The 144179-nt window shown below is 41.8% G+C and overlaps 1 protein-coding gene across 1 annotated transcript; it reads left to right on the top strand.

Annotated features, from left to right (window-relative positions):
- Positions 1-15351: 15351 nt before the first annotated feature.
- On the top strand, positions 15352-115456 carry onecut3b (one cut homeobox 3b). Its single transcript, XM_078556338.1, has 2 exons — positions 15352-16375; positions 115164-115456. Exons 1-2 carry the CDS (start codon positions 15352-15354, stop codon positions 115454-115456), a joined length of 1317 nt encoding a protein of 438 aa, XP_078412464.1.
- Positions 115457-144179: the final 28723 nt, after the last annotated feature.

The raw sequence follows: 144179 nt of genomic DNA on the forward strand, positions 1-144179 counted from the left end.
GATCTTGGCCTGGGCAGCTGTTATAGCAAAATAATTGATTTCAACTTCACTGGGCTAGGATGGGGAAATTGGCCATGTCTTCCACCCTAATTACCATTCACAGCCCATGCTGGAAGAGAACGTGAGGATGTCAGGTGATGGGTTGGTGCATTATATATGGATTCACAGAAAGTATTTTGTGTGAATAATGGTTAGGGTTTATATTTTAAAAGAAAGCAAATTTGTATAGGTTGAAAAAGAACATCTGTAGGCTGTAGGCATTGAAGAATTAAAGGCAGATGAACCAGTTTAGGAAATGCCGCATATTAGTGTCTATTTCAGACTTATACAAGGGGAGTCATATTTGAGCGGGGCAGTGGCATAGTGGTATTGTCACTGGACTAGTATTCTAGAGACCCAGGCTAATGCTCTGGGGACCCAGGTTCAAATCCCACCATGGGGGATGGTGAAATTTGAATTCAATAAAAAAAATTTAGAATTAAAAGTCTGAAGGTGACCATGAAACCATTGTCAATTGTTGTAAAACCCCACCTGGTTCACTAATGTCACCTGGTTCACTAATGTCCTTGAGCGAAGGAAACCTGGTGCCCTTACCTGGCCTGACCCACATGTGACTCCAGACCTGCAGCAATGTGATTGACTCTTAAGTGCCCTCTGAACAAGGGCAATTAGGGATGGGCAAAAAAATGATGGCTGGGCCAGTGGCACCCACATCTTAATGAATGAATATAAAAAAAATATGGGGAGGGGCATATTCCATTAGTTAGGATGACAGGAACATAAAGCAGTTCATCATTTGACCTCAGACAACCAATTAATATTCATGCCATTACACTTCAAAACTTCATTGACTACAAACTGTTTTGAGACATCTGTTGGTTGTGAAAGGTGCTCTATAAGTGCAAGCATTTTCCCCATATTATATAGGATTAATATTGCTGTGTATTACAAAGAAGGTACCGACAATCTTTACAGTGTCAAATCCCATGACTAGTTATAACATATAATCAGTGTTTTGTTGTCAAATGTAGGGCAAATGACTTCATTTAGTATTTAGATAACTCTGCTTAAGATTAAGAAAAGTATTTTTTTCCTCTGTATAATTTTTATTCTTTAATTTCAACAGAAATAACTTCCTAATCTGAAGGATTTATAAACAATTCATATTTCCCACTTCTAATCAATTAAATTTGAAGGTAAGAGTGCAAATCATCAGACTGACTCAACTTTTGCTTATTACTTCCTCCCCCTCCCAGAATTCACCCTCCTGTTGTTAAAACTACCTCGAACTGTAAAATACCAGCAAGAGGGGGAAAGCAACTATCAAAATATACATGTGGCTAAATCCTTCTCATTCCTCCAATCCTTGTATGGCAGCTTCACTCATACTTAAACAATATCAGAAATTCCCTAATAGTGGACAAAGAATTTGAAACAAAACAATGTGCCTACAGTGAGTTAACCTCATGCAAAAGAACTGAAGTGACAGCTGGTACTGTCCTGATAATAAAGCCTTTAAAAGTGGGCCATCTGAGCTCTTTATTTTCTTCAACTTTCTCCCGCCCCTGTTAATGCTGAATCCTTGCTGATGTATGGTTCCTTGAACATCAGGTACTCTCCACTTACCAAGATTATTATTGTTTATGCACAAGTCTTGACAAGTGTTACAAAGCAATTAAATTATGGACAGCAGCACAGCCAAGTAATGCATTCTTAAGGTCCATCTCAGATATTCTTCAGTGTTCAGCAGTATTGGCCAATCCCATTAGTGGGTTGACTGTCCTACCATGAGCGGTGCATCTGTAATGTCCAGTATCAAATTATGTGATAGGATAATGTGGGAAGTAACAATATGAACAGTGACCCTATGATCTAAACTGGAGAGTGTGTCTTTTGCACTTCTGTAATCCAATCAGATGGATGGAGAAGCATTTGGTGAATTGAGGCTAGTTACATATCATTATGCTGCTTTTATCTACCTACAGCAAGTGAACATATAAAGTAACAATCAAAACAAATCCTTAACCCAAATGCAAAACTTGACCTCCTACCTGCTTGTTCCATCCAGCTACAAGCCGGACACTGTGTCTTGGTTCAAAACTTTGCTTCCTCCACCATGGGCTTTCCCTTTTTCCTCTGCTAATTTAATCCTAAGAAGCAGAGGGCCAATGTTCCTTACATCTTCCCATACAGGATCATCAGCAAGCAAACTGATTATCCCTCACCCAAGAAAGATTTTCAGCAGACACTGGGTGCTATGAAAAGGAACTAACTTATCACAATGTCGTGAATATTAATTGGTTTCCCAAGGTCAAATGATGAAGTGCTTTATGTTTCTGTCATCCTAACTAATGCACTCCACCCCTCCCCACCCCCATATGATTCCCCTTGTATAGGTCTGAAATAGACAGTAAGTTGTGGCATTTTCTAAACTGGCTCATCTGCCGTTAATACACATTGTTCAATGTCATAACCCTGCCCCAGCTGAGATCAACTAGCTCAGCACAGATAAAGGATTAAACCTAGGGTGGTTCTGACCTGTAGGCTCCAGTTGCTCCCTAAAGAATCTCTTGGAACAACCAGTAAAGTTTGGATATTTTGAAAACTTAATTTTACAATCTGTATAGTTGATATTAGAGGTTGCAGTTACATGGTAACAGGAAAACAGTAATGTAGCAATGTGCATGATGCCATAGAGTGATTGCCATCATCGCCCTTCATGCTTGTCAGCAATGATCTGGCGGTGGTCACTAAGTTAGAAGGTTGTGAGTTTGAGAGCACTCCAGTGATGTGAATACATAATCCTCAGGGAGTCCAACACCGACGGAGTTGCTATATTTCAAATGAGGTTTCAAAATGAAGCTTGAGAAGGTGTATGTAAAAGACCCCATCAGCCCATTTGTTCAAGTCAATAACAAAAGATAATCTGGTCATTTAACTCGTTGCTGTTTGTGGGACCTTGATGTGCCTAATGCCACGCACTGCATCACAACACTTCTAAAGTATTTAATTGGCTGCAACCTCCAGGATGTCCTGATGTCACTTTAAAGTCAATGAACTACTTTTGTAGTGAAGTCTCTGTTTTAAGGGAGGAAACTCATGAGCCATTTAGAGCACAGCAAGCTCCCAAATACAGCAAGGTGATAACGACCAGATAATCTGCTTAAATTTTGTTTATTGAAGGGTGAATATTGATTAGGACATTGGAGATAATTTATTCTCTCTTTGAAATAGTGTTGGGGGTCTGTTACTTCCACTTGAGAGAGAGGGGCCTTGGTTTAACGTCTTGCATTGTAAAGTTCTTGGGGCATCCTGTGGTCCTAAAAGGAGCTATATAAATGCAATTTCTTTCTTTACTTTTTGCCCACATCGGGTAGCATGCAACGCAGCAATATTAAGGGACACTTGCACAGAACCTTCTAGTGTAAAACCAGGAGCTACCGTTCAGGTTCCAGCATTGCTTCCCCCCCCCACCCCCGGCTAGAACTCTGAAAAGGGGAGCCGCATGCTCAGAGCTCCCTCCCAAGAATTAGAAATGCAGATGATTTATAAGTTAGGGAAGAGAGGAACTCTTATTCCCCGAATACTTGAACTGAGATCAGGTGTAAAGTGTGCCTGACAGATACAAGGGGCTCATTTTGTGAACCAGGTTCGACACCGGGCTGGATTTACATTCCCTGTGGTGTCATTCGACAGCTTCCGGCAAGTCACGTCCCCCACACCAGCCGGGGGCGGCCCAGACTCCCAGGTTTGACAACACTTCTCATTAATGTACCCCAGAAATTCTCTCCTCCAGATATGAATACAACCAATATAAAATCTCCATCGGTTGCAGATGTATGTAAGTGACCTATAAACAAAATGACCGCATGAATCCAGAGTCCGAACAAGTGTAACCAATGTAGTCGGAGCAAATGTTGCTGAGCAACTGGTCAGACACATTGTATATGAATCTTGTCACTTTATTTAATTATGTAAAGAATAGTTTTTTCTTACAAGAGCGAAATATTTGCCTAAGGTAAGCAACTAGAAAACGGGTGGGGTTAAGTTCGACAGAAGCACAATGCGGATACTGGAAATCTGAAATAAAAACACAAAAAGCTGGGAAGACTCAGCCGACCAGGCAGCACCTGTAGGTGGAGAGAGGAGCAGGGTTAACCTTTCAGCTCAATGACCTTTCATCAGAACTCCAGCCCTGGAGTCAAGTTCGAGTTTGGTTTGCATCTGATTGATATATGGGAGAATTGAATTTTCATTATACTTAGGAAACTGGGAGAATTACGGGTCGCACTATCGGACCACAGTCTGACACACGGTCAAATTCCTTTTGGTCCAATTGTCTCTCTTGCCGGAGGCAATTTCTCAATCACCTGTTAAGGGTCCCACTGAAGCGATGATCCATTTGGTGTCATGAGCTTTTTGTTTTTCTTGACCCATTAGACATTGTGTGTTCGCTATGCAGATATCGCCGAACACCATTGATAAAGGAATGTGTTGCAGTGCTGTACGGCCAGAAGTTCCATGTGTCGGGCCCGTGCATACACAGAAGTTCGCAATACACCCAGTGTAACATTACATCAACTGGGAAAATTGACTGGACATTCACTCTGAAGATGCCTTCATGTGAAACACAATTTGAAACCTTACCATTTGCACACCTTTGACTGAGAGGGGTTAGTGGGGATAATGAAATCCGCTTCTTGCACTGCAATCATTTCGGTAGATAAGTCATTTGGAATCAGCGAATGATTATAGCACAGAGGGAGGCCATTCGGCCGGTCCTGTCCGTGCCATCTCTCCGCGACAGCAACTGAGTCGGTTCCCCTCCTCGACCTTTCCCCGTAACCATGCAAAATATAGGAATAACCTTTATATGAATAACTGCTATATCATTATTTGTGCCACTCCTAAAGCAACCTTGAAACGCTTTCCTCTGGCTTCATTGATTCGAATAACTCAAAACTACAACGCGATCCAGTTGGAGTTAGGATAATGTGGGGGTGGCATTGGTTTTAGGAAAGAGACCAACTACCCATCTCTAGTTTCTGTGTAACCCACAGTGCCAAAAAACCCTCAAGCAGGTTTTCCTAACAAAAAAACGGGAAATAATTCACTCTGACCCAGGGGCCAATTCCTCTCGTCCCAAATTCGCCGTGAAAACAAATAAAGATTTCAGATTTTTCGCCTAAATAAGGATGAATCTGTCCATCTATTCTGGTTTAGACCCGTTTGCCAGAACGGATATTATCTTATCGACAAAGCTCTTGAACTTTACGATACAATGAATTTCGCTTGATTTTTTGCCAATGTAAATTTGTAATGAGCTTTTCCCCTGCGTTTTATTTTTCTCTGTTTATTAACAAATGGCTTTGTGATCCATTTTCTCTCTGTTCTGCTATTACTTATCTGATCACAGTTTGAAAGTCATTGGTGTGTACATTTATTTAACTGTGTGGCGCAACAATAGTTAGAACTGTTTAATTTATAATTCGAACATCACATTGAATTCTGTCTTGTTTGACGGGCTTGCTTGAGATGTCAAGAAGTGTTGTAATCTGTGGTTGTTAAATATTCGACAGTCCTTATTACTGCCTAAACTGTTAACCGCTTCTGGATGTTGCAATGCCCGTATTGACCATCACGAAATGTTAACGCACTTTTTTTAGGAATCAGCTTTCATGTTGGCATGTTTGAGACATGGCACCAACGCCCAGAAACAGAATCCGTACTTTTGCATTCTCTCGTTTGCTAGAATTGTGTGTAGTAATGTGTAACAGGTGGACACACGGGGGCGGTTTGTTGACGGATTGTTACATGAGGGCAGAAACTGTAAATTTAGCAAAATCTACCTTTACAGAAAAAGATTACACTTTAATAACTATCTTTACTGCATCATTATGCACACGATAAGTTTACCAAAACATACGCACTTAACTTTTATTTGTGTTTTATATAATATTGGATTTTTTTTTAAAAAGCGACGGGCGTCGTATTGAGAGTATTCCTGGAATTTAACCGATTAAACGCGATTGAGTGCGAATGATTGAAAATGTATTGAAACTGAACTTTACGCCAAATATTAAGTCATTCAAAATGAGTTAAAATCATTTTTTTTTCTCTCCCTAAAAGCGCTTCATAGTTGTGGAGAATCTTACAGTTTACATGGGGTCGGATTGTATCTGAATTTGAGCATTAAAATTGGAGATTATTTTTACAGTGCTATTTATTAATACCACACATCTTCCCGCCTGACACCTATTGATGCGCGATTAAACTCTAAGAGTGAAAGAGTAGAACAACTCGCTCTTCACGGTTATATAAGAATTCCAATGGCTTCTGCTGTATGTGATAACATTTTCACACAAAAAAAAGTTATAAACGGGGCAAAAACAAAGATATAAGAAAAGAGCTAATAGCAGCATTAGCCTTTGGCAGGATTCACTGATTAAACTGCAGAAGCTACACTGTAAGGTGTATTTCTGCAGTCATTCTGCATTATTTTTTAATTTTAGATTTTTGCCAGTAATTTTATTTTTTGAACGAATGCCCTATTCCACTTAATGGTCCCTTTCCCATCCCGGACATACATTCGTTAAGAATGTTATGTGAAACATTATTTGAAGACTATGGCAACAATCTGATGTTAGAATATCAGCTAAACACCACCCCGTGGTTCGTTTTATTAATAATGTATTAAAAGAATTACCAACGAGACCCAGTCAGATAAAACTTATGTCTCATTAGTTTCGTCCATCTTTGAAGTTGTGTGTGGAGAGAGTTGTGTCCTTGGGGGGGGACTACAGAGTTATCCGTTAAAATCGCCTTCATTTGGTAATTTTAGAAAATATAATACTTTTTGAACCCAAGTTTACACAGTCGCTGTGTGAGCAGAAACATAAGCCGATGGAAATCTATATTATTTGACGAACTCTATGCTACTCATTCAAAGCCAGTGAACTTCAAGGATTTCGGGCAATTTTGATGTTTCTGTGGGAAGGTCGTTGGTTTAAAAAAAAAAGTGGTCCAGAACTGACTGGACGATGAATAATTCCCTCAAAAAAGCACGGGGATTATTAACTATTTTAATATAAATTTCACAATTCCAAGGGTATGAGTTTCACCGCATTCTTTAAAATTCCCGAAGGTGCCGCTTTAAAAGGTCCCCAAGTTTTTTGTTTTTTTTAAAAAAAAAATGCTCCTAGATAAATATATTCACCGCACATTTTGGGCATCGGCTGAAAAAGCGAAACTCTCAGTCGGCAATAAAAGCTGTAACCCTCTCAGGTTGCGTTTAATCTATTGTTTTCATCTCGGTTTCACAACAGAATCTAAATTTTGTCCAAACCAACTACTCAGGACACACAGAGTGAGGTGAAGGAAACCGTTCAGCACAGCCAGCAACTACAGAGCAAAATTATTAAAGTCATGCCCGCTAAAATATTTTAATCTGCTCCTTAAATTCAAAGAGTTGTTGCCAAAAAAAAAGCCGAATGCTCTCTTGTAATTTCACCCCCCCGCCCCCGCCTTAGCCATGGGAGTCAGGAGGATGGGTTTTGATACGGGAGCTTTTCCAGTATCATGGAAATGAAACTGACCCGCTTTCTATGTAAGATCTACCGTCTCCCTCCCTTTGCATTGCCATCAGACAAACCTAATTGCTCTCATTAAATTTTACCTGCCAATTAAAACTTTTCACATCTGGGAAACAGGTAACGGTCCCCAAGCTCCGTTTGAAAACCTCCCACTAAACTCGGAGTTTGAGCAACCTCCTGGCGTGGTGAACATTCATTTTAACAAATTGGGCTGCGTGCAATGGCCGTCGTTTTCTCAAAAACAGCAACTCTCACAATTGCTACGGCAATGTTTTTGAATGTGCTGTGTGGATTGGGAATTAGTTATCCTGAAGTTGTAAAGTCCTGAGTAGAACAATGATCGGAATTCTTTGCATGACCTGGAAACTTTAATAAGCCGATATTAAATAATCCTCAACGCTTTGAGCCATTGCTGCGTGAATACAAAGTCACCTCAGTGTATATCAGTATTGTTTCTAAAAGATTTCTTTGCCATTTCTGGGTTCAAATCAATTAGACATTTAGCTAACCATTTGCCGTAGCAGAGAACTGGAGTCAATGTATTGAGCATTTGTATTTAAATAATTTGAAGAGTGTTCTGCTTTTGGTGTAAAAGTTAGAATGTCCAGTTTACCATCTATGTACGGGTTTTTTAAAGACACTAACTGTCTGAAAACGGATTAAATTATAAACTAATTTCTTCTCGCAGTGCTGATGTCTAAGTCTTTCTAAGGCATAACCAGTAAACCACGATTTTCTTAACAAAAAAAAAAACAGCGTGAAAAAAATGCAGCCTAAAGGTCTGTATGTAAAATCAATAAATCCTTTTTTAGTCAAATACAAAGTCGTTAAATACATTGAGAAAGGCGGACGAAGCTGGTCTTTGCAAGGTGACAATTGGCAATATTCCAGGCTACTGTTTAAATGTTTCTTTTTAAATAAACCAGGATTTCAAGATATAGGCCTAGTCTTTATTATGCACATTCGTATTTACTTTAAAAGTGCTTAAACCCTAGACACCGTTAAATATCTAATTAAACCCAGCGCTGTAATGTATGTATCTATTTACTAAATTAGTGCATCTGAGTCCCTGGTACAGTAGTTTCCATTGCTAATCACTGAGTTTTGTGAACATTGCTCTCGCCGTTAAATCCTACAGTGGTTTAACATAAATGGAATTGATCTGTAAAATGCAACTGCGCAATTCTTCCTTTCCATTCAGATTTAGCCGAAGAGAAGAACTCCGAATCCAATACTTTCGCAATGTTATGTGTGTAATAAACCCCATTGTGCAACGTAACAGCTACTACATTGATTATTTTTCTTTTAAAACATAATGCGTGGAAGTACATTGAACCCTGTTGCTGCGGTGTTTGTTTACTTGGCGTATAACATATAAAACTAACATTATATATTTTTTGTTAAAAATTGCCACTGATTTTAAGGATTTACCTTCACATTTTATTTTGCTACCAACGCGTTCTTCAGTTGACACTTCGTTGTTACCAACTTCAACTGAATGGAGTTTGTGATTGTTGTATTGAATATACTAACACGTTGGCAAGGGCAAAAAATATTTAGTAATTCTGCCGTTAGACATTGCTTAATTAATGTTAAAATATATAATCAACTTTTTTTTAAACAATGTGTGCTAAAATCCTGATTACTTCTTGAAGGTCCTGCGTATAAATAACCAATACTATTTAATTGAGAGCATCTTGCTTATCAAGTACGTGTCATACTAGAGCAATCGCCTCTCTCCTTCAATGGCCTCACTGATTTAAATGCAGACAACTCATTTCTAGTTTCCCTCTCAAACCTGGAAATCTGAATGGCCCGTACCTTAATTCACACAATTTAAATATTTCCCTGAAATTCTGTAAACTTGAGCTGAAATTTCAGCCCACCTGAGGGATGTTTCTTCTAACATTCATGGAATCAAGAGGAAGGGCAGCTGGTAAGGAAAGTCCACAGCAACGCCAAAGGGTAAGTTGTCAATATTAAACTACACGGTGCAATTTCCAGCAGATATAGTATTTTATCAAGTACCAAGTACTTTGCGGCATTGTGCAGCTCTTTAAAAACAAGGCATGGCAGGTGAATTCGCCAGGAAATACTGTTTGTTAAAAAGTTTCTGCAGCGCGATTAAAGTTGAAAACGATTGCTATTATTAATCAGGCATATATAGGATATCTCGGCACCTGGTATGAAATTCATAGCTTAGCCAAACCATATCATGGAGTGTGAATATTTTTTGAACATGGCCCTAGGATGTCCTCTCACCCTGCTTAGTTTCTGTTTCGAAGATTAATTGTCAAGAATTTTCACTGAACATTGATGCAGATTGCCTTCCCTTAAGGCGTTAAAAACGTTTTTTTTTACCAATTATGCAAACAGGATTAATTGTCGTTTAACTTTTATTTACTTTTGTTTCTCCAAACATGCCCCATATTCGCATGTGGCCTGGCGCAGGGGTCCTTGTGTTTTCTGATGTTTCATGGACTGGGCCGCTTTGCCCAAACATGGTGCATGGCAGAAACTGGCACTTATTTGATGTTAAGACGTTATTAGTCACACAAGCGTTTTCCCTACTACTTTTGCTTCTCGTTTTGCGGAGGAGCTATCTAAATGCTGAAGATCGATAGCTGGAAAGGACATTCGCCACTTAAATCGCCCACTGTTTGTTAAGATTTAAAATACTCTCAGTGCTCTCAAAGCTAAAATATTTTGGCTGTGGCTTTGTAAGGAACTTCCGTTTTCCAAATCAACACGTTCCTCTGGCTTAAATGCTGTGATGTAATTTTAATCACCCTTTAAATAAACAAGGGCCCTCATTAAATTCGGGCTTTTATTGAACAGGGTGACTTTAAATTGGCCCAAAACGTTGCAAATGAAGTAAAATGAATGGGACATTGTTAAAAACTGAAATGGTCCTCCCATGTCAGCCTAAAGATAAATTAACAAAAAGCAAAGATCCTGATTGAAATAGGACATTAATTAGCATCCTGCAGATGTCTTTTTAATGAAAGATCCTGCCAGAATTTCTTGTACCAGGAACATTCTAATACGTGGTGAGGTTTTTAAATTATTTGGTATATGGAGGAAAAACAGGGCCCCACCTCTGGCCCATTTGTCCTGTTAAATAAACACATAGAAATGGTCTGTAATCCCGTTCCCTAATCAGACATCTTTCCATACTTAAAGCTGCCAAGTCAGGTAGAAGTAATGAGAGACTCCAAATCTTGAGCACTTTGGACACTTGAAGATCATTTGCAAGCAACTCCTTAACTGCGTTTACTCATTACAGCCTCAAAAGTACTTATAACACTGAAAAGTATAAATGAATTAAAGCCTATCCATATTCCTATGTAATGTACAATACATCCCCTGTGCAGTGAATCTAACTTACAAACATTTCTTCTCGCCGTTTTGTTTTTTTGTACTTGGTGTTAACAGCACATAAACATCCGCCGGGTTAAGATGTCATTCTGTATACGTGGGTGTTTTACATCACCGTGTTGTATGCAAGCCACACTTTACCAGCTATTTACATAAAAGCAGCAACACTACTGGGACTTGTAAGCTGTGTACAATGAACAAACGATTTCGTGGAAATTCACGTACGAATATAACAATGTGCAACAGAACTTTAAAAAATGTCCAGCTTCAGGGAGGGATAGTATACAGCAATGCTAATGAGAATTTAATGACAACTAATTAATCTCTGTAATTGCAATGCTGCATTAAATGGCAGCAGTTTGTATGTGTGATGTAAATACTGGAGAACGGGGTATCTATGGATGTATAAGATGCTGTGTACTTCATTCTGAAAGGGTTTAATCTCTGTCTCTTGTTAAGGTTTTAATTATGCAGTCTTCCTTTCCAACGGTGCCTATTCTCTCAGTGTGATGTGAGGTGTGCAATGATCATATTCACAGTCCCTCGTTAAAACGCAAGGATTGACTCATGCTCATGCTTGTTTTGACTGGTCGTGTAGAGACTGAATTTGAGAGCGAAATATACGCTTTGGATACAGAATGGCCCTGATCTCCCTGCATTAGACACAGCACAACGGGAAAGCTTAACAACGCAAATGAAAGTTACACGGAGTGCACCGACAGCCCCCGTGAAAACACCTGTGTACTTACCGGGGGAAAAGTTCTTGTGCATTTGGAAAGAAATAATGAAGCAGGACCGTTTATTCTTTCCCCCCCAACAGATAATTCCGAGATGAATTTGCTGGATCGGGTGAAGAGGCGGATAAGAATTAACCCGAGCCAGGGCGAACAGGCAGAGAGAAGCGATCAATACCTAGCCGGGCCATAGCAGCTGCCAGATGGTTAGGAGAGAGAGGAAAAAAACACACACACACACACACCCAAACTGTTTCTATCAGGGCCCTTGGTCAGCTTGCGATCACTTAAACAGGGAGAAATATGGAGTCTTATTGCGTGCAAATGTGAATGAACAATTACAGCCCCGCTCTGTTAAATGAATGTTATTAACGCTGATGTTTGGGATGTTTTTCTTCACAGGAATCATATTTACATCCGGTGTGTTGAATTTATTTCCAAAATGATTCGGAATCAGACCAGAACCCACCGCATTAAGAAATTGTTTTAAAATGTTCGTTTTCTTTTTAAGTTCTTCCAGCTGCTCAGCAAAGAGGGGCATCAGCGATATTAATGATTACAGTTTCATTAATTAACTGATGGGTGGCGAGCTTTTTGAACTAAAGGCTGGAAAAGGGATCCAGTCTTTCTCAAGGGGCCTAACAAGGGCCTTTCACTGGCATTACCATCTTAATGCAATCCCACCATGTCATTTAATGACACCTAGTGTGAACTGAATGTTAAAAGTTGCGCTACCCCATTTAATTCCCTTGTTTTTAAAACTCACTAATAATGGAAAATGACCAATGTTTTTTTTTAGCCCTCCTGTTCTGATTTTCAGCACATTTGGCTGCGCTTTGGCTAATGATATTTTATCGATTTGGACGGAGCAATGAGGTGTTGCAGATCCCTGCGTGGATGAAGAGCGCACTCAGCTTGCTAAATTATATTTTGTTAATTATAAAACGAGGGCCGAGGAAAGAAACAGGCTCTCCCGAAGAATCAGGTGATGTAAGCGAGTATCACACGAGTTCACTGGTCCACATTCAAACAGCAGTGAATAGTCTTCCTATGGAATCAGTATTACCCTGGACATGCATTTAATTGATCAAAATTTATTGCAATAATGTTACAACTTGTACTGTTGAAAATTATAGTAAATAATGAAATGTAAAAAATGAAACAGTAAATAATGAAATAAACGTTCGAGTTGCCTGAAAGTCTCGTAATATTTGTATTGTGCTCCATATTGATTGAAGAGAAATTAACACATTGTGAATGAACCGATTGAACCAAAGAGGCTCCAAATTTAGAAACTTAGGGGTCCGAAGGAGAAACACACACACAGGTACAGGTGGAGGGAGACGAGCTGCAAGTCAAAGTTATGATTCCCCGCATCCCTCTCAATTTTAAAGCTGCCAGTACTTAGACCGGAGATGCAAAGTGTCGAGGCTGCATTTTGAATTGGTTAAATTTCCAAGTAGCCCGTTCACCGCAAACACAAACTACGCAAAACGTATAAATATCAGGCTTTCTAAAAACTTTCTTCTTTGGAGGGGCGGGGGCTGAATGAATGACGTGGGGGGGGGTGGGGGTGCACCAGGGAACCTGGTGAATTGAAGGAACTGCGTACAGGTTATTTAGAAAATCCCACACCCAAGTGCACGTGAGATTAGTCTCTGTTGTTCTAGGCTCCTGCATATTGTGACACATCGCCAAGCGGCGCATTCCCGCATGGCCTTTGCATTTGCTCGCCGTAATGCTCAGTAAATAGCAGTTCAAGTTGTGCAGCGTTTTCTAAACCTTCGACCTAAGTATATTCAAGATCAAAGCGTTCTCAGCTGGATTTTTGTACTTCTTTATGTTGCAAATCCTCTGCAAGCCCCTTAATGCAACACTTTCATGCTGTTACTACTGGTTACTGCTCTGACTCCCCAAAGGCCTTCCCCACTCCTCTCCCCACCCTCCCTCCACCACGCCCTCCCTCCTCCCCGAACCCATACCACAGGTCAGAATTTGTCCTTCACACATCCGCCAGGAGATTTTAATCAACTCATTTGGTGTTTACAAATAACACTGAAGGCAGCAGATATCATAAGCTATCCCGCCCAAATTACGAGGTTTTAATAGAGGAAGCACTATTGTGGATTGTTTTGTAATGAACAGCAAGAAGAATATCTATACATAAGTAAACACAGCCCCTTACACCGTCAAACCTGATTCCAAATCAAGCGCGGTGTTTGCAAGTTAAATACTTCCTCTCAAGTTCAAATATAAGTTAATTTATCAAGCGCAGCGCTTATGTCCGAGTAACTTGTTTGATTAGCATCGTAGGTTGGAACTGAAGATCTCCCAGCCGATTCTAATCAGTACGTCATCTCTCAACATTGGCGCTAAAATGTTGCTCACATCTTGGATTTTCGATGGATGTTAGTGCATTCGATGGTATTTTAGGGTTTGCGTTGTATCTGTGCTTCTGTTGCAGCTGTGAATGGTCCACCTGAGAACTATTGATTAGGACAGTGGGAGGTTTCTATAAAATGAGCCCCAAGTGTTGACAAACACTGCATTAACAATCCAGGTGCGTGAAGAGAAGTGATTATGAACTGCCACACGCCTCAATAAACCGAAGATTTGAGGAAACGGTACACACTCAAGTGCTGGACACTTCTCCCCAATAGTGAGGCAATTTGTAAAATACAATACTCGAGTGTGGCAACCAGGCCTGATAAATGTGCCCCCTTAAGACCTACATATTAAAAGATGTTGCTCTGAATTTAAAACAGGTAGAAAACTCCAAAATATTGCAATGCATCTTATTGAAAGGAAAGAATCGCTGAAAATACTGAACATGCTCCACATCGAAAAACCTTAACTATCACAATCTTGAGCCTGAAACGCCTGGTCTAGTGATTTATAGTCATCTTAAGGATCTTTACAGTGTAGATTCTAATTGTCCAGTGACTACAAGTGTGCACTTCTGTCCAAGAGGCTTAAATTCCCTCAACATTTTAGTGGACTGTACATCAGATAATAATACCCTTCAGTTCCAACATTTAATTTTCAGTGATATTTATTCTCGGAAGTCAAACTCCTGCAGTAAATGTTAGAGTTGACCCGTTTCTTCACGCAATGATAGCCTTGTCAGTTATACAACTCATCCCAAAGTCATTTGCTTAAGAATCGGACAGAGAGCTCTGAGTATGGGTTAGATTAGAAGTGGACTAGAAGGCGAATCGCCAAGCAGCAATTGTATATTAAAGCGAGGTGTTGCAGTCGGTTATCAGATCAGAGGGTTCTGAACCTACAGTGTGGATTTAGAGAATTGATATCATGCTTTGTTTGATCTGAAACTTGCAGCTTTATAAGGAAATGCATTGGTAGGAGAGAGAGAGAGAGAGGGAGGGAGAGGGAAAAAAAGCTCCGGAAATTCAGTAATGAGATGTGGGACTGCTGACGTCAAGGTTGGATGTGAGATTGCGCACTGCTACGCTAGCTCCCTCTGTCTCTCCTCAGTCTGCAGCCGTTAAACATCAGCCCTAGGACCAGCACATCAGTCAGAGAGGCGATCCGAGCCAACCCCGTAGCACTGAATTCGAGAGACAGAGACTGCAAGATGCTCGATCGAACGGATGACTAGGTATTGATGCCTGACCAGTCCAGTCACCATGGAGCTTACAATGGAGAATATTGGGAATATCCACGGAGTGAGCCAATCGAGCGACCTGATGAACAGTTCCCACAATCGCCAGCCTTCTCACCGTAACCTCACCTCGCACGGCCGGCCTGCCATGGTGTCGAGTATGGCTTCCATCCTGGAAGGAGGCGATTACCGTCCGGATCACAGCCTGTCCGGCCCCCTGCACCCCGCCATGAGCATGTCCTGTGAAAGTCCACCTGGGATGAGCCTCAGCAGCACTTACACCACGCTGACCCCTCTCCAGCACCTGCCGCCCATCTCGACGGTGTCTGAAAAATTCCACCACCCTCACCACCACCACCATCACCACCACCATCCGCACCAGAGATTGCCTGGCAACGTCAGTGGCAGCTTCACCCTCATGAGGGACGAGAGGGGCTTGCCCTCCATGGGCAACCTCTACAGTCCTTACCACAAGGACATGGCAACAATGGGCCAGCCGCTGTCCCCTCTCTCCAATGGACTCGGCACTTTGCACAACTCTCAGCAGCCCCTGACTCCTTACGGTGGACACATGGCCAACGAGAAGATGCTGTCTCCAAATGGCTTCGACTCGCACTCTGCGATGCTCTCCAGAGGCGACGAGCACCTGGCAAGGGGTCTGGCGGCTCCAGGAGCCGGGATGATGGCCCATCTCAACGGGATGCATCATCACGGCCACCACCACGGACAAACTAACGGCTCCATGCTCTCCTCTGAGCGCGATCGCCAGGCGTCAGTGTCCGGGTCTCAAGGCAGCGGCTCCAACCAAGTGGAGGAGATCAACACCAAGGAGGTGGCCCAGAGGATCACCGCCGAGCTGAAACGCTACAGCATCCCCCAGGCCATTTTTGCACAGCGAATCCTGTGCAGGTCGCAGGGGACCCTCTCAGACCTGCTGAGGAACCCCAAACCCTGGAGTAAGCTCAAATCCGGCCGAGAGACCTTCAGGCGGATGTGGAAGTGGCTTCAGGAACCTGAATTCCAAAGAATGTCTGCTCTGAGGCTTGCAGGTAGGACGGATAGTACATACAGCTGCTGTTAATTTCTTTATATGCCGGCATTTTTAATACACAAATATTTATATCCTTATATATATACATATACATATATACACACATAATGCGAACTTAAGACACGAAAACACAACAGATATTGAAAACTTTGTGTAGAATGTTGAGTGACTTCACTTCATATAAAACGAAGGTAATTATTCCATGTTTCACAACCTCTGTAGAGTAATATTTTCCCTGATTTTATTTATCGCTTTGTATTTCATTGACATTGACTTTTGTCTATTTGACATTGCGTGTGTGTCTGTGTTTGTGTGTGTACCTGTGTGTTTGTGTGTGTTAGAGTGTGTTTTTGTGTGTCTGTGTGCGTGTGTGCGCGTGTCTGAGTCTGTATGTATGTATGACAGTGTGTGCGTGTGTGTCTGAGAGTGTGCCTGTTTGCGTGTGTGTCTGTGTGTGTGTCTGTGTAAGTGTGTGTGTGTGTGTTTCTGTGTGATAGTTTGTGTCTGTGTGACGGTGTGTGTCTGTGTGAGCGTGTGTCTGTTTGACAATGTGTCTGTGTGAGAGTGTGCCTGTGTGGCAGTGTGTCTGTGTGAGTGTGTGCCTATGTGAGTGTGTGTCTGTGTGACAGCGTGTGTCTGTGTGAGTGTGTGTCTGTGTGAGTGTGTCTATGTGTATGCCTGTGTGACAGTTTGTGTTTGTGCGCACTGAAAACGCGCATACAGACATTCACAGTGTTCTCTATTCCTCTCACACTCCTTATTTTCCGACAGGATCCCCAGGGTTTTCCCATTATTGTCCTTTTCTCCTGCCCTCCCCCATGTTTAGCTTATGTAAATACGGCAATAATTATTTGGTACAGAAATAGATTTACCTAATAAAGGTAGGTGTCCTGCTACCTGGTCCAAACATTGCTGCTGTCACACAAAAACACAATTTGTATTTAATCTCTATTCTCTTTCATATACCCTATATAATCTCTATTCTCTTTCATATACCCTATATAATCTCTATTCTCTTTCATAAACCCTATATGACCTCTATTCTCTTTCATATACCCTATATGATCTCTGTTCTCTTTCATATACCCTATATAATCTCTATTCTCTTTCATATACCCTATATCGAGGGACTTCGTCTGTCCATTAGGTGATTTGTATTGATGAGTAAATAGCAAATTTGTTTCCAGCAGATTAGGCTATTCATAATGAAAGGAAGGGATTTGTCCATTACCCCAGCTGCGTTTTCCTTTTAGAAATAGTGATAATATTTTATCTTGATCACTGGATAGAAAATAGCATGAGAAATTTGAATTGAATTAATATCACTGATGGACAATTGCTCCGTATAATTTATATGGAATACTTCATTTCTATTCTATAGTATTTGTACTATATACTATTCATTTCCGTAACTGAATGGCGTGCATGTTTTAATAGTCTTTTTAAATGAGTTGTGGGCCACCTAGCGTGGTCATTGTGACAATGTACCAGTGCACCCACCATGGACCCTCTCCGACACAATCAGCCGCCTCCTCTCCTTCTTAAACAGAAGAACGGCCATCTTCGGTAGAGAAGTGTCCTCAGGTGTATAATCCATGTGGTACCACGTGTCCCACAATTTACCTGCCCCTTAATTAGGTGCGAATCGAGGCATCTTTTAGTTACAGTCAATGCGCTATTGAAAAGCAGTTAATGTAATGCAGATTGCATTGGTTTTACAAGACTCTGATAAATAAAGATTTAAACTATCCTGAATTGGCTTTTTAAGTGTCTCTGTTGTTAAACTCAATCGAGCGTTTGTGTTTTATTTCTGTTCCAAAATGTAATATGGGAGAGTTGGGACAAATTAGCACAATAGAGGCAAATGCTACTGGATTGAGTAACACATACAGAAATGAAATGCAAACGCTTTAAATTAAGTATTTGAACAAAGTCTAGCAACTGAAAAGCTATATTTTGAAAATTGTAACATTAAAGATAGCTTTTCAATTTCGAGTGGTTATTGTCTTAGTACAGAGCTGATATAATTTGGCAATCCTGTACAACGTTTTGAGATCTATTAAATGGCAATAAACTCTCTGTGCCACAATCTAGCTTAACCACTATTTTAAAATATGTGGCATGCATAGCTGCCAGGCTACATTAATTTTCTGGACGATGATGCAGTGTATTATTTTTCTTTATGGATATTCTAGCTGGAAGATTCTTTGTTATCACAATTTCTGCACAAACCATCTGGTCAGATGCAAGTATTTTGGAACTTACAAGTATGTTTGAACTTATTACCTGTACTAGAATAATTGTTGATTTCCTATTTTGAAATTTTTGTTCCATATGATCACATAGGGGTTTGGGAATCCCGGCACAATGTATATTATTGAGATCAAGATATGAATATGAAAAGGAGAACGAGCCAAGATTCTTTACTAGGAATAAGGGAGACAGAATTGTTCGCGTTTGAAACCACAAAATCAATAGCTTCGAATTACAATTCGGAATTCATCACAGTCAAAGAAATCGATTTTTAGGGTTGTTCAAATATTTTGAAACGGCGCTACACGGCCGGATAATGTTCTATATGGTGAGGCTACAGAAAAGCAAATCACAAGTGAACGTATCGGGGTAGATTCAAATATTATAGACGTAATAGCCACTTGCATGTTTAACAGCAATGATTGGGACACCTTGGGTGTTCGATGCGTTTAGCAACAGGATTTCATTAGGATTGCAAAGGAAAAGAAGACGATGCGGGAGAAATCGTCGCTGTAGGAATTGGAGTTATGTCTCAAAACACCGGTTTAAAACGACCAGATATTTTCCTATGACATTGACTCTAATTTGAGGTGCTCAGTGATAAATAATAGCGCTTGTCGATTGTATATTTAAACATCCCTCATCAATTATAAAGATTGCAGATGCCATCATTGCTCGGTCCATCAGTGTCTCTCCCAAAGTCCATTCTTTTTCGTATTTAAGTCATCATGCAATATGAATGCAATGTTCTAGATTCACAGAGGCTTACAGGGAGAGTTTCATTCTAGTTGATTTGAGTGGATCTGCGAATGGTTGTACTTTAAGCAGCAGCTCTGCTACATATTTGGCTAAAACTACGTCTATGCAAATACGTTATCACCATTAGCAATAGATTTAGCCACGCGTCCATTCCAATAGGTAACACATGACAGAGGGGTTTAAAATGGTGGAGTTGGGGCTGCCCTCCAAATGGCGCTCTAATTACTCAGTGTTGGTGAAATGCTCTGACGTTACTAAAGATGCGCTCAAAAGAGCTTCATTTAAATGTGTGGCGTGAGATACTAAGAAGTTGGGGCACATTTTCAGGTTTGCTGACCCGTCCCCCCAGTTTGTACAGGTCTCGCTAGCAGGACACATCACAAAGCAAGGCCGATGCTCCTATTTAATTGAACCCTCCATCCTGATGTGGCTGTGAGTCGGTAAATATACGATCAATAAACATACTGCTGGACGCTGAAATGGCGTTTGCATACGGATCTAACCCTTTCCACTTCACTTTCTTACGCCCTGTCTGTGGACTGGAGATTAACAGTCAATTATTTGAAGGGTTCCAACGCGCGATATTCGCGTCTGGAACGACACTGCTTGTAGGAGCTGCGGGCATATTATTTGCAAACGAAATGGACATATCTGTCTACACAGTATCTGCATTGTTTGGAGCCTTCCTTTAACACTTGTTTAAAGATAGTACAATAATTTTTCTCTTGTCATGATTGATGTTGGTGAAGATACAACTACACGAAATTAATATCCCTATCAAGCCGTTCTAAACGTACAGATGTTTGTACTATGTGCAGTCCTATGTATATGGGAACACATATTACAGACCTTACTTATTCACATTTCTTACTGCCGAACCTTTCCTCGATATTTTCTCTTAAATGAAATGCACACTTAAATAATATCGCTAACATTTGCAAGTCTGCAAATCCTCCATATAAAAGGTGCATCTATTATTTAGCAGAAACGCACAAACCAAATAAATTACACATGCAGTTCATACATGTTCGACACAGGAATGATGGGGTATCTGTGAACGTGATATTATTATCGATTAGCACCATCCAATAGAGTTGACGTCGAAGAAGGTCTTGCAGCGTTAAAAATGCCCTGTTTTTCGGGGTTTGGGGGGGGGGGAAGGGGTGGTAAATTTCATGTGTTTAATGATAGGTTTGCTGCAGTAGGGGAGAGAGGGAGGCAGAAGGGGGTGAGAGAGAGAGAGAGAGAGAGGGAGGGCAACCAGATCTGGTTTTGTGCAGTTCGAACTGAGTCAATATTGATCACACAGCAGCTCTGCCTTTGCTACTGGGAGACACACACTGCTCGCAAATGTGATCAAAAGCCTCTAATCCCAAATCACCTCGGCTGCGCTTTCCACAAGACCGAGCGATGCCCATTGCAGTCAATTCGACTCTCCCACACATCTCTATTGTTCCAATTAACCAAATCAACCCTGCTGCTGGCTGCAGCTCCTTAACTTTCCTGACCAGATCTCCATATGCGATCTTCCAGAGATCTTGATTCCTGGTCATGTAGAAACTGGGCTGGCGGTGAAGTGACGCGGCCAATCACAACTTTAGCCAAACTGAGAAAAAGACCTTTAGACTGCACCACCATACCCTCAGAAAACGCTTCACGGAATAGAACATGCGAAACGATGGTTTTGTGAAGGGCCAAAGCAACCCGGCTGAGTAACGGTTACCACAACAACGTTTGGAAAAATCAACCCCACCCCCTCCCCCTAACACCTCGTCCCCCCCAACACCCACCACCGCCTCTCCCCCACACCCACCACCCACTCCCCCAACGCCCACCTTCAACACCCTCTCCCCCAACACCCACCCCCATCGCCCCCTCCCCAACACCCACCACCTCTCCCCCACCACCCACCCCAACACCCTTCCCCCCGCACCCACCACCCCCTCCCCCAACACCCACTACGCACCACCCCCTCCCCCACACACCCCCTCCCCCCCCCACACCCACCACCTCACAAAAAACAGAGGCCATTTGGCTATTCGATTACTCGCCTGCGATTGATGAAGTTTCTGCAGTAGTTAAAAAGAGACTAGATCAATAACTATTTTTGACAACCTATCAACCATTTGTTGCGATGTGTTAGCAAATTGGGGATTATGTAGAGAGCTAAAACCGTTCCAAAAACCTGGTATGAATTGAGGGAATAGTGAGAGGGATGAATGTCGGAAAGCGAGAGCTAACAAAAAATAACCCACTTCAATAAAGAGACAGATCTAACCTTTTCAACCTTATATATATATATAAATGTGTGTGTGTGTGTATATATATATATAGGGATAGATATATGCATGTATCTATATATAGGGATAGATATATGCATGTGTATGTATATGGGATAGATATATGCATGTATCTATATACATATATAGGGATAGATATATGCATGTATCTATATATATAGGGATAGATATATGCATGTATATATATATAGGGATAGATATATGCATGTATCTATATATATAGGGATAGATATATGCATGTATATATATATAGGGATAGATATATGCATGTATCTATATATATAGGATAGATATATGCATGTATCTATATATATATAGGGATAGATATATGCATGTATATATATATAGGGATAGATATATGCATGTATCTATATATATAGGGATAGATATATGCATATATATATAGGGATAGATATATGCATGTATCTATATATATATAGGGATAGATATATGCATGTATCTATATATATATATATATAGGGATAGATATATGCATGTATATATATATAGGGATAGATATATGCATGTATCTATATATATAGGGATAGATATATGCATGTATATATATATATAGGGATAGATATATGCATGTATCCAAGTAACGCCCACTTTGCATATCGATCTCCCATACATTGTGAATCACTTTCTAACCTCAATGTTGGGAGCCGGCTGAAATAATTGTATTTTAAGATGCTGCCTGTATTTCCTGGGATTCTTTGTTCTATCCGTTATGCGGATTTCTGATGACCCTTCCATTGGAATAATACAATTCATAACTAGCTAGAATTATCCAATTACACCGACATGCGCCGTGTTCTGGTAGTACAACAACAAAGGAGTTCGGTCTGAAAAGGCCCAGGTGGGAGTGCTGCTGGATGTGACTGTGTGTGTGTGTGTGTGTGTGTGTGTTTAAGTGGAGCTTAAGTGAAAGGGAACCATATGTAAATTCTCAATTAATGAATAGGGTTTGCCCGGCTCTTATCAAAACAGCTGCTGAGGGAGCTTTGGAATGTGTTCCAAAGGTCGCTTTTGAAAGACCTTTTTTATCTCGCTTTAAAGTTGCTGGATTCGGAGTGGTCTGTCTGGTGGAAGTTGGGGCTGGTCTGGAACGAAAGTTAAATAGTAACAACGAGGAATGCATAAAATTACCATTTCAGATGGGAAGTTTGTGGGCCGCAGCCCCGCCTGGGCATTGGCAAGAGAGAGGGAGAGAGAGAACACTCACAGGCACAAAATACAGTCTGGTTCTTGCTATCTTTTTTTCACGCACGCACTGTTGAATGAGGTAGCCACCCGTTCGAACCTCCTCACCACCACAGGCATTCGTGGTTCGGGTTTGCAATAAATTGGAGAGGCCGAGAGACACAAGGAGCAGTTCGCGCCGAGAGGCCACTTGAATTAATAAATCGTGTTAATAATTTGTAAAACTAGGCTGGCTGGGGACATTAGTGCGCGATTAGATTGTCGGGGAGATGGTTAGATTATAGTGTCGTTGCTGTAATACTCAAAGAATTAATAATTTACAGAGTAAGATGTACGATTTAACAACTTTACTGCTTAAATAGACTCGCCACTATTAGGTGTCAGACTGTGTATTTCTTTCGCACATTTACGAATATTGGGGGGTGGGGGATTCGCAATGAGCATTTAATGTTGTTTCTAAAATTGAAATAGGAATTCAGGTATTGTATTTAAAAGTATATTTTAGAAAGATAATGATATTTATGTGATATCAGCCTAAACTGGGTGCTGGTAACCGTTAGGAGCCAATCCTAACAGTGTTAATACCCGATAGTTTAAAATTGTCGTTCAACAATAATAATAGAATATGGTCAAACAATCGCGATACTATCGATAACTGGCATCATAAATCTGAATGTGTAAGAAACTAGATTCATGTGGACACTTTTTGAAATGGTCGTTCTCGCGATCTACAGACACAAAGCAGGCGGAGGGCACTGCGGCTTCAATTAAACGGCAATATCATTATTAAACATCGGCACTTCGCCTCATCCTGTGGGCCAGAACGGAAAAGCCTGGGCGAATGTGTTAAAATCCGATCCGGCAGAATTTCATAATTTCCTTCGTTACAGCGGCAAGGTGAATTGAAAAACCTTTTTATAAGAAATGAAACGGGGCGATGCCCTTGAGGGTGGGTGTCAGGGTGTGAGAGGATTCTAAAGGGGGAAGGACTGGGACTAGGAACTCTACAGTCACCGGGGGCTGCGAGGTGTGACCGACCCGCCAAACCACCCCCCCCAACCCCAAGGCTCGGTGTAAACGCTACAGCCCCGATTGGTGGCGGCTTGTGCTGTGGAAATGCTTTGAAATTTCAGGCCCGATGATATTCGCAGGTAAAATTCGGAAACATCCAGTTTTGGTAACGGAGGCTTCTAGTATTTTTTTTTAATATCTGAATTACAAATTGTTTCTTGCTGCAAAGCAGTAAAACCGCGTGAACAACGTTCATAACTTTTCAGACACAACCCATGTCGCAGCCTGCGATTTGAACACTTGAGGAGAGTAATTTTCTTTCACGATAACTATTGTCCGGCAACCTGATGGCGACTGGCCAGTCAATACTCCGTGAAAATCGGAGACAGATGAATCGGAATGGGCATTGCGGAAGGTCGGTATTCCTTGCGCCCCTCCGCAGAGGTTACCCCCTCCTGGAAAGGTGCCGAGAACGGTAGCTCCCTTACTTTGCGAGTTGTGCCTAATCCAGCCTTGCAAACCAAAGCGTTACCGGGTCTCGAATGTGATTTCGTCATTACCGACCATCTAAAGACAGTGAGACACCCCAGCAACGGGAGAGAGGTTAAGATTAAACGGGGCCAACGCCTGAAAAACAAGAGTTAAGTTAAACAACGTTCCTAACCCGGGATTCGAATCCCGTCGAAGAAAATCATTCCAAGCGTAACCCGCAATCCCACCCTTTACACAGAATACTGGACATCCCAAACAGACTCACACACACATAGAGGGGGTGATGTTGTGACATACTCAGAGGTGCCGGAGTTAAACATCATGAATTATTAGTGACTGCTCCGCATAATGCAGGGCAAAATATCTAAACTGGACGTTTAAATAGGATGCTTGTGTTTCTAACATGCTAAAATAGCGCATGTGTCTTAATGTGTCACCCGTAACAAAACAGAGTTCTGACAAATGAGTGGCTTGTGGTGTGTTTAGCAAAACAAAAACATCTGGAAAAACCCAGCAGGTCTGACAGCATCGGCGGAGAGGAACACAAAAGGGTCATTCGGACCCAAAACGTTAACTGTGTTCCTCTCCGCCGATGCTGTCAGACCTGCTGAGTTTTTCCAGGTGTTTTTGTTTTTGTTTTGGATTTCCAGCATCCGCAGTTTTTTTTTTGCTTTTATCTAAGAGTTCTACATTGCCCTGTTTCCATCCAGAATTTCATATAAATCTCGCCGATCCGGCCGGTGAGCGGTGCGATCTGCACTTTTTTTGACATCTGCTCTAAGCCTCACTTATAGAAACAGAGTTTTAGCTGGTTAACCGGGACACCAGCATTCATCATATCGTCTGCATTAGGAAACGCCTATCTGTTCTGATCTAAATACACTGGAAATCAATTAGCGCCTGAGCCAACGTCTCGTCGAAAGGAATTGTCTCCCCGCGCCTTGTACGTGCCTTGACTTTCCTCTCCGCTTCATTTGCGTCGATTTTTAATTTTCCAAAGCATGTGATTGTCACGAGTGAGAGGCATATCTCTGTCCTAACCTCCAAATGCCTTCTAAGAAAAGCAGGACTGAAATCCGTTTAGCAGCGAAACCCTCTCACACAAGGAGCGAGTAGAAATAATCATTTCATATGTAGAACATGCCTGGCGTAAAACAATAAACACCCCCAGAGCAACGAAACAGCCCTGCAGTTTTCGTTAAAAAAAAATAACCGATTCTCTTTTGGACTGTCGGATTAGACACCTAATTATTTCACCAGGCTGTGTTAATAAGGATGTGAAGCAGTATCTGATATTCGAGCATTAATTCCAGAAAGCGGCGACCAGTTTCTGTGGTTAGAAAAAGGAACACCGTATTTTAAATCGATTTGTAATTACAATCCAAAGCTGGAGGCCATTTCTGCGTGTTGTTGTTTGTAGACTTGCCTGTGGTGGAACATTCTAAAAGATGCAGATATCACAACTGAACTTTGGTTTCCAGTTCAATCTGAAGCCAGTTCCGCAGTCGCAAATTGGGACAAGTGGACGAATTGTCCACTTTTCAACGCCACCTCCAGCGAGCGGACATTGCACTGAGTCAGGGCACTTTAAACCCCAGGTAAAGTCTGCAACATCTTAAACCTGGGTCCTGTCGGTTCAGACTGAGAGAATCCTTCACCTCCTTTGGAATGCTTGGTGTTGTGTGAACCTTAATTTACCGCCAAGTATTTAAGTGTCTCCGTGGAGGGGCGTGTGGTTTTGAGAAGTGAAACGCAGTGTTTTATTACATCCAACTTTCATATTTGGCAATGAAACCTACGATTTAAAGCATTTCCAGTTGAAGAATGGGATTAGGCGGAATAGACCGACCTGGTCCCAGCTTAATTAAAGAAGTGGTTTAACCTCTCTCTAGGAAATTTGTACAAAATTCACCCCAGAATAAGATTATACCAAAACAATTTTTATTCATTCACAGGATGTGGGCTTCGCTGGCTGGGCCAGCATTTATTGCCCACCCCTAGTTGCCCTTGAGAAGGTGGTGGTGAGCTGCCTTCTTGAAATGTCAAAATAATTCTCTATGTATTTTTATATATAATTCATAGATATTTTAAAATTGGCTCACTATATTTCTAAATGACCATGGACTGGCACAAAGTTTGAATTGTGAGATTGAAGTGAAATAGGATAAATAATATTTTAAATCCGAACAGGCGCCTCTGATAAATACCCTATCTCTTAGCTTATTGTTAAAATTCGCATATTTCATCAATAGCTATTTTAGAACAAGAATTCGTTTTTTTTGAGTTTCAACCAAAGAACGTAAAAAAATGCGAAAGCTTAGCAGACGCGCGTTTGAGATTTCATTAATCTTATTTAAAAAATCTTTTTATCGGGGTGAAGCAATGTGGATGCAGCCAGCGAATGCGTTGTGAAATTCTTACGAGGGGACATCAGAAATTCAGCTGGATTGAATTTCCACCTTCACGTTTAGAAAAATAGGAAGTTAATTTCAGCCTCACTGTCAAGGGGAATTCCAGAATATCAAAGCAACCTAGCTAAAGTTTTTACTTAAATTGGTGAAAACACTCCGAAATTATTTTGATTATCGCTATTGGCTCTTTGGGTTCTGTTAGATCTACTTTAATGATTCGGATATTATCAGCACAAAAACTACCTAATAACAATAATATAAATTAATACATTCCTCTTGTTGATCTGTTTCGTTTCCAATGATACATAGAAATTCGGCGTCAGTCAATGGCAATTTCTGGTTATTTTAATTTAATATATATATATTTTTTTCTAGATCAGATGTTACTCAAATTAGTAAAAAGAAATCCAGAATGTGTTTCAAATTGTACGGTTTAGATAGCACCGTGTCTCGTTTAGTTGTAAAACAATCATAGAAAGTCACATAAGTTGCGGAGTGAAACAGGATTCGATTGTGAAGCACAAATAATGTTGATGGCCCGTTATTGATTGATTTTTTTTAAAATGGGTGTTCGTTTAAGGTAAAGAATGGCAGTACGGTGGAGTGGAATGTTTACCCCTTGAAGCCCATGTTAAGAAGCATTGTCAGGCTCCCTGGTACATCTTTCAGTAGTAAACCCATGACCCTTTCAGTGTTCCAGCAATGCATCTCCGCCTCAGTGTCACGACAGCTCCCCCTGCTGCACCGGCCTGACACTCCACGCCACGTCTTCGTGTTCCAACTTGGCAAGACGATCAAATTAGTGCAATTACGCTCCAAGGCGGTTTGATCCTCTCCACTGAAACTTACACAGAGTCTAACCAGCCCCATTTCACTTTAGAGTTTCAGCTTTCTTCACAGGGCCACCAAGAAGACTTGTATCACTCTGTCTTGGCTGGCTTTAACCCGAGCCGAACAAAATTAAAGAGTATTCCAACAAACCACGACATCCATTTTATTCTATTATTAATAGGGGCACAAGCATTTTGTCGAACAGCAGTTTGTCACAATACTCACTGATGAAGAAGAGTCTCTGAAGAAGAGTCATACGGTCTTGAAACGTTCTGCTTCTTTCTCCACAGATGCTGCCAGAGCTGCTGGGGTTTTATTTTCAGAGTTGGCTGTGTTTTTATTACTGTGGGCGCTGCTTCTCCAGCACCTGTTATAACAGACACGTCAATGTAGCTGAAAGCCCTATTTCTTGACAGCAGAATTACAAAGACTGCAAAATAACAGCTTCAAAATAATATCAACTGCAATATAATCAGCAACTGCATTTAAAAATACATTTTTTTTGTCAATTGCACCTTTTTATTTTGAATGTAATTGGTCAGAGTTAATTCTTGTCCTTGCTCACTGTTATATGCAGCCTAGCTTCCTCACACAAAACTCCTTTCCCTTTCTGGAGCTTTTAATCCTTCTTCAGCTACAGTTTGGGTTGAGCAGGGTGAATGAGGGTGTCAGCTTGATGAATCCCTCTTGTATGGTTGGCTGGTTTTTAACTCAAGATCTTCCCAGCCTCTATCGAGAGCTTTTCTTTCTACCTGAAATTACTAAGATTATACCTTCTCATTCATTAGATGTCGTTAGCATGGATAACATTAGCCAAATTGTTTGTTGGGCTTGGAAGATGGCATTTTCCAGCTAAGATTTCTCAAATGGAAGTTTCTTGACATGAAGGAACAATAATAAATCATTATGATAAAAGCAAATTACTACAGATGCAGGAAATCTGAAACAAAAACAGAAAATGAAAGAAAAACTTAGCAGGTCTGGCAGCACCTGTGGAGAGAAAAACAGAGTTAGTGTTTCGAGGCTGTATGACTCTTCTTCAGGGCAATAATAAATCGCTCATAGCTTCACTCACTAGAGGGTGGCAAATGACTTTCTCTACAGGAGGTCAGGACTGTGGAACACCTCTGCCTATGACTTTCATTTGCTACTTCATAGGAATGTAAGAGGTTGATGGAAGCTATTCCAAGCTAGGCCTCTTGTAGCAAGGAGGGAGTTTTCCCCTCTGCGGAATGTAATAATGATAGCTACTGAAGACTGAATGATTCATCCCTTCAGAATTATGGAGAAGAGCTCACATTGATCTTATTGATCATATTCTAGATCAAAGAGATTACTTTGGGCCACAGATAGCGCATTAATCTCAGGATCCCAATATAGTTTTTATAACTAAACAGCCCAGCCCAATAATGATCAGTAATTATGAAGCATACAGTGTGATCTGTTCTCAGCAAATCTTATGAGGGGGCAGTACACACTTTACAATTGATCTCAGTATCCCTGGGAACAATAGTCTGGGCTCATGATTCAGCCACCCTCTCTGCAAATGCATGTGTGCAGCTGTCGTACTAACACAGGATCAAGCTTGGATGTGATATCTCTGCAGTCAAAAAGCCTCATCATGTAGGTTCCCACATATGGACTAGCACGGCAGGGGTTAAGGGAGAAGGCAAACTACCACCTGATCAAGACATCAAGGGAATAAATCTGGCCGTCACCCACATCCTGAGAACAAATAAAAAGAAGTCACTCTGACTTGGTGCCAGAGAACTCCTGACACCCATGGGACTAGTACTGTCGTAACGAGCCAATAACGTCAGGGGTAAATGGGCGGTGGGTGGTCGGGGTGGTGGTGGTGGGTGTGGGGGGGAGACGTTGAAAATTTTTTAGGAATCTGAAAAGCAAACAATCCACATGGTAATAGAGAATAAGAAAGGACATTTACCCTATCCATCCATTAGAGCTTCTGAGAAAAGCATTTATCTCCCAGTGAAACTGAACTCTTTTATCTATCAGAAGTCTGAGAGATTTGGAGGTTGGGAGCACTGGACAGAATATGTTGAAGACCTTAATGAGGGGTGCAAGGACAGCGTGAATTGACTGTGTCCCAATGGAACATGTTATATCATATCTATGGTTATTTCTGCCTGCAAGCAATGTTGCTAACATCACATCACCTCAGGTTATCCGAAGTTATAAACATCACCTCACCCTAAAATGTATTTTATTTAGTCGCAGGCATAATAGAAACTGTCTAAATATTTTCCAAGTACCTGTGTATGTAGTACTGAAAAATAACAGCCCCTTCATGAAGGTGAAACTTCATAACCCTCATCTGGCATGCATGTCCCATGTTAACAGGCAGTTTGTTGCTCAGTTAGCTGTTCCTTGTATTTATCCTCTATTTTTCAAGTGTCATTGATACAGATTCAGCGAAAATTCCAAAACACAGCTCTTTGCATTAATAATGTAAAGTATCACTTTTAAAGGTTGTGAAAATACCAACAGTGCACCTTTAACATGGTGGATTTGTTTAGCAATGTGAAATTCCACTGTGTTCTAGCGTTGCTTCTTCTACATATTCTACTGTCCTCTTCTATATATTGGGATGTGGATGATACTCAGAGCACCCATGGTTTCATGCTTGGTCCAATCGAATTCATAATTTACATACTACTCTGTGGCAACATCATTTTCAAACAATTATTCTGTTCCACACGTCTATGGACAATATCCAATGCTGCCTCCCTATAAAAATCAATGTGTTCTTGGCCTTAATTTCAAATCTCTCTACAGTCTCATTTCCTTTTCCATCCTACCTGAATAAACATTCCCTACCAGCTTCTCTGACTCCGAATCGCTCCTTGTTCGGTACTCCCTCTACTCCACCTTCAGAGGACGATTTTTCAGTAACTAAATCTCTGGTTCTGGGATTCTCTCACAACTATTTCATCTTGTTCCACCCTCCTTGTTCTCAAAAGTCTATGAGCCCTTGGACTGTGTCGTCGATGTTCCTCACTAAATCTTACCCTTGCTAGTTCTCTGCTTGTAATGTGTAATACAGAGAGCTTCTTTAAGCTGAGGAGCAAGTTATTGTTGTTATATTGCTAACAGAAACAGTTCAAATACCTTGTTCACTTGCACCAGAATATTTTAAAAAATAACTTCCTGGGTTGATTTTTATTTTATTGCAAAGTCTGAATTCTAATGTCAATGGGCTTCTGATTCATTAAACAATAGTGAGTTTGAACCACAAGAATGGAGCAAAAATAAAACCACATGACTGTATTGCAACTAAGAGGTATCTGATGGAAGTGTGAAAGTTAGACATCAAGATCATTTATTTCTGTACAGTGGGAAAGGTCTAGCTCATAGCATATGAAATAGTACAGCACTGTTAGTAAACTCATTTCAGCCAGAGGGATAGGTCTTGGTACTTTGTACAAGTTCATATATTAGTTTGTACATAATATCCATTCATAGTTTACATCCAGTACATGCGCTGTACCTCAAGATCAGCACAGCCAGTTTTGGTGAAGTTCAACTGAATTTTGTTTTTGTTCAAAGCAGGGTGAGCTTTGGAAGAACCACACTCGGGTTTTAACTGATCCTGTATTTTTGAACAAAAGCAAATCAATAGCAGGGACGTAGAGTCAAAGGAAGCATCACAGCCAATTATTTCAAAGAAAAGTAGAATTGCCACAATAGGAAAAGCATAATTGGAAACAAATAGCTGAATTCTGCACAACTAAATCTGTCGTTTTGTAGACAACCACAACTGCCAAATTGTACACAGCTAGGTCTGATAAATAACAAATAAGATTGTGATCAGTTGATTTATGTTGGCGGAATTGTTTTAAGGAGGAATGTTGGCCAAAACACCAGAATTCTCTGTTCTTCTTCAAATAGCGCCTTGGGGTCTTTTTACATCGAGCTGAATAGGCAGAGGGACCTTTGTTTTAACATCTCAATCTAAAAGGCAGCATTAATGTACCAACCCAAATTGTTTGCTCAGGTCTAGCACTGGGGCTTAGATCCATGGTCTTCTGATTAAGAGGCAGAATACTTACCAATGAACCAAATTGACACTGATGTCTTACTATACAACAAAGAAAATGATCAGAAAGAAAATATATCACTGGTCTTGTGCGTAGCTAAATTAAAGTGGCTGCTTTGGGGAGATATTCCAGAATTACCTCAATCATTAACCCTTTGAAGATTTATTGTCTGCTTTTTAGCTTCTGAAGCAGAGAAGAAACATTATAATGAATAAGTTCAGTGTTTAGTTACTTTCTGCTCTAAAGTTATAAAGTAGAATCAAAGAGACACAAGAAAATCAATTGAATTAAATTGAATGAACATACATTTTGCATTGGTCTTCACTATAGAGGATACAAGTAACATCCCAGAAATGGCTGTAAATCAGGAAAAGGAAGGAAAGGAGGAAATCAAGAAAATTACAATCACCAGGGAAGTGGTACTGAGCAAATTGTTGGAGCTGCGGGCCAACAAATCCTCAGGTGCTGATGGACTTCATCCTAAGGTCTTAAAAGAAATGACTAGTGAGATAGTTGATGCCTTGGCTTTAATTTTCCAAAATGACCCAGATTCGGAGAAGGCTCCATTAGATTGGAAATTGGCAAATGTAACTCCTTTATTCAAAAAGGGAGGGTGACAGAAAGCAGGAAATTATAGGCCAGTTAGCCTAACAACTGTCATGGGGAAAATGTTAGAAGCTATTATTAAAGATGTTATATTATAACAGAGCACTTAGATAAATTCAAGGTAACCAGGCAGAATCAACATGGTTTGTGAGAAGGAAATCATGTTCAGTCAACTTATTGGACTTCTTTGAAGAATTAACATGTGATGTGGATAAAGGGGAATAGGTGGATGTACTGTACTTAGATTTCCAGAAGGCATTTGATAAGGTGTCACATCAAAGGTCATTGTGGAAATAAAAGTTCATGGTGTAGGGCATGGATAGAAGATTGGCTAGCTAACAGGAAACAGAGAATAGACATAAATGGGTTATTTTCTGGTTGGCAACATGTTACGAGTGGTGTGCCACAGGGGTCAGTGCTGGGGCCTCAACTTCCTACAATTTATATACATGACTTGGATGAAGGGGCCAAAGGTATGATTGCTAAATTTGCTGATGATACATGATAGGTAGGAAAGTAAGTTGTGAAGAGGACATGAGGAGACTACAGAGGGATATAGATGGGTTAAGTGAGTGGGCAAAGATCTGGCATATGGAGTATAATGTGGGAAAATGTGAAATTGTCCATTTTGGCAGGAAGAATAAAAAGGGAGCATATTATCTAAATGGTGAGAGATTGCAGAGCTGTGAGGTGCAGAGGGATTTGGGTGTCCTATTGCATGAATCGCAAAAAGTTAGCACGTGGGTATAGCAAGTAATTAGGAAAGCTAATGGAATGCTACTGTTTATTGTGAGGAGAATTGAATACAAAAGTAGAGAAGTTATGCTTCAGTTATACAGGGCATTGGTGAGACTACATCTGGAGTACTGTGTACAGTATTTGTCTCCTTATTTAAAGAAGGGTGTAAATGCATTGGAAACAATTCAGAGAAGGTTTACCAGACTAATACTTGGAATGGGCCGATTGTCTTAGGAGAAAAGGTTGGACAGGCTAGGTTTGTATCCATTGGAGTTTAGAAGAGTAAGAAGTGACTTGATTGAAACATATAAGATCCTGAGGGGTCTTGACAAGGTGGATGTGGAAAGGATGTTTCCTCTTGTTAGAGAATCTAGAACTAGGGTTCACTGTTTAAAAATAAGGGGTTGCCCATTTAAGACGGAGATGAGGAGAAATCTTTTTCTCTCAGAGGGTAATGAGTGTTTGGAACTCTCTTCTCCAAAAGGCGATGGAAGCAGAGTCTTTGTATATTTTTAAGGCAGAGCTAGATAGATTCTTGATAAGCAAGGGGGCGAAAGGTTATCAGGTAAGTAGGAATGTGGAGTTGAGGTTACAATCAGAGCAGCCATGATCCTATTGAATGGTGGAACAGGCTTGAAGGGTTGAGTGGCCTACTCCTGCTGTGATTTTTGTGTTAGTATGCTCATATGTTTTGAACGAACTGCAAAATGCCACTCTTTCTATTGTTTTTGATGTAAAAATGTCACTCAGTTGTCACAATGCACATTTGTGCACAGAGCTATGTAAGTTCTGAATCGAAACCTGTCGATTTATCTTTGGGCCTACCACAAGTTCTGCTGCTGTGAAAGAGCAGCACTTTCTGCAGTCTGCTTTTCAGAAAAATGATAGGTCAGGAGTATTTTTTAAAACTAATTTCTTTCTCTTTGTACTTATTTGTTATTCTGCCGCTTTCTCCTCCCCTCTCCATTTCCCTGAAAGTATTAATTTCTTGTTGGGATCAACCAAATGGTGAAAATTTATGTATGCCTAGGCAGTTAGAGTCAGAAGGTTTTGTTTATAAAAAAAACTCATCAACTAAACGAATAAACTGTTGACCCTAAAATAACAATAAAATACTGCACGTGCTGGAAATCTGAAATAAAAACAGAAAATGCTGGAAAAACTTATCAGGTCCAGCAGCGTACGTGGAGAGAGAAATAGAGTTGAGTCCTATGGATGCATTATTGACCCAATGGGCTCCTGTGATAATCAATTTTACCGAACATTTTTATGTTTTTTGATGACTGTACGCAATGAACGATAACAATTGAAACTATAATATTTGAGTTAATTAGAGGACACTTTGAGGTGCTGTAATACAGATTTAAGAATGAACATAGCTGACCAAGCTGGTTACACACACGTGAATAGTGAACTCCCAAGACAAGTCTGCACGCAGCATTAAACGTGAGACATCAATGCTTTCATTGTGCCACAGCTGTTTTTCTTGAATATGTGTTTATAATAAAATGAATGATGTTTAATTTTCTCCTTTTCTCCTTTGGGGCTCCACGTTGTATAGCATCCCCCTCAGCTTTCTAACTAGGTACATGTGCAACTGGTTATTAGAACATGCCAATGTAGTGACAGAATATTAATGGCCACTTAAGGGCCGTTCCCCGCCCAGCCTCAATTTTTAGGCTGGTGGGGGAGGGTGGAGCTAGTGGGCAGAATTTTTATTCCCACGGCCGGGTGCATGCCCCATCCGATCAGGCGTAAAACCCCGCGAGAAGACGTTGGGCGAGCATCCCGACGTCTTCGTGCACTCGTGCGATATTTCACTCAGCGGGCACGCGCCAAAGTCAGAAGCGTGCCAGCTGACAATGAAGAGGGCAATTAAGCCCATTTACGGCGCAATTGACTCTGATTTGTTGTTGCCCATCCAACAACAAGGTTGGAAGACGGGCGAATCGGCCGGGTGGCCTCTGCGTTTTTCATCAAATCTCATCCAAGGGCGGGATGAAATTTCCGTGATGAAATAAATTTCTGTGGACAGTGTTATCATCAGCTATATTTTCAGGTGATTGATTATGATGCATGGACACTTTTATTTCAGCTTTTAGAAGCTTTATTTTAACTTTTTCAGGTCTGCAACTCCCTGAAGCAGCTGTCTGCCCTCAGGGAGCTCTCTCACAGCGCTCACCCCGCCCACGGAAACGTCATTGCCTGCCCTCTTCCCGTCCCAACCCAACAGCGCTGAGCAGTTCAGCGCACATTTCATGCTGGCTGGCTGTTAATTGTCCAGCCATGGTCAGGGGTCCGTTTCCTGACCGCTCCTGGTCCTGCCGATCGGGCGTGACCGCCAAAGGTAAAATTCAGACCGGTGTTGGGAAGGCCGAAAATCTACAGGGTTACATCTCGGGTGGGAAGGGGTGATGGGGACTCCATCAGAAACCCCCTTTCTGACTGGGGGCATTCCCCGCCTTAAGATCCGGTAGCTTCCAGACCTCACTCTCCCCCCTCCCCCGGCCTCTACTCTGAGACCCCGATCATCCCCTTCGCACCCCACCCTCAGTCCTTCCCTACCCTCCCGGCCCTGGGGTGCCTTGAACTTACCTGGGCCTCCACTCCCCGGACTTAGGTTCTGACATCCTCCTGAGCTTCCTCTTCTGTCCACTGCAGAGCCGACGCTGCAGGAACTGGAGAGCTGCTGGCCAGCCTGATTGGCCGGCAGCTGTCTAAGGCGGAGCTTCCTCCCGAGCGAGGGGCGGAAGCCCTGCCTGTGGGCAATTGATGCTCATTCGAGTGTGAAATGGCTGCGCGGCACCCGGATTCCCGCCAACTCTTTGGATGGCGGGAAACAAGACACCAACATCTGAAAAATTCAGGCCTATGTCCATTCGATAATGTGAAGTCTCAGCTGTGGGTCCTTGCTTCTGACAGAGGCAGGCAGTTACTGGAAGGATTTTATGAAGCAAACGGAAAAGGAGACACTATTACGGGTCCTTCTGGTTTCTTGTGATTTTGTATCCCCTCAGTCACAAAGTGTCTTTCATTGGAGAATTCATAGCATACCATGAGACCGAACAAATTATCTTTGCTTTACAAAAATATTCCACAGCATAGCCTTTTTTTACCTGAAGGCATTGTCTCATTGCTGGAGCGTGGTTGGATGGACGACAGTTTAGTTTGCCTAAACGGTGATTATTCTCTTGTGTACTTCCCTCAGGCTGAAGTGTCAGTGGGTTATTCAATCCTGGAGGGTCATCATCTCTGATCTTATTTTCACTTAAACTCACTTATATATGCTTCCAGAACAGGTTGCTGGTTAGCGAGCATGAATCACAATTTATTTTTCTCTCCCCTTACCCAGGAGCCTTGAGGGTAAGAGTTATACACTACCGTCACTAGATCAGCTAAATCCAGCATAGACTGTGGATAAAACCTGGAACGTTCCAGCTAATAACCAGACAGACCTGATAAGCCATTGGGAGAGCTGTGAGAATACACGATGTAAAACATGGATGTGATTGGAAAGCTGGAAATGCCTTGAATTGGCAGGCTGAATTTGAGGAATTGAAATAAATAGTTCTTCTCCTAGTGGTGTTGACGAGAGGGAAAATCCCTTTCCATCATGGGACACAAATAGTGAAATTCAATGAAATGCCAACTAATAACATTATTTTGCCTAAAGGTGCCTGGAGGTATTATCCTTTCAATATCCAGGAATTAGCCAAACTGTATGGATGGATTAAAATGCTGAAGAGTGAAAAGTGTGCTAATGCAATGCAGTATAGCTTGGAAATACATCGTTCTTTTAAATGTTGATGAAGTTTAAATGAAAATCTTATTGAAAGTGAAGTGCCTAGAGAGTATGTTGTTGATTTATATTGGATCTCCAATGCACTGTGTTATGGAATAGTTGATGCAGTTTGTGCAGTTGAACCCTCAGATATTAAACTTCTAATCTCAGCTATGCTGGAAGGAGGAAGCACCAACTAAATGCCTAGGGCTTCCCCACAGGGATTGAGAGAAAATGAGAAGGCTTATCACCCTGGGCTGCTCTTGTCCATGTCCTAGAGGTTGCTCCTGTTGTCATGGAGTGAGGTGGATAATGACATAACGCAGAAAGGGTCATAGAGTCATAGACTTATACAGCACCGAAACAGGCCCTTCGGCCCATTGTGTCCATGCCAGCCATCACACACCTATCTATTCTAATCCCATTTTCCAGCACTTGGCCCGTAGCCCTGTATGCTATGGCGTTTCCAGTGCTCATCTAAATACTTCTTAAATATTGTGAGGGTTCCTGCCTCTACCACCCCCTCAGGCAGTGTGTTCCAGATTCCAACCAGCCTCTGGGTGAAAAAATCTTTCCTCAAACCCCCTCTAAACTTCCTGCCTCTTACCTTAAATCTATGCTCCCTGGTTATCGACATCTCCGCTGAGGAGAAAAGGTTCTTCCTACCTACCCCATCTGTGCCCTTCATAATTTTGTATACCTCTATCAGGACCCCCTCAGCCTTTTCCGCTCTAAGGAAAATAACCCTAGCCTATCCAATCTTTCTTCATAGCTGAAACGCTCCAGCCCAGGCAACATCCTGGTGAATCTCTTCTGCACCCTCTCCAGTGCAATCACATCCTTCATTTAGTGTGGTGACCAGAACTGCACACAGTACTCCAGCTGTGGCCTAACTAGCGTTTAATACAGCTCCAACATAACCTCCCTGCTCTTACATTCTATGCCTCGGCTAATAAAGCCAAGTATCCCATACGCCTTCTTAAACACCTCATCTACCTTTGCTGCTGCCTTCAGTGATCTATGCACATGTACACCAAGGTCCCCCTGATCCTCTGTACCTCCTAGGGTCCTACCATTCATTGTGTATTCCCTTGTTGGGTTAGTCCTCCCAAAATGCATCACCTCACACTTCTCAGGGTTAAACTCCATTTGCCACTGCTCTGCCCATCTTATCATCCCATCTATATCATCTAAGGTTTTCCTCCTCACTATTCCCAACACCGCCAATTTTCGTGTCACCTGCAAGAGAAGAGAAACAACATAAAAGAAAAATGGAATTGTGCAATTCAAAGTGTGTTAAGAAAATACTGTTTCCCCACCCTCACTGACATGCATTTTGAAGATGGTCTTGAGTATGCTTAACCAGAAAGTTTTGATTTATTTTCATTTATATTGTGCTTCCTGTCTAATCATGATCACTTTTTTAACTTGGAAAATGATAGGGGGGGAATCATCTGCTTCTGTTTCTGGTGGGGTATCAGTTGGCGAGAGTGGAAAATATTGGGAGAACACAAAAATTGATTTCACATTGTCGTAAAACCAGTTTGCGATCATCCATTCCACCTGTAAATGGTGGGCCATGTCTCCCACCACCGCTCATCGAGAACCTAATTTCAATACTTTAGCATCTCATTATAAGTCCTGCTCTCCTGAATCATCCCCCCCATGCTGGATCATCCGGGGCATCACGCTGACGTGTTTCACAATTGTACACAAGCGACGTGCACCTGGTGAGCTGCACTTCACTCGGGACTTTGAGGCTTGTTTGCCTGCCTTGCTTCGGGCAGCACTCACAGTCATCAGCGCCTGGCTTCACAGGCAGGACCACATCACTTTTAGAGGGGTTCACAGGCAGCTCTCTACCTACCAGACCAGCCATTAGGTGGGGTTAGCTTTTCAATGGCTGCAGGGCTAGGACTTGCTTGGGGGAGGAGGAGAAGTGGCCTCAGACAAGGGAAGAGGCTTCAGGCCGAGGGCTGTACTGGGGAAGGGGGGTATCCCAAGTTGTGTGGGGCAGCATAAGTTGATTTATGCAAGTGGCCTCAAGGTGGTGAGGGCTGAGGAGGCAGTCTCCAGAGGAGATGAGGCCAGATGGAGATGTGAGGGTGTGTGTGAGAGAGTGAGTGGTGATATCCCTTGAGCTGGCAGTGAGTGAGATGCTAGTGAATGTGTGATGGCCTTGTGAGTGTGTGAGTTTAGAGTGATGAGATGGCTGCCTTATCCTGGCGGCACAGATGAGATCATTCATCCCCTTTCTGCACTGGGTGGCGAACTTCTTCTGTGCAGTGTTGGCACTGACCACCACTGCCACTGCCTTCGTTTAGAACAGGGGTGGAGGACATCACGGTGAGCCTCCGAAGGCATTCCAGTGATGGGTCACTGAATTCTTCTTGGCTTTCAGGGCCATGTCTTCACTGGAGCAGTCCTGGGCTGCGAGCATTGAGAACTGTGTACGCGGCTACACTTTAGATATGGCCCCCGGAGTGAGGAAACAGTGAGGTAATGGCGTAGTCAGCCAGACTGTTTCCTGTGGCTGCATAATTAATGAGGTAGGAAGTGGCACGAAAACCCACTATTGCAGCCAGCAGGTAAAACATTATTTTTCATACCCAGTACCACACTTAGTGCAATTCTGGGCGATTCCACCCATAAACCTTTCCAAAAAAAATGACAGGTAATAATAGACAATGCATGGGTTTATCCATATTTAACAGAACGACTAAGACGATCAGTTCTCCTAAAGCTACCTGAATCATCGCTTTGTCCTTTTTTTCCTCCTTTAGCTCCCATTTTATAAAGTCCTTCTTCAACTTTAACCTTCCCATAATTCTCAGAAGTTATCTGCCCTTCAGCCCATGCCAAGTACAAAGAGATATTTTGCCCAAGGACCACCACCCATAAGGTCACAGGCCACATATTACAGTGCATAAAATATACCATTATACAAAGCGTACTCCATGGGGTATATTACTTACTAGAAGTCGCTTCGCATATCCTGCTTCTGTGCACTCTGCATCAGTTCACCAACATCAGCTGCAAGTTATACTGCTAATGTTGTGTTGCTCTGCATATGAAGCTGCTTCACATCAACATCAAATTGTAATGATGGCCATTGTGATCTGGCCATTTGTTTTACCTGAGAGTTAATACATTCCAGAAGATATAATGATGCAATTGTTTAAACAATGATGTTATCCCACCATTGTTTCCAAATGCTGTTACTTTTATTTTTATTTTATAAAGAAAAGTTGTTAAAATTACTCTAAAAATCACACCTTACTTGGGAAAAAGTCCCATTGCAGTAGGCAGAGATGTGTACTTCAATGCAACTTTCCCTACGAGGCAAAATTGACGTGTTCTGTGGCAATTATAGAGCAGGCTATGCACAGATCTAATCCTGGGATTTCAGCCTGCCACAATGCCTGCCCAAATTCTCTCTGGTAAGGCTACAAAATCCCTTTAAGATTGTTTGATAGAGTTATACCATGCTTCTGGCTGGTCAAGAAACTTCAGTGACAATGAATGGAACCATCTGCGCCCACTTAGTGCCCTAGCACTCTATGCCCTACACTGTCTGGGACAATCAATTCCTAAAATTTAAAAAAAATCACTAATTCTGCAGTCAAACTGGAACAAAACCAACAGAGGTTAATAATGTTATATGTATATTCTTCAAACTGTTATTGTGAGCATACAGTCAAAAAAGGAAGAAATGGGAGGGAACTTAGCTCTCATGAAATGCAAACTGATATTTCTTCTGATGTTGGTAGAGTGGCCTCTACACTTTCTGACAATGTTCTACTTCGATCAGATAGGCACAACGTGTGCCTCCAAATTAAAAGTGGGAAAAAATCTGGACTGGACTTTGTGGAGCTGACTGGAACGGGCAATATGGCGGGCGGGCATGGGGAATTGTGTGGGAGGCCATGTGTCAGACCTTAGGCAGTGGGAAAACTGTAAGTGATTAAGTCAGTGGTGGGAAGGTAACAAAATGGGAAATGCATCCATTAGCAGTGGGAAGCTCATTGATTTGCTTAATTGCCCACTTGCATATAATTTAAATGCAATTCGACATGATTTATTGCTGCTTCCCTGATTTAGTGAAACTCACATCTGTCTCTCGTGCCTTCGGTAACCTGCCCAGTGAAAGCTGGTGACTTATATGTGACTCCCTTGACTCATTTTGAGGGTCCCTATGGACTTCCATCAGACTGAGTCACAGCTAGGGCCCTGGATTAATCTTGGAGACGTTCTCTCTGTGTCAAAACTTGCTGAGCTGACACTGAGGGGCGGAGCCTCAGGCAGGAAATTCAGAACTCAGTTGTATTGGGTCTGAAATTTAAAGGGGCAGCACACAACTGAGGTGCAGAGGGGCCATCTCTCAAAGTAGCATCACAGATCCGTGTCACTAAAGGGAAGGGCACTTCGGAGGCTGAGTAAAGGGAGAGGTAATGGCAGCATGGGAATTATCCACCCTGTCCTTCTCCATCGTCAAACATTGGAGGTGATGTACCGGTTGAACTGTAATACCTCAGACCTCAGCTGAACCCATTAATGGCACTGAATGATCTTATGTGATGGCGAATCTTCTCCCTGGACTTTGGAAAGTCTTTTTGTGCTGCAGCAACAGAAATTCAGATGCTGGAGATTTAAACCACTGAACTTTCTTAAAAAGCCTGCAAGGCTATTTCTAACCTTAACACGGGGCTGGATGCCCTTTAACTATGGTGCCAGCTCCTGCAAATCAGGTGATGTGGGCTCCCTGATGGCAGAGCTACCTCCCATCAAGCTGATCCGGTGGCAAGCCTGCGTTACCTGCATACATGAGCTTGCTGCAACGTAATTGGGTTCATCCAACCACCATGGACCCACGCCAGGTCCCTGACGACTTCCAGGCCTGTTGGCGATGGTAGGACTAAATCCAGCTCGGTGTTTTTCTCTGTAATTGTGACCCACTAACTAAATCTTATTCTCAGTAGTCACATAATTCAAAACCGCAACTTCCTACAATTCCATTAGCAGCCTATTAATTATGGAGGAAACTGTATATTCTGTTTTTGCATTTAAAGAGGAATTTTACCAGTCGGAGGGAATTTTTTCATTGATGCCCATTAGGGCTCCCCACCTGAAATGAATTGTTATCAATACAAGGGCTCATATCCACTCTCATCAGGAAAGGGTCAACTTAATTTAGTTTCCTGTTTTAATTTCTAAATTAAGGAATGCTGGCCATGCACAGGGACAGCAAAGACATCTGATTCAACGGGGTAATAATAGCTGGGAGTAGTTTTAACAATGACACGCCTGGAATACTTCTCTTCCCGGGAAAAATCTAGCTATAGACGGAGTTAACATTTTAAAAGAATCCTTTCTTTCTCACCTCTAATATAGTATTACAGGCTGCTCTGCTTTTGCTTCCTATCACTGCCCCACCTTTTAAGTCAGAGAAACTCGGATGTGTATGGTTACTATAATGGTCAGCCCTCATTAACCTTAGTTAAATTTAGTTGCAACCACACACATAGGCACACCTTGTAAAACTTTACATGGAAGCCAAGTAATGACATTGAACATGTGGCAATATCAGTAACCAACACTTTCAAATTTCTTCCTATAACATTAATTATTGTTCAGTATACCTAAAACCCTGGAGATAAGTTACCTTTATTACAGCATTTAAGTCTGCAGCAAGCATTTTCCTTATTATTTAAAATTTAATTTATTTCTTTTCCTCATGATTTTGTTTGTGTTCATCAAGGTGAAGAATGCATAATGAAACTCTCCCTATTTCAGGCACCCAATGTCAGCATCAAGTACTCTTGGTCAACTGTAGCGCAGCCAGATGCATAGTAAAGCTCCCTCTGTACTTTGCCACAACAACATGCCTCAGACATGCCTAAGACAATCGTTATCTACTGCACGAGTGTGATATTTTTTCCATATACTACACTAGCCATTCTGTGACATCTCTGTGTGCAATTGCCAAATAGTGTTGAATTAGTGATAATTTTGTACTTTGGCGCATGCTTGCTAAAAACTAGTAAACTCAAACTCAGGGATCTTGCATTTATCCCTGACCTGTCAGAGCAATTTTCGTCTTCCTTCATCAGGCAAACTGCCCTCCCAGGAGCCTGCTTAAAATTAATAATGACATTGACTCGCGTTCAAGGGAGGGTGGGAGTGTTGACCCACTAAAGTTGCAGCAGGAATGTGCAGTAGAAGAAACTCCTGACCATGTTACCTATAAAATAGTTTAAATCAGAGACTTCAGCTTGGATAGAGCAAAAGTGGGAGTGTTTGTTCAGAATTAAGCAAGATTCGTCATAAATTGTAGATTTGTAACATTTTTTGTTTCTTTCTGAAGTAATTAAGAAGCAAGTGAAATGCAATGGAATGGGACTGCACACTAAAGCTCCAACAGACTGTGCCATAGATTTACAGCCAACTTTTCCTCATAAGGCAAAGTCACAAAGTTCGATACACCTAAGATGGTGACACTGAAGTTACCTTGTGTGGGAGCCATTGTGTGGTGGTTATCGTTGATAAATGTCACTCTTTAAAAAACTAATAATTAAAGAGAGGTATAATGAGAATAATAAGCTATTGTGCAAATAGGAGTACAGAGTTCAGTTTACTTAGTACTAACCAACCTATCTCAACTATAAAACTATTAGCATGCCTTTGCTGTCACAATGAATCATGCTCCAGTGATCAAATTGGCCTTTGCACATCCTACTATGCTTAATCAACGATGCCTTTATAAAGGGTGCAGTGCAAGTACCTCATAACTTTGATAAATCTGGTACATTTTAAAGTATAAATAATGGTAAATTCTTCATCAAAGTAATTCAACATTTCCCAGATGTGTTTAAATACAACATACATTATTTGTGCATACTTTGGAGGAGCTGCTAATTTTTCTAATTGATAAAGATGCTGGTCTTGACATTCTGGGAAGAATTTTCCCCCCATTGGGAAGTTCAGGAGCGGACGTGTGCAGGCGCGCCTCTGATCGGCGCCCCCGATTGGGGGCGCGCCGCCATTTTACGTGGGCGGACCAATTAAGGCCCGCCCAGCGTGACATCCGCCAGGAAACGCTATGCGCTCCCTGCGCAGGCGGGGATTCCTTAAACCAGGAGTGTGCTCTTTCACGCACGCGCACGAAAGAGCGCACTCATCTCCCTGAGGCTAAGTGCTGCCTCAGGGAGATCGGCTCTATTGTCAAAAATATTAAAAATAGAAAAAACAATTCCCTGACATATCCCCTCGTGTGACACTGTCACATGAGTTGGGACATGTCCATCACCTTAAATCGTACATTTATTAAAATTTTAAGTACCCTCACAAAACCTCATCCTGCCTATGGATGAGGTTTCATGCTTTCTCTGAAGCCTGCCAGGTCTCCTGGCCTGCCCGCCAACCTTAAGGTTGGACGGGCAGGTCCATTAATTACTTGAATTACTTTTTAACTTGCCTCAATTGGCCGTTGACAAATCGGCAGGCGGACAGCTGATTCGGCTGCGCCCCCGCCGACCTGAAAATTGAAATGGCGCGGGGTGACATCAGGAGTTCCGCCCGATGTCATCCTGCGTCATTTTACGCATCAGCAAGCGGGCCCTGCCGCACCCCTCGCCGACCTCAATATCCTGGCCTCTGTGACCAGCCTAGCTCCAAGTCCTGTTTCAGCATACAAACAATCCCAATAATCAATCCCAATGAGCCATATAAATTGGTGAAATGCCAACTTCCAATATAATTTCTCCGGATTAATGAATACAGCAAAATAACATAGCATTGTGACTACTGCATTACATCAAAAGCTCCAAAATAACTGAAAATAAATGTTCTGGTTTAATAGTAAGTACAGCAGCATCTTTGTCAGATTGATAAATGCTATATTCTCATATATTGGAATGTGAATGTGATATATGGTATGAACGTGCCTTAGAACAAATTTAATCATCTTTAACATGGTTTAAAGCAGAATAGTTAAGTTCAAACTGTTTATTTCTCAACTTGAAATGTGCTTTCAAATGGTTAATGAGAACAGAATGGTTTCAAAGAGGTAACACTTGCAATGAGAGAACATTTACTGTGCCAGGCCCACAAAGAATTAGACAGTAAATATTGAATTATCAGTTTATTGGTAGCAATTCTCACTAATTAATTTAAATACAATTGGTTGAATGGCAGTTGCCTTGGTGAATAAGCAATATATTACTATGCCAATTAAATTAATGTTTTTGTCAAAATAGCAGTAAATATGGCCTAGTCAGTTTCTGAATAATCAATCATTGATACATAAATGCAGACACAGAAAGCTTTTGTAAATAAGTTCATTGCACAAGCATTTTCTTAAATACACGAGAGGCCAGATTCCTGCCAAGAGCCCCATTTGCTTCTGTTTGCCTTGCAAGTAACATTACATTATATAATTTTCCATTCATTAATTATGATACATCTGATAATCATCAGAACTTGTAACCTTTAAGTACCTACTTTATTGATTTAAAGAAAAGACATCAGCAGATTTGGAGGAATTTTCGCACCAAATCAAGTCCCAGTCCACCAAAATGGAAGTATAATGTTGCAGCATTGAAGTGTGCTTATGCTGATAATCCTGGAAAATGGATCTTCCAGCGAAGTTATAGAGGATGTACTCCCATAGATATTTATCCCCTTACCCATACTATCCAACTCAATTTGAATAACGCCACAGGAAATTTAATAACCTGTGTGACAAAATTACTCTGAACTTTCTTTTTCATTCTTCAAGTGATAGCCGATCCTTTGCCTCTTATTACTGAGCTATAGAAACCATCTTTCACAATATGTCTTATCAAACCATTCGTAATGTTGAAAATGGCTATTAGGTTCCCCATTCAAATCTTCTACTCCAGTAACCAAAGGCTTCCTTCGTAAATATAATTCTTTTTCACTGGTATAATTCTAGTGAATCTTCACTGCGCCCTTTCCTCTGCTCTTTTTCTTTCTGTGCACAGCACCATTGGTCTAGTTTGCAAATCAGTAATTCCTAAAGAAAATTACCCATTTAGCCAGAGGTGTAATGATATTAAGTTGTTTCTTACAATGGATGCATATTGAGGTAATATAGACCTTATACTTGTTTATGAAATTCCTCCATAGCGTTGTGCCACCCTGTCTCTGAAACTTTACTCAGCCCCGCATCCCAACTCATTCTCCACTCTTAAAATACAGCCATTCTGTACATTCCCTCCTCCCTCTAGTCCAGAGCCTCCAATTCCACTCCACATTGTGGAAGCCCTCCATCTTATTACATTTTCTCCCACTTTCAAAGGCCTTCTGAAAACCACTCTTGCCATGTGCCTTTAGGTTGCCCTTTCTATTTTTCCTCCATGCCTGAGCCCCTATTTTTAAGTTGCCTTGAGACTTTTTGATGCCACAAACACTGTTCCAGAAATCAAACTCTGATACTGGAAAATTTCAGTGGCCAAATGTAGTGCCTGGTGTCGTGCTGGACCATTCTTCTTAGGATAGTCCCAGATTTGATTCCTGATCTGTTATCTGATCCTTGAGAGTGGAGTGATAGGGGCACTAAATTGCCCTCAGAACCCCTGGATTAGGAACGGGTTAGTCATTTTGGTTTTTCTGCTGTGACCATCACATATTCCCTTTTGGAAAGTATATGGGTGAGAATAGACTTGGTTGTGCTGCCGTCTTTGGATGAATAACCTGCCAATAAGCTGACAGATGAAAAATGGCCACTTGGGTAAGGTATTAAAGGGGCTGCAGAACTGCATCCAGCAAATTATCAGCATCTTCAGCAGAGGGGAACATAAAGGAGAAAACTGAAAAGAGAGACAATGAAAAGATATGGTGCACTGCAGTTATGGCACCATCTTGAACGTTGCTGTTGCTATTGGTAACAGACTGAGCTGCTGTAAGTTGTTGCTGTAATTGTTCATTTCCTGACTTTGCCCAGTGGGAATGAGAATGCTTTTTAAGACACATTTTTATTGGCCACCTGGTATTTCTGTAACTGATGGGCAATAATGAAATGGCTGTTTGTTTGGTGTCTCACAGCTGTGCAAAAGTATTCACTGGCAACCTTTTAGAGGCAAAAGATCTACAAAATGGGCACCATGCAATGACCATTAATCACCGAGTGGCATTGTTTGATGGTTCATGATATTTTGAATTTTTTCCATTCTGTAGATCAATGATAGCTCGAAGGGTTTATGATTTTGTTTCTTGTATATATGCAAGACTGTGGACAGTATTGATTGATACGTGATCTCCAATCACATGATAGTTTGCCAGTCAATCAATATAACTAAAAGGAGATAGAGTTTAAATTTCTGCCATTCGTTTTTTTTCTTGAATTCCCTGTAGATTTATGAGTGTGGTGAAGGGCATGACTTACAGTGCAAAATCCTCAAACGACTAATTTGGTTGCTATGAGATTTAAAAACATTCCATCGATCGCAATGAGCTGCGATTCACAGTATAACAAAGGCCTGGTTAGGTGCCTCTGCCAGCACTCAGTTTATTCAAATGCAGATTACAATGGCATCGCTCTTTATTAGATCAACTTCATCATTTTACAATCTGATTAACCTGTTGAGGGCTTTATAAGATTTTTAAAAATCATTATGGTCTTGAGTTTCTGGAGGATAGTTACATTGCATAAGGAATCACTTTTTATAACCACTACAAGCAGTTGAAATGATTTTTTTTTTAAAGGGGGACGTGTACAGATATGAAAGGTTTGTAGGGAAAGCAACTCACGGATTATAGAACCATTTAGGTTCTTGTCTGTCCATTCAAGATTATTTCTTTCCTGTTGCCTGCAACCTATTGTGGTCTGCTGTTTCTCTTTCCTCCTTCTAATTCTCCACAAACACTAAAATAAAAAGCATGTCAACCAATCAAGGCTAAAGAGGCAAGGAATTAAGACATAAACAAGTCAAGATGAGAGGAACGAGGCCTCTAGGTGGAGGTGCACATGTTGCAGTGGTTTGTCTGTGAAAGAGAAAAAAAAAGAAAGACTTGCATTTGTATAGCACCGCTCACAACCAGTCAACATGCTTTACAATCAATGAAGTACATTTTGAAATCAGATTTTCAGCACCTGCAGTATTTTGCTTATGCTTAAGTGTTCTTTTGAAATGTAGTCACTTTTGTAATGTAGGAAATGTGGAAGCCAATTTGCACACAGCAAGCTCCCACAAACAGCAATGTGACAATAACCATACAGTCTCTTTCTGTGATATTGATTAGGGATAAATATGGGCCAGGACACCAAGGATAACCCTCTTGCTCTTCCTCAAAATAGCCCCATGCCATCTTTTGCATCCACCTGAGAGGGCAGACAGAATCTTGGCTTAATGTCTCATCCAAAAGATGGCAACTCCATCTGTGCTGCCTAGATTCTTTCACTCAAGTCCTGGCGTGTGACTTGAACCCACAATCTCCCAAGTTAGGGGCAAGTGTGCTACCAACTGGGGCACACTTTGGATGTATGACAGTATGTCCAAGCAACTAGTTTCTTTTTTGAAGTGATGCAAATATTTGTGAGCAGGGTAGTTTCCTGTGCCAGTGGGTCAGCACTGCAGAATTCCTAACAAATGACACAGTGGAGTTCCAGACCACAGCTGACTATTACTGTCCCTGTACATGGACAAGCTCTTTGCTGCATGAAAGGCAGCATCCTTACAATAGTTGGCGCTGTTCCATCTGTTGACCTAAACCCTGTGGAGGCAGCTCCTCATGGTCTTCCCATGTAGGCCTTCCTGTATGGCTGATGGCAGCTTGGCAGATGTAAGCAAAAAGGCAACACTGACTCCTGATTGCTCCAATGTCTTCTTTCATAAAGTATCATATAGAGTGTAGCATTTTCAATTAGTATGTATCAGGAAAACCTATCAACCTGATCGTTAGTCACATCTCGAAGTGACATCTGCTTATATTGTTGGCTTTGGGAAGAGGAACCCCACTTAATACAACATCCGTTGAAACAAGGTTTGTTACCACTCAGCAGGTGTGGAACAGCAGGAAGGCATGCAGCACCTCTTTGACAGTCAGACACCTCTTTGCAGTTCCTACTCTTCATCCAAGTCTGTCAACACAGAGGACAAACATTCTGCCGATCACCTCCATTCACCTTCATTCTGGCCTGCTCTATCTTGACGCTTCTGACTGAGTGCAATCCCAGCAGTGGCTACCGTTCTTGGTGGCGCTGCTGGGCCTGAAGAATTGTTGGTCTTCAGATTGGCCAGCGTATCTTAGAGGTGGAGTCTCTACCCTTAAAGGGATGGGAGCCCCGATGTCAGGCAGTTAATTGCCTAGTGGACACAGAATCCCACTGGGGCTCCTGGAAATGGTCATGACTGGGTTGTCCCTGCCTTTCCAGCCCATTGCCGCTGGCATTAAATTCAGCCAATGAGTGAGTGCTTCATTAAAATGTGTGTCCTCCATACCAGCAAAGGCTTAAAGGAAGTCTGCTATGTGGTATTCTTGCCCATCAAACCTGACATTACAGGATAGTTTCATGAGCATTCTTAAAGGGATTCAGACACTTTTGTTGTCACGTTGCTGTTTGATTTTCTGGACAAGAACTATTGTTTTAGAGAGATTTTTCCGTTTTGTTAATTTGAACCTGAATAACATGTTTTGATTGGTGGAGAATCAGTTGAATTATTCTCTCAAAAGTCACCCTGGAGCCAACAGTAAGTAAGGAATTTACAAAGCTTCAACAGATTAGGGAAATCCTCAAAGAAGAGGGGATCTGTCCGAATTCAAATTGTCACTCCAAGTCATGGAGAAATGGGTCACCCAATTGCAAACCACACAGTACAATGTCCCACAGTGCCATTGGCAAATCAACATAAAATTTAAAGTTCGAAGTGCTGCAAAATGAAAAAAACCATGCCAGTGAGATCGACTGTCTTCGTAACCAGCCTGCGTGCACACAGCGTTTTGTCATTAATTGTGTCTTAAGGCCTTGGCATGTGCCAGCAATATAACCAAAGGCATCTGGAGGCTCTGGGTGAGCACAGAGACATTTGCAAAACTATTGTCATCTGCTGCAAGCAGACAACCTTCACCATAAGGATAACACTGTTAATGATGATTGATGTCAGCTACCTCATTTATCTGGATGCTTCACCAACTTCCAAGGATATTCTGCAGAATCAGTCAATTTCCCGCCAATAGATGTATCAAACATTGTTCAGAAGGGGACATTTTTTCATAGTTTTCCCACTGAACAGCAACAGGGGAATGACATTGCTGTAGAATTTTACTCCATTTTTGATTTTTTTTTACGAAGTACAGAAAAGTCATTGATGTCACACAGCTGACCACCAGCTTCACCAACATAATCACTGGGGCTTAAAACTTCTTGTTGCTGCCGGGGCAGCAGGAGATACAGGACCTGGATGGAGATAGCCGGGAATGTATCTGCAAGTCTAGAGTGACACTCCTGCCTTTTCTTACAGTGCAATGCTCATCTAGGAGGTGAGCCTGGGGCAGGGGTGCCATTAAATCATTATCGAAGATCCCTGCAGCTGGGAGCAGCAAGATGGAGCAGGCCCCGGAACGGAAGTGAGTGGGGTCGGGATCAGCAGAGAGTTTGTCCTCTGTGCTGACGTGCTTGGATGAAGAATAGGATCTGCAAAGAGATGTCCGACTGTCAGAGAGGTGCAACATGCCCTCCTGCTCTTCCACTTCTGCAGAGGGGTAACATACCTTATTCTGACAAATGTCATTTTAAGTGAGGTTCCTCTTCCCAAAGCTGACTTTATGAGTAGTCATCACTTTGAGATGATCATGCTTATAGGTTCTTCTGATGTATGTGAGTCATGAAATGCTATACTCTGATACTTTATGAAAGAAGATTTCTCTCTCTACAAATGCTGCCAGGCTTGCTGAGTATTTCCAGCACTCTCTGCTTTTATTGCAGAAATGGGACATATGTCCAATAAAGCCTCTGCTAGTCTTTGGTTCCACATGACTCACTCTCCTGCTTTCTTCCCAAAGCCTTTACTATTCCGCCTTTTTCTAGCAGCTACATAATTACCTTTTAAAATAAATTCGATGGAGTTTCATTGTACTTTGGACAGACGACATGTGTATAGAACTGATATATTTTGGAATAATGCCTAATATTAATCTACAAATGGCTAAACAGACTAATGGTGAAAACAGAAAGTGTGTGATAATAATTAATGATAATTAAAAATGCTTTTGTGAATGAACTTTCCAATCAAAAAGCATACCTAGATTTTGAAAAACAAAATTGAATTACATACAATTCTCACCTTAACCTGGCTCTCTTGGGGAACCAGAGTTAAGCACTTTGCTGGGAGTGAGAGTGAACATTGGGAAACCTGAGGCCCACACCTTTCCTACACAAGGAAGAGAAACTCAGAGAGCCTGTTACGCCATAACTTTCTCACACAACCTCCCAATGCTTCGACTCAATATGTTCTCCATCACTATAGTGCCCTAACCGGGAGAAAGACACTATTGTAAAGGTTTGAAGCTTTAGGAAAATTGGCATTTTTATCCAAACATCATCTAGAATTTGTTTGATTAACAAGAACGGAAAAAATTCATCCTAGACTTTCCTTCTCCTTTGATTCAACCTGACATATGATATAATCAGAACCCTAGGATTAGATTATTCCATGTAATCACTCTCAGGAAGCCATTATTTTCTATTTTATCACTCATCAGCTGCATTAAATGAAATGTAGTTACTTCACTATTGAAATACTTTTTTGTAATTAATTGTTGTTCTGATCCAGTTGGAATAACAAGTTGCTTTTCCGTTTTGTTTCCTGTTGGTTGGCCTTCACTCTTTCCTGTTTATTTCTTCTCTCACTCCCTCCCCATTTCTCTACCACAAGTTACTGCATCAGTACTGACCTTGCATTAGGTCGGAGCACTAAACTGCCTTTCTCATGTTGGTTCCCGCATTGCTGTGTGATTGGGAAGTGTGGCGACAAGCATATCCACAAGGAAAGTGAATGAATTAAATGTATGAATGAAACAGAACAAGTGAGGAAGTCAGATTAATGATAAAAAATGTCAAATACTGAAAGAGCATGAATGAAAAAAGGCATTTTAAAGAATATATACAACCAAGGAAAAAGATATTTTAAAGAGCCAGAAAAGGCAAGTAAACAAGAAAATAAACATTTGTGGCTTCAGGCAGTCACATCTCTGTGTGGCATGGGCTGCAGCCTAACTTGTTTTTTTCCAGAATTTTCTCTATCATCTGTTAATCCTTTTTCTTGGCAATTTTCTTCCCCTTTTCTTTCTTTTTCTTAGAGGGGAGTGTCTTGCCAGTGCCAAAAAAACTCCAATGAGATCTCTGAATCAAACCCTTTATCTTCCTTTTCAGCTGTGACTCAGTTGGTTGCCCTCTCACCTCTGAGTCAGAAGATTATGGGGACAGGCCCCACTTCAGTGATTTGGGCACAAAAATCTAGGCTAACACTCCAATGCAGCACTCTGCTACACTGTCGGTGCTGCTATCTTTCAGATGATCTGTAAATTAAGGCCCTGTCCACTCTCTTAACTGGACATACTATTTGTATGACGAGCAGAGAAGTTATCGTTAGTGTCCTAGCAATGTTCACCCCTCTACTAATGACCACTAAAGCTGGTCATTATCACATTGCTGCTTGTGGGAACTTTTTGTGTGCAACTTGATGGCTGTGTTTCCTAAATTACAACAGTCACTACACTTAAGTATTTAATTTACTGTAAAGTATTGTGGGGTTGTGAAAGGTACTATATCGAATTGCTTCTTGTGTGACATTTTGAAGTTGAAATCCTGTAACATCATAAGTGAGTTGTAAGCACCTTTCCTCATTCATGTTGGCTTTGGAACATAAAATCATATGTCACAATTCACACACTACAGCTATCATTGTTAGTCTGCTAATCACAAATTACTGAATATACTGGAGAAAAACAAATTAATGAAGAAAAGGAAAGCCTAAATCAACAGTTAGTTGAGTACAGCGACTAAGTCCTATATGCCTGATGTTATATCATTAGAGCTTTTGAATTGGGTTTTTGCAGCAAGGATATAAAGCTGAACCATCTTACCATAAGGAATGACTATTGTGCATGTTAGGGTGTACAGCATGGTGCAACACAGCCATCTTTACATCACCCTCATCTTTACCTCTTTAAGTGCTTTCATTAACACTCATTGGCATGGCCGGTGTAGATTTATAAACTGCCTGCAAAAACCACTCTTCAGTACTCCTGATGCCTGATGAAAATACGAACAAATTGACACTGAAGAGTCAATAAGGAGAACCTAGAGAAGGTTTTGTCAAAAGATACAAATCAACTGAACTGTGTTTTTTTAATTAAGAACAGGCTGCGAAATCTAGTCACTGGAGCACTGGTGATTCTCATTAAACAGCACTGCTGAATACTACCATTTCATAGTTAAAGCTATTTCCACCCCTAATGTTAAGGTTCCAAACAACAAAATGAGCTCATAAAATTTGCAGTGGTCTTGAAAGTTGGCCACGCAGTTGGTCACATTCAAGAACATTTTGAAATCTCTAAATTGGGCCACTGGAGGAGTTGATTTTAAGCCAGATCTGCCTCCAGGCAGGCAGAGTGACCAGGACACAGAAACCTCTGAGTCTCATTTAAATGTTGGCATCTACTTTCAGGAAGAAGGCACAGAGAGGGTGTCAACCACAGTGGATTACGCCAACATTAGCTGCCTGCTGGCCTGGCTAAAAGTGGTGGGGAAGGGATTTTGGGAAGGCCCCATGGGAAAGAAAGGAGGAAGCCCAAGGAAGGGAAGGGAAGGCCCTGACTTTCCTTGTCAGGTGCAGCTGTTTTTGGGCGCAAAAAAGAAATTCTTTGTCTTTCCCACCAATTGCTAATCTGCTGAAGATATTAAATAACATATTAGGACCCTGCTTATCGTTTATGTTTGGGACTCTCACCTGGTAGGTCCTTCATTCTCTACCAAAACCAGCAGAAAGCTGAAATCAGCTGGAACAGACTGGAAAGTCATATGGTTCCAAACCACTTACCTGCTCTGCTCCAATTGAATAGGAAAGAGTTAAAAGCTCCCACACCCTCCCCGTCCGTCAAAAACCCACGACGCCATTTGGCTTACTAAGTATCATTTTTTTTCCAGATATTCCAATGAATTTTTATATTTTCACAAGTCTTGAAGCCACATTGATCTTCCCACCCACTACAGTGCAGGAATAAAGGTCCCCAAAATAGGGAATGCCACAACAAGGCAAGGGGTCCTTTCTAGATTGATATTGTGATATTAGGAAAGTAGAGCAATGAACTATTTTGATAACTTAATGAGGGAGATTATAAGAACATAAGAAATAAAAGCTGGAGTAGGTCATGTGGTAGGCCATCGAATCTGCTCCACCATTCAGTAAGATCACGGCTTCATCTTCTACCTCAATTCCAACTTCCCTCCCTATTCCTTAATTCCCTTATTGTTGTATAAATGTTCCTTCAATGTCCTAGTGGCTGAAGGGACCACTCTGTACATGTAGAAGGTATGCAGACACAGGGGCTCAGGTTCAATTCTAATTCTGCACTGTGCTTTGCTAAACTCATTAGCTGGCACAGGTCCTGTGGGCTAGGGAAAGAAAAAGACTGAAGACTTCCTGTCCTGAACACTATCCAGTGACTTCTGCTACAGGGTATGGATGTGTGGACGTCAGGTGAGGACAAAATTGGGCTAAAGATGTGATGCTCATCTTAGTCAAATAATTTATCTGCACTCATTGTTTAGACTCAGGCATGAGCTGTATGAACCATGGCCGAGGTACTAAAAGGAAGTCAATATCTGTGGAACTGTAACCTAGGAAGGGTCAGCCCCACAGGAGAGGAAGGCAGAAAAGAATTGATGTATAATGCCATTTAAAATGGTCTAGAGTGAAATTCTTGTGAGAAGTCAGTACATTAAATGCTCAGTTCAGGGATTTTTGTATTGGAAGCTGTTTTTGTTAAAAACAATTGGAGAATGCCCTTCAGGCGTGCGAGAATGGATGGAGAAATGTGTTGGGGGAATGTGTTGAGGGTGAATGGGGAATAGGTAGAGAGTGGATAGGAGGATGGGGAGAGAGTGGCGGGGGGATGGTGGAGAGCTTGTGAAGGAATGTGTGGAGAGTGAGCTGGTGTGTGGGGGGCAGCGGGTGGATGGGGGGGATGAGAGGATGGGTAGAGAGTGGGTGGTGTTTGGAGAATAGTTGAGTGAATCAGGTGGTGCCTCAGATGTAGTGTTTAGGAAGGAGGTTTATAACTTGGGGGAGACGTTGCTTAATATTTTACCCTAAGGATGTCTGAGAAATAGAGAATTAATTGGATATGGATAGAACGTGACAACAATCCAGCTCCAATCTCGATGACCCCAATCTCAATGACCCCTGAGATTTGGTTTAATTTATCACGCTTTTCCACTGTATTCCTGGACAAGATTAGAAACTTTCTTGACCAGAAGCATTTTTATAAATCATATCAGTGCTCTTCCTTAGGTACATTCGAGCAAATTTTGGTAATTCTTGCAATATTAGTATTCTCTTCCATTCAAGTGAATGAAGCTAGCACATTCAGGCAAAGTGAAAGTTGAGAAGCAGACAGGCAACTTTAAGAGTCAGCCTCCTTATGTAATTCAGGTGGCCTACTATTGCTGAGAAATTATTTTGCAAGGTTACTTGATAAGTGAGTGAGTTATCAATAATGCATTTTAAAAAAAATTAGGGTTTGTAGTATAACAGAAAATGCTTTAATGAGGATGCATTATGGTGATATTTTATCATTTATTGAGCAAGGAGCCTTAAATAGCAGTTATTATTCGAAAGGGCTACATTTTCTGAAGCCCTGTGTTGCCAGCATGGTCTGAACTGCTGATTAGAAAATCACAGGTAGTTTCACATTTTCTATTCAATGAGAAGAGTGCTAACTTGAACTGGAAGGGCAGAAGAAGAAGAAGAAGAACGTAATTGGGTTAATGCTACCGTATCTGTGAACATAGCAGTTGAGTAACTTTGTAAACAGGAGCAATGGTGGTTGAACTGCTGACCTAACCTCTTGGTAAATGATGGTTGCCTCGCTTGATTGAAAACCCAAATGTAATTTCGTATTTTCCTTTTTGTGAGATTAAAAATCTATTAATTCTGTAGTATAAAAGTGCTCAAAGTAAATATGAACATATTGATGTCACGTGTGCTCTGCCTGATGGCAGGGTCTTGGCTCATTGCGTGCTGATGTTTCATCATGAGCTGTGTTCTTGGCAGTTTTTGCCAATGATGGTTTGCCATTGCCTTCCCCTCTCAAGGAAAGGCTGAGGAGGCAGGTCCCAAGTCTACCTCAGCTGGAATGAGAATTGAACCTGCACTGTTGGTATTATTCTGAACCACTCTGAGCTAACCAGCCCCACTATGAACATATGGGGAAATTTAAAAATGCAGAAGGACCCTCTCTAGAAATGACTTTGCATTTGTCCTTCATGCTTTCATGTATCCATAATGTTTCTTTGTACCATCTACGTAAGTGAAAGAGTGTTATATATAAGCAAACTTTTGCAGCAAAGCAGGGTAACTACAGTGGAACACCTTATGGAACACCTTATAATGCCTCTTTAATGAGAGTCATATGAAATTGTCATATTTTGACTGGAAGGTTATTAACTCAAGAAGAGACCACTTGCTTAATGTGACTCACATTCAGGCTCTAGATGAACATGGCTGATTATTTAATTAAACAGAATGTCTAATTGTTCCATCTGTAATTGCCAGGAATTAGTATTTGGGCCTATATTTAGGCAGTGACACTTGTTTGTAATCAAAAAGAATGTGACTGAATAACTTTGTGGACCAAGTCTTACTTGTACATGTCCTTTGGAGGCTTACCTTTTCGATCCATATCATTTTCAAAGTGTAGCTTTTGGATGTAGATGACAATGATCCCAGAGAGCTAGTTTCAACTTGAAATCTCACAGCTCATGGTGCCAGATGCGCATTTTCTAATGGAGTGAATGCACGATCTAGCCATTACAGTTAACTTCCTACAGACCTATCAGCTGATTATTAATGGGAATGGATGGGAGGTTTTCAGGGTTGTAATGGGGAGGCTGCTGGCCAAAGAATGGCAATTGATTCATAATTTAGTGCTAACTGCCAAGGATGGAGGAGTCCTTGAAAGATCTGGAACTGCTAAAATAATAATCACAGTGCTGAATGCTAAAGACAAGGAGCTTGATTTTTGCAGTCAGTGTATTTGGTTAGTGTGTTGGCAAACGTATCCAAAAGGAACCTTGGTGTTAATACTAAATGCTGCTCACTTAGTTCCTGGAGGAAGAAGAGTGTCTATGCTTCTGTTAAGGATCTGAAGTGTTTGAATAATGTACCTTGTGTTAACTCATGTTCATTTTTAGGGTCACTTCAGGCAATGTCTTTCCAATCAGGGATCATCTGTTTTTGAGGGTTCTTGATTTGCCAGCTCCTTGAGCTAATATCAGTTCTGTGCTTTTTTTAAAAGTTTGCTGTTCATCAACTTTGGCTAGTTTTCTAGGTTGACATGTAGTGGTGTCTTTTCCACCAGACACCTGCTTGTGTTTGTCCATTATCAGCATGTACGGGATCTGGTTGGAAAACTTGCTTCTTTGAACACTGCCATTTCTGTTACCCTGCTTCAACCCCCCAATAACCCCCACCTTGCATCCCCTTACGTTCACTCTGCTTCTTGTTCAACAATCATTGATATTTATACTGTTTTAAACAGCTCGTTAGAAGCTCAAAGCATTAAAATGACCAACTGGCCGCTAGTTTTTTACTGCTAGTAATGAAAATCCAGTCAGTAGCCACACATTTCAAAGTTCAACATTCCTGTATTTTCAGCAAGTTCATTTCCCTGAAGAAATGGTATTTGCGCAGTTTTGCACTGAGCAAATCTACCGTAATCCTATTCAAAAATAAATTATTATATGTTTACACCCGGTTTGTAATTCGGAGAGCCTGGCTACAAAAACAGGCCCACCATCACTGAAATCTTCTTTGACCTTTTGCCATCACAAATTGAATGAACTTCTTCGGAATCCTGGAATCCTCAGCATTTTTGGTTCACAGAATGTGGAAATGATCAGGCACAAAGTTATTTTGTTAGCAGTTTGTTTCCTTGCTAGTAACCATAGCATTCCTGTCTTACTGTGCGCTGCCTTGATGTAAAACCATTAACAACCTTTTCTGTTAGTTCAAAAAGCAGAAAGAAGACAACGAGGGAACATTTCTTTTCCATTTGTTAATTCTAGGGAAATTGTGAACATGTATCAAATGTGTGTTCATTTTACCACAGGAGCACATGTAAAACCATCCACTTCCATAGTATTGAGGTCAATGGGCTGAATTTTCCCAGATTGGCACTAAGTGTGGTAGCGGGCGGGTAAAATGGAGTCCTACCCTCCGAAGAAAGTGACGGGTTTTCACGCTGTGCCTTCCCGAGCCCGCATCATTATTTATGCATTCCCGGGAAAAACACCATTTCCATGGTGAGCGGGCTCTCATTTGCCCGCTCGTCATCACCCCGCTGTTGCATCACATCGGCCGCCATCTTTAAAAGGCAGCTGCCAGTAAAACGCTCATCGCCACCAGCTCACCACCGCTGCCTGGGAGACATGGACAGCAAAGGACAAAGACTGCAGCCCCCCCCCCGCTTCAACGACAGGTCCCTCAAGCGACAGCTGGATGCCATGGAGGCCCAACAGGATTCACTCTACCCCCGCTCTGGCCGCAGGATGGGCAGCAATGTCACCAACCTGGCTTGGGAGGTGGTGGCGCAAACGCCCTGCAGAGGAGGACAGCCACCCAGTGCTGCAAAAGGATGAATGATCTCTTCCATTGCTCCGGGGCAAATCACTCTTTTCATCACTCGCAACTCACACACTCACAAACCCATCACACACCCACAGGGCCCTCACTCACTGTCAGTGCAAGGGACATCACCATTCACTCTCTCACACACACCATCATTGTCCACATCCCGTCCATGGGACCAGTCACCAACCACACATGCCAGGCACACTTATCATCTGGCCTGGCAAGAGTCCTGATACACTCTCCCCATCTCTATCCAGGCAGGACAAACTGGCTCACAACAGGAGGGAAAGGTCACAGACAGGTGGAGGGATGCCAGAATTCAAAGTTCTAACAGAATTTGAAAACAGAGCCATCCAGCTGGCCGGCGATGACCGGGACCGGTCCTGTGCTGACGGTGAGGTCGGCGCTGCTCTACCAAGTGAGGATCCAGCAGTGCAACATCCATCAGATAACCATGCTGTGAGTGATGTGTCCTGTTTCACAGGCCACTGCCATGTACTAATTATCTCCCCTTGCTTTCACAGGCACATCTGCCAAACAGCCGACAGAGTCCATGACCCAGGAACTCCAATCAACCACTGAAGAAACCTTTGAAGAGGAATCTGAAGGCACCCTCCCTGAAGTCCCATCACAGCGCTCACCCACACCTTCCACCAGCGCAGAGACACACACCTCAGTGGGACCTAGCTTTAGAGTAGCCTTGGGATCACAATCTGGTGAGCACATCACACTTTCTGATCCACAGCAGGTGGAAGCAGGGACTTCCCAGGTCCCCGGCACTCGGAGGAGCTGCTGGAGGCCAGAACGTCGCTGAGTCCGAGTCAGATGACAAGCCTCTGGACTCAGTCATATCACAGTTGCTGGAGCTGCAAAGGCAAACTCGGGAACATCAGGAAGGGATGTCCGCTGCACTCCTCAGATTGCAAGGCACAATGGAGGAGTCTGTCCGCCTTCACTCTGAGGCGATAGCGCCGGCATTGCAACGCACCGAGGTCAACACTGGCAGGATGGTGGCTGTGATGGAGACCTTGGTCCAGGACATTACTCCTGTACTGCTGCGTGGGTTTAACTCCATCGCTGATGCCACAGTTGGCCTCCAACAGTGTGTACGTGAGAGGGGTGCTGGGCAGCTCAATCTCACTCCAGCTACCTCTTCTCCTCACGGAGTCAGCCAGGGACACTCAGGCACCCATAGGAAAGAGCAGGTGCACACTCCGGGCCCATCCACCCAGGTGACTCTGGGAGTGTCTGACCCATCCATATCCCCTCTTCCTGTGACCTCAGCAGCTCCAGCTCCACAGGCCGAGGAGGGTGTCACTTCCACACAGCAGGACCCTTAAAGCAGGCCGGGGCCCTCCAAGTCTCAACCCTCCAGAGGACGCCCACCAAGGTCATCACAGACAGGGTGTCACAGTCAGCAGGCTGCCTCCACCTCCACTGTGGATGTCCGGGGAGCACCAAGACATAGAGGCAGGGTTAGGAAAGTTAGGTAAAAGTAGTTGCACAGCCTGGGCACGGGTGTTAATCACTTGTACATAATGTTCACTATTGTCAATAAACTCCTAAGAATGTCTCCCTGCCTGCGACTCCTTGTTCTGATGAGCAGTGTTCTTGTCACTCAGATGTGAAACCTTTCTGCACAAGATAAAGGCAGGTGTCTCAGTCCAGGGCCTCTTCCCTGTGTCTGTGCAGCCTTCAGACCACAGTGATGGTCCAGCCTCACACTCCCTGGACACATTACTGATACCTGCACCTCGGTGGTGCTGGTCATTGCTGCCAGAATGTAATGGGCAGATGTCACAGAGTTCCCTCATTCTCTCTGTGTGCTCTCAGCACCTTTAAGGTGGGGCTGGCCCCCATCACACCAGCATCTGTGACCAGTGATGCTGTGTACCAGCTCCTGAAGGGCTGAGGTGCTGAAGGCTGACACAGCATCAGATGCATCTAAAGTTTCATGGCTGCGTCTCTGAGATGGCCCTGATCATGGAGCGAAATCGAGCTGCCCTCGGCCAGACAGGAGTCAGACATTCTCAGAGGCCGTGTGAAGATCTATGGAGTGTCCTCACTGCATGTCATCATCATCCTCCTGCAATCGAGCGACTATTAGGGCCTCCTCTGCATCTCCGTGACAGGAGTATTCTCACAGAGAGTATTGGCGCTGCCATAAACCAGACTGGAGTCAAACATTCACAACTGCAATGTGAGGATCTATGGGGACACCTCACTGCATGTCCTCATCATCCTCCACAAATCTGGCAGCTATGAGGGCCTCCCGAGTGCGCCTGCCTCGTCTGCTCAGTGCGAGAGCCTCATCCCCGTCGTCGTCACCACTGAGGACCCCCTCACCCTCATCCCTGTCGGTGTCCTCCTCATCGGAGGAGACCTCCAGCTCCTCCATCATCTCCTCAGCCAGCTCCTCTCCCCGTTACAGCGCCAGGTTGTAAAGGGCGCAGCAGACGACGACACTGTGTGATACCCTCTGTGGACTGTATTGCAGGGCTCCACCAGACCGGTCCAGGCACCGGAACTGCACCTTCAACATCCGGATGGTATGCTCCACCAAGTTGCGAGTTGCTGCATGAGTGTGCACAGTCCCTGGAAACCATGCGCATGCCTGCAGGATGCGTTTCTGGTGGTCGCACACCAGCTGCACATTCAGTGAGTGGAAGCTCTTGCAGTTGATGAAGTCCACCCAGTGTAGCGATGGAGACCTGCACCCTGCACCTGTGGGAATCCCGAGATCAGGGTGAATCCAATGGCCCTTGTATCCTGATTGTCCCGGTCCCGGGCGAAATGCACAAAGTTGTTTTCATGGAGAAGATGCGTCAGTGACCTCATGGATGCGTTTGTGGGTGGCGGATTGTGAAATCCCACAGAGGTCACCTATGGAGCCCTGAAAGGAGCCACTGGTATAGAAATTGAGCGCCGTGGTCACTTTCACAGCCACTGGCAGTGGATTCCCTCCATGTCCCCTTGGCGCCAAGTCCTGCAGTAAGTGGCGGATGTGGGTCACCAGCTCCCTAGACATGCGCAGTCATCGGCGACACTGATTCTCAGTCACCTGCAGGAATGGCAGGCGGCGTCTATAGACCCTGGGTGTCGCTAGGTGCTGACCAGCCACGGCTCACTGTCGCTCCTGGGCAGTGTGTGCAGGAGCTCCTGCTGCCCCTTCTTCATGAGGTTGCTGCTCCTGCCTTTGCACAGCCAGGAGCCTCAGTTGTTCTTTCCTCCATCTCCCATGGTCTCTGTCGGCCATCAGGCACACAGCTCGATCACCAGGATCCATGGTCCTGATATGGTCCTCCTGCAGCATGGAAGAGAGAGAGAGACGTGGTTATCATGGGTGTACTTAGCACCTTTCCTGGCCCTGTGTGACTGCTCCTTAATGCTTCCCGGAGAGTGCTGGTCACCCCTCGGATGACCAGAGATGAGTGCGCTGCATGGCTGCCCTGTCAACCTGCGACATGGGGGACACTGGTCCAAACCGGGATGCTGAGATTGCAATGGGGTTGTGAGCACCTCCAGCAGTGACTGCTACATGGCCAGTGTTGGTGAGGAGATTGTACAACGTGTGCAGGCAGTGCAATAAAATGGTGGCCACATTGAAGTCTGTGCCGGGTGTGTGGGGGGACGGTGAGGAGGGTAAGGTATGGAGCGCTTGGTGGCCCTTTGGTGCCTCCGCGTTCCTTGCATGGGCCGGCAGGTTAGGAGCCTGATCCCAATCATATCACTGTGGCTGTGCCTGATCTGTCTCAGTTGCAGAGGCATGGTCAGTTTATACAGGCGTCCCTAATGTGTGGCCATTTCCCTCGATTACCCTGCCCCCCACCTCAATTGCCTGTGCACGGGGTACAGCGCCAGGGCAGCACTTGACTCCCCTCTCCCCCTCAGCAGTCGCCTTGCCCTCGGACACCATCCCCCCAACCCTCCCAACCCCCTTCAGCAGTCGTCTCTGGGACCCTGTTGCCCCTGCACCCCCCCAGGGCCTGTAAACAGTGGGTGAGCTGTGGAGAACGCTGTAGCTCACTCACCTCAGTTCCCCCAAAGTGAAGGCCGCCAAGTGCACGTTGCCTTTGTGCTGGTGTGAAACATGTCAGCGTGTTTTCCTGCCAACGTGGACGGACAATACGGCGGGTTCTAAGAGCCTGGCGAGATGGCCTTTTAATGATATGCTAATGTATTACAATTAGCTCCCCGCTGACCGATGGCGGGAAATGCATTGCAACCTGCCTTCACGCCATCATGAAGCAGGCCATGCCATATTTTCGGCACATGCCACCTATCACACCCACCACCAGTGGGCTCGGGAAATCCCGCCCAGCGTTCACCTATCTTGCATGTAACGTTTTTGAGACTCGTATTATGACTGGCTCTTCACCCACAGCAAAAAATACGTTGGTTAGTTACTTTTTAATAGGAACAGTACCCCTCCGAAGATCTTCCTTTTTTTTTTAGCAAATACAGTACTGTAGTTAAGAACAAACTCACATTTTATAACAATTTTTTTAAAGCAAAACATCCCAAAGTACTTTATAAGAGGGAAAGGAATGGGTGTAGAGTAGAAGATAGTACCGGTTTCAGAAGATGTTGTTGATGAAGGTTTTGAGGGTGCCTAGGACTTGTCAACGCAGAGGGATTTAGAACGAAAATTATAAGAGCGTGGAACATGATGGCTGTTAATAAATAACACTCGTCTGCCATATGACCTGTATAAACTGACTCTATTTTTAGTTATTAGCAATTAGGCGTTGCCATCTACCCACCTTTTTACTATTTAGATTTTAATGAACTTGCTTACTTTCATCGGCAGAGTGGCAATTGGAAATGACGGTGTGAGTAATCACTGCTGTACAGGAACCTTCATGGAATATTTCTACGTTGTTGAAAAGCAATTTACATACAGAAATGTCGCCATCCCCTGGCAGGGAAATGTTACCAAGTGGACAAAAGCCTTAAATCCAAATTTAAAATCTTGCAAATTGTCCTGATTCAGAATCTTATGGGGTAAAAATAAACTGGGTGTGGGCATCAATAAAAAGGCACTGTCAACAAGAGAATGAAGGAAGTAAAAAAACAGCCAATGGCATCTATAACTTTGCCAGTAATTAAATATGTCTGCACAGTGCTGCTACTTCTTGTATAGAAAATGGAATTTTTTTGCTTTTGACTCGACATTTATTATTAGCTTAACTTAAATTGGTTAGATATGCAGCTAAGCTAAGGCTGCTTGCCTCACTTGGCTTAGATTATAGTCGGGATAAAGAAGTGTGAAAGCTAAGAGAGCCAAAACGAGTTCATAGTCCACATAGCATTTAAAGCCTTCAATTTCCTAAGCTGGAATTGCCCCATTGGGAGCACTGGAAAATAAGTATGAACATTTCATCAAGAAAGAATCTACAACAAACTATGAAATGAATAGTAAGTGGGCCCAAATGTATATTTGTTAAATCATCACTACCCCAACCATAGATTTTCCGCCCATTCATAGTTATTGGTTCACCGTAGCTCTTGGCTTCACTTTCTACCAAAACAATTTTTGATGTACTGCAAGTCACAATAAATGCATGCTTTCTAATTCATCAGTGCTTGAATAATATATTGTATCATTTATTTGGAATAGCATTTACCCGCACTGCTATAAAATACAATGACACGGCAATAATCAACTGTTAGGGCATTTACTTTGGCTCCATCTATATTTCTTCTGTCACCTGAAATTTGTCCTCCCCATACAGTGTCTACACGGTCTCGCAATGCAAAGAAGTCTTCAGGAGTTGCCACTGGTGTTGTAAAGCACATCCTCAGGTACTGACCAGTCTGAATTTCCCAGACGTTGTATAAAACAAAATCCTTCATTAGCAATTGACACTATAGAAATGCTCCCCCATATATTTATATATCTATATAAAAACATTAAAAACTGTGCAGCACATTCCCCTTAAGTGTATAGCTGACTTTTTTTTCAAAAATAAATTATACACTTATCTGGGATACACAAATCATAGAAATTGTCTTGTTAGGCAGTATTAAAGCAAGAACAAAATGCTGCTGATGATCAATTCTTCCAATGTCTTACAAATACAGAGGAGTTACTGAGCCTAACAATATGAGAGTATAAATGCGGTTACCTAGAAGCAAATGTCACCATGAGCCTTAATGTCTGTGCCACTCAATAATTACTGAGCTATAATTTGGGGAGTAACCTACATTGCATATTTCCCGCATTGCAACCTATTTGCTGTTCAGGGCCAGTGGGTTCTGTGGAGTGCAGCAGTGAAGCTATGTTAGGTTAATTAATCCTCTCATTGCTGACACCGTACTTAAGTGGAAGGAGCATCTTATTCCAAAGCAAGCACATTTCATGGCAAACCCTAAGTGTTGCTGCAGCGGCTGCTCACTGTTCACGGTAAGATGAGTTGCCGTTTACTTCAGCTGAAACCTACACTTTTTTTGACAAGGAAATTGAATTCAGTATTCCACTATCAGTGCATTTAGCAGAGGAGGACCAGCAAAAGCAAGAAATAGTCACCTACGATGTCAGATAGTACACTGGCACATGGAGAAAATCTAACATCTTTACGGCACTGCCAAGGACTATAATAACCATGCCCCTCAATTTGTAATGACCCAGCTCCTTTCTGGCTAGTACCGGGGCCATGAGCAGTCAATCAGTTTGCTCTCCCCAGATTCATCAAGGAGGTTAGGGTGGTAGATTCCATGTTATTCGAGTTATTCAAGATGTAAGTGAATTCATCGTCTTCTGTTGGCCCTCTTATGGGTGAAGAGACTGATTTGAGGTTGACATGGACATCCACAGAACAGTAGTTCATGTTGTCATTGTTGGTGCTTGTGGAACTTCTGCAGCTGCACCACCTCTGGCCTTCCTCTGGGCATGTTGGATGTTGCAAGTTTGGCACTGATGGACCTCGAAGCATGCTGAACCAAGTTTAGGTGCTTGTCTCCACATGGGCCGATTGGCTGCAGTGTTATCTCAAGAGAGGTGATCTACAATGCAGAAGTTTGTTAGGCTTTTTTTTAGGGTGTCCTTGTATCATTTGTACTGGTCACCTTGATGTCATTGCCCTAAAACAGTTCCCTATAGAAGATCTGCTTGGGGATTCAGTAGTGATCCATGTAGGAGATGTGGCCTACCTAAATAAGTTGAATTTACTGGAGAATATCATAGATACAGATCAACAGGGTCAACAGTTTGGTTAGTTTTACTAGTGATCACCAGCAGCAACCTGAGGACACTATTCCAAGGTTTGTTGCCTTTCTGAGAGCCCAAATTTCATTGATTTAAACCATTCAGACCTCTGTGCACAATGGATTGAAAAGGATTTGATTCTCACCATTTCCAGTGAGTATGTGACCACCAGATTAGAATCATGCCAAGTGAATACCTGCTTCCCTGGGAGCTCTCATGATAACTAGTTTAAGGCATTATTGGTGGCATTCCTGCGGTAACAGTTCATGCCACCCTTGTGTCAATTATGGTGAAGTGAAGCACAGGTACAACGAGGCTCATGATGCAGCCAGGATGACTATCGAACATGTCATTGGAATCATAAGGCAATTACTTCTAATGTCTCTGACTCAGGAGGCACCTTCACCGAACAATCGCTGCTCTCTGGTTTCTTGAATAATCGTCACCAATTATATAAGTTCTCCTGCAAAAAAAAAAGTTACGCTTTGCTGTAGAGCTCAAACAAGATGATGAGGTCACAGCAGAACCAGATGTTGAAGAAGCTTTTAAAAGTTTGCAACCAAACTAGTAATTCAGCAAGAAAACTGGTGCACCAGGAACCAATTCAAGATACTTTGCAAAAAAAAAAGTTCTGCAGCTCCATAACTTCCTCAAGCTGTAATCCACATCCACAAAGTGACCAGGCCCAAATTATCTTAATATCTACATGTGTAAACTATGCTGGTACTTGGCAGGTGACAGTAATGCAGGATGCCGAGAATTGTGAGTTTACTTGAAGATGCTGGCCATGGTAGCTATCCATTCTTCCAAAACAGGCAGATAAAACAAAATGATTAAATACTTCACATACTAAACTTTCATTACAAGGGATACTGAGCTTTTCTTCTGCAGACGCACTTGAAACTGGGCAGAATATTGTGGCAGAAAATTGAGTTGTGAAATCTCCTACTATCTCCTCTCCCTTACCATAATTTTCCTCCAAGACCCTGCCAGGGCCATTGCTGACCATCCCTTCCACCGCATTCAAATGTCAACTGGATTACAGGGCCTGAGTTCCTGGCAGATTTTCCTGCCACCCTCCCATGTTCTGACCACTCTCCGGGACAACCAGGAGAAGCCAGATGGTAATCTCTGGGATTCCAAAATGCCAAGGTGGAGGAAGAGGGCCAAGCAGTGGCTTCCTCTTCCTCCAAAGGTCTACTTTAAGTTCTCCACTGAGCCTTGCTAAAACTGCATCCAGAATTTGTTTTTAGGGCTCATTGCCTTTTCAGTACCCTCTCTGCCTCTTTGTGCTGCACCATAAATCACTCCACAGCACTGTGATTTCCCTCCATTGTAGCCAAAGGCTCATTCTGGGGGGGGCAGGAGTCCCACCTGGATCGCGCCCTGCTTTGAAAATGATCTTCAACCCAAGAAAATGTATTATGTGGGGTGAGAGGGGCAGGTAGAAATCCCACCCTGCTTCTTTCCCACAAAAAAGAGAGATGTTCAGCCATTTTGTGTGACACTGTTTCTATTCAATGCCCTGGGCCTTGACCCTTGAGGCAGCTGGTGGGAGACGGGAAAATTTTCAACTCGGCCTGCACACCTCATGAGAAAGTGCCTGCAAAGATGGGACTTTCATTGTGTTAGGTGGGGATTAGGGGGAGGGGGAGTGCGGGCTGGAGTTGGGCTGGCTGGCCTGGGAAAATGTTCGGAGGCAGCCACAGGGGCTGCTTGGTGCCTAGGTGGTCAGTTTAAAAGGCCTGCCTTGGTGCTGTGAGACTTCATTGCAGTTACAATGAAAACACAAAGGTCCTCCAGCCCTCACCTCTCATACCCCCTCACCCCCCCACACACTTCCCATGCCGTATCCAAACCACCTCATGCCTCCCACACACCCCCTATTCCAAGTTATACATAACCACCCTCACCAGGCCCTCATCCCCCATGCCAAACTGTGGCATTTCCATGCCCATTGACCCACTTTGCATTTTATAGAACCAATGAACCCTATAATGCCAATAGGATGTGAGAAAAAACTTTGAGAAAACAGTCATTCATTTATAACTTCCCACTAAGTTAAAAAAAATCCTTTTACTAGAGGGCAATAAAAATATTAATCATCCAGGACCTTTAAAGTTTCAATAGCTGAAACTGCAAGCACTTGAAACCTCAATCCTGTGTAAATAAATATTGGGCAACTGACAGCAGAGATCAGAGAGCCAGAGCTGTCAGTCAAGCAATGTTTTCTCTGGGGCTCAGGTGTTTTAACAGACTAATGGATTTCTGGCTCTCAGCCAAGCCTCATTATGTATTCTTAGCTAAGAGCCCAGACATCGATTACAGTACTAAAATCTTCCAGCTCAATGGCATGGAAGTGCCACATCTTGGCATAGAGGGCATGAGGGGCAGAGTTTGGCATATGGGACATGAGAGGCCAAGGAGTGGGTGGAATGGCATATATAACTTGGCATAAAGGGAATGAGGGGCCATGGGAGTGGGTGGAGGGGCATAACTTGGCATTGGCAGCATGAGGGACCATGGCAGGTGGATAGAGGGGCATAGCTTTGCATAGGGGTCATGAGAGACCATGGGAGTGGGTGAAGAGGCATAGTTTGGCATGCGAGGGCATGAGAAGGACCTTTTGAACTTACCTTTTAAAAGGTTCCCTCATGCGGACTATGGTTCACAACACCACTGAGGTGCCGTGAAGCACAACTTATTAAACAGCTGGCCCAACTCCATGAAAATTACAGAGGACTAGGACATGCCGATACCCATAATGGAGCCAGGCAGGCCGGGAGTGCAGGCCGTGGGCTCTTGACCTGAACCAGACCGCACCTTTAAAAGCCAGTCCCGAAACCCCAGGAATCCTAACTCAGTGAAAATACAGCCCAATATGTACATATGTGACAAACATTCATTAGGACAGTATTCCATGATATGAAATTTAGGACACTTACCCTGGGTTCTGGGTAAAGTTGTAGCTTCACCAGTCCTCCTTTCCTTTGATGTTCTCAACCAATGATAGGAACATAGGAACAGAAGTAGTCCATTTAGCCTTTTGAATATATTCTGCCACTCAGTGAGATCATGGCTGATCTGTGACCTAACCTCATGTATCTGTCTTTGCCCCATATCTCCTCATAGCTTTGGTTAACCAAAATCTATCCATCCCAATTTTCAATTTAACAATTGATCTAAGCATCAATTGCCATTTGTGAAAGAGAATTCCAAGCTTCTATCACCCTTTGTGTGTAGAAGTCTTTACTAATATCACTCTGGAAAGGTCAACCTCTAATTTTTAGACTATGCCCCCTACTCCTAACCACCCCAACCAGCAGAAACAGTTTCTCACTATCTACACTATTTGTTCCCCCTATTATCTTGCAAACTTGGGCCAAATCACCCCTTAAGCTTCAAAATTCCAGGGAACACAACCCTAGTTTGTTTAATCTCTCCCCACAATTAAACCCTTCGAGTCCAGGTATCATTCTGGTAAATCTACATTACACTCCCTCTAAGATCAACGTATCCTTCCTGAGGTGCAATGCCCAGAACTGCTCTCAATATTCCAGATGTGGTCTAATAAGGAAGATTTTAGGGTTGTCCACTTCAAAAGGAGTCAGCACCTTAATTTGCTGTGGACTATCACTAGTGTGAATCTTTAGCAACAATTAAGGAGCATCTTGTTCTCCAATAGAAACGCAGTATAAAAAAGGAATTAAAGTACATAGAATAGTGACAATATCATGCAGCTGCAGGGGCATTTGCATCCTATGGTTTGTTGATCTATATTTCTTATTTCATATATCCGACTTTCAAATGAGGCATTAAACCGAGGCCCTGCCTGCCCTTTTAGGTGGCTATAAAAGATCCCACAGGTTCTATTTCCAAGAGCAGGGGAGTTCTCAGTGACCTGGCCAATAATTATTCCTCAACCAGCACCATTAAATCAGATTACCTGGTCATTACCACATTACTGTTTGTGGGACCTTGCTGTGTGCAAATTGGATGCCACATTTCCTACTTTACAGCAATGACAGCATTTCAAAAATTACTTCATTGGCTGTAAATTGCATTGAGATATCTTGAAGTCATGAAAGGCACTATATAAATGCAAGCTTTTTTTTGTTTTATCAAGTGTCTAAGAATTTTTGCTGTGTGCACGACTTATATACAGTTCTTAACGGTAATTATAGAATACAACTCAAACACCCCATTGAATAAAGTATTCCTTGGCCTGCTTTTATTATAGCAAGTAGTCTATTTTTACTCATTTATTTTAGTATTGATTTGTTCAATTGTTAGCAGGGAGAATTGTTGTATTTTGGGCATTGGAACAGAGGAACATAGGATTTAGGAGCAGGAGTAGGCCATTCGGCTCTTTGAGCCTGTTCCGCCATTTGATAGGATCATGGCTGATGTGATTGTGGCCATGTAAAGTAGCTAAGTTGGGTAGATTTCAAGAGGTTTCACACTTATTTTCTGATGTTCAGCTCCTGCCGTTCTTGGACACTGCATGTAAGTTTTACAATACCAGACACCTGCCACTGGTTGAGGGGGAAGGTTAAGAGTGGGTGGTGGATTCGCCAGCCGCTAAAGCTTCCAGTAGGTCATCCGATATCTGCCCAGGAGAGCTGGATTTTCTCACTTAGCAATGCTTCATTGGTTAAGCAGATCTGCTTTAATAAGCAGTTGCCCCGGCTTCCAAAAGATATTTCAACCGTTGCTTTAACTACTTCACAAACCAGTAGTCTCTGGGCTACAGTTATGAATCCAAGCAGCCTCCACAATTGTGTCTTTTTCCAGTATAGCTGAATTTAGCTTCCTCATTGACTTGGGCTCAGTAACTCCATAAAATCAGGTCCCAATAATGCAATTAGAAATTGCAATTCAAACAAGAAGTTCAAACAAAGTTCAAACAAATATTACGATATTTAATGGTTTAAATTTCATAAAGGGAATTGGCAATAAGATTTTTTCTTCAGAAAACTTAGAAGTAGGCATGAGCTCACAATAGATTTTGGAATCCATATTAGAATTTTATGCAGAAATCAGAAATTTGGCCTAGTTTTGGCCATTTGCACACAGTTAAACCAGTTATTTTAAGAATGTTGCTAGCACATATGCAAATTAGGGGAATTTGCCATTTTATAATTCACCTGGTAAATTTATGATGAATATCATTAGCAATGCACTAAACGAAGCTCCTAATTCTATTTCTCTCTGATGTAGCGGTGCCAACAGCCAAGAAAATATATTTTTAAGCAATAACCTGTGAGCATTTATCCTATCTGCCTCAGTAGTCAGAATATTGTACATGTTTATTTTGAGGGAATACAAGTGATTATGTTTGTTTGGAGGGTTTGATTCAGAATACTGTACAAATCTCATTTAAAGCTCTCTCATTTTACCAGTTTTATTTTTGTGATTATTTTCGAATATTCTCTCCTTCCCACATCTGCTCAGTTTAAAGGGCAAAATAACCATCATGTATTTCATTCCCCAGTTGACCCACCAGCAAGTGCATTTTAGTGATGTGTCAAGGAACTCCTAGGTTAGCTTTTCAAGCTTTCCCAGGTAGTTTAGTGTTACTTGCCATTTGACTGTCAAGTTCTTTGGCAGTGCTGTGGGTAGCTACTGATTTGAAATTGTCAGCTTCCGTAGGAAATTTGGGATGGTTGTCCGTTCCTTGTATCTCCCAGGTGCTGTGGAGGACAATTGTCCAGCCAATAAGTCCATTTTGGTTGTGAACTTGGAAATGGTTGTCTATCCAATGTGGTAATGTGGTAGCCTCCCTGATGATGTTGATAATGGCTGTCCATACAAAGTTTTAGTCTCCCTGGTATTACTATTCAGCATAGTTGTCCATCAAATGTGTAACTACCCCTGGTGGTTTTGAAGATCATTGGCACCCAATATATATACCCCCCCTGGTGTTATTATTCATAATGGTTAGCCATCTGATCTGGTAACATTCCTGGTGTTGTTGGCAATGGTTGGGCACACAACATGTTAGCCTCCTTGGTGTCATTGAGGATGGTTAGCCATTCAATGTGTCAGTTTCACAGGTGGCCTTTGGATAGCTGCCCGTTCAAATTGTCTGTTTCTCTCGTGGTTTGTGAAGGCTCTGCTCAAACCCTACATGTCATTTGTTATGTTTCAAACTTGGAATGTCTGAGGTCCAAATCCAAATCTGATTCCAAACTCCAAATAAGTAAGAATCCTCAACCGTGCTTCCAAACCTGACATCCCAACTGACTACACCACCAGTTAATGGACAATGAGTTGTTAAAATGAGGTGCTGCAATGGGAAAAGCGGTGTTGTGAAACTGCAACATTTACATTGTAATGACAAAAACTGTACACAGAAATGTGTTCTCGTACCCGCTAACCGATGCATTGATAGAAAGTGTCCCTGCCTTCACTAACCTTTATAACCTACATATTCAAGTGAGATATAAACTTAACAGCTATACCCCTTAAATAGAGTAGACTGTACAACGATGTCATTTATTTTGACTTTAGCGATATCTGAAAGTTGAAACCTTTTGTCAAAACTTTAAAAATACATTTATGATAAATACTGTGCTTCAGTTAGTAGGGCAACCAAATATAAATTATAATTGTAGCTGAGCTGAAAGATCACATCCACCATGGAAAGAGCATCTTATTCATTAAATTTAGCAAAATAAAATATAACATTTTCTTCCTTTGTGGGCTTTGTTGTTAACTTGAAACACTGTACAAATTTCATTCAGATTTACTTTGTTTTCACAATTTAATTTTTGTAATTTCACCCTTCCAACTTTTCCTCGCTCTCCCAGAGTTCCCCTCACTCCTTGGCCATTCTTCTAGGTCCAAACAGAGCAATTGATCCCCATGGGTGCCATTCATCAGTTGAGCCACGTCAGCGATACAGAATGAAACACGTCCTCTAGAAGAAATCCAACTTTGTATTTCTTTCCAGACTGACATTTGATCTTGGGTGGCCTTGTTGACATGATTACAGCAGTGTAGTGTAATTCACCATGCTACATAATGTTTTGAATACTAAAACCTCTCCACTTTCTTCATGAGGGGTTATTCTTGGATCTTTACGCTTGGAAAAATTACACTTCTATTTTATTCATTCATGGGATGTGGGCATCGCTGGCTAGGCCAGCACTTATTACCCATCCCTCATTGCCCTTGTTCAGAGGGCATTTAAGAGTCAACCACATTGTTGTGGGTCTGGAGTCACATGTAGGCCAGACCAGGTAAGGACAACAGATTTCCTTCCCTAAAGGAAATTAGTGAACCAGATGGGTTTTTACAACAATCAACAATGGTTTCATGGTCAGCATTAGACTTTTAATTCTAGATTTTTATTGAATTCAAATTCCAACATCTGCCATGGCAGGATTTGAACCCAGGTCCCCAGAGCATTACCCTGGGTCTCTGGATTATTAGCCCAGCGACAATATCATTACACCATCGCCTCCCCCTAAACATGACAATATAATCTCTGGTTTCTTCTCAATCCAATCTACTTTACTTACAAAATACTGTTCTACAATTTATATGGGGATAGGAGTAATATTTTATAACCAAGTGTTTTGAATAATGTATCCATTGTAAGAATTTTGTTAATGAGCTGCCTGTCTAATCGTTAGTCAATAAACACTGCAGGAAGAAGAAGAAATCATGTTCCCTTCTAATACCAGTTCAACCTCTGTTGAAGAAAGAAGTGGTTAGTGAGAGATGGACAGCAACTTACCTTTCAAAGGATATTGATGTGTCAAAGAAGGTTCAGGGAGATTCAAGGATGATATTGGTACTCAAATACAACACAAGAATAAGTTGATGGAATTGGACTTGTTCTCAGTGAAGAAAAGAGTTGGAAAGAGGGTATTACTTATGTCTTCAAAATGTTGGAAGACAACAATATAATTGCAGTCAATTTGTGTACATCAGTTTGATTAGCAAATAAGAACTTCCTCTTGTTATTGAGACATCAATCAGTTTAGAATAAGTGAATAATTCTCTTAAAGTAGTAGAGAGAAAAGTGTAATAGGAATATGTTAAACAGTCATTGGATAACATCATTCACTGTAATTTCTAGATTTATAGATTAATAGAAGCTTTTCCACAAAGTAGATCTGTAAAATATATTTTTATTCATTCATGGGAAGTGGGCGTCACTGGCTAGGCCAGCATTTATTCCCATCCCTAATTGCCCTTGAGAAGGTGGTAGTGAGCTGCCTTCTTGATCTGCTGTAGTCCATGTGGTGTAGAGAGGAAGTTCCAGGATCTTGACCCAGCAACAGTGAAGGAACAGCAATATATTTCCAAGTCACCATTTTGCCACCCAAAGAAGGTAATGCTGTGTCATTAGTTCATTTAAAAAGAAGTTGGGTGAATATCTAATTGTGAAAGTGATTGAAGGCTGCAGGGATAAACATACCATGTGGAACACTATAATTTGAGTTTTGTTTGGGCCAATATCACTGTGATATCAAAAAAAAAACCATGATCTATTAATGTCTGTGATAACACTCAAGTGATGCTCTGCAAGTTTTTGCTGAATTGCCTCAGATGAGAGAATAATCACTCAGGTGTTTTCTCAAGTTTTACCAGAGATTACTCATCCCCTTCACAAGATAAGAGCAGTTAGGAGGAATGCATGACAGTGTTACATTTGTGTGGTCTATTGGACCAAGCCAGTTTAGTGTGTCAAGTGGTTAGTTCTCCCACCTCTGCAGGATCCTTTATCTAATCCTTTATCTCCAATGAATTTATAATTTTATTGCACACAATGCACTGAGAAGATTTCCATCACCACCACACCCACCACCAACCCCCTTCCCCAACACCGCCTCCCCCCAACCCCCCAATCCCCATTTCCAAGTTTTGTTACATGTTGCTATTGAAGTGACTATTAAGAAACGTGCAGGAACCGCATACTCATTCTCGAATGTTCCCTCTCTCCCCATGAGGTCTCCTAGGTGCCTCGTCAGAGACTGTGAATTTAATCTTTATGGGAACTTACAAATATACTGTTTCTTTCCACAGAGAAAATGCCAGTTTGCCAATTTCTGTATCAGCCAACTGCACTTTTCTTCAAACGTCAGCCAAACTGTCCACAACAAAAACTGCTCTTTCAGCTCACCTACTTTATCATTTAGGTTTAGTTGTACTGTACCTACAAATCCCTGAAATCCAAGGAGACTGTGATTTCTAACTATGCATGTACAATAACATATCATACACATTGCTGTCAGAGTAAGCACTTTAACCCCCAAAACATCTTGATCTTAGTTGCCCCTATTTGAAAATGTGAAGTTTTGTGGTTGATTTCTTGGTTTGGAGAATCCTTTGGTTTTGTTTCATAATTGGTATGGGGAAGGGAGTGGAGAGAGAGAGAGAAGAATCATCAAATGTTGCAAAAAAAATTACCAAGCATTGCACGAGGAGTTGAAATGTATCCAGTAGTTAGGGAAAAATATAATGACTCTTAAGTCAAAAGCGTTTCTAATATGAGTTACTTTGGTTTAAAGGTAAATGTGGTTTACACATGCCTTGTAGCCCAGGCTACCATGGCAAAGTCTTGCTTTAATTCCAAATTAACTTTAAATACCTTAAGTTAGGAGGCATATAAAAATACAGATTAATTGTTAAGAATTTGAGCTATTGAATTTTCTATAACTTCCTTGTACAACATCAATTGAAATGACTTATATTGGGTATAGGGAGTGTGCCACTTGGGCCTTCACTTGCTTTTTCCATTAAGGCAACTACATTTAAGCGAAGGTTGACTTACAGATCACGTTTAAAAGTGATCTGAAATGCTGTTTATCAGCAGCGTGCTAGACAGGTTTTTCATTGTGTAAAAACGGTTTGGCATTCTTGAAGGAATGAAAAGGTTAAATGGCTGTTTCCTCTAGTGTGTTCTCTGTATGCGAATACAACCTTTATTTTATGTACAAGCTAAACTTTTCTGTCACTAATTTTTTTTCCCTCTTCTCATCCTTCCTCCTGTACATGACTACTCACACTGTATGCTGATCCTCCAGCCGGAAGAGTGGGCCGACAGGATTTAAAATCCTCCACGGTAGAGATGAAAGGTACGGCAGATGTTCACATTGGTCTGGTTTGCTTAAATAACCAGCCCTGTCGGTCCAGTCAATGATATTGTTGCCCAGACCAGACTGAGATTATAATGATATAAGAAATTATACATGTTTTTTTTTGTATTTCACCCCGGCCAGACAAACTTATGGGGTCCTAAGGATACTTATAGGTTTCTGTAATACATGCTACAGGATTTCAGTCAGGTTTTGAAATATTTTTTAAAGAAAAGTTTGACAGGATCTTTGACAATTTGCAATTCTGTGGGATTTTGCAACGTTGGTAGCTTTTCATTATTGAAAAATACTAACGCATTAACTGCAAATACGATGAATGGATACTACGCATTTGGTTTTTTGATTTATATGTTTACTATGTGCTGTAATTTCCATTTGCTTAGGTAAATGTATTTGTTCATCAGCCTTATGAGGGGCACATGTTACTTTCCTGGATCTAGGCTCAAGCTGAGACCTGGTATACTTTATCAATAAGTGTAAATTTCTAAAACCAGTCTGTTCCTTAACTCTCTTCTACACAGTGATTGGACTTTCACATTAAATGGTAAAGCCCTTTAACAATAAGGATAAAGCAATCACCAATCCTCTCAAAGGCCTAAAGTGTTTGACATGTTAATGCTCACAGTCAAAAAAAATGGGAAGGCCATATTTAGGTGAACATAATCTTGTCTATTTGTGTCGCTAATAAAAACAAAATTTTATATCCCCGCTCATCCATGTTATCAATATATGGACTGTAGACTAACAGGCACCCATATGAAGAATGGAAAGTAGGTGAAAGAGGTTTTGATATCCATAATCCACTAAGGCATAAAATGCAAAATATCAAGTGTTCTTTTTTTCAAACTGTCGTAGCTGTTTATCCTGTGGTATTCAGAGTACAATTACTAGATGACACGTGATGACCATGCAGGCAGCACATTTTCCTGCAAATAGAAATTGTCACAAGCAGTGGTGAATAAAGCACAATTCACAATCCAAAAGTGATACCTTAGCATAGACAAGCTGAACTGCGCTGAGTAGATTGTCTGCCACTGGAACAGATGCTGACTCCAGTATAACCATCGAAGCCATCACAATGCACCGGGAAAATCAATACACATCAGAATGTCATTGAATGCACATTGAAGTCATCCTATTTAGTTGCTGGTGCATGTCTGCATCCTGTCCTCCTCTTTCCAGTCCCCTCCACTAGTAGGTGGACTGAAGATGCATACAACTAGGTGCATCAAGGGTCCCCCTAAGTTTTGGAGGTCCTACATATAGTTAGTAGAATTCTGACAACATGAGTGATGTGATGCCATTTAGCATGCCTTGCTGTAACAAGGACTTTTACACCTAAGTGCTACCTGACGCAATTCAATCTGCTAATTTGCTGTAATAAGTGCCATCGGTTGTTAGACTGATCACTCTATATGTTGAAAACTACTCTCATCTATTGTTTATGGCAGGATGGGGCGGGCGGGTGTTGGGTCGGGTTAAGGAGAAGCTTTCCGACGAATGGTTCAGCCTACTGTTTCATCATTGTTAAAGAGACCAATGTGATCAAGCTAGCAAAGGAAAGAAGGAAAAATAAGCCACTTTTTTTCTTGTGCAACTATGGAAAATGAAAAACAAAGACTGACCTCCTGAGTATTGTTTAATTGCAAAAAAAAAATCTTCCTTGGTAGTTATTAGATTGGTTGCTTTCTATTGGAAAAATGAATTATTTACTAGCAAGCAGGCCTGATCATTGAAGTACAAGGAAATCTGGAGCATGGAAGACATTGTACATGTCCCAGAGGAGCATTTTTCTCTGTGGGGAGCAAAACATTTACCTCTGTTAACAGTGGTGCAAAAGCTGTCTCTTCAAATGCTGACGTGCAGTATTTTTTGTTGCAAAGATAGTCTTCAATATTGTTTATCTAATTATAGCAAACACTACAACATGTTGAAGAGGCGAAGAGTATAATATTTTATCTTTGGCATTCCTAGTTCTGTCATGTAAAATAAGAAAAAAAATTGGGTTGAAAAATGTCATCTCTAAAACACAGCTAATGACTAGCCCTGTTTAGATATTACTCACCTGAAATATTTGAAGTATTTTCTGAACAAATTCAGAAAAAAATAAAGTATTTATTTGCCATGCTGCCGCTCACTGACAAAAAAATGGGAAGGCCATACTTAGATGAACATAATCTTGTCTATTTGTCGCTAATAAAAATAAAATGTTATATTCCCGCTCATTGACATTATATATGGACTGTAGGTTGACAGGTACCTATATGAAGAATAGAAAGTGGGTGAAAGAGGTTTTGATACCCATAATCCACTAAGGCATAACAAAAATGCTAATAGTTGGTTGCAAGACAAGCCTTGTTAATGATAAAAGAGTCATGATTCACATGTCTAGTGCCTTTGATAGGCTGAGGGAGAAAAGGGGTACGTCTAATTGCCAAGTATGAACAGTATATCTCCTACATGGATGGGATACAACCTGCATTTGACATGCTGGCGATATATGTACAAGTGCGATCCTTCTGGAATCTGTAGTTGATATGTCGTAGAATAGAGATACAAAACCTTTCATCAGTGCGGAGAATGCTTGCAGCAAAATGATGAATGCTTAACATGGTAACAGTCACTCAGCTTATGATCAGATATTAGAAAAAATGCATGTGTTTTGTAATCTCAGCTGCAGGTCTTTTTTTTAAACACAATTTAGTAGACGAGGCTGATTTTACTCATTTATTCATTCAATCTCCAGCCATTGGGAAGGGATCAGCAGCAAAGCAATTGTTAGAAGCAGCCACTTTAAATCTCTGTTTATTGTGTGGAATTGGTTCTATCTGAAGCAGTTCTGTCATTTTCCTTCAACTCTTGAACTCTGGAAACTGGTCCACAGCAGGTTTGCAATGTTGCTGGCAGCAATAAAATGTGCACCTGTAAATCTCCATACAGAGAGTTATTGAAAGGTGGGAATTGCAGCTTTCACTTTCTGACTATCAAGGGAGGGTCTGTACAAGCCAATAATGTAAAACTGCATCACTAGTTGTACAGCTGGATATCAGAACTAGGGCCATCCTTGGGAAAATCAAATGGATTCTCAGACTCGACTAATATGGATTGCCCAGTGCTGTAAAATACATGTATATGGTCATTAGGTGAGAACATTGTTGGTTCTCATATGACTTATGGTAGAAAGCTTGTCAGAATTTAATACCTAGATGCGCATACTTTCACCTCCTGGAGACATGGATGGGTGGGATTTAGGTTTCTGAGTCCTGAGGCGGTGTTGGAGTAGTCTAATCACTGAGGAGGACTGGTTAGAAGGTCCATCTCGGTTCATTGAGGCATTGGCCTAGCTCTCCAGCATATCTCTTATGCCCCCAACCCCCAACCCTCACCCTGAAGTCCCCTCCATGCTCCCTGTTATCCCCAGTGCTACTCCATGCCCCTCAATACCCCCTCATATCCCCCATGCCACCTCACATATCCTGCATAGCCACTCACCCAGTATAGACTATGGGGAACTCTCAGGATATCTTTGAAACGGACATTAAAAAAACTTCTAACAATATAATAGAGCTATCATATTCAAAGACATTTCATACTGAAAAAACTCTCCCTGATAAAAAATCCATTCAAAAATGTAAATCCCCTCTTGGTCAAGCTGTTGTAAAAACAAACAACTAGTTATCCAGTTGCAACATCAAAGACAGATAATTTTTTAATAACCTCTTAAAACTGTTGATCAAAATGTGAACACAACAACCCCACCCCACCAGCTGGGATAAGCGGTTCTAGACCTTTTGAAACTCAGCCAAACACTCATAATAACCCCAGCTATCAAAACAAACCCTGGGGAATGTCAACAATGTGGTCCGTTGAAAATTAAACACCAGACAGCCTTTTTAAAGCTTTTTCAAAGCTAGAGATGGTTGTACATTTAAATTGCAGCCCAAAACATAACAGGAGAGTTTCCCAGCACATTTGTCTACAGTTTTTAATGTTTTATATCACTTTCTCCATTGGAAAATGTACAGCAATGCATGTCAACACCTACACAATGGTGGTCATTGTAATGGTCAACTTAACTTTGCAGGAAAGACCCCTATGATCAATCACTGCATTAAAAACATGTCTACATTAAAATACCACATCTAATATGGATATTGGATGATGTCAAAACATTTAGCACTTAACTGTAATCTTCCAAGAATCCTTAGATTTTGGAAAAGTCCCAGAAGATTGGAAAACTATCAATGTAATGCCCTTATTCAAAAAGGGAGACAAAAAAACAGGTAACTATAGGCTAGTTAGCATAACATTTGGAAAATGTTAGAGTCTATTATAAAGGGTGTAATAGCAGAGCATTTAGAAATGCATAATATAATCAAACAAAGTCAGTATGGTTTCATGAAGGAGAAATCATGCCTGACAAATTTATTAGAATTCTTTGAGGAGGTAGCAAGCAGGATAGATAAAGGGGAGCCAGTAGATGTAATATATTTGGATTTCCAAAAGGCATTTGATAAGGTACCGCACATAAGGCTACTTAATAAGATAAGAGCCCATGATGTTGGGGGTAGTATATTAGCATGGATAGAAGATTAGCTAACTAATTGAAGATAGAGAGTTGGGATAAGGGGGCCATTTTCAGGATGGCAACCTGTAACTAGTGGAGTGCCACAAGGATCAGTGCTGGGACCACAATTATTTACAATATATATTAATGACTTAGATGAGGGAAGCGAATGTACTATCGCCAAGTTTGCAGATGACACTAAAGTAAGTGAGAAGGCAAATGGTGAGGATGACACAAGGAGTCTGCAGAGGGATATAGACAGGTTAAGTGAGTGGGCAAAAACTTGGCAGATGGAATATAATGTGGGAAAATGTGAGGTTATGCATTTTGGCAAGAAGAATAGAGGGACTGAATATTATTTACAAGGAGAAAGACTGCAGAAAGTCACAACACAGAGGGGTTTGGGAGTCCTCATGCATGAATTCCCAAAAAGCTAACATACAAGTTCAACAGGCAAAAGGGAATGCAAATGGAATGTTTGCCTTTATTTCAAAGGGAAGGGAGTATAAACATAGGGAAGTCTTTCCAAAACGACGCAAGGCACTAGTTAGAACGCACCTAGAAAACCGTGAAAAGCTTTGGTCCCCTTATCTAAGGAAAGATATATGGGCATTGGAGGCAGTCCAGAGAAGGTTCACTAGGTTGATCCTGGGTATGGAGGGATTTTCTTATGAGGAGAGGTTGAGTAGGTTGGGCCTGTACTCGTTTAGAAGAATGAGAGGCGACCTTATTGAAACATATAAGATTCTTAGGGGCTTGACAGGGTAGATGCTGAGAGGTTGTTTCCCCTTGTGGGAGAGTCTAGGACCAGAGGGCATAATCTCAGAGTAAGGGGTCGCCCATTTAAAACAGAGATGAGGAGGAATTTCTTCTCTCAGAGGGTAGTTAATCTGTGGAATTCTTTACCGCAGAGGGCTGTAGAGGCTGGGTCATTAAGTATATTCAAGGCTGAGATAGACAGGTTTTTAATCAGTAAGAGAATCAAGGGTTATGGGGAGAAGGCAGGAAAGTGGATTTGAAGATTAGCAGATCAGCCATGATGGCCGAATGGCCTACTTCTGCTCCTACATCTTATGGTCTTATGGTAAGACTGTTCCAGACTCCTCAGCAGGCCTCCTCCACTGGTCAATTCCAAAACCTGGCGGGTTTTTTTTAGCGCTTGCAAAACCTGCACCAGGACATGAAAATAGCATAGGTAGGAAATTCCATTTTCCTATTGGCCCTCACTATGGCAACCTCTGACTTCAGAAGAGTTGAGTGCAGGGTTCGCACTCAGGGCCTTCCCAGCCTGCAAAAAGACCACACAAAAATAATGCAGAGTTGGAAAGGCACTGCAAATTGGAATTTGCAGTCAAAAATATAAATTGTTTACTTGCCCAACCCCATTCCCATGTCCATTTGGAGATGGAAATCTGGCCTTTAGTCTCTAATTGACCTCAGAATGTGACTTTTTGGATTAATTCCCCAAAGGGAATGCCTGAGTAGAACTAGTGCTGACTTTATAAAGAAGATCAGCTAGTTTTGTAAACTATAGTCCCGCTATTTTGATCCAAATGATGTGGAAAATGATATCTGATATTCATTTTTTACATGTGTTTCAGAAATGATAACATGGAAACTCCTATCAGAATATGCCAGTGGTAAGAGAGGGAAGAGAGGTAGAAAAATTAACAAAATTAATGTAAAATTACTTGTGTATGTGGAAGATCAGTTGTCTTGTGTATTGCATATATGATGCATTGTTTACAGTGATTGAAAGTTAGCATTGGAAGTACAGTATACAATTGGAGCTGCTCGATTCATCTGTTGCTGTTGTCACTGGAGATGACAGCAGAATCAGCTCTTTGGACTAGAAAGTTGTTCTGGAAGCAATACATAATCGGCATTGCATTTACTGCTGCCAGGTATCGGGCAGAATTTTTTGCTTGGTGTGCGGGCATGTGCCTGACACATTCGGGAGTAAAATAACACGCGATGATGTCGAGTGAGCGTCCCGACGTCATCGCGCACTCGTGTGATATTTCAATTGGCGGGTACATGAGGGAGTCGGCAGCACGCCCACCGACATTTAAGCGGCTTAATAAGACCCTTAAGCAACTAATTGATTGGAATTTTTTGTGCCCATCCAACCATTCAGTTGGTGGGCGGGCGAAAAGGCCAAGCGGCCCTTGCATTTTTGGCGAAACCTCACCCACGGGCAGGATGAGGTTTCAACCAGTGATTTTAAAAAAAAATTAAAACTTTTTACATTCATATTTAACATGTCCCTGCTCACGTGAGGGGACCTGTTTTCATTATTTTAAAAATCTTTATTTTTATTGATAAAAATCTTCAGCTCCTTGAGGCAGCTCTGTGCCTCAGAGAGCTTTTACTGTGCACTCTCCCGTGCATGCGTGAACTTCAGCACTCGGTCTCCTCCCACCCCCACCCTGGCAACGCTGCAGCAGGTGTTTCACACTGACCGGCCGTTAATTGGCCAATCAGCGTGAAATCACAGTCTGGGCCCGATCGTGAGCGGCAATCGGTTTCTCAGTCGCTCCCAGGCCCACCCGCTCGACGAGGGTATAATTCTGCCCATCGAATTTGGCAGGATGGGTGGCAGGATTAGGACCAAATGCTCTCAGCTTGAAAATTCAGAATGTGGCAACAACCTACTGCCCAGTCGGTGTGGATCAGGTTGGCGCCACCAGCGCAGGGCCCGATCCCTGCTCTGGCTGGAGTGGATTTGGGACCTGCCTCTTTGCCTTACCCACAGCGGAGATTGTGATGCTGTGGGCGAGACCTGCCTTTGGGCAGAGGACTGAAGAAGGAAAATGACACCATTACATTTGTCACTAGCCAGCAGTTCCGTTGTACTGCTGGCTTTCCATGAATATGAAAGGTGATTGATTGTACTCATGGAAAAAAGAAAGAACTGGTATTTTTATAGCATCATTCACATCCTCAGAACATCCACAAGTACTTCACAAATCAATTTCATTTTTATAGTGTAGTCGCCATTGTTTTCCAGGCAAACAAGGCAGACAATTTCCTCATAGCTAGGTCCTAAAAACAGCAAGGAGTTAAATGGTTAGTTAATCTGTTTTGGTGGTATTAGTTAAGAGATGAACGTTAAGTCATGAGGAGAATTCCCTGCTTTTGTTTGGAAAAAGTGCCATTGGATTTTTTTTACTTCCACATGAACATGCAATCTAAGCTTTGGCTTAATGCCTCATCCAAAAGACTGCACCTCCAACAATATTCACCATTAGATTTATCAATAAAACCAACTTCCTCTCCTCACCCCTTGGGGTATGAGTTAAAAGAAAATATCATCTGCTATAACCATCGGAAAAGAGGCCACACTGGCTTGATAAACCTGGGATGACACATCTGCTTAATATCTGTTTGAAATAATCTATAACTTTCCACATACTGGCACATCTGGGCCTAATATACATGTCCAATCTCTGTAGCTGTGGCTTTTTTTAAACCACTATGAATTTACTTTGTTTTAAAGCCAAACTCTTGAACGCAACTCATTCACAAATCCTTAAGATGACTGACGTGCTTGTGCCTTGTTTCAGAGGTGTGACATCTGATCTACTCTCTTCCCCCTCCCACCCCGCCCTGGTTCCCTGGTAAAAATGGACAGTCTGGTGACCTTAAGCCTTCTAGGGCTAAAGACTGCCAAACATTGGGCCAGATTCTGCTCTCAAAATAATGGTGATGCTAATGGCACTCACCATTATTTATGCATAGGCACGTTTAGCTATTTCAGGGGAGGAGCAGATGCGTGGTTAAATGCAAATGTCCAGAAGTTGCTGTCTGAGATGCACCACTCCACTGTTAGCTTTGCAAGAAAGGCATTTGGCTGTCTAGCTCACCAGTGACATGCATTCAATGTCATTAGGTTGCTGCATTTTAAAAGTAGATGCTTAGTACAAGTTAGGCATTTCTTGAAACCACCAAACACATCTTCTCTTCACCCCCCCTGACGGCATTCCATAGGGATCGTTCCCTCCGGGACACCCTGGTCCACTCCTCCATCACCCCCTACTCCTCAACCCCCACCTATGGCACTTCCTCATGCCCACGCAGAAGATGGAACACCTGCCCCTTCACTTCCTCTCTCCTCACCGTCCAAGGGCCCAAACACTCCTTTCAAGTGAAGCAGCATTTCACTTGCATTTCCCCTAACTTAGTCTACTGCATTCGTTGCTCCCGATGCAGTCTCCTCTACATTGGAGAGACCAAACGTAAACTGGGCGACCGCTTTGCAGAACACCTGTGGTCTGTCCGCAAGAAAGACCCAAACCTCCCTGTCGCTTGCCATTTTAACACTCCACCTTGCTCTCTTGCCCAGATGTCTGTCCTTGGTTTGCTGCATTGTTCCAGTGAAGCCCAACGCAAACTGGAGGAACAGCACCTCATCTTCCAACTAGACACTTTACAGCCTTCCGAACTGAATATTGAATTCAACAACTTTAGATCTTGAACTCCCTCGTCCATCCCCACCCCCTTTCTGTTTCTTCCCCCTTCCTTTTGTTTTTTCCAATAATTTATATAGATTTTTCTTTTCCCACCTATTTGCATTATTTTTAAATCTATACCTGTAATACCCTGTCAGTCTTTCCACCCCACCCCCACTAGAGCTGTACCTTGAGTGTCCTGCCATCCATTCTTAATTAGCACATTCTCTTAGATAATATCACCACCTTCAACACCTCTTTGTTCCTTTATCTGTGACATCTTTTGATTATCTGCTCCTATCACTGCTTGCTTGTCCCTACTACCACCCCACACACCCCCAACTTCTCTCCCCCCACCATAAACCAGCTTATATTTCACCCCTCTCCTATTTTTACTTAGTTCTGTTGAAGGGTCATGAGGACTCGAAACGTCAACTTTTTTCTTCTCCGCCGATGCTGCCAGACCTGCTGAGTTTTTCCAGGTAATTCTGTTTTTGCTTAGTACAAGTGTTGAGTATCCCTTTAACGACACAATACGTGTGAATGACGGATGGTCAATCTCTCTCTGTGATTTGTGCTTTTAAGTATTTTCCTCCCATGTCCCATGCAGCATTCATCTCTGAAGGGCCTGGTGGGGGCATTAGTTAATTGAAGTGTTTGGGTTCTTTGTATCTTTGCAGAGGTGCTTAATTGCAGCCCCTGGCCAAGCAAACCAGCTTTTCTCAGTCAGTAATGCCCAAGTGTACAGCAACTTGGTGGATATCAGCTAGCTTTGCTTGCCCGGTGTTGTTTCAGGTACTTAAACCCCAGTTCCTAATGCCATCCCATAGCTGATTTAGAGGATTTAGTGCTGCTCCTTCCTCATTGACTGGCAAACTGTGTGGGAAAGAAGGCCCAGTGTTTTGCTCGCAGATCACAGACTGCAACATTGTGAGAAAACCAGTGGAGTAAATTCCTTCAAGACATTTCAGTAAACCACAGTTTGCTCTTGTATAGAACGATCAACAATATCCAGACTAACATCTTAGCTGTCTCTCAAATTGACAAGTTAAGTTTTCAGTTCCTTATAATATAATTACAAGAGAGGAACAACGAAAGACCACCAATAAACTGTAGATGGACAGGATTGCAAATAGCATTGTAATTGCTGAAGATCATAAGATAAATATCAATGAAGAAAGCAATCGAGTTGTTCTTAGCTAATCTGTGCAGGAAAAAAATGGCTTCATAATCCTTTCATCATGTCATCTAACTGGATTTTAAATGAATCTAAGATTGTTGTTGTTATGTTTCCCTGGATCACCATTACAAATAGTCAAGAATTTCTTCCAGACATCTGTTCTAAATTGACTATTCACCAGTTTTAGATTATGTTCCCTTGTTCTACTGGTTTGAAGCAGTGCGTCAGAATTATTTTATCTATACAATTTAATACTTTATATACAAACATAGGAGAAGCACCTTAACATGGCTCTGTTCAGTCACCAAAAAAGCCTCGCTTTCTAGTCTCAAACCTTTGACAGCAAGGGTTGGCCTCATGACTATTCTTTACAGTCTCCATCCAGTGTGAAGGTTTCCCATTGCTACTTGGTGAACAAAACTGAATTGCAGTATGGTTACTGTTGATTTTAAAACAATAGAATGTTCAGCACCAATTCTCAGCAATTCACTCAATACTTCCTCACCATTCCAGGTTTACCCCCCTAACAAGTACCTGCACATTACACTGTCCAAGTCTACATTCTGATTCTGTAATCAATGAGATGTCTATGGTGCATCCCGAAAGAGTGTAGTTAACATGTTAGTTAGCATAAGTTGATCTAGGACCATATTGCTATTCTCATCAATATTACAACAAATGAGTTGAGGGACATACATCAACATTTCAGGGTGCTTGTCATTGTACAAACAGTACATTCACAGAAAAGGCCTTGGAATTTGCTATTTAGTTTGTTTGGAGAATTGTTTGTTCTCCTGGATGTAGTTGTTTGAGTGTGTTTAGCTTATAATTGCTTGTAGTGCAAGTCCTTTTGACTCAAGTAGATATATACATATCATCATGCTGTTGAAAACATGCTTATAATGCCCATTGCTTAATCATAACCCATTTCCTTTGTAAATGCTGCAATGATAGAGTCATTCCTCTCTTACACTGAGTTTTTGTTCACATCTAGGAGTAATAACTTGGCAGCGGGAGTCATTCATCATGAAAATAGATTTTAAAATATGATGGTAAATATGCAATGGCAAACAAATAATTCATAACTCTGGATGCACATACATTTCCTTGAGGAATAAAATCTCTACTGGAAAAGTGGTGCAGCTATGCCTAACTAGAGAAGTTAAGGATAGTATTAGATTAAAAGAAGCTGTTCACAATCTTGTCAAAAATAGTAAGCCTGAGGACTAGGAGGATTTCAAAAAAGTCAGTGAAGGATGGCCATAAAATTAATGGAGGGAGAAAATAGGATATGAGAATAAACTAGCAAACAATATAAAAACAGATTATAAGAGTCTCAATGAGTGTGTAAAAAGGGAAAGGTTAGTGAAAGTCATCATAGGTCTCTAGGATGCTGAGACATGAGAAATTATAAAAGGAAATAAGGAAATGGTAGTGCTATGTCAACCACAGCTCAATTGACTGTGCTCTTGCTTATGAGTCAAAAAGTTGCGGGTTCAAGTCCCATTCCACGATTTGAGCCAAAAAATCAATATTGTCACTCCTGAGCAGAACTCTGGGAGTGCTGCACTGTCAGAGCTGTTGTTGTTCACCTGAACTGTTGAGCCAAGGCCTCATCTGCTCTCTCAGATAACATAAAAGACCTCGTAGCATTATTTTGAAGAGAGCAGGAGAATTATCCCAGGTCAATATTTATCCCTCAACTAAAATCACAAAAAAACAGATTATGGGGTCTTTATCATATTGCTGTTTGTGGGAGTTTGCTGTGCACAAATTGGCTTCCATGTTTCCTACATTTCAACAGTGACTATGTTTCAAGAATATTTAATTGGTTGTAAAGCACTTTGGGATATCAGGTGGTTGTGAAACGTGCTTATTCAAATGCAAGTATTTTCATGCTTTCCTTAAAATACGTTTAGTTTAATGAAAGTGGGAAACTTTCATTTCCCTCTTTCATTCCTCTACAAATGGGTTTGTAGAGGAAAAGTATCCCTCATAGCTTACATTCCCACCGAGCTTCATATCAGCAAATTTGGATACAATATTCTTAATCTCTTTGCCTACCAATAATATAGACTGTTAATAGCTGAAGCCCCTGGACTGATCCTTGCAGCATTCCATTCTTTACAGCCTTCTAATGTGAAAAAATGCCCAGTTTGTTCCTTTCTTCAAAAGCAATACAGGGTGCGCAACCTGGCACTGACCTTCATATCGGGCAGGAAACCCCAGCCGAAAACAGCGTGAAAATGCAAGACTCCGCCAAGAAGCGGGAAACAGCTCCCGCAAGCCGAAGGATAAGGAAAAATAACTTAGCAGCAAAATTGAAGAGTAATTTTAATAGAGGTGGAAACAATCAGTCTTTTAGTGATTAGTAGTTTAAAAAAATCAAAAGCTACTATTGTCACAGGAATGGATATATAATGAGACAGTGCAAGGAAAGATCCAAGCAGGTTTGTAAACAAAAGGAGAAGCCCAATGAAATCTACAATGTAGAAGAGCCTGAAACAACAAATTCAGACATTTACTCATTGTTTAATCTGAAAGTTGGAAAGACATAACCAATATTTGTCACAATGAAAGTAAATGGCAAACCTGTTAGAATGGAAGTGGACAGTACAGTAATTGGGGAACATACCTTCAGATATTTGAATAATGGTGAACATCAATTAAGTTTAGAAGAAACAGCCGCCAAGCTAAAAACATATATGGGTGAAGACATTCAAGTAAAAGGCATAAGCAGAGTAACTGTCTATTGTGGAAGTCAATCAGCAAAGCTACCTGTGTTGGTATTGAGGGGCAGAGGACCAAGCCTTCTAGGGCAAAATTAGCTCAGGCAAATCAACCTTGATTGGCCACTGAGATTCCAAAAGGAAGCTGGAAGTGTTCCTGTTTTGAAAAAGGGGTGTGTATGGACTCAACAACCTGACAACAGGCTGTCTTAAGCCAAGATCTGGAAGAACAGCAGAAGAAACTTAAAGAAACCCTGCTTGATGACAGAGTTCGAGACGAGGTGAGCAACCTTCACAGAGAAAAAGAAACCTTGTTAAAAGACCTTCACCCACTACAAGATTCCCTGAAGTCAAAGTTTGTACCTCTGGAAAAGTATGAAGAGAGACAGAAAGAATTCAGCACCTCTCTGAACAAACTGAAGAATGAGTTGGCAGAGAAGACACAACAATGCTCAATTTTCCAGGAGGCAGCAAACAAATACAAAACAGAGCTGAAGAATCAGCTAAATGAAGCCAAAGAGGCTTTGGAAGCAAAAGTCGCAGAATTTTCCAAGAAGCAGACAGATAATGAAATTTTGGGAGGCTCAGCCACTGAGCTCAGACAAGTTGAGCTGGCATCTGAGAGAAGTCTGGCCAATAATGAAGCCAAAAAGAAGGCCAAGATTAAAGTCTGCACTAGAAAGAAGAAGGCACATAGAAAGAAGATACAGAAATACTAATAGGGCTTTAATCCTGGCAGCATATGAAAACACTTTTGTACATAGGCCTGGCAATCAAATCGCAAATGCCGATACCCTTAGTCGTTTGCCTTTTCAAGAAATTGATAAGCATGTCCCAGTTCCATAGGAACTTGTTTTACAGTTAAGTTTCTTAGATTCATGTGCTTAACAGAACTGGACAAATCGGGACCCAGTCCTATCTCAAGTATGAGAGCAAGTGCTACAGGGCTGGTCAGAGGAGCCCATATCTGATGAAGTGAACCGTACTTTAACAGGAGACATGAAATAACCAGTCAGGATGGCCTCTTATTGTGGGGAGCATGAGTGATAATTCCTCCAAAGGGAAGGGAGCCACTTTTAATTGAACTACACAGTGCACATCCAGGAATTTCCCGAATGAAGACCATAGCACGCAGCTTTCTATGGTGACCTGGGATGGTTGGTGAAATAGAGAGTTTAGTAAGGCACTGTGTGCAATGTCAGCAACTGCAAAAGTTGCCAGTGACAGTTCCATTACACCCATCGGAGTGGCCAGGTAGACCCTGGGTGCAATTACACATTGACTACGTTGGACCTTTCCTGGGAATAATGTTTCTGCTCAATGTTGATGCCCATTCAAAGTGGATGGATGTATATGAGGTGAAGTCACCAATGTCAGCCACTACAATTGAGAAACTACATCAGAGTTTTGCCATTCACTGACTGCAAGAAGTAATTGTTTCCGATAACGGCATGGCATTTATGAGTGCTGAGTTTCAATGGTGTTACTTATGTAAAAACTGCACTGTACCACCCTTCCTCAAATGGAATGGCTGAAAGGGAAATTCAAACGTTCAAGACAGCCATGAAAAAACTAACTGGTGATTCCTTGGCAAGCTGGCACACTTTCTTTTTCATTACAGGACTACCCCTCATACAACAACAGGTGTCACATCTGCGGAGTTATTGTTGAAACCCCGTCTCAGGATGAGATTGAGCTTAATTATGCTGAACTTAGAGGGGAAGGTGGAAAGGAATCAGGGAAGCCAGAAAATTAGACATGACTGGCATAGTTGTGAGAGGAAATTTACCGTGGGAGAGCCGGTATACATGAAAAAATTTGGTGAAGGGCCAAAGTGGTTACCGGGTGAAATAAGTACAGTGGCTGGACCTAAATCTTACCACGTGGAGGTGGAAGGTCGGATCATCTGGAAACATGTGGACCAGTTAAGGAAGACCAGTGACCATGACGTGGTCTGCGTTTCCTGTTGAGGATCCTCAACCCAGGACTGACATATCCGATGTTCCTGTAAGAGTTGAGGATACAGAACTGCAAGTGCCCACTGAAACACCTGATGTTCAGGCCACTCCAGAAAAGGGGGTTCCTGACAAAGAATCTGAAGTTGTGGAGCTGCGACATTCCACACGTACCAGGAAACCACCTGAAAGACTGAACTTGTAAATTCCTTACCCAGTGTATGTTGTATGTTGTTTTGAAAAATTTGTACTTATAAATATAATATGTATAGTCGAGTTAAAGGGGGAAGAATGTAGTAATTATGGTTTTATTTAGTGTGTAATGTACCTTTAAGAATAATACTTGTTAAGGAAGATCACATGATCTGTAGTAACCAATAGGAGAGTAGCGCGGGCTACCTCAGCAGTCAGTGTAGAGATGGAATTGGAGTTGAAAGCACAAGTCTGGCTGATGCTGAGTACATTGTAAATAAACTTAATGTTTCTACCCAAGAAGTGTCTGCAGATCAACCCTTTCAATAATAGTAGCAACTCGGCCACCCTTACAACATCTCTCTTTATTTCTCTTTTATTTTTCTTTCCAGATTTGAATTCACTTACTCTAATTTCTAATTTACACTTCCTTCTCAGTCCTTGCACTGTTAGTTTTACAATCCTTCAATCTAATTGGTTAAGGAGGTATACAATTGCTTGTTCTGTTTACTTGGGTCCCAAATGGACTGTTTCATTCCGATGTATAGCCTTCTACCTGTGCAGGGGCAAGTCTAACTTTTGGTAAATGCTATTAGGTGCCCTACCACAGGATAATCTGGACCATTATTACTATTGGATGTTAGGGACTGAATTCAGACAATTATGTACAAATCGAATAACACTTATATAAGTGTTATATCACATACTTTTGTTGGCAGTTTTCTGCTGTTTACATATAGATTTGTTTGGAATAATTCTATGTTGAATAGATTTGTAAACTACTCTTTTTCAAAACAAATAAAGATAAACTGAGCGAGGCAAACCTCCCAACACTGGGTCTCATTCATCCAAAGCATAGGTTGGAATATTGATCACAGGGGTCAATGCATTGAGAATTTGCCCTCCAAATTTGATTCTCTGATCCAAGCACCCAACAAACGCGGTATCACACCAGAAGCCTCACTGTAATCTAACTGAATCAGGCTATATTTCTTTATAAACTGCATTTATTAGGATGCAACTGCATATTAAAACAGACTTTCTGCTCCGTTGACCCCTTGTTACTTGCTGAAGCTCAAACCTGTAGTGAATTCATGGTGAAAACAGAAACATATTACATTTAACACGTAAAAAGATCAGAACTATAAATCATGTTTAATCCATCTAGTAGCTCTGCCTACCATTTAAGTCCAGGTTCAAGGCCCAGATAAACAATTTTTATTTTGTTGTAGAGCGGAATCTGTGGAATCAAGAATCTTTTCATTTTTGTTTTAACTGCTTCAACTGTGGCTTTGGTTTTACTAAGTTACCACACTAAGATTGATAAGAATGAAATTAATCTGTGGGTGGCAGCACCTGATCTATCCTGTCTGTTTGAAATCACCCTATCAAATCTAGGACAGTGCTCTGTTTAAGAGTGGTGACATTTGCATGTAGCACTCTGCCTCTTGACTAGGACATTTATTTCTTGAGAGTGTGGGTGGAAACATCAGCCTTGTGAAGACATGAAAAGACTCAGCTTAAGTTAATGAAGTCCATGAATCGCTTTAGCTCTTTCTACCAGCGGCGCGATGATGCACTTGAGTTATTTTCTGTGTTTGGCCATTAAAAGCAAGATAACTGGTCCTTCATTTCATCTGCTATTCATGCAACCTTGCTGCTTGTAAATTTGCTGCTGTATTTGCCTACATAACTGTGACTACACTTCAAAAATAATTTGTAGGTTAGAGTATCCTGAGATGGGGATAAATGCCAAATAGATGCATGCCTTTTTCTTACAAGCAATGCTGGGAAATAATTTTATTCCCCTCTTTGCATAATGGGGTATACAGGTAATTTGGTAATGGACAATCTCTGTAAGACAGGAGGACAACAGGCAGTAGGACAACAAACATATTATAAAGGAAAGAATCGCATGGGTATTTTGCTACTTTTGAAAAAACTATTTTGCAATGCCCTAGATGTCCTAAGTTGTACTATTCACTTACCTTCTTCCTCTTTGCTCCCTAATGTTTCCTGGTGTGTTACTGCCTTCATGGAACTGACTTTCTTTCATTCTCACCATTGTTTGGTCTTAATGCTGCTTCACTCCACTGCTGTCCATGTTATAGTGCTTTTTGCTTTGACCAAGCCTCTAGTGACACCAATCTTAAATATACTGCAGTAAATATCTCAATTTGTTAACCGCATTCCCCTCATGCCCCACCACCCCAATCAGCACAGGGTACTACAGAAATATTGCATTTCAAACACAAACCAAGCAACTTTATGAGATAACTACAAATATGCACTGAATAACTAGACAATTGTGATAAATAAATGAATTGTGATAACGTGGTGTCAGAACGTGTTAATCATGACTCACAAACATTTGTAACGTTTTTGAGGAAGCAACATTTTAAGTGAATTCAGGAAAACTCTGTGATAGGGTGGTCTTGAAATTCTGTGGTGGTCTTGAAATTTTGTGGTGATCCCCCCTCTCCCGCCATGCTCTGCTGTAACTTCAATGGGAATCGGCCATCCTCTAGAGAAATGGAGCCTGTTTCACTGGAGACGAAAGTCTCACCTACTTTGCTTCAGGGACAGTTCAGCTTTTGCAAGTCTAATATTGATGTAAAGCAGTAACTGCTTTGCACTGATGTTAAATTTGTAATGTGAATTCACCATACAAAGCTGTGCCATCCCATTGTGCATTTGGAATAGCAACACTGTAAAAGTGTAATATATAAATACTATGGTACCGTGAAATAGATCAGCAACCCATTTTACAGTCTGTTTAGTGAGTGTGACATAATTGTAAACCCATTCTCTCAAAAAATGTTATCGGTAAAATACATTTTAAATTGTTGGCCTTCACTTCTAAAAGGGATGTTGGATGTGTCTCCAACATAACCATGGTATAATTTATGCTAAATGGTACAATGGGTGAAATTAAAATTCTGTTATAGGGCAGTGCAGAGCGTTTTAGCCTGGCATCAGGCACTTACACTTCAGGATGACATAACAATCGAGACCCCAAGTCCTCCTCAATCTGGTGACTGTGCCCTTTTAAAAAGGAAATGTGAGTCAGCAGAATATCCTCAATAATCCTAATTAAAATTGGGACCAAAGGCAAGTGGACTGAGGCATATTGAGTACACGTAGGTAAGCATTTGCAAATTTATGGAGCACCCCACAGGTTCACAGTTATATCAGTGGGAATTCCTGTTGCACAGTTCCTCATACACTTAAAAATTTGTAACAGGATTCAACAATGTAACTCAATTCTAGACTGTCTGACTGCTTGCCCGGCATTCAGTACTGGATGAGCGGAAATTTCCTTCAACTAAATATTGGGAAGACCAAAGCCATTGGCCAGAATCATCCCAGATTTGCACTAAGTGCGGTAGCGGGCGGGGAAAACGTCGCTTTATCTGCCGGCTGCAATGGCGGCTTCTCATGCAGTACCGTCCCAATCCCACTGCGTTAATTAAGCATTCCTGGGAAACGCACCATTTTGATGGTAAGCGGGCTCTCATTCACCCACCACGCCATCACCTCGCCGCTTCATCATGCCAGGCGCCATATTTAAAGTGTCCCGTGTGCACAAATCTCAGTGCTTCCAGCCCAGGACTGCTGCATGGAAGACATGGCCCCAAAAGGCAAGAAGACCACAGTCCGCCCAGTTGAATGATGTATCCCTCGAGCACCTTTTTGATGCGGTGGAGACCTGCCGTGATGTCCTTTAACCCCTGCTCTGGCTGCAGGATGGGCAGTAACATCACCAATCCAGCATGGGAGGCGGTGGCAGGGGTGGTCAGTGTCAACGCCCTGCAAAAGTGGACAGCCACCCAGTGCCAAAAAAGGATGAATGATCCCTTACGTTCTGCCAGGGTAAGTCACTCTTCTCATCACACTCAACAAACACACTCACAAACCCATCACACATCCACAGAGATCTCACTCACCTCCAGTTCAAGGGACATCACCATTCAATCTCTAATTCACACCTTCATTGTCCTCATCCTGTACATGGAACCACTCGCCACCCTCACAGGCCAGGCATACTTATCATCTGGCCCGGCTTACACTCTCTCCATCTCTATTCATGCAGGACAAGCCAGCACACAACGGGGAGAGGTCACAGACCAGTGGAGGAATATCGGAAATCAAGGTCCTCACTGACTTTGAAAACAGAGCCATCCAGCTGGCCGGCGATGACCGGGACCGGTCCTGTGTTGATGGTGAGGTCGGCGGCGCTTTACCAAGTGAGGATCCAGCAGTGCAACATCCATCAGATAACCATGCTGTGAGTGATGTGTCCTGTTTCACAGGCCACTGCCATGCACTAATTATCTCTAGTTGCTTTCGCAGGCACATCTGCCAAACAGCCGAGGGAGTCCACGATCCAGGTCCTCAGCTCAAGCCCCAAGAAAACCTCTGAAGAGGAATCTGAAGGCACCTTCATTGAAGACCCTTCACAGCCTCACCCACACCCTCCACCAGCGCAGTGACACACACCTCGGTGGGACCTAGCTTTAGAGTAGCCTCGGGATCACTATCTGCTGAGCACATCACACTGTCTGATCCACAGCAGGCGGAGGCAGGGACTTCCCAGGTCTCCAGCAATCGGGGGACTGCTGGAGGCCAGAAATCTGCTGAGTCCGGGTCAGATGATGAGCAATTGGCGGCAGCTTCACCCACTGGACTGCATGCTGTGCTCTCAGCTCTGGCACAGGCATTCTCCCAACCCACAATGCAAGGCTGCACTGTTAGCTGGAACCATGGGGAAGACTGGTCCAAACCGGGATGATGTGAAGGGGTTGTGAGCGCCTCCACCAATGACTGCTCCATGGCCAGCTTTAGCAAGGAGATTGTACAACGTGTGCACTCGTCCAACTGTTCTGCAGTCCATTAAAACGCTCATTGGTTTGCAGTCTGTGTCTGAGGGGTGAAAAGCTCTGGAGCACTTGGTGGCACTTTCATGCCTCTGTGTTGCCTGAGTGGGCAGATAAGCTAGAGGCCCGACTCCATGGATGTCAATGTAGCTGTGCCTGAACTGTCTCAGCTGCGGAGGAATGGTCACTCTATACAAGGTTTCCCTGATGTGTAGCCACTTCCCTCCCCCCACCCCGCACATGCTTGTGCACTACCATCAACCGCAGGGCAGTCCTTACACCCTTCCACACCCCCTCCCAACTCGCCTCAACAGCAGAGCAGTCCCTGCACCCCTCCAACTTGCCTCAACCTTGAAGTCCAACAGGCGATCTTCATGAGCAACATTACTGTGCACTCACCTCCAAGTTCCCCTCAAAGTGCAGCCCGCCAAGTGCACACCTTATATATGCTGTTGTGAAACATATCGGCATGACTTCCCTCTGACGTGGGCGGACGATCCAGCGTGGGTGGATGATTCTGGCGTGCTGGCCTTGTAATGATATGCATGTATTACAGTGAGGTTCTCAACGTCTGACAGCAGGAAACACATCCCATCTTTGATGAGCAGAGCGGGCGATTTCAAACTGATTTCATGACGTCGTGAAACCGATTTTTGGCCTTCTTGCCATATTGTCCGCTCATGGTGTTGAGCAAGCCTGGCGCCAGTGGGCACATCAAGTTCCACCCATTATTTTCAGTGTCCATCACAACCTCTGTTCCCAAGCCACCAACTCCACCCCTCTATATATGAATTGTCTGAGGCTGAAGCCAAACTGTTTGCAACCTTCTTCGGTGCACACACAAGAAATCTTCCATCAATGTCATCAAAATTAAAATCATGCTCTGTTCATTCACAGTCTTTCTTTTTCTTTACATTTGGAATGAAAAACAGTAAAGGAAACTTCCAAAATGGTGGCCAAAAAGGCTAGTTTGAAAATGATACTTTAGTTAAGTTTGAAAATAGAAATTAAAATGTTTGATGCAGTTGTAACGATCCCTATAGAGATTGGTAACTTTTTACAAAAGGGATGAATTACCCAAATGACCAACAGAAATAACTGAGGGACAAAATTTCATGTTTTAAGATTTTTACTGTGACAAACAATCTAAAATCAACATAAATCAAACATTATTTAACAGGCAACCACTACATTGAATGATAGAAATGGTACTTTCACATTAACTAATGCAATTGAGGTACATTTTACAACCCCTTTCACTCTGCACTGAACTTCTGCCAGTTGGGTAACACTACAAGAATTCATCCCAAGTTACTTCCAGCTTTCCAACAGGGTCACTTCACGTTGCCACACATGGTCAAAGCTTGCAGTGCCCTTTGGAAATCGTTCATATTGGAATCATATCAGAAATACTCAGTATTTCAGTATTGCAGAGTACTCCAGAACTGACTTCCACCAGCAAGACCCAACTCCAGAACTCCTTGTTACTTAAGTCCTGCCTTTTCCATCTTCTTCTGTTTGAACAGAGAACCAGCTCTCACCAGCATCCTGCTTGTTTGCAAACACAAAAATATTATTTTCCTGTTCATTACAGCAGTATCTGCATTGTCTCTCTCTCTTTCTCTCTCTCATTCTCTCTCTCTCTCTCTCTCTCTCTCTGTCCCTCTTGCTCTCCATCTTTGTGTCTCTGTATCTATCTCCAAAAAGTAACTGGCCTCTTTTCTGTGTCAAGGTTTCTTTCCCCATCACAACCAGATCACATGGACCTGTCTCCGGGTCAAGATTTAGTATGACCACCAGCCCAAATATCCATTCTGTTTCACCTTAAACTAAATGAGATATTTTAAAAGATACTCATCTTTCAAATTCCCACATTTGTACCACAGTACAGGAATTCAACATTTAAATCCTAGTTTGTAAGTAAAACCTACCCCTTGAAGAAGGACCTCTGCACAATTAAGCAGCACAGCAGTGACACAATAAACCTATAAAAGTATTTATTTTAGAACCTTGCAAATTCACCCCAGTTTTAGAGGGATAATCACTAATGAAAGAAGGTTTTTTTGAAAGGGAGGTGTAGGGAGAGGAGACAGCATAGCTGTGTGGTCAGATTTTGAGGTCAATGGTGAACAACTGGGTTTAACCTTTCTTTAATTTCACATTTTCCCACAGACTTTAGGTGGGCTTTTGCACTTGAACTTGGGGTGATTAAAAATCCAAAACAGCATGGTGCCCTCTATACACCTGGGACCTGTGTGACCAGGGAAAGCAAGTGTGTATATGTCCTTAACCAAGCAAATTGATGAACCTTACTGAGGCATGCACTTGGCCTGATTTGAACTCACTCAAAACCCATTCACTTACACAGAGTTAAAATCAGGCCTGCAGGATCTGAGCTAGGAATTGTTTGTTAGAAAAGTTCACTCACTGCCAAAATCATATACAGAAAGCAAAATAAAGAAATGGAAAGAAAGGTGGGGATAAGTGAGATAAGAGAAAGAAAGAAAAAGTAAAAAAGAACTTTATTTACTTGTTCATTTTTAAAAATCTCCAACAATGATTTAAATCTGAAGGAATGCAACTCTACGCTTATAAAGGTTAATTTCAGAGCCAGAGTGGTTGGTTGTTTATAATCAGATGTAACGCACTGGTTCAGGTTTTCATGGAGAAGGTGGGAAGGTCAAGTCAGGAAACTCTATTAGATAGTTAACAGTCCAACTCCATTTACGGGGGCATCAGTCCAGTTGTAAGGAAGAAAGTCAGGCCCTCAAACCTTCACCCTCCTCATGCCCACCCACCCCACCTGCCTGACGTGTCCCCTTTTAATCCCTCCATAACCCCTCACACCCCCATGCTACTTCCTTACCCCCATGTATCTTCAATGGGCAATCACCAGTATCCACTATGGGAAGAGTTCAAGAGTCGTGTCTTTGAAATTGACATGAAGAAACAACTTTTAAAAATCAAATGGGGCTCTCACTCATATTGAAAAAACATTCAAAGAAGCTTTTCAAAAAAACATAAATATCCTCAAGAATTTCAGGGGCTGGTGACTGTTTCTTTTGGCTCTCCACTTGGGATTGAGGTTCGCCCCTATGGGTCATGACTCTTCTGAGAGGCCATGAACCATATATTCTTACAGAAGGTACCCAACTCCATAAAAATTGCAGAGGGGGGAACATTCAAACTGCCCAACCTGCAATGGAGCCGGTAAGGGCAGAAGTGCTACATGCAAGTGGACTATCTGTGTCAGAGAAAATTGCCTGAAACGGCAGTGGGGGCACTATTTTAAAGGTCCCCCAAGTTGGCCCAACTTAGCGAAAATCCGAGCCACTGTTAAAAATTGCGTAAAAATAAACATCTATTCAGAAACCACATCAAAGGCAGGGAATCCTTTAATTAACTCTTAAAATGGTTGCTTAAACTTTCTGCAAAGCACCTTGCTGAGGTAAGTGATTCTGAAACTCAGCCAAGCATTCATAATGACCCCAGCCATCAAAACAAACCCTTTCAAATGGAAACAGTGAAGGCCATTGAAAGTGCAAAAACAATTGGTTATTGTTTTTCTTAAGCTACTATCTCGCCATTCCTTCACTGTCATTGGATAAATATCCTGGAACTCCCTCCCTAATTGCACTGTTGGTGTAGCTACACCATATGGACTACAACTGTTGAAGAAGGAAGCTCACCACCACCTCCTCAAGGATAATTAGGGGATTGGCAATAAATGTTCGCCTAGACAGCGACACCTACATCCCATTAATGGATTTTTAAAAACACCGATGGCCTGTCAATCAATCCAGTCTGGGAACAGTTGCCTGATTTTTCTCTTTAACCTAAAGCTGCAGAGCAATTTTGTTTTCAAGTTAAAACACAGTGGACATTTAAATCATTCAGATCATGACAGCAGAGTTCCCAAGCAGTGTTTTCTTCAGTTTTGAATGTATAATAACACTTTCCCAATTGGAAAAGTACTCGAATGCATCTCAACACTTCCACAATGCAGAACAATGTAATGGTCGACTTACCTTTGCAGGACAGAGCCTTATAATCAATCACTGCTGTAAAAATACATCTAGCTTACAATACTACATCTAACTTTAAGACCATAAGACGTAGGAGCAGAAGTAGGCCGTTCAGCCCATCGAGTCTGCTCCACCGTTCAATGAGATCATGGCTGATCTGATAATCCTCAACTGCACTTTCCTGCCTTCTCCCCATAACCCTTGATTCCCTTACCGATTAAAAATCTGTCTGTCTCTGATTTGAATATACTTAACGACCCAGTTTCTACAGCCCTTTGCGGTAAAGATTTGCATAGGTTAACTACCCTCTAAGAGGAGAAATTCCTCTTCGTCTCTGTTTTAAATGGGTGACCCCTTTACTCTGAGGTTTATTTTGTATTTCAAAGTCTGTCAATGAGGGAATTCCTGGAGCTGGTGGAGCTGGTTTTATTTTGGTTCTCCACTTGGGACTGGGGTGCCCCTTATGGGTCATGACTCCTCTGAAAGGCCATGGACCACATATTCTTACAGAAGGTGCCCAACTCCACAAAAACTGCAGGGTGATGGGGGCTGCATTCAAACTGCCCAATCGCAATTGAGCCCATAAGGGCAGAAATGTTACGTGCGAGCAGGCTGCCCGCGCCGGTGAAAATTGCCGCAAACGGAAATGGCGGCAGGAATCCCAGAATCGGGTCCCACCCAATATTTTAAAGGGCTCTCAAGTCAGCCCGAAAACCTGGCCATTGGTAAAAATTCACTTAGATTGGATTGGACAAACCCTAAATTTTCAGAACTGTTTAGTGTGTATCCCAATTTCACACCTTCATATATTTGATTGCCTAGTCTCTCAGTGAGATACCAGTATAGCTTGACTGTGCTGATCACAGAGTTTTCACCCTATTAAGCCTATGACCTCTGAGTGGTGAGTTTGCAACGTTACTGTCACTTTTAGGGGGCATATGTTTGCGATATTCCTGTTAAATTAATTCTAATCCACACCTATCAGTTCTTCAGCGCATCCTGTTTTCTGCCACTTGGTTCTTGGAACACGGGCAACACGACCAAGGTTGTATTTTCTGAAGGTGCCCCAGAGGCATTAAGAGTTAACCACAAAGTATCAGATTGGAATCATGTGTGGGCTAAACCTACCAGATGTTGTAGGTTCCCTTCTCTGAGAGACACTCGTGAACCAGTTGGGATTTTATGACAATCAGCAGCTTGTAGTGTTTTTTTTTTGCAACTGGATCCACTGAGGCTGTCTCTATGGAGGCCTGAGTGGAATAATGCAGTCTGCTGCCTACTACTGCATTAAGGTCTTCACCAATGCAATGTTCCAAAGGGCAGGTCATTCTCCGTGGACTTCCACAGTCAACTTGAATGAGCCAGAGGCTTTGTGGCGATGGCAGGTTTCCCTAGGGTTCAGGGAGCGATAGGCTGCACACATATCACCATAAAGGCTCCATCAGGCCAGGCCTGTACATTTATAAACAGGAAGAGTTATCACTCTAAATGTGCAGTTAGTATGCGACCACCATCGAAGGATTATGCAGGTCTGTGCCAGGTCACCAGGCAGCTGCCATGATTCCTACATTCTCAGGAACTCTCAGGTGCTGACCATGATTATTGGACCTGATGCCCTGGGTAGCTGGCTGCTGGGTGACAAGGGTTACCCTTTGAAGAAGCAGCTCATGATGCCAGTGAGGGTCCCTAGAACAGACGCAGGGAGCAGTTATAACCACAGCCATGGCTCAACCAGGGTCATCGCTGCGCAGACAATTGGGCTCCTAAAGATGAGGTTCCAATGCTTGGATATATCAGGAGGAGCACTGCAGTACACTCCATCCAGCGTGTCACTGATGGTCATTGTTTGCTGTGCTCTGCACAACCTTGCACCACAGAGAGGAAATGCTCTGGAGGAACCAGAGCCACAAGAAAGCAGTCATTCCTCTGATGATGAGATCGATGAGGAGGGAGGGAATCCCCAAATGGAGAAGAGCAAGGGCCTGCATGGGAGCGCATGGATGTCTGTGACACATAGGAGGCCTTGATAATGCAGAGGTTCCAGTAGGTCATGTAGTCCAGGCCTCTGAGCTGCCTATATGCCCAGTATTTCTATTTCATCCCACCTCCAATGAGAACTCAATTCTAAAGTCCTGTCAGCACAATCACCGTCTCCATCCATTAACCATTGCTGAAGCTTTATACACCTTCACATAATAATCTGCATGGAACACATCTCCCGTCATTTTCTTAAACCATAAAGAATCTACTAAGCCTCTGCATGATGGCTATGAAGTATGCAGTTTATTTACAATGGCCAATGGGCCCTCCCAGGGATACAAAATCTAAACACGCCCATGTGAACTGATATGTGTCTACTATGGAGACTTTCTAAATCACTTCCCTGGGCCGCAGTGTAACGCTGTCACTTTGCTTTCAGCTACAGTGGAGAGAGTCTGCTGATCCGATGGCTCCCTTGCCCTGGGTGAATTTGGTGGCTATCCTCTGTGTGGCTGGGGCTTTGAGGGGCCCACCACATTAAAAGTCTCCTGCAGAGTGGCAGGAGGCCCTTCTGTCACTGTAGCAATTGAAGTTGATTCGCCTGTGCAGGGGAGAAAAAAATAAAGGGTGTGTTAGTGCCATTCTCTATCAACGGTGTGTGCGAGGACACAACATTCAACTGCAGTCGCACTACATGCAGTGTGAGATATTACTCTTTGCTAACATTTAACAACTTCTACAATGCTCACATGGTTTCCTCTCTGATCAATGAGAGCCTTTGAATGCATAAAACATCACTGTGCAATTCAATACAGCGTACCAGGCATCATGCACCCTCCCCCTAGCCCTTTTAAAAACTCTCTTTTTCAACTTTTGATAACACCCCTTGTTCTCACCACCCTGCGGCCTTCAATTTTGCCTCTACTAATTGACCGGCTCCATTTACTGGCCGACAGCTCCAGAACCTTCTCTTCCAGTGGGGTCAGGATCGCCAGGTCGGCCACACCTCCTCCAGTCCCGCTTCTCTCCCTAGCATTGTGGGCCCTCTTCTTCTGCAATGAAGTGTGACGGTGCAATGAATTAGATTCTCATGCACACTCATTCCTACACACTTCTATGTGCTGTGAGAACTGTACAGTCTGCACAACGATCAGCAGCGAATACCCTGTGTGCCTTCTGCACCTCACACACCCCCGCCACTCGCAACACCACCCCGACACAGGCCCCAGGGCCATGGAAAGTGTCATTTGTTCATCATGTTGCCTCGGACTTCTGAGCAATACACAAGGCATTACTCAGATAGAGCTTTCCCATTACCTTCCGTGTACACTAATGTCCAGAGTGGAGACTTACTCACCCTTGTGGATTTTAAAAGATCATTAAGCCTCGTTTGGCATTGCCCTCGGATTCTACTTGCTACACTGACACTGCTGATGTCTGCGGTCCCCTCAGTCCAGGCTGTTGTGGTGATTACAGGAGGTCTTCTCTTTGCACCGCCAGGCATTAGGACCTCACGCCTGTTACTCACAGCCTGGAGGAGAGCTCTGAGAGAGTCGTCATTGAACGGTGGGTCGGTTCTGAGCCTTCTTCCCTCCCTGTCACCTCGCTCCCTCCTCTTGGCCATTTATGAAGGGAGAAAGGTAGCTATGAGTCAGCTGCTGTACATTTTCAGAACAAAAACAAAAATACCTGGAAAAACTCAGCAGGTCTGGCAGCATCTGCGGAGAGGAAAACAGTTAACGTTTCGAGTCCGTATGACTCTTCAACAGAACTAAGGAAAAATAGAAAAGAGGTGAAATATAAGCTGGTTAAGGGGGTGGTGGGACAAGAAGAGCTGGATAGAGGGCCATATAGCCAAAAGATGTCACAGACAAAAGGACAAAGAGGTGTTGAAGATGGTGATATTATCTAAAGGAATGTGCTAATTAAGGGTAGAAAGCAGGACGAGCAAGGTACAGATAGCCCTAGTGGGGGTGGGGTGGGGTGAAGGAATTGAAAAAGGCTAAAAGGTAGAGATAAAACAATGGATGGAAATACATTTAAAAATAATGGAAATAGGTGGGAAAAGAAAAATCTATATAAATTATTGGAAAGAACAAAAAGGAGGGGGAAAATCGGAAAGGGGGTGGGGATGGAGGAGAGAGTTCATGATCTAAAATTGTTGAACTCAATATTCAGTCCAGAAGGCTGTAAAGTGCCTAGTCGGAAGATGAGGTGCTGTTCCTCCAGTTTGCGTTGAGCTTCATTGGAACAATGCAGCAGGCCAAGGACGGACATGTGGGCATGAGAGCAGGGTGGAGTGTTGAAATGGCAAGTGACAGGGAGGTCTGGGTCATGCTTGCGGACAGACCAAAGGTGTTCTGCAAAGCAGTCACCCAGTCTGTGTTTGGTCTCTCCAATGTAGAGGAAACCGCATTGGGAGCAACGAATGCAGTAGACTAAGTCGAATGCAGTAGACTATTTTCAGGATGGTTCTGCTTACAATGCGTGCCATGTCTGTGTCTTCCCTGCCAAAGGTCCTTAATGCTGACCCTCTGTGAAAATTGTCAAAAAGATTAGAAAACTCAAACTCACCTGTGCCAATGATTGCAAATATTTTTGCAATCCACAGAAACCTTCTTGCTGCCAGGTCGCTTAAAGCCCTGTTGCACCTGACACAGTCCCTGTGTGCCAGCTGCTCCTTTAAATTAATGTCATGACCTCCTTCCCGGTCACGGCCTTCTGGTTCGGAGGCCGGACATCCTGCCCTTTGGGCAGACAGGTCACATTGATGTCATATTGCGGGCCTGAAACCCCCTCGGCGGGTTTGATAATTTGTCATTTTATACAACGTACTGGAAGTCAGTGATCCACTCATTTCCGGGTCAGGGTCCCGCCTGTCATCATGGAGCATATTATTCAGCCCTTCGTCACACATAAGCTAGGGGATATTTGGCATTCTCTCCCCAAATAGCTGTTCAGAATGGGTCAGATGATAATTTCGAATCTGAGATTAAGGGCAGAAATTTCCCCCTGTCCGGGGGTGGGGTGGTGGTGGGAGGGGGGGTTGTGCGGGGGTGGGCGGGGGGTGGGCGCGAACCCGATCGACGCCCACGATTGGGGCGGAGCCACTATTTTACGTGGATGGGCCAATTAAGGCCCGTCCAGCATGACGCTCGCCTGGAAACGCTGGGACTTCCTTTCCCTGCGGGTGGTGGGGGGGGTGGAATTCCCTGAGTCGGTAGTGTATGCGCATGTCACATGACTCTGTCACATGAACTGGGAAATGTCAAAGAATTAATGTAAAAATTTTTATTAGATTTTAAAACCCTGCATGAAACCTCATTCCGCCCATGGATGAGGTTTCATGAAAAATGCGAAGGCCGCCTGGGCTCTTCGCCTGCCCGACAGCCTTAAGGTTGGACGGGCAGCTCATTTAATTAAGTTAATTAGGTTTTAAACGGCCTTAATAGGCCTTTGACAGTTCGGCAGGCGCGCAGCCGACTTGGCTGATGTGTGCCCGCCAAACTGAAGATCTAAATGATGCGCGGTGACATCGGGACACCCACCCGACATCACCGCACTTCATTTTACACATCGGTGAGCAGGCCTTGACCCCGCTCCCCGACCGGAGAATTCAGCCCTAAGATTTTGTTAAGCCAGGGCATTAAGGGTTGTGGAACCAAGGCGGTTAGATAAAGTTAAGGAACAGGTCAGCCGTGATCTACTTGAATGGCAGCACAGGTTCAAGAGGTTGATTGCCCTCCTCCTGTTTCTATATTGCAAAGATTCATCTGAATAATTTCACTCGGGATCATCAATGGACATTCTTTGATGTCCACAACGATTTGCCACCGCTCTCCAACAAGCCTCAATTCCAGTAGCTTGTTCTTTTCTCCTAACACAAACCTAACACCTACAGTAACTCTGTTTCTTCCAGGCTCTCAATTGTGCCTCCAGGTTTACCATCCATACTGTACAGCAATACAGCAAATCCTTATAATGGTTTGGTATGTTTTCCTTAGCCACACAAATTAAACCCCTGACTTAATAAAATAGCTAAACTCAGGGCGATTTGTAAAGATTCTTTAATCTAGTGGATGGTGAAGAGCAGAAAGTGGGATGAAGAGAGCCAGCCACATATTAAATTGTTCCCTTTTAAAGTACTGTTCCTGTTGACTTCTTAAATCTGATCTGGGTGAGTGGGCAGTCCAAAATGCGATACGCTCACCTGGAACATTTTGTCAAACCTTAAGTTAGTCTATAGTAACATGAAGGTGCATTTTGAGTTACTGTAGTTTTATTGAGAAAGGTGTGAAGTTCTTTCAGCAGTTGCCCTGCTCTCTACATGACACACACATTGTTCAGCTCATAGAAATAAAGCAATTCCTCGAATGGGAACATTTAACTCCCATTGAAAGCCATGAGATAACTAACAGAAAAAGACGAATTTTACTGAAAATCACCTGTACCAAAAGAATTTTTTTTTAAAAAACTATACACGTTAGTTCTCACTCAATATCGTACGTTTTCATTTGTGCTGCACCTTTAGCAATTTATAGATGGAGAAGTCTGACTTCTCTGACAAACAGAATGCTTTGAATGTACTGAACATTCTCTACTGATTTGCTCTGGGTGAGGCACGCTGTGAATGAGATGGCCTGGGAACAGCTTAGACAGTGGTGATAAATAGCTTTCTGTCTCATTCAAATTGATTTTTCTCAGAACAGTAATTAGAGTGAGCCAGAAAGATTTGTGGTAAGCTTTATCAGCAAAGTGCTCGGTATATTCTCAAAAGCCAGGCTTAGTGTTTTCCTGTTATAAATAAATGAATGGTTTCTGACCTGATGTGTGAAAAAAAGACAGATTTGAACGTTAAATTGTTCTTCTTTAGATTATTTTTAATTTGCTTTTCCTGCCTGCTTCAGAGAATTGCGCATTATTACTTTTGAGTGGAGTCTAGACACGCAGAAAAATTATACCACAGAAGCAGAGGGTCACAAATAATCCTTGCTGGTTAGGCAAGAATGCTCTCCAGTTGGAACAACAACACTGACCTGTATTGTAACAGTTAATGTATATTGAAATACATTTATTGCTAATTGGCTTTAAAAATGATCAACCTCACATTAGAAATGCAGAGGTTAGGAAGCACCACACCACGTCACAGGATTTTTTTTATTTTTGCTGTCCAAACACTAAACCTGTATCCACCTTCAACCCCTCACAATCCAGCTCCAGCAGGGGAGATGCTGGTCTAGTAGTAATGTCACCGGACTAGGATCTAGAGGCCCAGGCCAGTGCTCTTGAGACATGGGTTCAAATCCCACCACAGCAGTTGGTAGAATTTAAATTCAATTAATAAATCTGGAATTGAAAGCTCGTCTCAGTAATGGTGGTGATGATGAAACAATTGTCATAAAAAACCCATCTTGTTCACTAATGCCCCCTTTAGGGAAGGAAATCTGGCATCCTCACCTACGGGTGACTCCAGGTCCACAGCAATGCGGTTAACTCTTAATTGTCATCTGAAATGGCGAGCCACTCAGTTCAGTTCAAGGGCAAGTAGGGATGAGTAACAAATGCTGGCCTTGCCAATGACACATACATCCCATGAAAGAATAAGTAATACTACTGCTATTGTTACTCTCAGGTGTAAGCTATCAACAAATCACTCCATGGGAACATTGAATGGAGAAGGGTCTGGAATGTACAAGCACCCAGAGACTAAAACACACAACAGAATTTGTGCCTACCAATGTGCAAAGCTTGTGGCCTACTTCGAAATGCACATATCAAGTGTACCTTACAAGAGTGAGCCCAGGATACTGCAATATGTGACAGAATGTAAAATCAGAAATGTTTCTAGATGATCATGAACTTGTTAATGTACGTGATTCTTAAAGAGACAACCCTCTGGCCACACAAACCTGTACTCCAGTTTTAGTGGAACACTCTCTGGATAACCTTCATTTCTGCTGAATAACTGTTAGTAATCAATGCATGGTTCTCTATGAATAGAGGTGTACAATTTAACAGGGATTTAAAGAGAGACAGAAAAGTGTGAGGTCAAGAGCAGAGAGGTAGAAAAGGTAAGGCTGAGAACAGCACAGTAGAAAAATCACAGTGACTTCACAGCGCAAGGAGATGCAAGTAATGTAAGTTACAAATAAATATTTAAGTTAACTACCCAAACTAGATCAGGTAATTATTAAAAAACAAGCTAAGTTGATTGAATATATAAAGTTTAATTACATAAATAAATGAAACAAGGTTAGATAATGATGGCAGTGCAGGGAGAGTGAGAAAGAATGTGGGGCTGGTAGGCTACACAGTATATTCAGGAGGATACTGTTCTCTGAAGTTGCGATCGAGAGTTCCAAAAGCTGAGATGCCCTTAATTCCAGGGTTAAGGATAACTCCTCATGACTGGAGAATAACTTGGGGATAGATCCAGCTTCATGGTCCACGTAGGAACCAACAGCACAAGTAGAACTAAGACATGAGGAATGCTGCAACTGCAACATGTGGGAGTTTGTGGAGAGCAACGCAATCTCAGTTAACCATCTCTGCATAAGCGTTTGCTCACTCATTGCTGAGCTGGAATCAGGGCTGCAGACATTGTGGGGCATCAGAGAGTTACCTGAACACTTGGATCACACACCTTCAGTTAGACAGTGGTACAGGCTGGTTAATGGTCAGGGATGGGAGGGGGACCCCAGAGGCAGTGCGGAAGGACCTTTTGCCTTTGCTCTTATCCAACAAGGTGTGAGGATCTTGTTGCCTGTGTGAATGAGGGCAAAGTCTGCATTGTGGATGAGCAAACATCCGACTGCACCATGTTTCAAGTGAGGGAGAGTGAGAAAGAATGTGGGGCTGGTAGGGTATATAATATATTCAGGGGGCTACTGTTCACTGAAGTTGCAACCGGGAGTTCCAAAGGCTGAGTTGCCCTTAATGCCAGGGTTAAGGATAACTCCTCATGACTGGAGAATAACTTGGCGGTAGACCCGGCTTCATTGTCCACGTAGGAACCAACAGCATATGTAGAACTTGAGTTCAGCTAGAAGTTACTGTGACACAATCATTGTCATATCAGACTTCATCATTCCTCTTTATAAAGAGGCACTAATCCATATTGAATAAATTAGTTAATGGTGCCACTAAATAGTGGGAAGGGAATTTGATCTGAGTGTGTTAAATGTTCAAACAATAGCATCACTCGCAATAATTTCAGCTCTTTCATGTTGTCTCAGGACAATTCATTGTGCCTCAGTATTAATGATGCCTGTGATGTACTGGAAACTGCTAAACTGTATGACTGCAATGGCAAATGAAATGATGTTCGAGAGCAGGACAATGAGTTTTGGCGGTGCAGAAGCTGAAGTTAATTTGTCCGATATGTCAGTTAGCAGCAGTGATTGTATGCTTGGACTCATTTGGACTCATTTCCTGTGTAAAACACACCTCAGTCTCTATCTTTACAGTGCGGGCTGGAGATCATTTGAGCAATGTGTGGCCTAGTGTTTATGATTTACAGCATCAAACTGTCTTTTTTGTTTTCTGCTACTTTTGGGATCCTGCTCCTTCTGGGTTTCTCTGCAGAACGGCTTCTCTATCTTTGGGAATCAGTTTCGTTTTTGTAAAACACATTGTACATTTGGCTCGTTATGTCTCTGCACCAAAGTTCTTTATTGCAACTGGAATGGGATGGAATGGAGAGGGAATGGAGAGGGAAGAGGATACCTGAGAGTCCAGCCTGATGATTTCCCTGCAATTACATAACCTGTGCCTGGAATGCAGTAAAAGAGTTGGAGCGAGAGATAGTTCTTTTCTCATCTGAGGTTAAACAGTCTATGATTCATCAATTCTGCTGATGGAGAGCTCTTGGGACTCAAATATTCACTTCTTCAATTATGAGTTGAATAGCCTTATTATTATAAGACACCTGCTTCTCCCATTCTGTAGACTGACTGGTAGATTTCCTGCACCTCTCACCTCACCAAGTTTATTTATTTTGTGGTAAAATCATTAAAAAGATGTCATATTAATATAAACAATCTGTAAAATTACACTTGTCACCTCACGTTTTTAGAAAACATAATTTGCGTAAAACTGGAATTACAGTTCTTCACTTGCTCACTGTTTTAAACGGGTGGAGATTTCAGGAGCTGCAGTTCCTTTTCGGTGCCTTTTACCCTCAGAGGGCAGCCATGTTAGACCAAAGTCTTCCATGCGGCAATGGTAAAGGAAAGAGGAAAGCAAGCTGACAGAATTGGACATCGCCCACAAATGGTAGACTGAGGACAAGGTGCCCTGACCCTGACTACAGGAATTTCCTCTCAGGTCTCCCAGCACACTGTTGTAACTTCTGAAAAGATCTAAAAAAAAACCACCCAGATAAACAGTGAAAACAGCTGCTTACACTGTTTCTCTGGAGTTTCCGACGAAGTTACTATGGTAGATTGGGAGAACTCCTGCAAAAGCTCTACCCTTGGGTATTAAAGGAGGTGGCTGTGAGAGTTGTTTATCTGAACTATTGAGTCAAATAAATTTGACACTGGCTGACTGTTTGGATGGAACTTAATGCCCGCCCGGAGACAAGTTCCAAGGCTGGGGGTCTGTGTGATCGGGCAGGAGGGTGTGGAGTGGAGATCCTGCTGCCTTCCCACCTCCCTCCAATTAAATCTGGGGTGAGAAGGCTTGCGGACAGCCTTCCCACCCAGAGGCCAGTTGAGGCTTTTACGTAGCCACTTAAGGGGCTCACCCACCACCACTGGTATTCATCCAATGGCAGGGGGCGAGGTCTCGCCATCCAGGGAGGCTGCCCTGCAAACCTCGTCAGGTTTGCCCATGGCCTTCTGGGGGTGGGGGGGTGTTTTGTTCTCAGGCACTCTGTGCTCAGATCAAGGGACTCAGCATCGAGCAGGGAGGAGGGCCTCTGTAGAAGGTGCACCCCCTGCTCTACTTGTCAACTCCCATGGCTGGCCCCACCCCTCCACGCCCTGGAACCGCATTCCCACCCCACTTACCTGACTCCAGAAGATCCATCACCGATCCTCTGCATAGGCCCCAGTGCAGTACCGACTGTGGCCACCACTCCCGGCCTCACTGCTGGTACTGCAGAGCTGCCGGCCTCTAGAAGGCCAGCGGCTCTTGGGGACAAGATATGCTTCCCACAGTAGGAAATGCTGCAATTAAATGTCCCTGGTGGAGCTGGGAGCCCGGGCGGCAGGGTTTCCACTGCCAATAAGGAACTGTATCCTACCAGGGATCCCAGTGATTAAGTTGGCAAGGGTGCTGCCAGATTTTGTTGTGGATGTCAGAACCTCCACCACCCACATTAAATTACGCCCTTTATCTTTTTCCTATAGTCATCCCTATCTTTGCTCATATCTGTATTTTTATATATAATGTGACTGCTTTTATTCCCTTATCTATCACATTATTTCTGGAATTGCTCATATTAGTTCCTACCTCTTCTAACCTTTAACTAATCGAATATATTTGTTTTGATGTCCCTTAACTATGGATATTTATAGCTGAAATTCTGTATTTTGTCATCCGGGTATTGGAGGGGATGCAGAAATCTAGCTGCTATGAATGAATATGGTCCAAAGAGGCCTATTTTGCAGCCTTCTCACATATAAATGTGCCTGTAATGGTCCTCTGCTGATCAAAGTGGTTGACAATTCAGTCAGATTGTGAAACAGCATCCTGAGAACACAGGTCAAGGCGTTCTGTTGAACCGTTGCTAAGTTACCCCAGCCTGGACAGGTGAGAGAAAGCAAGATTTTTAGTATAGTAAATGGCAGAGTTTTAATTATAAATACTTATTAACAAAATTGCAGTGTCTATTATTAATGGAAGTTGGATTTTTACATTAAGTAGTTGTCCCAGTTCATTCTTTTTAAGTTTGGTCTAACTATTGGGTGCACATGTTAAAAATAAATGCTATTGAGTTACAAGAAATTGTCCTTTGATGACAATGAGATTGAAATGACTTCAATGACACATATAAGGGAAGTATTCTCTGCAAATTCTGTGTGCACTGTTTTAATACATTTGTTAATCCATTTACAGTTCCACTTTGATCATCTGAAGTCACTTAATTCAAAATACAGGATAATTAAAATTTGAATAGCCCTAAAATTTCCAGAACTGTTGTTTTATTCAGTTACTTAATTCAAATTATTAGATAAATCAAAATTTTTAGCACCAAAAATATGACTGAATATTCAGGCTGTAAATTTCATAGGAATGCACAAATATGTTTCTTACAAATTACCTGATAGTAAAATCAGCTGCTGAATGTAAAATTCAGCTCTTGGTGGGAGCAAAATGGCCTAACCACTGGCTTGAAATCAGTATATAACAAATGAATATGATAGAATCATTCATACACCCTTCCCTGCTTTTGAAAGATCTAAAATTGCTTACTTTTAGTCATTTAGTAGTGCAGAACTTGCATATTGCTAAAAAAAAACAGACATGCTGTTGAAGCTTTTTGTCTTACACTCATCAGGACAATTTGCAAGAATACCAACTGTAAAGAGGGCAACAATTCATACTGCATGAGAAGAGAGTGCTGCTCAGTCGGCAAGTGGACTCTGGTAGAGGCATTGCCATGGAGAATTGTCCTGATGAGTGCAAGATGAAAAGCTTTGACAGCATGTCTCTCTTTCAGCAATACGCATATTTCTCATTGAATAGAAGGGGAATTTTTAGGGGTTGCAGAATCTCAGGCAAAGTGATGCGAGAAGGGGTCAGAAGAAGGTGATCATTTATAATAAAGTTCACTCTTCTGTTCAGTAAATGCAGTTCCCCTACATTTTAATTTGACTCTGATTCTCTTTTTGCCATGACTGTTTCATATTATTCTGCTTCCCAACCTGTTATTAATTTTTCCTGAGTCATAGTTTTCTTCCATTTCTGCAGTTTATCTTATTTTTGGTTGCAATTATATTTTCACTTCACTATTTATAAAAAGTGGGTTCAGGAATCCATTGACACAAAAGCAGCTATATTACTTGGGGTTAGCTCCCACACTGACCCCTACAGTAATGTGCAATCTTTTGGGTTTCACATCAGGTGGAATGCAAGTCCAGTGCCAAAGGGGAACTGGATTTTTAAAAGTGTACACACATGGATTCTGGGAGCGCTGTGTAAACTGAGTATGAAGTGTTCTTAACACCAAGAGAAAATTATTACCCTCTCCCTCCTCTCCTAATAGTAGGTAAGAATCATCAAGAAAGCAAGTCTAGGATTTGAGTCTTGGGGATAGAAATTCATCTTGGGCAATGGCGCAAAACAGGTGGTGCCATTATCAGCCGCCCGTTATATGCAATGCCTGGTATTTTAATTCCATTGACTGCAATGAAACTGATATCAGGCTCTGTGTATAATGGGCAGCCAATCTGATACCGCTGGTTTTGCGCTGCTGCCCAAGATGAATTTCTAACCCTCTGTGTATACAGCTGAGCATCCATGCACAGGTTAAAGCAACATACTGCGGATGCTGGAAATCTGCAATTGTAACAGAAAATGCTGGACAAGCTCAGGAGGCCTGGCGGCATCGGTGGAGGGAGAAACAGAGGGCGGGATTTTCCACACCTGCCCGCCGCTGCGATCTTCCGGTTCCGCCACAAGTCAACGGATGTCTGGCTGGGGGGGGGGGGGGGGGGGCGCCTCGCCCATGGCGGGTCCATCCCGCAATGAGGCTGGAAAATCCCGGCCAGTGTTAACATTCCGAGTCAGTTTCCCTCTCTGACGCTGCCAGACCTGCTGAGTTTTTCCAGCGCTCTTTGTTTTAATTAAACCCATGCACAGAGCTTTTTCCTGGTGGGCAGAATGCAAGCACAGTGCACAGTATAACTTCTAGCTAGCTTCACTGCACAATATGGCTAAGAACATAATCCCAGACGCAGTTCTAAAAAAAGTCACATATATATAAGCTAGATATTGTGAAAAGCAGGGACCAGCAACATTGTAAATTGAATATTAAAGCACCTTGATGCTGTGAAGGTTGATATTGTTGGAGTTCCGTGGATTTATTTTATGCTGATACTCCAGCAAAGCTAAAAGGAAAATTGAGTATCCTGAAGGAGAAATTGATAGGCCAAATTTCAAGGCCTGGGAATGATATAACGAGTCCATTATTCAGCGATGAACTCTTTTTTTTTGCAAATAAAACTTGGAAACCAATGTTTTGCACACGTTGACGAGGGATTGGTCAGTATCCCAGGTTCTGAGGCCATTGTAATAGCCTAAAGAATAAATATGTTTTATACTTTACAGGTGAATGCCTGAACTGTATCACAAGTCTTATCAATTGGCTAATGTAATCAGCCAACTTTTGCTCTAAATGAACCAACAGTGCAATGTTTGTTAGACTTACACATGCACATAGACTTTCTGTGGCCTTTTTGTACAGCAAGTTCCAGACACCCAAATAGGCAAAAAGCACAAACACCCCCTGCAATACTTTTGGGACCTGTGTGATGAGGGCAATCCACTCCTTAGCCAATCAGATTGAAGACTCCTTACAGAGCAGTCCAAAGTGTAAACCGGGAAATGTAAACTGGAATATTGAATTCAATGTCAAATCAGGTAAAGAAAGCAAAATGAAGAGAAGGATGTTTTAGATTGAGAGAGAGCGCGATAAGAGACAAAATGTAAATAAAAACTTTCTTTTAAAAATCTCCAACCATAATTAAAATCTAGGGAGGAATGAGACACCACACTTGCAAACATTAATTCCAGTGCTGTAGGTTGTTTGGCAGTAATTAACACCATTAAAAGGGTACTAGACTGAAATGGACAATTCCTAACCTTTTTGATGTATGTACAGCAACTTCATACAGCTCAATATATTTGAATGGTGTGTTAGATGGCGAGACGTGCAACTTTTAGAAGAACAAGGCATCTTGGACAGCAACTTCTGGATGTCTGTGTTTAACCGCGCATGTACAGTCGGCAGAGGTTACTGTCCATCTGTACATAATTAACGACGAGCTTCATCTTTATTCTTACTGCAAAAATGCGGTCCATGTAAAACAATTAATTGGGAAACAAGTGATCTTCCTTCTAGGTGGGTGTAGGAGATTCCCCTCATGAGTTAGCTCCAGTTGGGATAAAATGACTCCCAACTGGCCACAGCCTCAATGTATGCCTTTCATTCAAACTTCTTTCTTTCTCTCTTTTTTTTTCTCTTTTAGCTTGCAAGCGTAAAGAGCAAGAGCAAAACCGAGATCGAGCCACCACCCCCAAAAAGCAGCGGCTTGTCTTCACTGATCTCCAGCGCCGCACCCTGATTGCCATATTTAAGGAAAACAAACGGCCATCCAAAGAAATGCAGGTCACCATTTCGCAGCAGCTGGGGCTGGAGCTCAACACAGTCAGCAACTTCTTCATGAACGCCCGCAGGCGAAGCATGGACAGATGGGTGGATGAGCCGTCTACCACCACTGGGCCACCAGCGTCAGCTGCAAGCACTTTTACCAAAGCGTGACAGACGGAAGAGTAGGCAAGCAGGAGTGCCTGCTACTACACTCTGGAATTAAGACAAAACCAAAAAAAAACAAGGCTTTAAACCAAATAAAGACACGATTTTTAAAATAAATAAATTCCAAAGAAAATCAAATCGGAGACACGTGTACACCTTGCTCCACGGCAGGGTTATAAAGGAGCTGGTCGGGAGATAAGTTGCACTGTGTCGCTGGCTGTTGATGCGGGTCTGGAAGCACATAAAAGTACATATTCGGGTAATTTTCATGACAAACTCTCGCACTATAAAGGTCATTGTAGAATAGCCTGTATGAGGAAATGACCTAGTCATAGACTAAATATATTAAAGGTGTTTGTTGATATTTAAGTCTGGATGGAATTTATTTCCTAATTGTCTCTGTCACCAAAGAAGATAAAAGACACAAACTTGTACACGGATTGGAGTCCCAAAACAACTCTTCCACCTCCCCCACCCTCCCCCTCCACTCCCCCCTCTCCCCTCCTCCCCCCAAAAATATAAAGATCGAAAATGATTTGTCACTCAATGGCTAGTTGCAGAAACGAAGAGAGAGAGGAAAACTTGTGCCAATAGCAACAGCTGCCTTAATGATAATCACATAGGATGGTACCAAACGACTTGTTGTTGCAATACCTACAAGATGACTTGTGCCATATACAATACCAAAAACAGAGAATTTTTCCACAAAAAAAAACAAAACCTTTTTTAAATGTCTCGTGCTACTTTATGAGGCATGACATCACTGGAAACTGAATTTAAAAATGCGGGTAAAGTACCATCTAATGATAAAGGTTCTTTTTCAATGAACTAACTTGTTTTGCTTGGAAGTTAGGCACCTTGTTGATGAAGACGAAATTACACACTAGAATATTGAAAAAAAACTTACCAGATTCACAAAAGAAAAGAACCAAAAATAACCAAGCTTTTGTCATGTAAGAGTAATAACATTATGATGAATAGTACATTGTTAAAAATGAATATTAAGGTACTATTGAAGAGGCACAGATGGAATGTCTGATCGGAATTTCGCTAAAACTCCTCTAATGTTGTTTCTGTCTTGTTGTGATGTGGTAAAGCTTGATTCTTTAACCAAATCTAGTAGTATTAAGTAGGAAGTCAAAAAAAAGGCTTCCAGTTGTGAACTTTGTAGAGACATTTATAGTGAGAACCAAAGAGGCTACCTCACTGAATTTCAATTGTGATTTTAAAATCACGTCTGATACCAAAGATTTCCTTGCACGATCTGCGTTTTGTAACATTTCCCGCACTCAACCTCTCAGCCCTGTAAATTGCAAACACACCCTGATGACAAATTCCTTACACCTTTTACAGTGATGCAGGAGACCACCTGTGCAGAGTGACCACAAGACGAGTGCCTTGCTTGAACCAAAGCGATGACTATTTGTAGACCTCTGTGCTTTGAAACTTGTGTAAACCTCAGTTTTAGAAACAGAGTTTTCTGCTCAGCCTTTCACCATCGTACCTATATTGTGAAGTAATCGGGGCATAAGTAATTTCACTGAGACAATTGAGAAGAGGAGGGCAGCATTGCCCTTGAATTTAATCTGACAGGTGGGTTTATCCAAGTTATGTTGCCAAAATCTGTCGCAGGCAAATGCCTTGATTGCCTATACGATAGTTACAGCCCCTGATGATATTAGTGCACATGTTTTGCTTTTTTAAAAAAACAGAAGCTTCTGAGTCTGGGAAGCTTATTAAATGGCAATCTGCCCAGAAATGTAATTGATGTTTGCATAATTGCAAAAGGCACGGTGTAAACCTTCTGTTTTATGTATGTATTTATTTAATTTCTGATTTTTGCTCATCTGCATTTTTAAACATTATGCTTTAACTTAGACATTCATGGCAGAGGCTTAACCAAGTATATAGTTTAGGGGATGATATCAAGAGCAATTCTGGGATTTGGAGCATCCAGGGAGGAACATACCTCTGTCTTAAAAGAATTGGGAAAAGGGGACACATCCTCTCATTTACACCTCACATCCTTGATTGTGACTATGGTTCATGGTGTTTATAAACAAAAAGGGGTATATGGAACTGAAAACTCTTTTGGAATAGGAACGTTTAGATTACACACTTGACCAAAGATTCACATTAAGCTAACAGTTGCATAAATACTTTTCTGGGAAATCTCACTGAATCCAGTAAGCATGAGGGCATTTGTAGAGGATCTCAGTGAAGTGAATGTTTCTCCTGGATGAAAGAGAACTGAAAAAAAAAGACATTTTTTTCTCCATCCATTGAACCATTCCTTGTTGCTATTCTCTTCTGTATATTCTTGCAAAGCTGAATACTGTTGCTTAGGTTATATATTTCAATGTGATTCGAATGATATGTAGCTACATTTTGTATCATGCTCTGTCCTACCATAACAGCAACTAGGTCATTCTGAGATTAAACATACTTTCTATATTGCATGTATGAAAATAAAAGCAATCAATAAATGAATTTAGTCTCAGCAAGGATTATGTACCGATGAATCATTGCTGAAGAGTTGCTCATCATATTATAGATCCTGGTCAAACCATTCAATGCAGAGGGACGCAGCATCATAGCTGCACAGAGAAGCGCCCTACCCAAAATAACCTGAACTACAAAAGCCTGGAAAAATACAAGGAAATCTCCAGCATATTATTTTACATAGAACATAAGTACATTATACAGTGTCTCAACTCATCCTAACCCAAGGCAGATGTTAGTAATGCACTCATGGCTTAAATCAGTTCTGGGTTATTAAGCTTTCCCTCATTATGGCAAATACTTCAATTTTTATCGAGCGTCCTCTCTATATTTTATACCTGTTTAATAACAGGTGACTTTCTATACTGTAATAGTAATACTTCAATGACAATCCTCTATTAAATAAACTGAAAAGCAAGTACAATCATGTTTAGTCAACACACCATTCAAGAGGGATTGACTGTACTAGCAAAGTGAAACTTTACATACCCCATTGTCACTCATCTTCATTTCAACTCTGACACAGAACGTGTGCACTAACATTCTGGTGGTACGTGATTGGCTTTACAAATACCAAAGTGTTTTAAGAATATACCAAAGTTCCCATTATTGCGGGTGGGCCTGTGACACAGACCGTGCAAGCTTTTGACAATTTCTCAGAAATACCTCAACTATTAATGTATAGTTTATGTGATAAAATACTAGCTAGTTTTGGAAATTGTGACTTGAAGCTTTATACTGTTAAATTATAATTTTGCAGAAGGTGGCATGTATACTTTGATGCGTTCATGGAAGACATATGAATGTTATGGCAATGAATTAGAAAGCTGATGCTGGTTGATAAAGGACCCCGGAGTTTACACTTTTCATACTTTTACAGTCCTTTGAGGTAATTTTATGTTCAGATGTGTTTCTTTCAGAGTCATGTCTTAATACAGTATTTATAAGTGTTATGTGTTCAGCTATAACGAAAAAAACAGATAAACTAAACTTATGATTTATGCATGAATATGTACTCTTTATAGAGCTAATGTATGGTTAGTATTGGAAAATGATTGATTTTAATACCAAATTTCATTTTGAATAGGAGTTATGCATGGAAACTGTTATTTGTTGCATATTGTGGAAGAATTTTGTATATATTGTGTTGTGATGACACTCTGACATGAATTGAGAAGCTGAGGTGCTGAGTTTGTGCATTAACTGCAGGTGGTGTTAGCTGTGCCTATAGTCAAATGTAAAGGGATAACTCAAACCTGGCTTTTTGGGCTTATTCTTATAGCTGCGCAGGGCCAGCTGTAGAGTGCAGGTAGGAGGATAGCAAGTGAGAAATATGTCCATGATTCTGTGTTAAAATTTAAAAAAAAGAAAAAAAAAGAAGCTTGAACAAATAGTGATCTTGACAATACAGTCTAGACAAAACATTAAATAAAAATCCCTTTTAGTCAATTTTTTCAAAGCAGTTGCTTTTTATCTCATGGAGATATGCATTGAATCAAGTGTCTTTTGTGTTACTAAAGAGACAATCAGCATAGACATTGTAAGACTTTTTTTAGGCTAGCATTTTCTCAATGTCAAGCTAGCCTATTACAAAAGAATCACAATTATAACTAATAACTGGAGCTGGCAATCTGATTTTGTTAAGCTAACAAACAACGATTTTACAACTTATTTGTTACCGTGTCCAGGAGACAGATTTTCCAACGTTTAATCTTCAGCAAATGCCTCCATTATTCAGCTGTGAGAAAAAGGAAAACATCATTGCAATATTTCCTTAGGCTCAAGCGTTCTTGGTTTTTTTTTTGAGCATTTTAACTCATTAAAGCATATTGCCTCTATGAAATAGAAAAAAAAAAGGAAATAAATTAAGTGCTACCAGCAAAGGAAAATACGAACAGCAAGGAGTTAAACACTGGAAGTGTGAGGCGCTTAGTTGAACAGAATATTATTTAAGTCCCTGCTTCAAGTTACTGAAATGATCCAGCTAGAGTTTGATAGTGGCAGTTGGATTTTGTTCAGGTCATGTTAATATAAACTGAAAACAGTTGTATTGATACACTTTTGGTTGGTGGGACTGTCTCAAATTCTAATTCCACACAAGCTTCACACATGGACCAACTTAATAACTTACTGCTAGTAGCATCTATGTGTATTTGTTTGCTTTCTGGTGTTGAATTGTTTTATTTGAGTTCAATGATTCTGCTTCTAGTTAATCGGTTTTGTGTGGAACAATTGTTGGATAAAGGAAAATGAAAATCAAGATAGTGTATTAAGCACGCTTACTGTCTACAATTTTCTGCCCATAACACAAGGTGAGGCAATTCCCTGGCTCCCAAGACACTTTCATGTGTGTAGTTATAATTAACTTTCAATTCACCCATCCATTGTTATTTTGCCCCAATATTATGGATGCAGCATCGTAACTTCATAAGGATCCTGGTTTAGTGAACATAGGTGCTTGTGTGTTGAGTGACATGAAATTCCCATGCGGTGGTCTAGTGTATATCTGTAAGATTGCAAGTGCAGACAGCTGAACCCATTGTGGCATTTGTAACTTGACGTGCCTGAGCAACGGGGGGGCTGAACAGTTCCTCTGCACTCAAGTTATGACAAATGGTTGCAAGTTGCTAAAGTATGGCATTAAAAGTTAAATGTTAGTCACCACAGGAAGGTGCAATTGCTTTCCAAATGTTTTAGAAAGCTGTGCATATGTTGGGTGGGTGGTGGGGGCAGGGTGGTTCCGGGTCGGGGGGGAGGTGGAGGGGGAGAGTAAAAGTGATGTCAAATGAAGTCCCACATGAAACAATTCATCATTAAGCAACCTATCATCATTATTATTAGTGATTAAGCTAAAGATGCTCATGTCAGCATATTTTAAGCTGAAAAACAGATTCTAATTCCAACTAGGATAAATCTTAGGGCCTGTGATTAGAAACAGAATTTTTCGGCTGCTGAATATATGATTTGGTTGGTTTTGAGAATTTATTCAAGGTGTGAAATTGTGTTATCCCAGTTTTTTTAGGTACATTGGCAGAATGACCATATTTAACTTGGCGGTTCTAAACCTGTTTTAAATAACCAAAAAAAACAGATACTAGTCTTCTTTCTATGCACAGGTCAGATTAAAATTATTATCAATGATTGTGACTGGCTGAGAGCAAGAGTCCTCTAATTTCACGTAACAATCACTTTAAGACTTGGAATTGGTTGACAATAAAGCACCTGAACACTTAATACTGGTACCTGGTTTTCTTGTTTGCTGAAACTTCAAATCACTTTTCAGCCTAGTGACCAATGATCCTCGTTGAATGAAATGCTCTGGGTTGAAATGAACCTAAGTCATAATCTGGTGATTTCACCAATAGTTGTAATGCAGTGATATCTACTGCTTCTGAACTGAGTGATATGCCTCACTGCTTATTGCACTTTGTACAAGTTACTTGCAAAGGTCTGACTTTTGACTTAATAGTTTAAGTTGACATCTTGATCATTTCATTCATTGTAACAATTTTCTATAATATTCAAGAGTTATTTTAAAACTACCTCCCCATCAGGTGGGCAGTTAAAATTAGCCAGCTAATTTAACCCACCAACATCCCATATCGACCCCGCTGTCTTCAATTTTAACCTGCTCCTCTGAGCAAGTAACAAGCCTGATGAATCCTTCTTCAAATATGCAGATCAGGATCTGATGCTGTTATCGAGTTCCCAGCTGCAATTTGAAGCTTGACCTGAATGGGAAAGCCGTCATGGTCTTCCTGTAGATGAATATAGTGGGAAGAGAAGCCAAAAGGCCATATAGGTGGAAACTTTGGCCTCCCCTCCTCTGGGTTTCCCTCCCATCACCCTCAAACCATTACCACTACCCTCAGACCCCTCATCCTCTATCCACCCCCTTCAGATTCTCCTGGAACCTCTTCCCTGGGAGAAATTACTTTGTTGCCAGCAATTGTTCCTGTGGCTGACTGGTACCAAACAGATGAAATGCAGGCATTAAAATCTTCAGGGCCTCACACTGCCAAAGTCAGGATGGGAGAGCATTAGGGTTAGGGCTGCTTGCCTCATCCCCACTCTTACCTGGGCTAAAGCGATTTGAGCCTGGGGACATTAATTAACACCCATCAAATCTTGTCCCATGTGGAGATTTTTGACTTAATGATCTAACCATTGAGTCAAAAATATAACACTACGATGTATTCATAGAAATGACTGCTTCCAAGCATTTTTAAAGTAAAATTGCTTTGTACCATTCTTGTTGTCTATCTTAACACAATGCACATTAACTATAACTAAAACTATAACTGTAACTATATGCTGCTTCGGCATTACCAGTAGGATTATGCATTTCTCTGACATTTTATCATTGGAGCCCTATATAAAATTGAATAACGTCAAAAATACTATTGGAGGTACCATGATGGGAAACATATTCTTATGTATTATAAGAGGGAGATGACAACAACGTGGAAGACATCCAACAAATATGTAACCATATTATATCAATTATAATATCCTAGATGTCCAATTGGTACAGAATACTGGTTGCCTATGATAAGAATAAAATGTGCAGTGTTGCCCGAATAATGCACAACAACCTTGATGTAGGAGCCTAGGGATGAAATAATAACATTATCATCCCAGGGACATTTTTTGGCTAGTGTGTAATGCCTGAAAATATCCACTGTTGACTTTCAAAATCTTTACATGAAAACCTTTTTTAAGATATAAATTTCAGTGCTAGTTATATTTCATTGTGAGGAACTGCACAGCTTTGCAGTGAACATTACTAAACACCAAGGTACTCCTTAATGCAGCCCAACAAAATAAATTGCACATACCATTTTAAGAAGCTAAGTCATTTCAAAAATATTAAGTGCAATCAGACCATAAAATAATCATCCTGAATTTAATTATAGTAAGGTTTGTTATTGCTGCTATGGATCCTCACCAACCAGGTTCCAGCATTTAGAATTCACACATTCGAACCTATATGGCACTATGAAAACTCTGTATAGGTTGTCTCATATAATATGATTTATGAGTAGAACACTCTGGACAGATATTTTATATCATGGGATTGTCCACTTAAAGCAGAATATACAATGCACAATTGTCAACCAATTACAGGTCAAACGTTATTAGAATATTCAAGCATTTAAATGTTTGAGGCATCTTTCAAAATTCTGCGGCTTCAATCAAAAGTGATATCTTCCGGTGTAAATTTTTCTATGATTCTGTATGGTCTTCAACTGTTATACTTCAGTGTGTTATTACCCGCTACATCTGTGAATGCAAATGAGCTGGCCCATTGCCACAAACTCTACAAACCGTTTAATCTGAGAACATGCAAGTTTCATAAGATTTACACTTTGCCCTAATTGATGTTATAGGACCTTATTTATATTCGTTGTAACTGTCCAGGAGTCTAGTGGATTTTTGAATATAAGGGTATTTTATTATTGTTATTATTTGCGTAACACAGTACCAATAAACAGCAACTGTTTATTGTGAATGAAACCAAAGATTAAAATTTCCACACTGTGGTAATACACATTTTCTATGTATAAAATCTGTAGAGTCTTATGTCGCAACTAAGATACAGATGATATTGTGAGGCTGCCACTGTTGTATAATGCTTTCATGTTGTAATAGCTTGTTCTGGAGAATAATGATCTTCTTCTACAAGGGAAATTAAAGAAATGACGTGGCATCCAGCGTATTGAATTGGTGTGATATTATTTGGTTGAATCTCTGTCTCTTCTTTTTTTATATTTTTGAACAAGAAATGTAATGAAGTCAGAAATTTCTGGTACGGGCTTCAAAATGTTAAACAATTTTTTGTGTAGAAATATAAATGCCATCTTAGCGCATGGTTCTAGAAATTTGGCTGCATCTCTTTATTTATAGCTTAGCTTTGCCACCAGATCTATTTCATAATGTCTTATCTACTGTGAAATGCAATTATTAAATGTAGACACTCTGTTTCAGTGTTGTTAAGCTATTAAAATGGGTAAGTGTTTGGCACTTTATACAGTTACCTAACTCTTGATACGTAGTCTGGTGTTTAGGTACTATAATCTTGTCATAAACTCTCCATCAGACACAATTGTGTCTTTCTTTCTGCATCCTGTCAAAAATCACATTTGTTCATGCTTTATTGTCATTAACTGTGCTGTAAATTTTGACATTTACGTTCAATAAATTATTTTCTATTCATTCACTAATAATGGAGTCTTACATCTGGCATTATTAATTTGGTTTGTGCTGAGTTCATTGCAAGCGTTTTTCTCTGTTTAAGATTGTTTAGTGAAAATATGGTAACCCCTGACAGTGAGATCCCTTTCCTGTAATTAACAGTTCATAATGAATGTCACATCATTTGTCTCCTAGATTTTCTGAAACTATATTCCAGTAAACTGCATGTTCTTGTGTGAAATTTGTTGGTTACTTTCCTCTAGTTTGCCACCTCCCGCATCACACCTTCCTTGTGCGACTACAGGAACACTCCACACACAATACTTTCAAACAGCATTGTTTTACAGGTTTACAGAATGAAAGAAAGAGCTTGTATTTATATAGCACTTCCCTTGACCTCAGGATATCCAAACAGCTTCACAACCAATGAATTACGTTTGTAGAGAAACATGGCAGCACATTTGAGCAGAGCAAGAACCCACTAACAATAAAATACATGACCAGTGGTGTTAGTTGAGGGATAAATTTGTACCAGGGCATCAGGAGAACTGACCTGACGTTTTTTGAACAGTTGCAAGGGATCTTGGGCAGATGGGACCTCGATTCAATGTCTTACCTGAAAGGCAGCACTTCTGACAGCATAGCACTCCCTCAGTACTTAACTTTAGTGCTTCTACGAGGTGCTTCCTTCTTTGTTGCACTGAAGTGTCAGCTGAGTTGCACTCAGACAGGTTTGAACTCAGGACCTTCTAACTTAGATGTGGGAGTGCTACTACTGAGCCAAGGCTGAAAAAGGCCTGCACACTACTTGTCACGCTAACATTTCAAACCCATTGCACATGTAATTTGCTGATCTCTTGCCCACCCATGAGACCATGTAGGTGAAAGAATATATTCTCTAACCATAAAATATTCACAATGCAAATATCCTCCTTCATTAAAGAGTTGTCCATAAATGTAAAACACATATATCCGTATATATACATACGCATATACATAATACATATATATATTTAGAACTATATAATATATATATCATACACGCAGGCAGTATTGGTATAAAAGCTGTAGTCTCCCAACATGGGAAAAGCGGATAGAGAGAAAAAGTGATGGTATAAGTTCAAATTTCAGCTTTGACTCTTAATCTAACTTGCTTCCATTTCCTCGTTGAGCATGTTTCACCAGTCCTTCACTTGGCTGCTAAAGCAACAATACACATTCCCCACAGAGGGCAGCATGAGCTGGTAGAACCAGTCTTTCCTTGAGAGACATGCACCTCCTGTTCCCTGGTCAAGGAGCAATGTTGGTGGCAACCATGGAAGTGCTCAACCCTCAAGGCCAAAGCAGAAACTAGGTGAGTAGTAACAGTGGAGCATGTGGGGTGGGGCAGTAAGAAGAATTGGGAGAAAGATATACATCAAAGAAAGTAAAGATTACTAGAAGATATTTGTTTCCACAACTGACATCATTACCATTGGGTTCTGTAATGCCACATTTGGATTGCAGGAAATAGCTCCAGTCTGATTCTTTCATTCATATGATATCAGCTTAGAGGAACCTGAAGACACTCTTTCCATCTATTCAAGGATGTCGTGTTCACCTAACTGCCTAATGCAGTGATGCAAAATTTGAAGGTATGGAAAGGTTGACCACCCTGTGACCATGGCCCTGTCAGCTGTTGTGTGCACTGTAGAGTAAAACAAATGAAACTATTATATTCAATTTGAAACCAATATAGCAAAAGTCCCCATATTTTGGCCTAAGCACTGGGTCATGTGCAATCTCTTTACATTTTTTCTGAAATATTCATAAAGTTCCCAATCCCAGAATATGCAAGTGTGCAATCATTATGAAGTTAAACATTTCATAACGTTGCCAGGTAAATGAGGCATCAACTGAAGCAACTTTATAATTGGAAAATCATATGTGTTACTTTGTGAATAATGAATCAGGTTTGAAGTGTACACCCTTAAGATGAATTATTTCTTATAAGGTGCTTTGAAATTCTAGACTAGAACCGTATGGCCCCAATGTTAGAGGAAGTTTTTTTTTTATCTGGAATACATTACACTTTCTTTTAGCAATGAAATAAAGCGAATCTCAATTTTAACTAAAGCTCTTGTTTAGGTTAAATTTAGGTTAGTTTGTAAATCACGAAATAATTAATAATTTATTGAAATTAAAATGTACAATTTCTGCTCATTCACAGTTCTGAAGAAAAGACTATCCCTAATGGTGACGTGGGTTAAATTTTAATCATGAATCTTGTGTTATCTGTTCCCAACATGACATCTTTCATTGGAACAGTCCAGAGAAAATGAAGACCGCCCCATCCTTTTTTGCATTACAGCTTAAGGAATACTTTGGTGAGGTAGGATCTCAGTTTAGGGCTTCACCAGATGGGAGTATAGGTCAAAGATGGGGCTATAACACAATAGGGCTGACTCTGCAGCTGTTGTGAGGCTCCCTGCTGTGACACAGCCTCACAAAATTGCCCCTTCAAAGTATAGATTTAGAATTTAGAACCTTGAAGAAAGAGTCAAGTTTTAATTGGCAATTAATTTGTGTCATTTTATTGAACAAGTTAAAGTAGCAGTCATAATATCAGAACAGAAAATTGGAAATTAAAACCACCAGCCACAGATTTCTAACGCATGTTAAAATAGAAATTACAGTGAGCAATGTTTTTGCACAAATGCTTCATTAACTCATGTCGAGTTCCTCTCTGCCATTTCAGTTTTTAGCCATGTGGTTTAAATAGCAGAAAGGAAATTGCTATAAACATAATAAGCATTTGCATGATTACATTGCCTTTAAATATTGTTGGTATCTTTACAAAATGTTTGATTTAATAATGAGCATAAGAATAAATCTTAATTTATAAACTCATTCAACAACTCAAACATATATGGTACTAAAATGGCAGGAATCTGTTCCATTTAATAGAAAATTGAGTCCAAGGTAGTAATCTTCTAGAAAAATCAAAGAATCCCCATTTTTCCATTCCTGCTTAATCGAGTATCAAAAGTCTTTTTCAAGATGTATAAGGAGTAATTTTGTCAGCAGTGGCTCCCAGTGCAGAGCCTTGCTAAATGAGATTGCATCAACGGAACCTGGGCTAGCATGAACTGGGGCCTACTCTGTGGCCCATCCTGTCAGGTTTCACAGTGAGAGTTCTGCCTCGCAGAATGACCCTTATGGAGCCTGGTGATGACTATTGGCGAAGTTAGCAGACTCTTATTGTGTCATATGGCATTTCTTTATGCACTATTTTAATGCAGGCATTATCCCATATAAATGAGGTAATGTCTCTACTAAATAGCAGACAGGGGAATGGTGTACAAATGTTTTAATTGTTTCTCCATTAATGTGGTCAACAGAATTATGCAGCATTGTCTACAGTTCCTGAATACTTCAAAGCAACTCCACACTGAAACAAGCTAAAATTTATTGCAGCATGACTTCCAAATATGTTTTTCACTTCTTCAGCTTCCCTTCCCTCCATATACTGCACATGGTTCTTTAGCTGAGAGGACAGGCATCTTTCTGCCAACCTGTATCTAACTGCGTGTACATAAGAACATAAGAAATAGGAGCAGGAGAAGCCCATACAGCCCATCAAGCCTGCTCCACAATTCAATATGGTCATAGTTGACATAAGAACATAAGAAATAGGAACAGGAGTAGACCATTCAGCCCCTCGAGCCTGCTCCGCCGTTCAATAAGATCATGGCTGATCCTCTTGTGTTTCGATTTCCACATTCCCGTCTAACCCCGATAACCTTTGATTCCTTTGCCTAACAAGAATCTATCTACCTCTGTTTTAAAAATATTTGATGACCCCACTTCCACCACCTTCTGAGGCAGAGATTTCCAAAGTCACATAACCCTCTGAGGGAAAAATTTTCTCCTCATCTCTGTCCTAAAAGGGCGATCTTGGTCTTCAACTCTACTTTGCCACCTGTGCCCCATGTCCCTTGATTCCCTGAGAGACCAAAACTCTGCCTATCTCAGCCTTAAATATATTCAATGCTGGAGCATCCACAACCCTCTAGGGTAGAGAGTTTCAAAGATTCATAACCCTTTGAGTGAAGAAATTTCTCCATATCTCAGTCCTAAGTGATCAGCCACATATTCTGAAACTGTGTCCTCTTGTTCTAGGGTCTCAGCCAACAAGCTCTCAGAATCTACCCTGAAAGACCCTTCATAATCTTGAATGTTTTAATGAGATCACCTCTCATTTGTCAAAACTCCAGAGAATATAGACCCAATTTACTCAGACATTCATTATAGGGCAACCTTTTCATCCCAGGGATCAATCTAGTGAACTTTCATGATACTGTCTCCAATACAAATGTATTCTTCCTTAAATATGGAGACCAAAACTGCACAGAGTATTCTAGGTGTGGTCTCACCTATGTCCCATGCAATTGTAGCAAGACTTTTTTTTATTTATGTACTCCAATCCCCTTACGATAAACACGCCATTTGCTTTCCTATTTGCCTGCTATACCTACACGTTAGCTTTTTGTGTTCCTTGCATGAGTACACCCAATTTCTACTCTTATGACCAAAGTGAATAACCTCACACTTTCTAACATTATACCTCCACTTACCATCTTGTTGCCCAGTCACTTAACTTCTCTATATCTCTTTGCAGCCTCCTTGTGCCCTCCTGACAGCTTGCATTCCCACCTAGCTTTATATCGTCAGCAAACTTAGATACATTATTCTCCGTCTCTTCATCTAAGTCATTAACATGGATTATAAATAGCTGAAGCTCCAGCACTGATCTTTGTGACATTCCACTAGTCACAGCATGCCAACTTGAAATCCCTCATTCATCCCTACTCTCTGCTTCCTGTTGTTAACTTATCCTGTATCCATATTAATTTACCACCCCCAACTCCATGAACCTTATCTTGTGTATTAACTTCTTGTGTGGCAGTTTATCGAATGCCTTTTGGAAGGCCAAGTAAACTACATCTACTGGTTCCCCTTTATCTGCCCTACTAGCCATATCCGCAAAAAAGCTATAATAAACTTGTCGAACAGGATTTTCCTTTCGTAAAACCATGTTGGCTTGTTCTAATCACACTATGCTTCACTAAGTGCATTGTTAAGACTTCCTTAATAATAGATTCCAGCACTTCCCCCGTGACTGATGTCAGGCTAATTGGTCTGCGGTTACCTCTCACTCCTGTCTTAAATAGTGGTGATGCATTTCCTAACTTCTGATCTGCCGCGACTGTTCCAGATTCTGAGGGATTTTGGAAAAATATAGTCTGCACATCCACTATTTTTTTTGGAACCTCAGGATTAGAACATCAGGTCCTGGGGATTTGTCAGATTTTTGTCCCTTGAGTTTCTCCAGTTCTTTTTCTCTGTTGATATTAGTTACCTTAATTTCCTCTCTCTTATTAGCCTCTAGTTATAGGTTACCCACTATTTCTGGTATGTAACTTGTGTCTTCTACTGTGAAGTAAAATGGTTCAGGCTCACTCTTGTGTTACTGTAATATATATAAAATATACATATAATACATTATACATGTACATTTTATCATACAGTTGTAATAAACTTGGAATGCAGAGCTAGTTTCTTGTAAGAAACAGTAAACTTTATTTACAGAGTCCAGATGAGTCGACATGATTGTTCCAAGACCAAGGGTAAAAAACTCCACCCCTAAGATTCCCCACGCTGAGGGCTAACTCATCTGTACAGTCACATGATCCCCATAACAGTAAGGACTGGTTTAACTCACAATTATTACATTCCTCCCCCTTTAATTTTATTTTACCCTCTTATTTACAAAAACATCTTAACCCATTTTATATACAATGATATAAATTTCCTGCTATTATAAATATAGTCTTTGAGGAGGTTTTCAGATTCAGGTAGAGCGACGTAACTCTATAACTGAAGGTTCTTCCATTGGATCAACTTGATCAGGAACTGCAGTTTCAGGGACATCTCTAGACAATGGCAGCTCAGAATTACTAACTTCAACAGAGACACCAGCTTTGTCTATTCTTTGTCCATTTGGCACCTCAGGGGTCAAAGTTTCAACTTCGATTTCAGGTGGGTTAACTGGTTGTTGGAGGGTTTCTCGACTTCCGAGATGATCCACATGTTTCCTAACAACCCTGTTTTCCACTTCTACCTGATAAGATAAAGGTTCTGTTTCAGCTATGATTGTACCAGGAACCCATCTCAGTCCAGTTGCAAAATTTCGTACAAAAGCTGTCTGTTCCACAGTAAACTCTTGACCTTTACTGTGAACGTCGTGATTCACTCTCTGACTACCCTGGTTTCTCTCCACAGTCCCTTCTAAATTAGGGAACATTTGACTCAATCTTGTATGAAGTCGGCACAGCATTAACAATTCTGAAGGTGTTAAACCAGTTGTCGCATGAGAAGTTGTGCGATAGCTGAACAGAAATCTTGAAACATGTTTCTAACGTTCCCTCTGTTAGTTTCCTCATGCCTGTTTTAAAGGTTTGTACTGCTCTTTCTGCTAACAAATTGGACGAGGGATGATGCAATGCTGTTCTGACAAGTTTAATCCCATTTAGGTTCACAAATCTTTGGAATTCAGTGCTAGTGAAAATAGTACCATCGTCTGACACAATAACTTCAGGTAAACCATGAACACTGAAATTCTGGCGCAGTTTTTCAATGGTTGCAGACGAAGCAGGTGACCTCACTTCAAACACATCCATCCACTTTGAATGAACGTTGCTAATCACAAGAAACATGGTGCCTAGAAATGAACCTGCATAGTTTACCTAGTCTAACCCAGGGTCAACCAGGCTGCTCCCACGGATACACTGGAGCTGAAATGGGCAACTCCTGCTTTTGCTGGCACTGGAGACAGTGTTTCACCATTTTTTCTATATCACTGCCTATACCCGGCCACCAGATATAACTTCGTGCTAGCATCTTCATTTTTAAAATACCAGGATGCGCACTATGAAGTTCTTCCAATAATGGTTCTCTTCCTTGCACAGGGATAACTACTTTTGCTCCCCATAACAACTCATAACAACTCTTGACAACTCAGTTCAGATCCACGTACAAAGAATGGTTTTAATTCTTCAGAGATTTGTGCATTTGACCATCCTTGCAATACCTGTTCATGGACTCTTGCTAAAATTGGATCCTGATTTGTCCAATTTTTTATCTGTCTCGTGCAGACTGGTGAGGAGTCCAGGGAATTCAATGCAAGTACTACCTCTTGAGGTACCGGTATGTGTATAATACTATCTGGCAAAGGGAGACGACTGAAGGCATCTGCACTTGTTATATGCACTTCCGGATGGAGCATAAAAGTGTACTTGTATGCCGACACAATGAAAGCCCATCTTTGAATTCTAGCAGGGGCTATCAGTGAGATTGCCTTCACTAAACAAGTGATCTGACACTATGGTGAAGTGTCAATCGTGCAAATATTGATGGAGCTTCTTTACTGCAAATACAATAGATAAGCCCTCTTTTTCAATTTGAGAGTATCCTTTCTCAGCTGCAGAAAGGGTTCTGGATACTTATCCTATCGGTCTTCCAGGTTTGACTTCTGTTTTTTCTTTTTGTGTTTGCTGCAGGGTTTGGTCTCATCCTTCATTCTGATTTCACAGGCGGCCAAATTTCTCTCCGGTGAGATTTTAACTTGGTTCAGTGCGGGGATTGAGCTACCCATTCACATCCTGGAAAGTTCCATGACTATCCCTTCTAAGGCCTCTTTTGTCTCCATCAGTTGATTTTTCAATTCTTCTGTCTCTTGTTTGTATCTTTTGGCTTCCTCTTGAAACATCGAGCATTGTTGGTTTCTTTCTTACAACTGATTCTTCAGTTGGTTCAGAGTGGCACTGCATTCGTTTAGCTCCTTTTCAGGATTTTCCTGTGGAACCAATTCTGACCTGAGGGATCCTTGCTTCCTGTGAAGGTCCTTTGGTTCTTCTACCTCATTCCAAAAGACACCATCATATTCCCTTGTCAACTCAGGATTTCCTCTTGCTTGGACTTGAAAAATTTCTGACCAATTTTTTAGTCATTTATTGTTAGGTGTTTATTATAGACCCCCAGATAGTCAGCAGGAAATTGAGGAGCAAATATGTGCACAATTTGCAGAGGTGTGTAAAAACAATAACAATAGGGTAATTATATTAGGTGATTTCAACTTTCCCAAAATTAATTGGGATAGACATAGTGTTAAGGGCTTGGATGGAGTGGATTTCTTGAAATGTGTACAGGAGAACTTTCTAGGTCAATATGTATAGGGTCCAACAAGGGACGGTGCAGTGCTGGACCTAATTCTGGGGAATGAAGCCAGACAGGTGGCTGAGGTGGTGGTGGGGGAGCATTTTAGTGATTGCGACCACAACATGGTACAGTTTAAGCTTGTTATGGACAAAGAAATAGACAAGTTGCAAAAATATGTTTTGGATTGGGGGTGAGTGGGTTTTAGTAAAATAAGGCAGGATCTGGCCAAGGTAGAGTGGGAACAGTTACTTGTAGGGAAATCTACAGAGGAACAGTGGGGGATGTTCAAAAAGGAAATGGGGAGGGTACAGGTTCAACATGTTCCCTCTAGGGTGATAGGAAGGAGTAACAAGCCCAGAGAACCATGGATGACCAGAGATATTCAGGTTACGATGAGAAGGAAAAGAGAGGCTTTTAGCAGGTACAAGGGAAGCAAATCAGCAGAGGCATTAGTGGAGTACAGAAAGTGCAGGCTGGAGCTTAAGAAAGCAATTAGGAGAGCAAAGAGGGGATATGAGAAAGCTCTGGCTGGTAAAAGTAGGGAAAATCCCAAGATATTCTATAAGTATATCAATGGGAAGAGGATAACCAGGGAAAGAGTAGGGCCTATAAGGGACCAAGGGGGCAATCTATGGGTGGAGCCAGAAGATATCGCTAGAGTGTTGAATGACTACTTCACATCTGTCTTCACCCAAGAGAATGAGGATGAAGGCATCGAACTCGGGGAGAGACACTGCGAGGTTCTTAAGCAAATTGATATAGGGAGTGACAAGGTATTGGAGGTGTTGGCAGGCTTAAAAGTGGACAAATCTCCAGGTCCGGATGATTTGGGTCCCAGACTGCTGAGGGAGGCAAGGGAAGAGATCGCAGGGACTCTGACCCAAATTTTTAATCCTTCTCTGGCCACTGGGGAGGTGCCAGAGGACTGGAGAACAGCTAATGTGGTTCCGCTATTTGAGAAGGGTGGTAGAGATAAGACAGGGAACTACAGGCCAGTAAGTCTCACATCAGTGGTAGGGAAACTATTGGAGAAAATTCTGAAGTAGAAAATCTATCTCCACGTGGAGAGGCAAGGTTTGATCAGGGATGGTCAGCATGGCTTTGTCAGAGGGAGATCGTGCCTAACAAATTTGATTGAATTTTTTGAGGAGGAGACCAGGTGTGTAGATGAGGGTAGTGCAGTTGATGTAGGTTATGTGGATTTCAGCAAAGCCTTTGACAAGGTCCCACATGGGAGACTTATAAAGAATGCAAATGCACATGGAATACAGGGTAAATTGATGAGGTGGATTCAAAATTGGCTTAGTTGTAGGAGGCAGAGGGTGATGACAGAAGGATGCTTTAGTGACTGGAAGCCAGTGTCCAGTGGTGTACCACAGGGATCTGTGCTGGGTCCCCTATTATTTATCATTTATATAAACGACATAGAAGACTATGTGGGGGGTAGGATTAGTAAGTTTGCGGATGACACAAAGATTGGCCGGGTGGTTAACAGTGAGGTTGAGTGTCTTGGGCTACAGGAAGATATAGATGCAATGGTCAAATGGGCAGATAAGTGGTAGATGGAATTTAACCCTGAAAAGTGTGAGGTGATACACTTTGGAAGGAGTAATTTAACAAGGGAATATTCAATGAACAGCACAACACTAGGAAGTTCTGAGGAACAAAGGGACCTTGGTGTATGTGTCCATAGATCTCTGAAGGCGGAGGGGCATGTTAGTGGGGTGGTAAAAAAGGTACATGGGACACTTGCCTTTATCAATCGAAGCATAGATTACAAAAGTAGGGAGGTCATGTTGGAGTTGTATAGAACCTTGGTGAGGCCACAGCTGGAGTACAGTGTGCAGTTCTGGTCACAACATTATAGGAAGGATGTGATTGCACTGGAGGGGGTGCAGAGAAGATTCACCAGGATGTTGCCTGGGATGAAACATTTAAGTTATGAAGAGAGGTTGGATAGACTTGGGTTGTTTTCATTGGAGCAGAGAAGACTGAGGGGCGACCTGATCGAGGTGTAGAAGATTATGAGGGGCATGACAGGGTGGATAGGGAGCAGCTGTTCCCCTTAGCTGAAGGGTCAGTCACAAGGGGACATAAGTTCAAGGTGAGGGGCAGGATGTTTAGGGGGGGATGTGAGGAAAAATGTTTTTACCCAGAGGATGGTGATGGTCTGGAATGCACTGCCTGGGAGGGTGGTGGAGGCGGGCTGCCTCACATCCTTTAAAAAGTACCTGGATGAGCACTTGACATGTCATAACATTCAAGGCTATGGGCCAAATGCTGGTAAATGGGATTAAGTAGGTAGGTCAGGTGTTTCTCACGTGTCGGTGCAGACTCGATGGGCCGAAGGGCCTTTTCTGCACTCTGTGATTCTGTGATTCTGTGATTCTTCCAACCAATCACTGCCCAGAAGGCTGGGTCCTTTTCTGGTTACAACTATTATTGGCAGCTGAGCTGTCTACTGTCTGTAAGATAGAGGCACAGAGGTGATGACCTTCACCTGTTTTTTTTAACTGAGCAGCGGTTTTCTCCAAACTCAATGGCTGGGTACTTTATCTGAGTATTTTAAGGGTGTTTTCTCCCACCACTGTGGTCGATGCTCCTGTATCAACCTCCAAAAGCTTTCCATTTACTTGAAGTGTAACAGTGGTTGGTTCAGTTTTCCTGGCCTTCAGATTGTGTAGCGAATAAACATCAGCCTCAGTAGCTTCTGACTCATCTATATTGTGCACTTCATTTAACTCGACCTGCTGTCTGAATGGCTGCCTTGATCTAGTCCTGCACTGTTTAACAAAATGCCCTTTATGTGGCAGTGGTGGCATTCCGCTTCTTTAAATCTACAGACTTCGGGTGCATGATTTCCCCACAATGGTAACACTTTAACTTCTGGGTTACTGGTGAGCTGCTTCCGGTATTTCTTTTTGTTTTCCGAATGGTAGGAACCGTGTCCTGCTTCGTGGTCGCCTCCCTGATCTTCACGCCACACCCGGCGGCAGGTTCCCGCCCTAGATGCAAGACAGCGCCATGTTGCACACTCTGCAAAGCCTGCGAATCCCTCTCTGCACTCTCCATTGCTAGCGCCATGTCTATGGTGTGTTTCAGCTCTATCTCAACTTCTGCAAGCAAACGACACTGAACGGCACAGTCGTTTATGCTGCCAGCTAAACGATCTCGCAACTTGTCGTTTAAAGGATCACCAAAGCCACAGCGCCCAATAACTGTTTTAACTTCGCAATGTACATTGTGATCGGCTCACTGGGGGCCCTTATTGGAGAGTTAAACTTGAATCTTTGCGTGATCACTGAGGGTTTAGGCTGAAAATGTCCCTTCACGTGGCCTATTAGCTCAGTGAAGGATCTGGAATTTGGCGCGTTCGGAGCCATCAAGCTACGGATGAGGTTATAGGTTTTGCGCTTGCAAACACTGAAGAGAATTGCCTTCTGCTTCTCCTTCGCTGTTATTTCGTTAGCTACAAAGTAGAAACCTAACCACTCAACGTATTGACTCCAGTCCTTGACAGATGAGTCATACGGGTCAATTTTGCCAAAGAGAGGCATTGCTGGTGAGCATATTTATTTTCTTTCTTCCCTTAAAATATTGGAATACTCACAGTTGTGAGGTGAAGTGCTGCAGTGGTGCTATTTATCCTCATCGCCAATTGTAATAAACTTGCAATGTAGGGCTGGCTTCTTGTAAGAAACAGTAAACTTCATTTTACAGTCTCCAGAGGAGGCTACATGCTTGTTCCAAGACCAAGGCTAAAAAGCTCCACCCCTACGATTCCCCATTCTTAGGGCTGATTCATCTGTACAGTCACATGATCCCCATAACAGTAAGCAATGGTTTAACTTACAATTTCTACAATAATATTAAGGAAAAAAACTTACAGCTGCAAATTTTACATTTTATAACCTTTAATCCATGCTTCTGCACTCAGACAAAAACAGAAAATGCTGGAAAAGCTCAGCAGGTCTAACAGCATCTGTGGAGAGAAAAAAAAGACAGATTTAACATTTTGAGTCCATATGACTCTTCTTCAGAGCTCTGAAGAAGAGTCATATGGACTCAAAATGATAACTTTTTTTTTTCTCTCCACAGATGCTGTTAGACCTGCTGAGTTTTTCCAACATTTTCTGTTTTTGTTTCAGATTTCCAGCATCCGCAGTATTTTGCTGTTATCTTCTGCACTCAGAGTTTTCTTTTTCGTTAGGCACTATCAGTGTCTGAACTGGGCTCAGGAAAGAGTTTAATATATTCGTCACTTACAAGGTTCTGAGCATTGCATCCTTCATTTTTTTTTGATGAAATGTTTTTGCTTGAATTAAACGTTCAAGAACTTACATCCACATGCTTATTTGGAAGCAGAAAGGGGTTTTGAGAGTGTTATATGTGCGATTGTAGGCTCTTTATGGAAACAATGAATATTTTTAAGCTGCTCTTCCATTGCACCTACTCAGGTGCTAAGGCAGCCAATAACCAATGGTTCTTTCCAGGCCCTCATGGTAGCCGGGCTTAGCAGGTCTGACAAGTTTATTCTGTAGCAGCCTTTGGCAGCCCTGCCATCTCACTGGCCATTGTGTGTACACAGCTACGGAGCAAGTTGTTTGAGTCCATTGGGGTGTCTTTTTCACTCTTTAGCAGGTGTCTCTTTGACAGATCTCAGGGTCCCTCTTTAAGGCAAAGTGAGAAGGTTAGTCCATTAGCATCTGCTAAACAATATTGATGCTAAACAATACTGGTGGCATGTCAGCTAAGCTGTGTGGAATTACTCTCAAACACGTGCAATTTTTAGCTAAAGGTTTTTTCTTTCTATCATAGCTGTACAAGGAACTATCTTCAGTATTTTCAGAGTGCTCCTGACTGCATTGTTGTCCTGAGCTCAGGGTGGAGTTATGCTGAAAACTAAGAGGTTAAAAAAAATCAAAATTCTACATCATTATAAGGGGGAGCTTTATTGCTTTTAGGGCGCAGTGAGACTGCTTATGCTGAAAAGATTTTGTTGAGCTTTGATTTGACGGATTTAGGGAAGATAATTGTCGCCAGTTGAACTTTTGGGAAGCCAAAACATTCATTAATTATGAAAAGCAGTTATGTGCTGCCAGGGAGGTCACAGAAATCAATATTGACTTCAGTCCATAGGCTAATTGGCAACTCTGTCATAATGTTGCTTTAGAAATATCAGTTCCTCTGGCTTGGCACAGTAGATAGTCCTTAATGCAGTGTTCTACACGGTTATTAATACCAGAAAGTAATCCCTTTTGCTTAACAACTTTTTGGTTTTACATTTTTTTTTCTTGGGATAGGTCAATGAGACAGTTCCAGAACTTCCCTGGAATTAACAATCTTTTGGCTTGGGGATGTAAATTGGTTACTGTGAGCCTTCAGCCTCTGCAAGGTACAGGTTAATTCACCAACTCTCCCGTTTCCTCCTGCTACCCCCCCCGCCCCCCACCGCCCAGACTATGACCCCACCACCAAACATCAAGGGCAGAATTTTTCATATGGCGGGTGGTCGTGGAGCCAATCGCCAACCGCGATCAGCTCCGTGCCGCCATTTTACGTGAATGGGCCAATTAAGGCCTGCCCGCGGTAATACGCACTCAATGCTACCTGTGCGGGCGGAGAGAGGAGGGAGGAGGGAGAGTCGGGGCCAGCGTTCTTTCACGCATGCATGAAAAAGCACTTCAATCTCCCTGAGGCAGGATTGAATTGATATTAAAATGATTAAATAAAAGGTTAACAAATGAATTTAAACATGTCCCCTCATGTGACACAGTTACACGAATGGGACATGTTTTCATATTTATGAATTTTTAAAAATTTATTTAATAAAAGCTTTAGGAAACCTCATCCCACTCGTGGATGAGGTTTCCTAAAAAACGTGGAGGGCACTTGGGCTTTTCACCTGCCCGCCAACCTTAAGGTTGGATGGGCGGCATTAACAATCACAATAATCTCTTTGTTAATGGCCTTCATTTCGGCAGGCGCGCACCTGCCAAACAAAATATTGCGGGACTGCGCGATGATGTCGGGACGCACACCCAACACCATCGCGCGTCAGTGTGTCGGGCCCGCCCCCACACACCAACTGAAAAATCCTGCCCCAAGTCATCAACTTCAAGGTTGCCACTGACCTCATCTCCTCTGAAGATCTTCTGTCCATGACCTCCAAGCTCATAGTCCCCCAGCCCTAAGCAGTCCATTTCCACCCTCTTTCCCAAGATCCAAAAGTAGGACTGCCTTGGTAGATCCACTGTTTTAGCCTGTTTCTGCCTCACTGAACTGATTTCTTCCCATCTTAACTCTATCTTTTTAATCTCTCATGTCTTCCACCCTATCACAGACCTACCCTTTTAGTTCTTTTTCTACCCTCCCCTCTTTCACTTGCTTAAAACCTATTGCCTTTTTAACTTTTCCCAAGTCTGATAAAAAGGTCATCACCATGAAACACCAACTTTCTTTCTCTCTTCACAGGTGCTGCCTGACCTGGTAAGTGTTTCCAGCTGTTGCTGTTTTTATTTCAGATTTCCAGCATCTGCAGTGTTTTTTTTTATTCATTCATGGGATGTGGGCTTCACTGGCTGGGCCAGCATTTATTGCCCATCCCTAGTTGCCCTTGAGAAGGTGACGGTGAGCTGCTTTCTTGAACCGTTGCAGTCCATGTGGTGTAGGTACACCCACAGCACTGTTAGGGAGTTCCAGAATTTTGACCCAGCGACAGTGAAGGAAAGGCAATATATTTCCAAGTCAGGGTGGTTAGTGACTTGGAGGGGAACCTTCGGGTGGTTGTGTTCCCATCTATCTACTGCCCTTGTCCTTCTAGGTGGTAGTGGTCATGGGTTTGGAAGGTGCTGTCTAAGGAGCCTTGGTGAATTCCTGCAGTGCATCTTGTAGATGGTACACACTGCTGCTACTGTGTGTTGGTGATGGAGGGAGTGAATGTTTGTGGATGTGGTGCCAATCAAGCGGGCTGCATTGCCCTGGATGGTGTCCAGCTTCTACAGTGCTGTAGGAGCTGCACTCATCCAAGCAAGTGGGGAGTATTCCATCACACTCCTGACTTTTCTTTCCCAAATAATTACAGGCTCATTTAACGTTACGGGAGAAAACTTTTGAATTGTTAATTAAAAATATATAAATGAAGAGAAAATCATTAAAAGCATCCAATATGGATTTCAGAAAGGCAGATTGTACTTAATAGACGGCTTTGAGGAGGTGACACAGATATGGTGGTTGAGGGGAATGCAGTAAATGCTATGTACATGGACTTTCAGAATGCTCTTGACAAGGTGTCACACTGAAGACTGTTGGTTAAGGGGTATGAAATTGAGGGATGAGCAGAAAATTTGATTAAATAGGAGGAAACAGGCAATATAACAATGTGGGAGCAGTTGTCACTGGCTAGGCCAGCATTTATTGCCCATCCCTAATTGTTCTCAAGTGGTGGTGAAGCACTACAGTGCATGCAGTGTAGGTTCCAGGCATTTAAGAGTCAACCACATTGCTATGGGTCAGGAGCCACATGCAGATTTCCTTGCCTAAAGGACATTAGTGAACCAGGTGGGCTTTTATGATAATCAACAATGGTTGTGCGGCCATCATTAGACTTGTAATGCCATGGTGGGATGTGAACCCAGGCCCCCAGAGCATTACCGTGGGTCCCTGGATTACTAGTGATAGTACCACTACGCCACCACTACCCCTTCCTACCATTGTGTACATCAAAGATTTGGGTGTAGAGCCAGAGGGAGTGGTGTCCAAATTTGTAGACAATACTAAAATAAGAGGTGTGATAAATAATTCTAAAGTTTAAAGGAAATTACAAGGGGATATTGATAAGGTGGTAGAAAAGTAATGGCAGATGGAATTCAATGTCAGGAAATGTGAAGCCATATATTTTGGTTACAAAATGAAAGCAATTATTTTACTTTGAATGGGGGGAAAGCTGGGCAATGTGTAAAAGCAGAGGGAGTTGGGGTTCTGGTTCACAAGACATTAAACACAGCACCTCAAGTAGATAAGACTGTGAAATGTTTATGGAATTCAGCGAGGCCACAGGTGAAACATGGGCCAGGATTTTACGGCCCTGCGGCAGCTTGTCTGCCCCTGGTGGATTTGGCGAGCCATTTAAATCTCCATTCAGTTCGGCGGGACCATAATGTCCCACAGGGCGGGAGGGGCCAGAAAACCCTGGCCATGGTATGTGGTTTTGGACCATGCACAAAAGTATGTCTACCCACCCGAAGGGGTTGAAACTGCCTCTATTGCTGTTTACATGAGTAGATTGCAACAATTTATTCTTGTTTTGTTTCTTCCGTGTATTTCTGTGTTTACCCGCAGGCCACAATTTTTTTTTATTGTTGTTGTGCTTGTTGCTTCGTGATACGCTTCCAACATTTACACTGCAGCATTTCATCCTCTGTTGTTGTAATCTCTCTTAGGATGTATATTGTGAAATATTAATAAAGTTTGAGCCCAGAGGCTTTGTCTCTTCCCATCCCACTCACTTTGGCTGAGCTGGTGAAGGAATTCTAAACATTGTTAACACAATAGTAACAATTCTCCTCCTCATAGCCCAGCATCTTTTTCGATATATATTCTGTAATATCCAGATTCCTCTTGAAAATTCAATGGTGTGTGCTTCAGTTATTGGTCGTGGCATAGTATTGTATGCTCCACCAATTTTCTGCAATAATGAAATTTCTCCTGACCCCTCTCCTCACCCTGTTAGTGGCAATTTTAAATTGATGAGCTCCCTGTCAATCATAGAACATAGTTTGACCCTATTCAATTTATAAAAGGTCTTCAGAATCTTAATAGCTTCTAATAAGTAGCAGTGGAAATAGTCTCAGCATCTCACGTGTGTCTGTAAAATGTTCTCTTCCCTGGTATCACTCTGATGAAACCCTATACTGTTCACTTTCTATGGCTTTAATACACTTTCTGTAAATATCTGTGCTGGTGAAATATTTTGATCCTTACCAGCCTCAGTTGCAGACACACACAAATAGACTGTGGGCTGTAGGATCAAGCCCTTGTAGGCTCTGTTAGAAAGAATATTAAGGCAGTTTTTTCATTGGCCCAGCAACTGTTCTGAAATACAAGGAGCCCAAAAGGTAACCAGGTTTCCAGTGAATCCTCTAGGGGAATACAGCCTCTTCCTGAGCAGTTCCTGTAATGCCAGCTTTCCGATTTTAAGCTGTGTTAGAACAGATGCTGATTACGGTAGACGCCTCTCTCGGACGATTGTTTTGCATTCTAAATTTCACACATTTGGGCAGTTTCAAGACAGTCCAGCATTCACCTTCAGATGTGGCAAAGAATGGCGTGTGCAAGGGAATAGAAACCTCACATCAGAGCAGTTTTTCTAACACCGAAATTGTGTCCAATTGGCAATGGTCTTACAATTGTATCAGACCTGTATTTGATATGGAGACTGGTTGAAATATATAGAAATGCAGTTCTCTTTACAAGCGTCAATGTTCATAACTTCAAATCTTCACAGAATGCAGTTCAACAACGCTTTCACAAGCGATCAGATCAGATCAGGTTCCCTCCTTTGCTCAACTTTCCTTTGCGTTACTCAGAGCAGAATGCAATTTCCATAGGCAGTCCCACATTTCCTATGATTGGGAAGTGCAGTTTTCAAAGCAGCATTATATTCCTATTAGGCAAGCAATGATATTATTCAGCAATTTTACCATTGTAGGGTATGAGGGCTAGACTTCTGATCAGTGTGACGGGATTCAATTGGTTTTTGACAAATAGACTGTCTGCAATATAATAATGCAAGATTGTACTGCATTAACATCTCAAATCCATGAAGTGACTTTTGAACAACTTGTAAGTATAGGAAATTGTCAACATTGTGAGGAAGCGGCCAGCCTCACCACAAAACTAAGATTTGCTTCCATGACAATTGTATCTACTTTTACTTCTTCCCATACAAAGATAAAATCATTTGGGAAGCAGCTAACAGACTTCCATTTTACTGTCACAATATATTGTCCTAACATTTCGCACAAAAAGTAGAGATTTTACAATTTGAAGTAAAATACAGCTCATCTTCCATCATAACTTACATTTTGGGGATATTTTTTACTTTTGGACGGTAGGTTATAGAGAAAGAATAAAAAGGCAGACAAAAACAAAAAAAGAAACATTCATATCATACTTACACCTCACATAAGGATGTAGCATTGGCTTTAATTTTTAAAAATTAAAAAAGAGATAACTTCACTGTTTGTATGGATATGAAGTGTGTAAGACAGTTGACATGTGTTCTACAAACACTGTGCACATACAGCACTACCTTCAGGCAAATAGTGAGATACATACCTATACTCTCACTGGAAAATAGGGATTCAACTTGACCAACATGATTGCTTAGTGTCGTGGAATGAATGCACGGTTTTAGCTCAAACAAAAACAAAAATTGCTGGAGAAACTCAGCAGGTCTGACAGCATCTGTGGAGAGAAAGACAGAGTTAATGTTTCGAGTCCGTATGACTCTTCCTCAGAACCCAAAACATGGTTTTAGCTGCTGTGCACGCCACATGGCGACAGGCCGCCTGCATCTGGGTTAATACAACCATCAGCAGAATTACTTGGCCACTTAAGGGCCTCAGTTGGTGGCAGGGTAGGAAGGTTGACCATCAGCCTTTCCACCCAGAAGTTAATTCTGGCAGAAGCAGGGAGCCTGTGTGTTTAAGGAACGCCACCATCCCACCTAATTACATGCTCTACCTGCCCCCAAGCTCGCCAAGGGAGAGCAGAAGATTCCGCCCCTGCAACTAACCTGATGGTGCCGGCAGCCGGCTAGAATTTTCCGTGAGGCCAACGTTAGATCCATGTCTTCAGAACCCATTTACTGCAGTGATTGGGTCCACATTGTGATGAGAGGGAAAGGGGCACTGAGGCTGAATCACCTCAGCCACCCTCAATATTATCATTTCATTTTAGACCCTTGCTTTTACAAAACAGTTATGAAAAATGTAAACACAGTCAACAGATTGTGTAACAAAACATTTTAGAGAATTCCCCAAAGGAATCTAAACATAAGTGAAATTTATAAGGCAAAATACAAGTGCATCACAGGTAGAACTTAGTTCCAGATATATGATAAACATACACTGATGTTATAAAAAGCTGAACCTGTCTTACAATTCTGTCCAAAATCAATGTATGTTTGCCTGGTAACCTGAAGCATTATTAAAAATTCTAAACAATTTATTGATTAGGAATAATCTCCATGTAGATTCAGAAGTGTAATTATAGGCATTAAACTGTAATTTAGAAAATCTTCCCATTTCAAATAAATTCTTGAAATATTAACTAAAGTTTGGCACTACACATGTTGTCGTTTTACTGCAGCTACTGGTTTGACTCTGTTACTGGCTCAAGCCAGCAGCATTGGCCAGGAACACCAAGTATTCTGCTCATGCATGTTTGAATCTGGTAGCTAATGTAGAATAATGCATGTCCAAATTATATTGCCAGCTGCAGAACAGTTCAGGCAAAGATCTCTGCTGTGTGCTTAAACAAATATGCTTTGTGCCACTCAAGGTACTGATTACATTTTTAAGTTAATGAAGAGCAGATGTCCTGACAGTTAACATTAACATCTACTGATATTGCTACAACAACAACCTGCCAATTTATATTCCAATTTATATAATCTATATATTTTTTTTATTCATTCATGGGATGTGGGTTTCGCTGGCTAGGCCAGCATTTATTGCCCGAATTGCCCTTGAGAAGGTGGTGGTGAGCT

The sequence above is a fragment of the Cetorhinus maximus genome, chromosome 13, assembly GCF_964194155.1.
Source record: "Cetorhinus maximus chromosome 13, sCetMax3.hap1.1, whole genome shotgun sequence".
Taxonomy (NCBI): Eukaryota; Metazoa; Chordata; class Chondrichthyes; order Lamniformes; family Cetorhinidae; genus Cetorhinus; species Cetorhinus maximus.

Bases quoted from the DNA above. Each gene is read 5' to 3' on its own strand.
- onecut3b (XM_078556338.1), top strand. From the start codon at position 15,352: ATGGAGCTTACAATGGAGAATATTGGGAATATCCACGGAGTGAGCCAA. The intron at 16,376-115,163 runs GTAGGACGGATA...TTTCTCTTTTAG, and splicing joins GTCTGCTCTGAGGCTTGCAG to CTTGCAAGCGTAAAGAGCAA.